The sequence below is a fragment of the Sander lucioperca genome, chromosome 5 (assembly GCF_008315115.2).
Source record: "Sander lucioperca isolate FBNREF2018 chromosome 5, SLUC_FBN_1.2, whole genome shotgun sequence".
Classification (NCBI taxonomy): domain Eukaryota; kingdom Metazoa; phylum Chordata; class Actinopteri; order Perciformes; family Percidae; genus Sander; species Sander lucioperca.
The window spans coordinates 2,743,126-2,887,304 of NC_050177.1; the positions used below are offsets into that span (position 1 = coordinate 2,743,126).

The 144,179-nt window shown below is 40.6% G+C and overlaps 4 protein-coding genes and 2 long non-coding RNA genes across 13 annotated transcripts in view; 4 read left to right on the forward strand and 2 right to left on the reverse strand.

Annotated features, from left to right (window-relative positions):
- Nucleotides 1–1,823: 1,823 nt before the first annotated feature.
- On the forward strand, nucleotides 1,824–19,742 carry oafa (OAF homolog a (Drosophila)). Its single transcript, XM_031297033.2, has 4 exons — nucleotides 1,824–2,581; nucleotides 15,964–16,098; nucleotides 16,236–16,416; nucleotides 17,802–19,742. The coding sequence occupies exons 1-4, from the start codon at nucleotides 2,351–2,353 to the stop codon at nucleotides 18,074–18,076; spliced, it is 822 nt and encodes a 273-aa protein (XP_031152893.1). The 5' UTR covers nucleotides 1,824–2,350; the 3' UTR covers nucleotides 18,077–19,742.
- Nucleotides 19,743–20,209: 467 nt separating this feature from the next.
- Nucleotides 20,210–25,566, forward strand: tlcd5a (TLC domain containing 5a). Of its 4 annotated transcripts, XR_004897423.1 has the most exons (4): nucleotides 21,934–22,175; nucleotides 22,320–22,523; nucleotides 22,963–23,592; nucleotides 23,819–25,566. XR_004897423.1 is itself a non-coding variant. In XM_031297035.2 (3 exons), the coding sequence occupies exons 2-3, from the start codon at nucleotides 22,328–22,330 to the stop codon at nucleotides 23,493–23,495; spliced, it is 729 nt and encodes a 242-aa protein (XP_031152895.1). In that variant the 5' UTR covers nucleotides 20,210–20,572; nucleotides 22,320–22,327; the 3' UTR covers nucleotides 23,496–25,566. The 4 variants fall into 4 exon arrangements, 3 of the variants coding, with proteins under 3 accessions (XP_031152895.1, XP_031152894.1, XP_031152896.1); XM_031297035.2 differs by lacking the exon at nucleotides 21,934–22,175 and adding an exon at nucleotides 20,210–20,572 and having other exon boundaries at nucleotides 22,963–25,566; XM_031297034.2 differs by having other exon boundaries at nucleotides 22,963–25,566.
- A 1,478-nt stretch (nucleotides 25,567–27,044) lies between these two features.
- arhgef12a (Rho guanine nucleotide exchange factor (GEF) 12a) lies at nucleotides 27,045–83,908 on the forward strand. Of its 3 annotated transcripts, none has more exons than XM_031297037.2 (41): nucleotides 27,045–28,469; nucleotides 54,760–54,780; nucleotides 55,542–55,633; nucleotides 58,372–58,437; nucleotides 62,222–62,320; nucleotides 63,661–63,710; nucleotides 63,948–64,005; nucleotides 64,109–64,281; nucleotides 64,555–64,632; nucleotides 65,025–65,144; nucleotides 67,966–68,073; nucleotides 68,390–68,524; nucleotides 68,747–68,848; nucleotides 69,045–69,155; nucleotides 69,314–69,412; nucleotides 71,137–71,179; nucleotides 71,443–71,548; nucleotides 71,716–71,853; nucleotides 72,301–72,333; nucleotides 72,900–73,014; nucleotides 73,103–73,208; nucleotides 73,296–73,499; nucleotides 73,588–73,726; nucleotides 73,822–73,854; nucleotides 73,966–74,117; nucleotides 74,376–74,522; nucleotides 74,765–74,850; nucleotides 75,606–75,731; nucleotides 77,625–77,739; nucleotides 79,229–79,329; nucleotides 79,552–79,629; nucleotides 79,788–79,863; nucleotides 79,954–80,121; nucleotides 80,353–80,440; nucleotides 80,538–80,615; nucleotides 80,695–80,789; nucleotides 80,882–81,088; nucleotides 81,210–81,431; nucleotides 82,121–82,350; nucleotides 82,459–82,534; nucleotides 82,645–83,908. In XM_031297037.2, the coding sequence occupies exons 1-41, from the start codon at nucleotides 28,438–28,440 to the stop codon at nucleotides 82,653–82,655; spliced, it is 4,317 nt and encodes a 1,438-aa protein (XP_031152897.1). In that variant the 5' UTR covers nucleotides 27,045–28,437; the 3' UTR covers nucleotides 82,656–83,908. The 3 variants fall into 3 exon arrangements, with proteins under 3 accessions (XP_031152897.1, XP_031152898.1, XP_031152900.1); XM_031297038.2 differs by having other exon boundaries at nucleotides 82,124–82,350; XM_031297040.2 differs by lacking the exon at nucleotides 58,372–58,437 and having other exon boundaries at nucleotides 27,046–28,469.
- Nucleotides 36,566–54,522, reverse strand: LOC116047978. The gene is made up of 3 exons (XR_004104529.2): nucleotides 54,510–54,522; nucleotides 43,841–43,843; nucleotides 36,566–37,181 (listed from the first exon to the last, which is right to left on the reverse strand). It is a non-coding gene; the product is annotated as an uncharacterized LOC116047978 (long non-coding RNA).
- Nucleotides 83,909–99,890: 15,982 nt separating the features above from the next.
- Nucleotides 99,891–144,179, forward strand: part of grik4 (glutamate receptor, ionotropic, kainate 4) — a 315,022-nt gene continuing 270,733 nt past the window's right edge. For all 3 annotated transcript variants that reach the window (XM_031297041.2, XM_031297042.2, XM_036001715.1), the window contains exon 1: nucleotides 99,891–100,025. The gene's annotated coding sequence lies outside the window, so the exon portion shown is untranslated. The remainder of the gene's footprint in view (nucleotides 100,026–144,179) is intronic.
- LOC116048016 lies at nucleotides 124,440–125,474 on the reverse strand. Its single transcript, XR_004104544.1, has 3 exons — nucleotides 125,415–125,474; nucleotides 125,097–125,146; nucleotides 124,440–124,585 (listed from the first exon to the last, which is right to left on the reverse strand). It is a non-coding gene; the product is annotated as an uncharacterized LOC116048016 (long non-coding RNA).

Sequence of the window (144,179 nt, forward strand, 5' to 3'; positions counted from 1 at the left end):
CAAAGACAGTACTAAGGACATTAAGTAAAAAGTGAAAGGAATATGATTACATTTAAATTCTATTATATTATGACTAAATGATAGATGTCGTAATCAATAATAATCCTCAGGGTTCTGAGGATTATATTACATTCTCTGCTCTGGCCCACTGACACTGACATGGTTAACCATACACTGCTCATTAAGTTTGGAAATTACCGCTAGACAACGCAATTGCTAGTTAATCATAAACGCCCTCTGTACACTGTAGCCTGTGTCTGTCTTTGCTATCTCATGTGTTAGTATATGTAAACAGCCTCGCAGAGCTACTGCACTTTGGACTCCTGTGTGTGAGGATACAGTACGGAAATTCAGGGTGGAGAAGGTCTAACAAGGAAGCACATGATTTTGAATGAAGCTCCAAAGATTGTTGTTGTTCCTGAAGGGTGAAGCATTTACATGTTGGCTGACAGCGATTAATGATAACGTCTACCCCATCACCTATTCACCCAAACTTTAGTCTGCAGCTATTTAAATCTAACTAAGATGTAGCCTGAGAGTGAGAGAGGGTGTTTGCCTGACATCCACTCCCCTAGTCTATCAGAGTCCAGGGCCCCATTTGCTTTGCTAGGCCCAGCTAACAATGTTTGCTCTTCTTTATAGCATCTCTGTTTGCTTTCCCCTTCAGTGGAGGGACCACCTCTTGGTCTCAGCAGCACTCAAGTCCTGCCACATTTGGGGACACCAGCTTGGGGCCCACCCAGAATGCAATGCGTCAGCCGACAGAGATAATACAACTGTCAGGTGGTTTAGCACAGGATTGTTACCCTACCTTTTTGCAAACACACACACACACACACACACACACACACACACAGTGGTAATCTACCATTTGATGTGGCTCTGAGATCTTTCTTCAGATAGGCAGTTTTTCTCTGTTTGGCAGCTCTTACCTCAGGTCTGTCAAGCTTTCCCTTGAGGACATCATAAAATTCAATAATATGTCAGGAGAATAAAGGAGTGACTGTACTTTTTCCTTCACCTGGGACCTGTGAATCAAACATATGTTGTCATCAAAGGTGGTAATTAACTGATAGATTTATTTCAGAAGGTATCACAACTGAATAAATAAACAAAATTTTATTCCTAAATAAAAAGGGTGTCAGAGAGAGTAAATACAAAACAACCGAGAATTAAAAAAAAAAAAGTGAGCTCACAAAAGAAAATTGTACCTTATCTTTATTTTTATACAACTTGTGTTCTTAAAACTGGTTATTATCCTGTTAAAGTTACAGGTTAATATAATCTGCATCTTTGTTTTTCTCATGAGCCTGTAGGCATTTAACTGTAGTACTGATTTACACAGTAATAGTCTCAATGTTACACATATGTGATGCAAATAAGCCACAATATATGCCACAAGGATGTAATAAAATAATGTATTCAATGAATTCCTTCATGAGAAAACCTAATGAAACAAATTATGAAATAATTGTTTGCATGTATCATATTTATCTTGATATCAAAAGGGTTGTAAACCTAAGACTCAGACAGACAGACAAACTGAATAAAAATCTTTAACAATAACGTGTTTTTTTTAAAGCTATTAGTTATTGTTGTTTGCTTTTTGATTACCACCAGCCGCAGGTTATTGTTTGCCCAGTCTTTTATTTATCCCTACACGACAAGAGCCCCATCCACAAAACTATGATTTACAAATCCTAACAACACCTTTGTTATAATTGTTGGGGGTATTATTAGTTCAGCCTGCTTGCTGGAGTGCAGGAGGATCACATGAGGCCTTTAGGGGGATGGGCAGAGTTTAAAGAGGGCGGTATGGCTTTAAGAGTTTACTACCATCACTGCACTCACTCACACACTCACAAAAAGTTTGGAGGCCAGGCGAGCACCGGGATACTGACGGATAGGAAGTGACGAGACTTCATGAATTGCAGAAGGGGGAGAAAAAAAAAAGGAGACGGGAATATCAACACAAAGCAGAATGAGAAGCAACGTGCGATCATCGGACTACTGGCTGTAGCGCTGGGGAAACTGAAATGCGCATGACCTTATCAACAACGCCGGAGCGAGAGACTTTCAATGGAAGTGAGCTCGGCTCCCAGAAGTGAAAAGCAGAGATTTTAGTAAAGGGGGATTGTCGTCTGATTTCTATGACCGTGCTTGTGATTCTGGAAAGTGCTGGCACACGGGTGCATATGGAAGTACGACCTATAAACTGTAACCCCACTTTCAATATGAAGGAAAAGACTTTACGAAAAAATCCAAGAAACTAGTTAGGGGATATGAACGTAGATCTTTTTATTTCGCCTCTATTTTTTCCTCTGTCGGGTTCAGTTTTGCGTCTGTGGGGATGTTTGCGAGTTGCGTCTCTGCGGCTTCAGTTGGGATACTGACCCGTCTCTGCGCCCTGGTGCTGGTCGTCGCTGTGGGACTCGGTTCAGAGTTGCGGGTCCGGGTCCGGCTCGCTGACGGACTGGTGACCGAGGAGGTTTTGGAGGCGGACAGTGAGAGAGACTCGATATCACTGGAGTTCAAGCAGGGAGATGGAACACTCATCACTTTTGTGGCAGACTTCAAACAGGTGAGAGGGTCATCCTGTCACACTAAACGCTGTTGTACTTTCAGAGGACGTTGCCCTCACTCATTCTGACACCCAGGTGATATAAGATGTGTAAGATGCTATTAGAAAGTCTCAAATGACTGTATCATTGTAAATTTGGCCTGAACCAGAGCTTGTTACAACTGAGCCCGTTTATTGGTTCCCTAAATGAAGTATGGGCCCATCAGTGCTCCTTGAGAATGGGTGTTAAATAATGTAGCCTATCAAATGTTTTAATAGCGAATTTATACTGTATAGTCCGACATAATTGTAATGTTAAAAAACATTATTGGTCATCCCTAAAATTAGGCAAAGTCCAAGAAGACACTGATCCTTTTTTGAGACTTTGGGACCTCCTGGAGATCTCTCAGGGACTGTTAGTGGTACCCAGCCTTCACGTTGGGAACCACTGATTTAATTTAAATCATTTAACAATTTCACCTAATGGAGGCTTCAAATCTGAAGGTAGTGTGTATGTTTCACATGACCAGAAACCCATGCTCTTACAAATCCAAGTCCAATCTGATGTCCCTAGGTTTAAGGTCTAAAGCCCCAAAACAAAGTGTGATAGGTAGGAGTAAATTACCCAGTCCTTGATGCCTTTTATCTTCTTTTTTTTTTTTTTTTTTTTTGATTATCTCATGAGATCAGCCCCAGATCTATATCCCATTACGACTGAAATCAAGTTATCACAATAACTAGTGGTCAAGCTAAATGGTTGCCTCTTGGTAAGAATGCAGGGTCACTAATCTGAGGCTTAAAGGCCCAGTGTGTAACATGTTTAGTTGTTCATTATCAAAATCTGTGTTGTTTAAAACATGTCCTTTTTCATGAATATTTACCACCACCATCAATTCCAAGTATTCCTATTGGCTTGAAATTTAACATTTGCATTCGCATGAACTGGGGTAGATGCTCCATATTCATGCGCCATCTTAAAATACCTTAGCCGGTAAGGGACATACAGGACATACTGCTCCGCTTTTTGCGTTTTCGCTGTCACATGATAAACTCACAGCTGCTGCTAAGGCCCTGACACACCAACCAGACGTGCCGACCGTCGGCAGAAAAGCCAGTCGGACTGATCAGTCGGGTCCCGAGGTCCAAAAAATGCCTCAGAACACACTGAGGAGACGCCGACTTGAGCGTACGCTCTGCGCGTGCGCGAAACATAATACGTCTCCATAGCAGCAGGCGGCGCTGCTCTGTATTGTTTCCATTAACAGTCTGATTATTTACCAGAAAATGAAAACCGGCAGCTGATTGGACGAACGCGTCACATGGTTCTTTTTTCTCCGGAAATTCACCAAGCCCCCAGGAAGAGCGGCGAATCTAAAAGCCACCATGGGCTTAGCGGATAACCGTGGTACTGCACCCCATGGCCCAGAAAGACTTTTCACATAGACCTTGCATGGCGAAAGAAACATCTATATTTCAGCGGATAATTTATTTCTGGGTATATCAACCTACCACCCGAACACTGAAAGGGTCCTTGTTTAAAACGTTACGTTTTTAACATTTTTACTACATTCACTAGAAGCGAATCCAGAATTATTAAATTTGGCATAATGAACGCGCATAGTGGACGCGAGCAGAGCCGCGGGACTGCGCCCGCCCGCTCACATGACTGTTCTCCCGAGCTCATGTAGCTAGCTGTAATAATGGATATAGCTAATGGTTGTAGTTCACCATGTGTTCTATTAATAAGTCCATGGTGTTATCTTATGACGTCATGATACATCCCAGGGATGTATGTAGCTGCTGTAAAGCCTGTTAGCTACGTGGATGTAACGTCATTAGCGTGTCCCAAACTGTCGGGCTATCGGCTAGCTAGCTAGTTGCTAACATCAGGGGTAGCTAGCATGGCTGTATTAAGATCTATAGCTACATAGCTAACTATATGCCTACATAACGTTACTACAGACATAGTGATTACATTGCCTTGGTTCTCTCTTATGATACATCCGAGGGCTGTATGCTGTAAAGCTTGTAACGTGGATGAGAGCTGAAGCCATGGATGAGCTTTGTTCACGAAACTGCAGGCTAACTGCTAGCTAGTAGCACAACATAATTATTAAATCTCCTTGGTTGTCTAGCTAAATACATCTATCGTTTATTTAGCTAAGCATGTAAACGATAGGGAACAACGAAAACAGTGTTTAACGTTAGTGAATATTTTAGACAATGAAACGGCGAGTTCATAAGTTCGCCACTTGTAAGAGACACGACAGAGAAGCTCATGAACGCGCATGTTGCTACCGGTTGCTACGACAACGCAAACAAATTGTTGCTAGTGCGCATGCCCATCGTGAGCCAACCAGCGTTATGGGCCAACAATGCGGAAGAGCCGAGCTCCATGTTTGCTTTATGCGCTTTTGAGCACTCTCATTAGAACGTACGGGGCTTCCCGCCGAACACTGGATCCAGTTCTCTTAATACATCCATGAAATTCACAGCCAGACTGTCATGGCGGCTTGTTCAGAATACAATTTCATATTGTACTAAAATAGTTCACCTAAACGTGTTTCTGAAAACATTTTAAGCCAGAAATATGCCATGCAGTTTCTGAATCTGTCTTCATTTCAGATCGACAAAGGTTAGTTTAAAAGATTTTCGTCAGATTTTGAGCGGCTCATCCGCTTGCCATTTCCGGGCGAGTCCCGACTGCCCTGTCCTCGACTGAACATGTCGGGTCGGCCCAAATGAGTGCCGACGGCTCCTCGGACGGCCGACGGCACGGGACACACCGAACAGACTCGAGTCACTGACCTCGCCAGACGGCCCGACGCCTGATTATCGGGCTGGTGTGTCTTCTCTGGGTATCGTCGCTTCCCGGCCCCGGCAAGTTTGAAGAAGGAAACATGGAGGACCGCACATATTCAAAATCCAAATTTCAGGAACAGGAGTCTTCTTTTTTGCCCAGAAAAAGAAAAAATTATATTGAAAAGAGCAAGAGACCGGCGTCATCAGAAAAAAAAGAGTGAAGGCTACCGTAGCTGTAATACGTACTTTGAACTGCGTGGCGCGAGAGAGTTGATTGTGATATATGATCTCAACGCTAGATGGGAGAAATTCCTACATATTGGACCTTTTTAAAGGAAAGCATCCCAAAAGCATAAACCTCCTGCAGCAGACACTGAAACTCACACATAAACTTAAGTACAACTTAGTCATAGTAGTTTCACTCATCTTTTTCCATCTCCCTCACGAGTTGCACAGAGGTCAAGGCAGCTGCTGCTCCTTAGATGTGGATGTCCACGCACCCCAATGGCCTTCAAACCCCTGCTGCTGATGGGCCCGGCCCCGAGCGGCCATATTTGGCATTCTTCTAAAAGTAGACAAGCCGATCAAGTGTCCCTCCCTAACCAGCACTACATTCATGATTTTTGGAAAGATGACAGTTTCACTTTTGACAATCACTACTCAGAGACACATAAATGTCAGTCCGGGAAGGAAAACTACAACTGCTGTGCGCAAGGGGATGGACTCACAGAGGCGCACGGAGCAAAGGCATGTGTGTGTGATGGTTGCTGTCACACAGAAGCTGACAAGCTGGCGAGATGTGAAGGGGGAGATTTACCAGGATTAAGTGGGCATGTCTGACCTTTTTGATCTGCACGTCTGGTTCACTAACCAAAACAGCTAATTTAGAGTTGAAAGAGAAGAGGCCGTCGCCCCCAATCATTGGTGACACACCAATATAAAGAGACATACACTGATCTGTGAGCAGGGAGTCTTTGCTTGGTCGCGCAGGCGCCCCCGTGTTGCCGCGGCCCTTCATGCATATACACACGTCCGTGCACACGCACATACATATGCACATGTGGTTTTGTTTATTTGAATAAAGCCAACAGAACCTCTTAGATCACTTTACTTTTCCACTGCCTGATTTATCTGTTCCAGTTGTAGGTCTGCCTCCTTGCCCCCCCCCCTCCCCTTTCTGTCTCTTTCTCCCCCTGTCCCCCTCTCTGTCTTTTGCTCACTTCTTCCTGCCCTCTCCTCAATTTCTCCTGCATGTGGTTTTCATTCAGCTCTTGTGCAGTATCTCCAAGATTTATGGAAAGTTGGAAGAGCTGTCCCATCCAGCTGCCATGAGTATAAAGTCCAGATGGACGTGTGGGAAGAAGAGTGTTTTAACATGGATGTTAAACACTGGAGATTTATAATGCACTATACAGCCAAAGGTAGATAGGTACTGTGCATGTTAGTGTTATTCCTGTTACTCATTATTGACTGAACAAGCCTTTATGCTATCCAATTATACATGTTTGATTCAACCAGGATTGAGGTCTAAGTTCACTAGCATCCTAAAAACAACCTCTATAAATAATCAGACAGCAGCCGCCTTGCTCATTTCTGCTTTGTGAATACGTGGCAAAGATGTGATGGTAAATGCTAAAGTCATTAGACACTGGGAGAGTGGTCTGCTGGATGTGAGAAGGAAGTTAAGTCAACCTTATCCAAGCAATAAATCACTGTGAGAATCAGCTGTACTGTGATTTCAGGAGGGTTACATTTGCTCTGAAGGCATGTAGACATATGGAAAACACGATGTGGTTTAGCTTGCTCATAATACCTCTGTGTTATGTTGAGTAAATAATCTCATCATGTAGATAACCTCTTCTATTCAATTCAAACCACTGGAAAACTGATATCACTTTTGCGAAAGGAAGGTATCGTGGGAGGGAGTTGATCATTCACTGTGTAGTCTGTAATTGCATGTGTAGGTTGCTTAACTTGCTCAAATCTTTAGGGAGAGTTGTTCGTAATCTCACTATTTTTTCACTCCCGTCTGGTATCACAGTGTAAGTATTTACAGCCAAATCTTCTCTAAATATTGTAAAATTGCAGCAATCTGTTTGCAGTTCAGTAATATCCTGATGGCATGCTCAATGTCACCGTACAATTATTTCAAGACGAGACAAATCAGATGTGCTGTTGTATCCTTGAATAGACCGTTCCTCTTAAGTCATTTGCCGAGTCGGTGCAGATCAGATTTTTTTTTTTTCTTCAGCAACCACTGCAACGATTTATGGTCTAACACAGTCTAAGACCTTGAGCTGAACATAAACCATGGCTTGGAGTTTAATCTAAGGGAAATGTCTCACATATTTGAGAGCCTGTTTTGGGTCTTTCCAGATGTAGTAACTTTGTCGGAGAAGCTAATCAGTTTGCACTCTGTGTGTCTTACTTTCATGTCTAACTAGTGGGTTTGATCAATGCAGGAATGTTAACGACTTCACAGGCAGACCTCGGCTGACTTAACACTTGAAGAAGGTTTAATTTCTGGGATGCAATGGTGTACATCCTTGTGCATGTATTGTAACATGCACTTTGGACCTATAATAAAACATCTCCACCCACACTAGTGTTTTCAGATCAGTCTGACAGTCCGCTGTCCTTGCAGGAATGACAAGAGAAAGCGCTTAAACATTGTCATTTTGGGATAAATAAGCCATTTAAGCCAGTAGCTTTCTAACTGAAGTTATGACTAAAGTTGTCAAAAAGCTTAATAAGTGCAACCCATAATACAACATCAAACCATTTTCAAAGTAATTAACTTTAGAGAGTATTTTTTTCTGTGCTGGAAAGTGTTAAATGTATCGACATTAGTGTAGACATGGCATGAGAGTGACCTCTTGCTATGCTGCTGGGTCCCGGGAGCAACAGATGTTGGAGGCCACTTGACACTCACTATCTCACACTATCATGTTAAATGGGTTTGGGTTTTGTAAACAATGGCACCGTGGTGAGATGAGAATGAGCTTGCGCACCGTTTTTATAGATTCTCATTTCATTTCAGCCTTATAAACAGGATTGTGTTTCAGCTAGGGGCTGATTTACCCTCAGGTAAATTCACTCTAGTGTATATTCTGATTGTCTTCAAAGCACAGAGGCTTTATGGATACGCCCAATGCCAACAGTAAGCTTGCTGTAAGAGTGAAAAGGAGATTCTTCACACACCCTCATGTGCTATGCCAAACACTGGATGAGAGTTGGGGGTGGGGAGGCTGGTTGGTTGGCATTTCTATGTGCCCTTCCTTTGGGATATACAGTAGAGTCAGAGTATCTATAGATCCATTTTGGCAGAAGCCCGTTCTCTCACAGCCTTCACATATTGCTTCACCCATTAGAATTGTCCAAATGGATTTAAGCTGTGGCCTTTATTAGCTATTAGGCAAACTCTCCTGTGTGTGAGGAGTGCTGGCAATCCATTTTGTTTTGTTTTTTGTTTGTGGGAAATGCCGGTGTTTGCCAAAAGAAGCAACTACCAGTGTTTTTTTTTTCCCGGATGGCATGTACTTTACTTGCCTCTCACTCAACCCTGGAACACCATCCCACTTTGTCACTTGCACAAACTTGTAAAGTGTTTTTTACAGGTAAGTGTCACCTGCTCCGGGAAATGTTGTTGTTTCAGACACCACTGAGGACACATTATAGGTGCACGAGTTTTCCTCTCTACTGTTGTGAAAGGTCACTGTGAGTCATCTGCGAGTCACCAACGCTCAGTGAAATCATCCATGAGAGAAATTGTCCCATGACGGAGTGAAAATGAAACACACCTCAAAAAAGACTTCAGTTTCTTTTCCTCAACCCTAATAAATTCAAGCTTTTGTTGACGTTGCACAGTACCTTAGAAGACCTCTACTCCTACTCTGTTTCCGTTTTTCATGCTATGGCTTTTTCAGTGTGGGAGAGCGAAACTCCACAGATAAGTTACTGCATTGTAAAACAAGATGTGTGATTCAGAGGTACTGTAACCCTCTTACTTGTCTAGAAAGTGATCTCTGTTTGGCATTACTTTCTTGACATGTTACTTGGAATTTGAGTATGAGGCCACGTCCACACGTTCCAAAACGATCTTTTTTTCCCCCGTCTTCCCTGGAACCGTGTATTAAAAAAAAAAAAAAAATGCGGCTTCGCTGTCCAAACAAAGCCAAAAGGGAGCCGTTTTCAACGGACCCGTTTTTCACCCTGGGACCAGGTTTAAAAAGGGTGCGTTTACAGGATTTGTTTGGACGATCGGCCAAAACGTGCGTTTGCATCAAAAATCATCTCCGTGTGGATGGCCCCTGAGTGTTTCCTTTGCAGGAAAAAGATTACACGTTTCACTGTTTCTTTTGCAATGTGTGCAGGCAGCGGACCCTTTTAAAGAGAGACCACTATCATCCACCTTAACACAATTTCCCATGATCAGGGACAGTGGACTGCATGTTTCTGTGGCAACAGCCTTTGATGGACAAGAAGACAGTAGTTGTGGCTTGCATTGTTTATAGTTGTGATCATTTTGAACTACCTCAGAGGTTTCAAGATTGCAGTTGGCAACACAAAAAGCTAACAAAGGGTTTACTCTGCCAAGGCTTCTGTTCTGTTTTTCACAGTGTCCTGAAATGTCCTTTTGTCAAATTCATGGCTGTGTCCTTTTGGCTAGCTCAGTCTGGTAACTTTCAAAGTAATTTCACAGTTCAGTACAGTTCAGTCAGTTCTGGTGCTAAAGTTATAAGGGTCCACACATCATCCTTTTTCTTGTCAAATAAACTGCTTTTGTGTCACTTCTCCAGTCACAAAACACAGTTTGAATTGTCAAAGTTCTGGAACAGAGCAAGGAAGTCACATATTCCAAATAGTTAAATAAGAATGGAGTCTACAGAACTGACTTCTCCTGTTTGTTCTTTTACAAAGATGAGAGGTCAAACACTCTGATAACATTCTAACCTTCTTTTTTTTTAATGAAAATTTAGATGTAAGAATTGAATTTTGCTTTTTTTAAATGCAGGTTGTTTAATGACATTTGTATATGAGACTTTGAAAAAGATATTATTAGTAAAGGTCTTTAAAATATTACTAATGAGATTCTGATTGAAAAGCTGTTTGTGTGTCCCCTGCAACCGGATATGAAAGCTGTGGGACAACGGTTAGAGGCTGAATGGGGCTGTAGCCATCTCTATTGTTTATGCCTTACGTATCTATCTGCCTCATTTCCTTCCCTGTTAGCACTCACTGTTTGTGTCCCTCTCATTTCCTGAATGCAAAGTCTCCATAAACAGTTTGGGTGTCTGGATAATTGTATCCAGATTCTGTGTGAATGAATAGTTCCCTCATTGTGGTTGGCACATACTTTGCACAGGTTTGAAGACTTTTAAGGATCCAAGGCTGTTGGTGGAGTTTTTGTGGCTGTATTTCTGAGTTAATGTATTAACACTCCAAGTAAGTTACCTTCCATTGCTGTCAGGAGAATAGGCGAGGGGAACACCTTTTCTTTCTGCGGCCTCCAGTGTTTTTCTTGTCCATTCACTACCACTGTTTACTAATTGGTTCACTCTTTGGACAGCCAGGTGTGACCAGCCCCAAATGTGACTCCACATTCCTGCCTTTGGAGCCTATGTAATTAGCCTCAACTCAAGCATTTCGTAGCGCAACAGCTTTTCTCCCACTTCTTTTGTCTGTGAGAGTCTGTCTCACCCTGTCTCCCTCTGTCTCCCAACGTGATCTTTAATCCCTGCCTACACCTGTGCTTTTTGACTGGGCTCCCCTCGTGCACCAAGACAAATATCCTCCCCATCACCAAACATAGTAAATCCGTATGTTTTTAAAGGGGAGTCGGAGCCATTTAGGCAGGTTAGGAGATCCTAAAAGTAAACACATTTCATCACTTATGTCTCTACAAATACAGGCCAAAGGGATAAACTGGAAGCCTGATTGATGCTGAAACGGTGAGCTTTTATATTAGCATTGTAGATTTGTGTTACTATGCAAGCTCATTAGCTGTTGACTTGGAAAAGGCCGTAGAGATTTCTAGAATTCTAGTTGTTGGCTAGTTTTTTTTTTTTTTTTTTTTTTTATATTTCAAAAACCTTTTGGATTCCGCTCCAGCAGCTTGCTTGAAAAAAACATGATCCCAAATGACTCATCAGAGCGTGGCTGACCCAACAGTCCTATCCAGCCAGCCATCAGCCTAATCGACAGACAGGGTCTTAGAGGGGATTGGAAAACAGGAAGGACAGGGGATAGCTACTGGCACACTGTGTCTGTGTGTGCATGCGTTTGTATGTGTTTAAAAGTACATCCATGAATGCAAGTGTAAGTTGGCACAGTTGGTATTGCCCCCAAAGTGAGATGTACATGTCTTGCAGTAGTCATTTCACCAGGAGATTTAAACTGCTTCTAGCTATAGAACCTTCATAGAAAATAACCTTATTATTCTCTCAGTAAAGGGCCTCACAAAGCTCTGATTTTCACAGCCAGTAAACCAGGTATGTCCTCTGTGAAGAGAACATATTTAGCTAGCTGGGTTACAACTACAGTGATGGAGAATGTTCACTGTAAATGGCACCCTTTGAGTGTCTGAATAGGCTTTTGTGCACCTCTTAAATAACCTGGCCCACCAAAGGTAACCACCAATGAAACAGGCCTCCACCTCTCTCCTGTTTAACAGGTCTTAGTATGACACACTAGTCAGGTTGCATGAATACAGCCTTGTGTTTGGCCGTTGGCCAGTGGTAGTTTGTCTGCAAATGGACTAAGCCCCGGGTGTCAAGGAGCAATGCTTAGGAATCTGTACTTGTGTGGATTATTTATAGCCATGCTGACATTTACACTGCTCTGGTAGGGAAAAACTCAAGGCTCCGCTGTCCTTTTATTATGGTATTACCCGCCTTTTTCTAGACGGGGAAATGTCTCTCTCTCTTTTAATTCTTAATGTCCGTACCTGGTGATTTCCTCTAAATGTTGGTCTGCAAACCTTTAATTTTATGTAGGTCTGTGGAAATGCACTTTTTAACGGGTGACTCATTTTCCTGAATTAGGCTTCACTTCTTTTAAGGAGTAGTTGTGAATTCAAGTGGCCTTACTCCTTTTCAAGCTGGAGCAGGCCCACTCGACTATGATGTCCTAAAGTTAAATGTGTGTGTCCCCGAAACGGGCTGCAATGTTACCCTATGGGACATTTACGAACTGGCATTGTACGTTCACTAAAAGTGCTTGTTTTTGCCACTGAAAGGCTCAGACTGTTTGAACTTTATGGAAAGGACCCTACAGAGAAATGAGACATTTTTCTTTACCTTTTGCTTGATCCAGTCTGTTGTTGTTGTGTCTAACCAACTCACTCACGGAGAAGTCTCATTCTGAAATCTCTCTCGTGGTGACTTGTTGCCATAAAACAGTGGCGTGAGAGGAGTGCTGGGAAGAGTTTGTTCTGTTGGGAGTACAGAAAACTAGCTTAGTGTTATTTAAAATATTTTTAATGTCATGGCTCAATATTGGGAAGATTTCGACAATGTGAATGAATCAAGTCACCACTGCAAGATTTCAGGACGAGCCTTCTCTGTGAGTGAGACTTGGTTAAAGACCCGATCAAGCAAAAGGTAAAGAAAAACGTGTTATTTCTCTGTAGGGTCCTTTCCGTAATGTAGACGGGCATTCATAATAACAATCTGAGCCTGTCAGTGGCAAAAACAAGCACTTTTAGAGTATATTGACAGTGCGTAATTGCCCCATAGGATTACGTTTCGTGGCTGCAGGCTGCAGTGTTCTCGCTCAATACTGGAACAATTTCAAAAATAGTTGTCCCCATTATTTACTTAGATACTAAAATATGGTCCAGGTTGAAAAATACCAAAGCTCCTCTTGAACACTGTCTAATGTAACACAACAGGAAACCATATGTTACCCCCTACTGATATCACAGGAGCTTGACACCTGCCTCTTTCATATTTGTCTGATCTTCTGTCAAAGTCATACTGTATTATAGTATACTATAGAATAATTCCCTGACTAAAAAAAATCTCCAACAACTCCACAGATTTTAAAAGAGGTACCTGTTGTTCAGTACTCACTCTCTCCTGGTGTTGGGATACAACATGTGTAAAACCTCCTTTAATTACCACTGCACATTTCACTCTTTGCTGAGATTTCTTTTATCAAACTTTTGACACTGTGTCTGCACAAACAAGCCAGTCTGTGCATGTGCCAGTGCTAGTTTCAGGCAGGCAGAAGTGAGGCTAGTCTTATCCAAACAAACAGTTGAATCCAGCCGCTTCTGTCTGGATGGCGATGTAGAGATGATGTCATCACTCCTTTTGCTTTTAGAAGCATTACAAGCCATGCTGATTATTATCTCAGCGGCATCAAGACCACTAAGATATTAACACTGGTTTGTTATTGCCATTTAATGGCCACAATTACACTTAATTTCTCTCTTAGTTGGCTGGAGACAGAAATATTTTACCGTGTCTTTAATTCAGTGCTATACGATTTAAATGAATAGTGAGTGTTAGATGAGAGAGGTAGATGGTAAAATCAAAACCACAAATTGTTGTTTTTAAAATCCCGATTTTTGTAAAGATTAAACACATGAGCTAGAACGTCTCAATTAGAGGTGATGGTAGGTGGATTTTGTTAACTTCAGACAGAGCAAGGCTTGCCGTTTCCCCCTGTTTCCAGTCATCAAGCTAAGCTAAGCCAATCGACTGCTGGCTGTAGCTTCACATTTAGCATACAGACAGAGTGGTATCGTTTTTTCTCATCTAGCTCTCTGCAAGAAAGCAAATAAGTGCATTTCCAAAAATGTCAAATAATGATTTTAAAGATATTCTATTACAGATGATGTCAACTTGACACAAAGTTACATCAGGAAATGCTGTTGCCACAGTAAGCACTGTTGCTCTCCCCTCATCCTTTTTGGCCTAAATCCAAATGCCGGACATTAGACGTAGACAATCATTAATCTGGACACATAATGACACAAGAGGAGGAGATCTCAGCGTCTACACTGTGCCATTAAGTAAGATCCAAAGAAGCAGAGTTGGTGGAGCTACCCTGCTTTTCTGTAATTACCCAGAGAGCCCTAGGGCAAATCTATGTGGCTGACACAAATGCCTTTCCCCCGTCTTTCTATCCTTTTCTCTGCCGACACACACACACACACACACACACACACACACACACACATACATATGTACACACACAGTGTCCCAGCGTAGCGCCATGTGTCTGCAATATGGGAGGTCTTGAAGTCGTGGCCTCTGCGTCTCCCTACATTTGAGGGGAAATGGCACTCTAGGCCATCTCTCTGTCGGCATTGTACTCCCTCTTCCTTACATCTCACTCCGTTCACTGTGATGTATTCATGCCTCCTGTAGTCTTGACATTCTCTCTAATCATTCAGACTTTGTACTTAAAAAAAAAAAAAAACTAGTGTGTGCTAGTGTTCTACAGTCTGTTTTAATACACTGAGCAGCTCACAGAGATACATGAGGGAAAAATCTGAGGTTAACATCCCATAAACCCTGTGAATCAATATTTGCCCAGTTGTTTGCTTTTCAGTGGTCAAATCGTATCGCATGATTGTCTTGTGTAATACCCGTGCTTGTATTGTACGCCTGCCAGAAACTCTTTTCACAGACAAAAGTGGTTGTTAGAACAAGGAACCAGTGATCATACAAAGTAGTCTATCAAGAACTACAGAGCGTAAACACTTCTAAGGCAGGTTGTATTGCTTTCTTGCCAGTGTGTACACTTCTGCATACAGGAAGTGGGACAAAAGAGCTTAAGGAGAACTCAATGGGGTTATCTCCGGGCTGTTTATCTATCCCAGAGTCCTTCCCGCTCAGGGAGTGAAAGCCTTCAAACTGCAGCCTGTTTGCTTCAGACGGGTGTGTGAAAAGCGGAGGAGGGGTGTTTGGGACTGTGTCTGTCTTGAAGCTGAAGCAGGGGCGGGGGGTGGGGGTGGTGTCTGATGAATAGGGAGACAGGTTTGCTGCTCTGTTCTCCCCACTGTTGAAGCTTCCCATCATGCTTTGCATGCCCTCTTACAGAACTCTTAATGGCCTTGGGTTTGGCGCCAGATCGCTCACACACTTGCCAACAGCAACAAGTTTGTGAATTCTCCACTATCACCATTTTCCTACTTTTAGAGTTCCACCTAAAACAGCGTGGTAAAATGTTTCTGACTTTTACGGCATGTGAGAAACTCAGATAAGTCAAGAAACAGGCCCAGAGCCTTAATTTGACACTACAAAAAACCAGAGCATGACTGGAGCAGTTGCACAGGCCTACAGACAATAAAAAGTATCAACAAACTGTCAGATGAGGCTCTAAGGGCATTGTGAATATAAACCCCTCTTTACTTTTAGCAGACAGTTGTTTGAACATCTTTGATCTCCACATATTGAATTACTTTTGAGTGTCTGGAAAAGTGCTACACTAAGTAGCGCAATGGAAAGAATATTTGTTGTAATCCGTATGAGCATGCACATATAAACAGTAAGTTATTATAACCTCGCTTCATGCACCATTTCACTGTCTTCTGGGAAGCGTCTGTTTATCCGTTCAGCCAGTCATCTCTCATCCCTTATGTCTTGCAGGATGTGAAGATATTCCGAGCGCTGATCCTGGGCGAGCTGGAAAGAGGACAGAACCAGTACCAGGCTCTGTGCTTCATCTCTCGTCTCAACCGCAATGAGATCATCCCAAGCGAGTCCATGGCCCGTCTCAGACAGGTATGACGTCAAGACATGATGCAGAATTTGTGTTGTATTATCAACATTTTCAGCTCTTGAAAAAAAATCAACATTTACAGTATATTGTTCAGAGCATCTGAGGGTGTGAACACTGATCTTTTGTGTTGTCTGCTCAGAAAAATCCTCAGGCTATTCGCTTGGCAGAGGAGCGGAGAGGACTGGAGCAGCTGACGATGAGCGCTGCGGTCAATCTAAGTCAGGCCTCTCAACTCAGCTCCCATGTCCACAACATGTGCAGTGAGGCCCATGAGGCCATTTACACCAGGGAGTCCGATGTCAAACACTGGCTGGAAAAAGGTCGGAGGTCATCTTATGTTTGTTTATCATTGAAACTGGCAAAAGTTCTGTTTTGGCAAAATGTTGTCTGTTGTCCTGTCTCTTTCTCGTCTCGCCCATCCCTCCAGATTGTCTCTAACCACTATATTTCTGTACTGACAGTCTTTATCTCGCAGACACTCTATCTTTCCAGTTTTTTATCACCCAAACACCTTTTTCCACTTCATTTGAGTGAAAGTATTATCTGGCTTTTTGTTGATAAGGCTCTATTACTGTTCATGCTGTCTATATTTACCTTCCTCTTTGTCTCTTTACATTCATGATAAATCTTGAAAAAATAATCAGTTAAACATCTCTAAATAGAGATAGTGTGTGTGTGTGTGTGTGTGTGTGTGTGTGTGTGTGTGTGTGTGTGTGTGTGTGTGTCTTATGTGAAATCAGTTTGACTAAAATAACAAAATTATTGGTTTTGGCGAGATTAAATTAACTGAAATGTTCAATATAATGATTTGGGGGCCCAGGCAAACAGCGTCCTGCTTTACTTTTCACCATTTCTCTAACTTGCAATGTTGGTATTGGCAGTGGTACTCAAAACGTTTTTTTTCTGAAGTATAACTATTAATAGTAAAACTATTAATACTGCACAGTACAAGTCCTGCATTCAAATGTTTACTTCAGGTGAAAAGAGAGGCATTGTAACAGCACAATGTAATTACTTTTACTTAACGTCTGTTCAAGGTGAAGCTTTCAACTCTAATTTAATGCTAGATAGTTTAGTGTGTAATTATGCGTCATATTTTAATTGGGATATTTTGTGAGTAACATCTGAATCTCCAACGTAACCATTAACATTTCTCTGTCAGGTAAATGTAGTAGTACAATGTTTTCCTTTGAAGTAAAAGTACACAGTAAGTCAGTAGTATACAGTTGGGTGGCTTTGGGGGCCTTCTGTAAGTAATTTTTGGGTACAATGGCACATTGAAAAAAGCTAAAAGCAGCAATACCACAGGCCAAGCAACCGGCCTGTTCCAAACAGGCACATTTTGAACGGGCACTGTACTAGTTGTAATAAAGTCCATATTATCCAGGCTGAGGAGAATCCATATGACAGCACTATTATCCACTGACAGCACTGTTAGAGAGGAAACAATGTTGATGGTCATGGTTCACCAAGCACTACGCACCATTATCAGCGGAGGGAATCACAGTAGCATCTCCTTTGCATAACAAAGCACCCCTTTTACGGCACCATCTCCCCTCCTTTTAGCCACTTTGTTAACCCTATTCAGTTCAATACAGTATTTAATTGAGTGAAATTAGAAAGAGAATTATGCACACAACAGCTGCTTTTTGTTTTTAATACTGCAAGCTCTGACAGTAATGCCCCTCTGCTGTCTGTGTTATAGGAGTGGATGGCTCCATATTCGATGTCCTGCCCCAAACAACCGAGGTGCCCGGCTTTCAGGCCTGTCACTCTACTAAAGACTTGTGGCAGCCCTGTCTCTGCACATACAGCCTGCGCCTGGAGTGGTACCCATGTCTGCTGAAGTACTGCCGCAGCCGGGACACCATGGGCAAAGGCTCCACCTACAAATGTGGCATTAAGAGCTGCAGCAAGGGCTACCATTTCACTTACTATGTTCCCCAAAAGCAGCTGTGTCTATGGGACGAGGAGACCTAGCATTTTGTTCGGGATGGTTAAGAAAAGAGAAAAACATTTTTTCCCCCAGCCAAGCCAATGCTTCCCCGCCCATGCTATTCAAAGTAAACACAGTAACACAGTTTATGTGATGCTAAACTGTCTCAGGTGGGGAGTGGTGAGATCCAGATGGCCAAGCTGAAACAGAAATGAATTCAGGTTCCAAATGAGACCAAAACCTTTGAAGAAGAAGAGATGCAGCACGTCATTCTAAGAGGACCCACTACCTTTTTAAGCTTTTTCTAGGAAAATGACATATCGTTGTCAGCTATAATGTGACTTTGCCAAGAAGCTGTCACTTTTGTTCCTTTTTGGAGAAATGATTGGAGCAGATGACAGTGCCAACAACAATAACCTCCCAAACAAGCTACAGTATGCACAAAGCTGGACAGTGCATTTCTGGTCAGTTAAACACCAGCAAAGAGTCCCACTCTGATCAAAGGAGTCATACTGGATAAACATAATCTTCCATCCTGGTGAAGGAAAATTTGGATTATGGAATTGTCTTTCTTATAAAGCTCTGTGAAAAACTGTTTATAGCCAGCAAAATACCTGTTTATAACTGCCTGTTTATATTGTAAGCTGGCTGACAAAGGTAATGCTTCTTCAGTGCTGGCTTTATTTATTTTGGTTGCAAATTGAAATTATTGAGAACTTTTTTTTGTATTGTTTTGCATTAATCAAGCTCTAAAGTCTAAACCACAGGTCCTCAGTGACAATAAGTTTTCAAAAACATTTCAGAACATTCTAATCTCTTGGATTTTGGATGTTGTTTCTAGACTCATCCATACTTCTAGCGACTTAGTTGCCACATTTTCATGGTTGTACAAAGAGTGTGGATAAACAGGTTTATTATCTTCTTTAATAGGACAGTTGACACCTCATGCCCACCACTCACATTCTCAGTCTGTTTAACAGTGTCAAATAAACCAAAGTCAAAGGAAATACCGTCAGAAGAAGGGTGTAATGTTTCAGTTTCTAGAAACAGACTTTTCACTGTGGTGTTTTCCCATGTTAGGGTTCACTAAAACTGCAGTATGGCTTTTTTTTAATAATCTATACTGCCACCTTCTGGTTAAACAGTGTTCCATTTTCTTACGTTTTCTGTTGTATCCCAATACCAAAATTCTGTTTTTTGGTTTTCAGTTTTGACTGTTTATGTCAACCGTTAAATGTAAAATATAATTTATGCAACTCAAATCACTGATCATTTTTCATGTGTAATTCAAGGAGCACTTCTTAACTCATGGGACCAAATTTCATTTTGTCTGTCTGTTCTTTAGAGCAATAGATTGAAGTATGATTTTGGTTTGTCTTACCTCCATCTTCAGTTCAGTCTTTACTCGAATATCGAAAGATCATTTTGTGTTTTGTGCGTTAGTATGTCCTGCTAACTAAAGAACCAAATGAGTGAAAGATTTCTATTTTTGGCCTTTACTGGTGATCAAGTGCCTTAACATTTCCGCTGATATCTTTGCGATGTAATTGTAGATTAAGTTTCTAAACATATTTTTTTCTATGAAAGAGTTTTTAATATGTTGTAAAAAAGTTGCAATAAGGAGAAAATGAAGCAAATAGGTAGCTAATATACCATTTAAGAGTTGAGTTTTAAATGAATTGTTTCAATAAAGTCTTTCTTTGCACTGCATACAGTTGTGAGACGTTATTTTTATAGTATTTTGGAGGCATGTTTTACATAATATTTATTCGACCGTGTATAGTAGAGAGCTGACAGGAAATAAGGGAAGAGAAAGAGAACGGTAACATTTAGCAAAGGTCACAGCCTGTGTTCATGTGGAAAATATTTGTTTAATGACCTACTCCTGGGAGGTCAAGCACAGGCATAGCTGCAGCAAGGGGTGGGAATGCATTGTGTGTGGACACTTCGGTAGGGCTTGGTATCAAGGTTTCAACCTAGGTCATTCAGGTAAGATGTTCTCTGAAACCACAACACCACTGTGCAGCACCTCTATTACACATTAGAATATTAGTGATATTAATAATGAATGTAGTTCTTCCATCTTGTCCTCTTGCCTGCTGGAGGAGAACTTGTGTGTAATATGTGCTATTGACCACAAGGTGTCGCCATTCTGTAAAAAAAAAAAAAAAAAAGTCACTTCCAATCGCTTTGGGAAGATATTAAGAAGGACGGAAATGTGCTTTTTCGGTTAAATATTTAATAAGCCTGCCTAAACTACGGTGTAGTATGGGATAATACAATCAGGGCATAATCATCGTTAGCACTAGCTAGCTACTAGTTGCTACATCTGCATATACAACGGCTAATAAAGTGGAAGGGGAATGAAGGGATGCTGAAGGAAGCTGTTGTTGCCACCATCACCGGCGGAGCTCACGTCAAAGCCAACCGATAGCAGTGTCTGCTAACAAACCTTTGACAGTCTCCTTCAGAAGCATATCTTCACAGGACACAAAACACGCAGGATGTAAACGAAGAGACAGCCATATGTGCACCTCAAGGTAATGACAATTTACTGCGTTTGTGAACGATTTACAATCTCATAGCTAGGAAAACGCTTTGTTAGCCTCTTAACGTTAGCTTGCTATTGGTTAGTTTGCCAGCATAATTGAGCCATAATTGGGTCAGTTAGCCGGTGTGAGAGCATCCTCTTACAGTAGCTAGGGATACGCTCTGGACCTCCTGCCCTTTTTAGTTTACCAGCATCAGCTGTTCCTTTTTTCAGACTTCCATGGCAACATTAAATTGTTATAGTTGAATGTAGCTACAGCTTATTGATGTAAGCATCCTAAAAACCTAAAAACGTATTCCATTCAAAAAACAGTCCTAGTAACGTTAACTCACATGTGTGTAACGTTATAACGTTACATAACTTAATTTAACCAAGGTTTAAAAAAAATCAACAAGAGTGTCCTGACCAAGATAGCAGTAGCCTACCACATAGAACACAGAGGTTACAAAACATAACACAATGAAGTACTTAAGATCTGCAATCTATCTTTTGTATCTATTTTGCCTAATGGTAAAGAAAACAGATTTGGAAATGTGAGATAATGAGTTGTCTATTCTGGTGTTCACTTAAATTGTATTAACACCTTGTTATATGCTGTTTATAATTTACATAGTTTGTTTTATTCCATTTGATATGTTTGTCTTTGCTTGTCCAGATCCCATGTTGGATTTTGATCTGTGTCCTTTGTTTTGGTTTGTAGTGTTTGGACAAGTGTGTTACCTGTAGATTATTTATGACAGAATAAAACCTAACCAAACTTAACCTTCTTATGTTCTCTCATTCATAAAGCTCCAAACAGTCCTAGTATTTCATCTACCCATTGCAGCTTACATGACGGGTGAAATGATAAATCCATAAGTTGATAATTGATTAATAATTTCAGTCATTTTCAAGCTAAACATGCTAAACATTCACAGTTTCCTGCCTCTCCAATGTGAGGATTTGATGCTTTTTTTTTCTTTTCTTTTTTTCTATATATTGATAATAAACTGGATATATTTAGGTTTTGAACTGTGGGTTGGTCAAAACAAGCAATTTGAATACATCACATATTTATAATGGGTTATATAATGGATATTTTTCACAAATATCTGACATTTTAAAATGTTTAATTGAGAAAATATTTTGTAATTGCCACCCTATTTTGCATGCTGTTATGTAAAGAAAACATATAATATTACGGCTTCACCTCCCTATGCCATCCTGACATGTAGCCATAAAAGCAAGACAACAACAGTACATTTTATTATTATTACTCATGTAATTTAACAACAGCTGAAATAACCTTTCTCTCATGAGAACTGTCTGAGGCCCAGCACCCAGTAACCTCTCATCTAGTTCTGAAACTAGCTTGAAGTCTTTGAGATTCAGTACATCTTGTTCCAGCCCAGTTAGGGTGGGCCTGCCCATCTGCATGGTCTCACCTCCTTGTACAAACGTCACAGCAGAAGAAGAGACGTCCCCCTCACCCCACCAGACCCTCAGCCGGCCAACTATAGTGCTATTATAGTTCAAGCAAAGGCTAATTGTTGGTCACTTACAAAGGATTGCACAGTCCAAGTCTCTGGACGGTAATGCTGTCTCTTTCTACTGTAAGCGATATTACAGCGCAAGATGTGCCTCTATAGATTTTTCTCTTTTTGTGTAATGTGATTCAAAGTTGGATTGATGACTGCTAACAGACATGTTTTTGAGAGAAACTGTTAGTTAGGGTTTCTTGTTTGTTTTGTCTATAGAAGAGAAGATGGCACTGGTTGTGGTTGGTGCTCTCCTGTGCCTGTCCTGTTGGGTCTCTCTCTACTTTATCTTGTGTAACGTTAACGCGTCAAGGAGCTACGAGTGGAACTGTCGCCTTGTCACCCTGGTACACGGCATCCTGGCAGTCTGCATCACATCATACATAGGCTATGTGGATGGACCCTGGCCTTTCACTTATCCAGGTAGGACACTGTGGATTCAAATTGTCAAAGTTTTTGCTTGAAAAATGACAAATTGATTTTTACCTTGGTTGCAGATATATTTTGTCTTGATTGACTAATTGTTTTAGCTCTGCATTGATTAGTATGTTGTTGAAAATGTGTTTTTTACTTGATACAGCTAGTCTAGTAGTGTCAACAGTTAAATTAGAACTACCAATTGGAACAATTTTCAAAATGTGAATAAACCATTCAGCAGTGACCAAATCATTTTACCTTTGCTGTCTTCTATTCTGTAAAGTTACTTATCAGAAGTTTGTTTCTACATGGTGATATTAATAACTATGTGCTCCCCTCACAGCAATAACTTGTGTTGCCTCTGTGATTGCATGATTGTTGTATTGCATTTAAAAGATATGCTCACTGAGAACTGTCTGTTTCTGTTCTTGTGAATGCCGTACAGGTACTAAAAACACTGCTCTTCAGATAAGTGCCATGGTTGTGAGCCTAGGCTACTTTATTTTTGATATGGCCTGGTGTGTGTACTACCGCACAGAGGGACCCGTTATGCTGGCCCACCACACCATGAGCATCCTGGGAATCCTGTTGACCCTTTGGTTGGGGGAGTCTGGCATCGAGTCCTGCGCGGTACTCTTTGGCAGTGAAATCACCAACCCCCTCCTGCAGGCACGCTGGTTCCTCAAACAGACAGGACATTACGGGACACTGCTGGGGGACATTGTGGACGTCCTGTTTGTGCTGCTGTTTGTGATGATGCGAATCTTTGTGGGAGGCACAATGCTATACTGTGAGCTGATTTCCCCGAGGCCCAGATTCTTTATCAAGTGTGGGGGAGTGGCTATGTACGCTCTATCCTGGGTGTTTATGGTGGACATTGTTCGATTTGCCATTCGGAAGAGCAAGAGCTGGAACAAACAGAAGAGAGTCCAACAAAAGACAGTGGCAGCTAATGGTCATGAAGGGAAGAAGGACTGATCGGCTTGTGCTTCTTTAAAGGAAATCTGTGTCTTTGTTTTTCACTTTGGACGGGCAAGGAAAAGTACAAAGAAAATCAACTTGTTGTATGTTAAACTGAGTCGAGAAAAATCCTGTGAGATCTATCTGTAAGGTCTAACACCTGCACATTTTTGAAATAAATTATGCAGATATTGCAGCTGAACACATGTTTGATTATTGTGTAAAATGTGCGGTTAACAAACAACACAGATGTAGTTTATGTCACTGAAAACCAAAGCACTTTCTATAAACACATGAACAGAGGTTGCAGTGAACTGTGGCCTAGTCATATGTGATGGTTTTGATCCAAAGGAAAGCTCAATGTTAGGAAAGAGACAGTTAACATGTAATCCCTGTCCTCCTTGTGATTCTGTGGGGTTTTTGGTGCATGGGAAACTTTGCGCAGATGTGAAAGGTGCACTCAGGGTGATGAAGTCATACCAGAAAGTTGGGATGGACTCCAGAGAAATGTGTGTGTGATGTGTTTGATTAATTTGTTTAATCTACTTTATAGCAATATATATTGCAATTCCTATACACTTCTGAAATCCTATTCCTAAAAAAAATGTCATTCATTTTATTTGCTTTGTGTAAAATGATACATGAAGAGAAAACCTCTCAATTACATAGTTCTACAGTGGCAATGCTATTATTTTGCAGTCCATTTGGATATATGTTAACTCTAAATAGCTTAAAATGTTGGGTTATATTGTGTCAGATTCAGAATTTGTACCTTATATTATATTCAATTATTTGAAGTTTCTGATTTCAAAGGATCCATACTTTGTACTGATAGTTTAATTTAATTTAATAGTCGTGGTTCAGTCTCACAGAGATCTTGTCAGACAAGATAATTAAATACAATGTATTATGAGCTATCTGTACAGTGTGCTGATCTTTTATCTGACTTCTTTTTCAGTTATTATGTTTCTATGTTTTTGATCCAGCACCTTTAAATGTTTTTGAGATGTACAAGCTCTACACTCCGTTTGTCCTAGATAGATGGATAGATAGATAGATCTAGTAATCTTTAAGACAAACATACAATACTTTCAGAAGACGAAAACCTGTGGAATCATGCATGCATCTTTTGTTTCTAGCCCCTAACATGTTAGTTTTTACATTTAGTCTTAACACAAGGCAGTGACACACACAACTACAGTAGGGCTCGGAAATAGGTATCATTTATCAACTGTCAGTAAAATCATATTGAGATGATATAATGATATTGGGTTATTGTTTTGCAAAATTGTGTTCCATTCATTCCAAACATACTAACATACAACAAAAAAAATTTAATTTTTTGGATTTATGTGTGAAGAGTTTTGTGGGAGTTTTAGTATTTTATGTGTGATTTTGCCATAATGTGATATTCATTTTCAGAAAAATATTCATCTCAATATTGTGATATTGATTCCAACCTTATTGCCTGGACAGAACACACACGTGCATTATGGTATAAAGGCAGGTGGATTGTTATGTGGAAAAAATATTATGATTGAGCCCGCTCTGCGACTGGATTTGTTCCATGCCAAGAAAGTTACCAAACTACCAGGTTTTTATTGTGCTCAGACTTTATATCGGTGTTCTTAGTATTATGACAATTTTTAGTTTGTTACTTTAGTGCACATGGATATATGCAGTAATGTGCTAAAACGTCTGCCATCCCTTTGTTTTCCTATTTAAATTTGACTGAGATTTGATGTGTTGCTGTTTACCTGGCTGCCACTGTTAAGTACTATGTGAGCATCACCACCATTATATCCAAGAAAGTAAAAATCTAACTGGTGTGTGCCTTAGTTATCTGAATGTACTTTCCTAATGTTTTGTTTGGTTTTTGTCTTGTGCTGTACTGTAAACATAAGTATAGGAGTAATGAAGAACTATTTTCTGTTTGGGGTTTCATGATTTGCCTTTGTAATCTCTGCGTGAAGTCAAATAAAGATGTGATAGATTGTTTGTATGCTTTTAAATCAATTTTAAACGACAAAATGTAAACTAAAACTAAGGGATCAGCTGCATTTGCATCATTAAATGCCACCGATACTCAGACGTGTTATTGGATTGAGACTGCAGTTACCTAAACTGTCCACATGATGGTGTCATATCAATGATATATGAATGATTAGTGAGGAGACTTGAGCAGTCATTTGGCAATGCTAAGATAAAAATATTAAAAAAAAAAAAAAAAAAAAAAAAGGTTGGGGGTGCTTTTACAGCATTGTGTCACATTCTACTTGTAGTTGATCAAAATTGGCCAGTTTTTTGTCCTTTTCAGCATGAATTCAACAGTTTTTAAATGATTTCATGCATTGGAGCATGCAAAGTTTAATACCATGTATGGCACTGATGATACTGTATGTAATACAGTGTATTGCATAATATTGTAGTATTGTACAGTATAGTGTCAGCCAGAGATATAAATAATTAAATAGAATTACAAGGCACAACACAGTGAAGATAATCATACCTCCTTATACATTTAGTATGCTGAATGGGTGATCCAAACCAACAAACAAACAAAATAGATTGAGAGACGGTAGAGAAGAATAATTTGACTCACAAGCACTGGTAAATAGGATATGGACAGATTCATTGTGGTAGTGCAACACACACACACACACACACACACACACACACACACATATGAGTGCCTTGTTGATGATGGGCAAAGAACTGGACTGTAAGCTGTAAATAATGGACATAATGACTGTTCTCCCAGTCCCAGACCAACCACAGAGCCATGAAAACATTGAAATAATCATACAACAACATGCATAATCATCAAGTTTATCAACCACCTAAAGAAAAGTGCCTCCTTACTGGAAAACTCTTAGGACTGGTTTCCCCTGCCATGGAAAAGTAAACAATCACGCAATACATATCTAAACAACTAGGGCTGTAACTAATGATTCTTTTCATTATCAATGATTATTATACAATCAATACAATTGTTTAGTCTATAGTCTTTAGTATAACTGTCAGAGAGATGCTGTCTATGTTCAATAGTCAATGTGGGCTAATAGTATTTGGGCTGCCACTAACAATTATTTTCATTATCAATTAATCGTTTGGTCTAGAAAATAATCAACAAATAGTGAAAAATTGCCATCACAAGTTCCCAGGGTCTAATGTAATATGTCTTCAAGAAAACTATTCACATGTGAAAAGCTGCAACCAGGGATTTTGATTGTTGTTGCCATTTCCCCCCCCAAAAAACAATAAAACAGATAATTATTTGATTATCAAAATTGTTGCAGATTCATTTTTTGTCAATCGATTAATCGGTGCAGGTCCATACTGTTATATTTTTTATTCATAACTTATATATGCCCAACGTATAGCCTAACGTTACTTTAAAATACATTGAATACTATATGAATGCTATACTACCCATACTATTAGTAGTAGTAGTAGTAGTAGTAGTGGTGGTGGTATCATAGGTACTGTTGTTGTTATTGTCGTGTTACTTTGCAGCAGTGTTCCCTAACATTATGCTGAAACAAAATGAGTTTTCCCATCTCCCGGCGGAAGTGGTTAGTTGAAGCGCTACTGGACTCCAACAGCTAGCTGGCTAGGGCGTTGCTAGCGGCAAAAGTGGGATTTTTGGTACCTTTCCGCAAGTTATATCATTGTACAAATAACGTCTTGCGTTAAAAAAAACAGCGTTTGATGTTCGCTAGAAGTTTTAACCGCCTCTGTAGCTTTTTGCCGTTGTTTACAGAGGACTGGTGTTACTTTCTGTCCCGTTAGCTGGCCACATAGCTAGCCTGCTTCCATCCACGGGAATTCTGCCGAGAATCGACTGAATTTTGGAAACATGGAGTCAAGGAACGTTGCGCTGTGCTAACCGACTTCACTGGATTTTCTTTTCCTAAGGAGACTTTCTGGACATAACACGGAAACATATCGCAAGCCAGTCAACATTCATGCCGTGTTGTATATATATTTTTCGGTCGTTGGCCGGCTCATTGTTGTGAACGGGAGTTTGCTTAGTTTGCACTCGAAACAAGAGCATACGAAGCAAAGTTTTTTTTTTTGCTGAAAGAGCTCATCTGTTTTGTTAGCTGGTAGCTGGTGAGATTCAACGCCAGACGCTTTCCGTAAGAAAGAATCTTCTGAAAAGCCATTGTGCTTTTTTTAATCGACCATATATCACATCTTGTTTTTTAATCTAACGTCTTACACCGGTATAACATTAGCTGCAGTTGTTGCTAATTTGTAACACGGGTCGTTTAAACTCGGTATTGAGCGATTCTCATGGTCACGGGAGAGTCGTCCCCACAGTCACAGACAGGCATTTCTGGGAGCAGGGAATACCAAATGGGACTGGAGGAATTTTCAGCATCTTCAAAGACCATTTAGGAACCGAGGCCAATCAGTCGAACTGGGGTGGTGGCAGACGGACTACATTGCTGGGCCAAGGTGTCTGTTGCATTGGAATAACGTTACATATTGTTTATACATTTCATATCGACGGAAAACTGGGATGTGAATGCAAAGGATTTATACAAGGAGTTCATACATGCACGACAACTTGTGCCAGCTGACGCAGTATATTTATTTGTGTTTGCAAAATATTGTTTATAGCTGGGGTAGGATATCATCTGACTGCACAGCTAATACGACAGAGGCCCTGATTAATTTAGGTCTGCACTGTAGATTCCTTGCTATTCAATTTTGGCAAGGATTATTGGTTTACAGATAGCGCATATGTAGTTTTTTTGTTTCCTCTAGTATTTGGACGTGCCTTGCAACAACCCAGCAGTGTCCTATAAGTCATCTATTGTCAACACCATTCTCAAAATCCTTGCCTACTTCAGACGAATGCCCGAGAAGGTCGCTCCAGGAAATCGCCTCATCACACTCTGGAAAATGTTAATCGGATATAATTTGCTGCAAATCTAGAACCGGAAGCCCAATGAGTGACACACAGTCCAGCTTCACTGACAGGTACAGTATCTTCTATTAATGTGCTGTCTGCATCCCACATGCACACATTGAGTCTTCACAGTTGTAAAACATAACATGTTCTTAAAGTTTCTTGATGATATTAACATGAAACACGACCCGCAGTCAGATGAAAACTGTTTTACATGGTCGATGTAATGCACTTCTTTGTGGTGCTGTGCTCATAATAACTATGTTATACAATCTAATTACCAAGGAAGGACATCAGCTCTTGATGAAAACATTGCTGATTTCAGCATGGCTAATGGAGTTCTCTGAAGACACTAAAGTAGTACTTGTCCAAGGATTGAGAAGGCCTGCCACTTTTTGTGCGCCTGGGATCCCTGTACACCTTTCAACATCTCTACTACATCTTAAGCCCTTTAAAGCTAACCTTCTCCTGCACCTATTAAAACAATCTCTGGATTTAGAAAAAGACCTTAGCTTTGTCAACTAATCACCTTATCTAAGACATCTGTCAACTTAAACTCAAAGGTTGGACACTGTTGCTAAATAATGTGTCATGACCAGAGGAACACACTAAATCAGCGGTGTCAAACTCATTTTCACCAAGGGCCACACTGGAAAAAGAGAATCACACCAAGGGCCACACATGTAGAGTTTATTGACGTGCATTTGTTACTGCATGTCACTTTTTTTTTTAACATTTTGGTAGCTTTTTTTAAAATAATTTTTGTTGTTTTTGTTTCCGACTTTTTTGTGGCTTTCTCAGACATTTGTCGCCTTTTTGTAAATGTGTTGCTTTTTCCGACATTTTTGTACGGTTTTTGTCGCATTTTTGTTGACATGAAGCCCTACAAAAGTCATAAAAAGAGTTCCTTAGCTATCATAGAATTTAGCAAATCAAGCAAAACAATGATACATTTTTTAACAACAACCTTTTCACAGCCTGAATATGAAAACTCTCTGCCTCTGGGGGAATTTCTGAGTCTCAGAGTCGGCAAATCTGCCATATTCTGCTTTGAATGTCAGGTAATTGCTGTTTAAAAAACACTTTCCTGTGTTTTTGGTTTGGCACACAACTAGACGGGCCCAAATTTATTGTGAACCCAAACAGATATACGGGCCCGATCTAAATCTGCAAGGGGCCGGATTTGGCCCGCGTGCCTTGAGTTTGACACGTGCACTAAATGGTATAAAATGATCAGTCTCTATCATCCTAATCCATTATTATATCATTTGTCAGTATTGTTACTATTGTGTCATTAGAATAATGAATTCCCCTGTGTTTTGGTACCTGGTGAATTAGGAGGTTTCTATTCTCAATTTGATGTACTCTGACAGTGAAACAGAGAAGTGAAGCTGTTGCATTACGTCAAGCCTCCCCACCTGAATCCCACATACTTGCAAGGAAAGCAGGCCAATACAGTGGAATGTGGTCGATGGATTCAGAGCGGAAGGAAGCTTTATTGCACAGGTTGGGATCTGAAATATCCTCCTGGCTAGGGCATGAGCTAGAGGCTAAAGCCCAATCCCATTTTACATGACCCCTTCCCCCACTGCAATGATGGCAACAGTGTCTGTCACCAACTGCTATTGTGGTGTTTAAAAATAATAATAATAGTATTACCACAACCCACTGGTGCTATTAACTAAACCAGTGTTGATACCATTATATCTTTGGTTGCTTTTAGCAGTAAAATGACTACTGTTGATTGGCAAATACATCACAGAGATACTCCTGATGTCATAAAGCACCTAATGTTAGGTTGCTATTAGACAGTACAGTATATCATAGAGTGGGCTATATTTGGTCATCTCAGATTTACTGCTGCATGTGAAGGCTTGAGACTGTGCTACACAAATGTGTTGTCTATTCTGCTTCCCTTTATTCAGAGTATGTGGGTTGATATGTTTAGAGTGAGTTTGTTTTGGTTTCACAAGCCCTGTGTTATAAAAGTCACAATTGTTACTCTACCAGTAAAACATGATCCAAGACCCCAAAAAGCAGTCTGTAGACGGTGCAAGCAACTAGCTCTTTACCTCTGTTGCACAAAAAGTATTGTTTGGACTGCAGCAGTTTTCGAGGGTGTTTTCCACAGTGGTTGATAATGTCTTTATTGATTAATAGTGTTGTCTGTCTCTCCCTCTCTCCTTAAGTCCATCTGTATTTTCCTGCCTTGGCTTTCTCTTCTTCTATGTGTGGTGTTGTGCATTTTGTTTTCGCTCTGTTGGCTATGGTGGGAGTATGCATCCAACATCTATTGGGGTTGGGCCGCCAGCCAATGGGTCAGTTTAGTGTGCTGTTAGCTCTTTGTCATAGAGTTCTGCTGATCTCCACGTTTTTCCCAACCCCACCCCCCCTCTGAGGCCCTCCCGGGAAGTGGTGCTGGTGACATAACTAATAGTAAACAAAAGCTTTTAGTGGGAGCTAACTGGTTGTCTGCTGTATGCTCCTCTCCAGATCCACCAGTGTAGGTCAGATACATTCAGGGAGGCTGGTTGGAGTATGTCTTTATTGTTACCCTGTTGGAGGACAAGTGTTAAGTTATGTCTGTGGCTGGTTAATGGTAATAGAGTTGCAACTTAACAAGTTTGTCATTAATTGATTCATTAATCTAACTGTTGATTATGTGAATGCATGATTACTCATTTAGGCCTAGTCTTTATACTTACAATTATAATGCCAAAATGCCCATTGCAACAGATGTGTTTATTTTGTTCAGCCAACAGCCCAACAATGTAAGAGCATTTGATTTACAAAAATATAAAGAGAAGAGAAAAGCAACACATTTTAGAGTCTGCTTGGTGTTAGAACTGGATAAATAAATATGATCAGATCTATAATCTAAATAGTCATCAATTGATATTTCTGTCAATTGTACTAATAAAGTAATTATGTCAACACCAAGTGATAATAACGTGGCACTGGAGTCAATATTTGCCTTACTTAGATGAACAATGTTTTATTGAGTACTACTGACAGCTCGGTCTGCTTGTATGCGTCTCCTGTATATTGGCATCCCTCCCTTATAATGCAGTATGCTTCTACTCCATCTAGTCAGCACTGATAGTGGAGAAGTGGTGTCAGCTACTCTGAACTGTGCATTAAAATGAGTATCACGAAGTAATTTAAAGCTCTGATAAGAAGTGCAAAGGCTCCAGCTCAGCATGCAGTGCAGAATGGTGGTATTTATACACTTCAAACACAGTCAAAACCAACATCTGAAATGAATTGATCAACAAATATTAAAGGTATCAGACCAAAGGATTAGCAGCTGTAAGTTACATTCAAGTAGGACAATTGTATGTGTCTTATGAGAAGTTGCTGAGTCAGATATAACTCCATACATTTTATGTTTCCAGCTTCCCCTCGTATAAAGATTTGTCACTTTTCACAGTCTTATAGTAATTTAAATATCTTTTGGTTTTTGACTGTTGGTTGAACAAAAAAAGCTATTTGAAAAGACATGATCCAGAAATGATGATGGTTTTTGTTTTTTCTCTCTCGTATTTTCGCCTTTATTTGACAGATGACTGTGTAGAAATGGGGAAGAGAGAGAGGTTTGACATGCAACACAGTGCGTTATATGGTAATCGCTGTAAACACTCACCTACCAAGGCATGGTGTTCATTTTTGACTATTGTATAGTATTTTAAATACCAAACATTTGATCGGTTAATTGAAAAAATAATAGGGGGATTAATTAACAATAAAACTACTTGTGAGTTGCAGCCCTGGTTCTTCTTTACCTAACGATTTTTGATATTTTGTAACCTGCCCTATCCCGCTGCACTAGACAGTGTGATTTATATATGTTAATATGTTTCAAGATTGTGAAGGAATTCACTTCCTCCTTAACTTTAAAGTAAAGAGCAGAGTCCTCTGAGTAATGTCTAACTATACCTTAACAATGCTTGTTGTAACCCGTATGCCTTCTTTTCCATTACAATCTTCGTCGCATCTTTTTTAGGTCACAGCAAGCGCTTGTCAACCTAAATTTCACCAGGCCATATTGATTATGTCTTGGCTCAAAATGTGACAAAGGTGATATATCAACCACCTACATGACTTAGTTTGTTAAATGCCAAATACATTTTAACATGCTCCAGGTTGTGAGCAGGTGTGCAATGCCCCGTCTTCCTACCCTGCTTTTAGGGAGCTCATTGATTAGAGAGTAAAAACTTTATACTTGAAGGTATTTGCTGTTAAATGTGTTTTAGCTTAAATTAAAATCAAGGGTCTCTGTTTACAAGGTAGTCAATCAGTACATTCTACTTAGAAGAATAGATTTACAGAATACATCTGTAAAACAAATTCCACCTAAAGCAGATCTTTTTTACTTTATGATGCAGTATAGTGTATGCGAAAATACCAACGCAACAGAAACACCTTTATAGTCTTATATCAAACACAGCTCTGCCATTATCCCTACCTTTTATAAGGAGTATCATATCAAGAATTGGTTCAGATTGTGTCAGAGAGTGTTGCTTCATTTCCATAGTAAAGTGGGAGGTTGTGGTTTGTGGTGCTGCAGTGAAAGGCATTTCTAATACTTTGTCCTCAAGGGGTAAAATATAAGAAAAGCAAGTAGAAAAGCTCTAAGAAGCCCATATTGATCTGTTGCAAATCAGTCACAAGTTCCTTTCATACAGTTGTTGCGTTATGGTACTTATACATTATGAGTGGCTGTACAACTTCCATATGCACAGCGCAAAAAAGGGAAAGCAGTTTGATTGCAGCCTGGATCATTGATTTGGAATTATGTTGTATAACGGTTTGGTCTCAGATCTTGTATGGAGTCTGGGTGTTTGTCACATTCAGAAAATGAATGTAAATAGTTGTTGTTGGTGACATGGTGTGTCTAAGGCATTTACAAGTACAGCTACTCTAGATGTTATATTTACCTTTTCAACATCTGCCATCACTACAACCACCCACATCTTACATCTTACAGCATCATCTTACTATGTTGTCATTTGCCCTTGTGCCACCCTGGAGTTATTCTACTGTTGCAATTACAGTTGTCAGTGATGCTGATCATTATTACTTGAATTGTTTGTATTGCAACTCACTAACTACTGCAAGCACAGAAGGCCTTACCAAATTCTTAGTTGTCTTTTTTTTTTTTTAAAGAATGTAAATGAGGACCCAAGGAAGACTCTGCTCACACCAGGATGTCACTTTGGCAGGCACACACCAACTCTCACCATACTCTATCCATACTTGCCAGGTCCCATTTCACTCTTTTTTTCACACACTCTCTCAATCGCACCCATCACATTTTTCCATTTATTTGCTTTGATCAGTCCCTTTCTCCCATCATTACCACATTTCCATTATGCCTAGAGGTAGGGTGTATTCACTGTTGCATCAAATTGGCCTTCATAAATTAGCCAAGTACAAATGAAAAGTGCACAGGTGGAAATGGGTATCCTGGTTTAGCCTGGTCCTTGTGTGTGTTTTTTAGGGTAATAATATTTTTTCTTTAGTTATTTTAGTCAAGACAGGCATGGCTAAAAGGAAATAAATGGACACTAAGATAGCAAAAGAGAGCGATATGGCAGAGAGGAAAAGAAGCAGGCAATGCCCTAGGGTTAGTGATGTTGGAGTGTGGGTAAAGTCTAGGCATTAGCTGGGGCTCTGAGTGCTAAGGGAGTTGGGGTCTATCACCCAGCCCTGTGATGCTGATGCTTCTGGACACCCTCTAGAATCCTGCCCTGTTAGCCAAAAGAGCTTCAGGGCCCAAACATTACTTTCACTTCACAAAAGACAGGGTTACTACAATAGAGAAAAAGGGGACAAGGGTAGAGAGCTATCTTGCCGAAGTGTCATGTCCTCACATGTCCATTTAAGGATGTTGTAGCCATGAACTAGGCTTGTGCCTTCAAGCTAACTGACAATTGTAATGCCACGCTATTCTGCAGACTACACAGTGGCACAAGAGATGCGATGCTGGGGATTTATCTTAGATTTCTTGCTGTTAATTGATTGATTTTGTAAATGTACATACAATATATATTTTTGTAAGTGCACACGTATGGGCAATCTTTGTAGAAGGAAATGGATAGTTGACGTTAAAAAGCAGCAGTAATTGGGTGTCATTCCTGTGGCCTGTTTATAGCCCCTTCCCTGGCTCTCAGAGTGGTGATGCTCTAATTGTATGTGTCTCTGTGTGAAATGTATAGGATGTATTGTAGAGAGAGACCAGCAGCCTGCTGCAGCGCTGTGATTAATCTTACACTGCCTGTTTCTGCTGATTCAGGGGTGACTAGACAGACTAACACATCCCTACTCTTTCTCTAAAAAAATCCTGTGTCAGTTCTGTTACCAACCTGCAGGCAGTAATGTGCTTTTACCACATGTTGCATCAGCTTAAATGTCATCATAGGTCTGCTTCTAACAGCCATTAATACATCTTTGAGATCATTCCAGGATACCAGATCATACACACAAAGTCTGTCTCATGGAGACACTTCAACATACCCTAAATTGTAGTGCTAAAGTTAACAGCTAAATTGAAGCTAAATACTCCCTTCAAAGAAGTAACTTGTGGATTAGAAAAGTTCTCAGGTTTTTGTGACAGGGCTCATGACTAGCAGCAGTGTGGACAGTGTAGCATGTTAAACCACCTCTGCTCCTTTCCCAGTGCTGGAGGACAGCAGACAGCATAGCGTGAAGAAATGTCTATCCCGCGGCCCTCATGTCAGGAATCCTGATGAGGTTTATTGGGGCAGAAAGGGCAGTGTTTTCCCCCTGAGGCTGTAGCTTGAGCTCCAGAGCTATTGCTCCTGTCTCTCACACCATATCTCTCTCTCTCTCTCTCTCTCTCTCTCTCTCTCTCTCTCTCTCTCTCTCTCTCTCTCTCTCTCTCTCTCTCTGTCTCTCTCTGTCTCTCATACATACAAAAAAGTAATATATCATCCGCATAAAGCATAAGTTTATGCGCCATCCCTCCTACAATGACACCTGGGAAATTAGTCTCCCCCTTATGTGCTGCTGCCAATGGCTCTATGGCTAAACAAAACGACAAAGGAGAAGGGGGTGAGCCCTGTCTTGTTCCCCCTTCCAAGAGCAAAGTATTTAGAAATTAACCCATTAGTTTGGACCACAGCTTTTGGGTGTTAATCCAACACCTGAATCCATTTAAAGAAAATGCTGCCAAACCCATACATTTCCAGAATGTTTAACATATAGCCCCATATCAACCATATCAAATGCCTTTTCGGCATCAAGAGAGATAGCAGCTACTACATCTGGGATTGTCTATTTACAGACTATGGAATATCTGAAGAGCTATGCCCATGAATAAACCCCACCTGATCAGGATGAATTAAAGAAGTAATTACCTAATTTAATCTGTTTTCCATTTTTTTTTTAAATAATCGTAACATCTAACTGCATTAAGGAAATTGGGCGGTAATTCTTACAGTCTCCTGGGTCTTTACCTTTCTAAGGCAGGGTTTCTGCTATACATCAGCAGCGGCGCTATGTTATCAAATAAGGCAGCTGACGGCAACGTTATTGTTCATATTTTGGCACAATGACTACGTTTACATGCACATAATATTCCGTTTAAAGACGATATTCCGACTAAGCTGTTTACAAGACTAATGAATATGAATATTCCACTAATATTCCCGTTTACATGTAGCCATGCAAAATACGATTTTTTCAAAGTTTACCAGCAGTGCCGGACTTGTTGGACCGTGCGAACACAGCGTCCCGCTTTCATTCCTTTAACCAGCTTCTTGAAAAGGTTGGTGTAGCGATGTGTGCGCATATCCAAAAACTCGCTTTGTCTCTCATACACTCACTTAATGCTCTCTTTGAAAAACGAACCAAGGACCAATTGAACGCCAAGTAATCTTTTAGCTCAGACCTGACCCATTTTGGCTCCTGTAAAAGGGAGGAGTAAAGGCACCACCTATAAGAGTACCTTCTCTCACTTTGAGGCAAAAGGTCTAGGCACACCCATGCGTGATCAGAGATTACACTATTTCCTATCACAAATCCTATAGCAGAGGGAGCAAGTGATTTGGACGTTAAAAAAAATCTATTCGAGAATATGTCCTGTACACTGACGGAAAAAAAAAAAGTATGGTGTTTCCCAGATGGGTTCAGAATAGGGCTGGGCGATAAAATGATCTCCATATGGGATCGCGATAAAATTCAGGTCGATAACGATGATTAACTTTGGACATATTTTACTCGATATGGATAGATAGATAGAACTGTCTATCACACAGCAGAAATAAACTCCATTGCATTTCAGAAGGTGGCGGTAATGCGCACCAAAAGTTGTTTGCCAATTGCCAAAAAACGTCAATAGTAGAAGAAGAAGAACTTTTTGGCTTGCATGTCAAAGTACACGCCCATTTCCTACGCAGAGCATTGTTGGAGCTACCGCTGTTGAAGAAAATGGAAGAAATGAGTGGAACCGAGGGGCATGGGCACGAAAGCAACGGTGAAAGTGAACTTGCGTTATCCTCCAAAGCTGAGGAAATTGTTGACAAAAAAGGTAACACAACATCAATTATATGGAAGTGGTTTGGATATCTCAAAAGTGACGAAGCGCAGATTAACGTGGTCTGCAAAATATGCCGTCGGTCGGTGTCGACCAAGACAGGAAACAACCAATCTTTTCTGTCACTTGAAAAGGTCCCATCCCAGCGACCACACCGAGAGTTCGAAAATGCGGGCCCATGTTAACGTTAGTCTGCCCACAAGTTTTGTCCAACGTCCTAGTGGTTCTTCTGCTGTTAGCAGCGCTAGCGGGGCTGAAAAACAACAATCGTGTCGTCTTTTGCGACCATTGCACCATATGAAAAGTGAATGTGATAGTAGTCACAGCTTTTAGTTTTATTTACATTATTTGCATTTACATTACTAACTTGTACTGTTTTGTTAAGGCAGATGAAGCATGTTTGCAAAGTTAAATGTTTACATTTAGATGTTATTCAATATATTCTTTTATTACAAAATATATTCTAAACCAAGCTATGTTTGCACAGTTAAATATTACATTATGTTGTTCTATTTTTTATGTTAAACTATATTCTAAAGTTTAACTATGAACCCTCTGGTTTCTTCAGGCTTCAGTTATTATCAGGATACTCTTCAAACTGGCAGCATTATCAAATTATATATTGTTATTGTATTCAATAAAAAATGATCGTGATCATATGTTTTGCCATATCGCCCAGCCGTAGTTCAGAATTCTCCAAATATCTACCAAGCCCAGAATCTTACAAATCCTCTGTGAGAGAGGCTTTAGGGGCCCTGCATGCTGCAGCCCCACTAACCCCCCCCCCAGAACAGTATTGTGGTTCCCTACAACTTGTAATTTCCTTTCCAAATCTATGAAAAATTCCTGATCATCTACATTAGGTGCATATATACGAGCCAGAATTAGTTCTACTCTTCCCAAGTTATCCCTAATTTGTTTAATTAATTTAAATTGCAGATGTTTGCTAATCAATGTAGTAACCCCCCTACTCCTGCTAGACCCCACACTATGAAACACATATCCAACCCACCCTCCACACAGTTTTTCAGATTCCACAACCGACATATGTGTTTCTTGCAAAAAGGTCACATCATGTTTGTTTCTGTTAAGACTGGACATAACCTTTTTCCTCTTGATGGGATTCCCCGGGCCATTAACATACCAAGTGGAGAAACGTATAGAGCTTAAGTAAGACGACATGACTATATATTAAAATAGCACAACCATCTTCTGAGCACATAAATATGTATAGTGGTGATGACTAAACACAACTAACCCCCAAATACTCACAGAACAGTCAACATGCATTTGAACCTGAACTATGCCCATTCCAACTCCCTTTAAAGTCCGTCTTGTGAAAAAGTGGCGGTCCGTGATCCGTACTCGATCCACATGCTCTGCCTCCCTTGCACAGTTACAAAAAAAGTGTTCAAAACGGTGTCCTATATTTGCGCCAGTCAGCACCAAGACCGCAAAAACAGAACTCAGTAATATCTATAAATGCCATCACCTTTCGGGGGCATTCAAATGTCTTAACTCCTTAGTGTCGATTTCGAGCTTAGCAGGGTATAGCATTCTGAATCTCACCTCTCGCTCATGCAGTTTCTTTCTTACACTCCTTGAATTTGTCATGCTTCATCTGTGTTGCTGTGTGTTGGAGTCGTCCGGAAATAGCATTATGTTGTTATTTCACCAAGCCAGCTTGCCCTTGTTTCTCGCCACCCGCAGCACCAAGTTCCTATACGACGATCTCAAAAACCTCGCCAGAATGGATCTGGGTCTCTCTCCTGCCCCAGGCCGCTGGCTGGCGATTCTATGTGCACGTTTGACCCCACGTTCTCCCTCAGCAAATCCTGAATCAGCTCCTCTAAAAACTTCTACTGCATCTCCCCCTTCTTTGCCCTCGGGGAATGCCCACAAAACAAACATTATTGCATCGCGATCGGTTTTCCAAATTTTCACTTTTTCCCAGAGCAGGTCAACCTCTTTCTTGCTAGCTGGTGGCTTAGCTTGCCCTTCTCTGTTGGCTGTTTGGAGATTTTCCACCCACTTCTCGACCTCATCCATTTTGGTGATTAAGGTTAAAAAGTTTGGTCTTAAAACAGTATAGCGGCTCTCTAGTCCCCAAGTCGGCTCCAGCGCTGCAAAATTTTTACTGATGTCCGCTGGCGTTATGTTCTAATAATTTAGAAAGAAAACGATTAACTACTAGAAAAACAATTTACATATTAAACAAATCAGACCAAAAGATGATAGATACAGATGAAGTGTAAGTTAGCCTTCGATGTGCTGTGTCAATTAAATCTGGTTGGTTTGTCAAATGTTATAGTTCAGCAGATAAAATACCTGATTACCCAAATGTTAAATGTATTCAACTTAAACAAGCCTATACCATGATCCATACAGACAGTTATGTTAGTATACATCTCACCACTGTCTCCTCCTAACTCCTGTTAATTTATATTAGACTAACACTATCTAAATAGCCTGGTTGACACCAGACCCACTCTCAGTTGTAACTGAGAGTGGGTCTGGGGAAGGTTCATTGACAGTTCATTTCCAAAGGGGCGTCACCAACGGACGCCGCTCAAATGCCTCTGGGCGCCATTGGATAGTCCAACCAATCAGACCAACGATCCGGGTGACGCTGCGCTTCGGTAGCCGTCATGTTGAATGTAAACAAAAAGCCGCGCGCCGTCGCTGTGCTATCGTCGTTGCGCTATCGTCGTTGCGTAAAGCCCGCCTCAACGGTTGTGATTGGTGTAAAGGCCGCCTCAGGGGTTGTGATTGGTGCCTCGATTTTGGGGACATTGGAAATGGGTTTGAATGGGCTCTTCGCCAGACTGACTTGCAGAGCAAATCTCAAATTTGCCGGAAGTTCGTCAGGGTTTACCCAGGCTACTATCTAAAGTTAGTTCTTGTTCATTTTGTTTGTTATATCATTGTTCGTTTTTTTAAGTGTTTTAATTCGTGTTTTGGGGATCCTAAACACACTGTTTTGTACTATACATGTCCCTGCACTCATTAAGATCTCATCTGAACAGATTTCTGTCATTCAAACAACTCTGAGTTGTAGTTTAAAACTTTTAAAGGCAATTTAATAAAATGACTTGAGCCCCATTCCATTTATACAGTTAATGAATTCGGGAACTGAAGGCTGGGTTAGCTCTGGTCAGCTCCAGTTAACTCCATCATAAAGATAAGGAGAGGATCAGACTGCCGCGCAGAGGGTGAACAATCCAAATCTGATACATGACGTTTGGGGAGCTATCACAGGGGTGTGGCCGCGGTGTTTCTATGGTTTATTAGTACAGTTAATCCCACGGCAAGACTACCAGCAGCATGCTGCTACTAACGGGGGGGAAAAGAACTAAAGGGAATGTTGACGCTGTGTCATGCACGCGGCGCGCACCGTCACAAGAGGGAAGGGCTAGAGGCCGCTGGTCTGTGTGCACTGTAAAAAATACATAATTGATTGGAAAAAAAATGTATTTGGATTTTATCTACCTGGGCGGGTCTCAATCTACCTGGGCGGGGTACCCGAACACTGGCCTCAGCTCCGCCTGAGTGCAAATGCTTCTTAATATCTCCACAAACCATTGACTTTCTGCCTCACGTTACCCCCCTCATTTTCCAGTGCGATCTATCATCTGAGCATGTTTTGCAGGGTGCAAGGTTATGTTGTATTTAACCTCCTGGAATGAAACACAGCTCAGTCTGATCTCTGCAGCCTGCAGGCAACTCCTCAAACTGTCCAATCCTCTCCTAGTTTTAGACCGCCCCCACCAGCCCCAACAACACCTGTGCTGTCAGCTGTGTTGCTCTCTGCTTCTGGTAGGAGACTCCAGATTTTTTCAATAACTCCATATACCACAAATTACAACAGCAGCATTGTCCACGAGGGAAAAAGTCAAGCTTACTTTATCAAGTGTCCACCTACTTTGTTTTACTCTGGATGTATCCTGGCAACTCCTATCCTCATGATTAGAATTTGAATTTAAATTTAACTTTAAGTTAAACTCTTCTATAAATATCTGCCTTTACTGATTCTAAGAGGAACTGAGAATAACCTGAAGTGCTTCCCCTGAATCTTGCATGAGTTGGTCTAGTTCCTTATTGTTCACTGGTTTCCTTCCACGTCAGTTTGGGAGAGCCGTTCACAGAAATGGCTGTGTGTCAGAGTCCTTCTCCCTCAGGGCTGTTCGTCCCTCCCTACTTTACTACTTTCTCTCTCTCATGGTCTGGTCTGGTCCCGGTCTCTCTTGCTGCCACTGTTGCTGCAGTTGGCCCAGCTCTGCCACAGTTTTCCATCAAAACACCAAACCTCAATGGAGCATTCAAGCCCAGGCCCGCTCCAGTGTTACCCCTCCCTCCAATCCCACCCAGTTCTGACTCTGCCTTCTTTCTCCCTTTCTCACTCCCTGCACATTTAATGGTCCTGTCCAGGAAGAGGTCCTAGCTCAGACTTCAAGACTTTTATAGCTGTATCTGAGGGATTGATTGAGCTGAGGAAAATGTATTCTTAAACGCTTTCTGGGAAAAATTATCTTGTTTTATCATGATGTTGTCATTTAGGACTATACTATGTGATGAGTAATATTAATGATTAAATCCCATGCTTGCACTGGATAAATTGCAATGTCACTACTGTTCACATTGTATCTCACAATATAAGTATTTTCTAGGGCTGCAAGAATGCTATATATATATATATATATATATATGTATATATATATGTATATATGTGTATATGTGTATATATATATATATATATATATATATATATATATATATATATATATATATATATATATATGTATGTATATGTGTGTGTGTTTGTATGTGTGTTGATTATTCACTCAATTAATTATTTAGTATAATAAATAAAAATTTTTGAAAAACTGCCATCACAAAGCTCAAGCTGATGCATTCAAACTGCTGGTTGTGCACGTTCAATAGTGGCTGATTGATTTACTGTCAATCGAGATATGTTTCAGCTCTGGTATGTTCTCAGTTATCCTATAATTTGTTTATTGTTCAAATAACAGAGTAGTGTTTAAAGTATCATTAGGACATAGAACAAAAAACTATTGTTGTCTACTGGAGTGGACAGAGAATTCACTGCTAATGTTTCAAGCCATTGTGATAGTTTACTAGAGATGAACTGGGAAGTTATGTGAGCTATGTGACTGTGTGTCAGTAAAAACTCAAGAGAGACCCTTTCATATGTCCTGTCAGCTTTGCAGTGACTGGAGTCTGTATCCACCAAAATACAGGCCTACTGTGACAAACATCTCCTCTTAGAATTTGCATAACTACACTATTTAATCTCCCAGTGGCAACTACAACTGGAAAGGTGTGGGCCTCTCCAGTCGCCTCTCCGTCAGCTAGGGTTGGTTATCATTTGGATTTTTTCCGATACCGGTGCTAAAACGATCACTTTAAAATGGTGCCTGAACCGATACTTTTAAAAAGATTAAAAAAACATTTAAGAACGGCTTGTTTATTGCTAAGGCCATATGGTCAAAATTAAATGATTTATTCAAAACGTAATAACAAAAACTTATAACAATAAGTTATTTCACCAGTAAATTGCTGTTAAACGACAAAAACAACCACTAGATGGGAAAAGGGTATTTTACAAAAACTTGGAATGCACCACGAGGCTGGCGAGGCAAGTTTCAAGTAAACATACCATCTGTGTTCTTTTTCCACCAACGGCAGCTGCAGACTGTTGTACGTCCCGCTGTTGGAATCCTCTACAGTGAAATACAGTCACACTTTTACACCGTTCAGCTGTCAGCATTTACCGTGTTTAATCCAGCTGCTAGCTGACGGTAGGCTAACGCTACCTTCTGCCAGGTATAATGTTATCTAGCATCACATGCAGCGATGCTTCTGTTGCCTCTAACGTCCGTTTCGGAGCATCAGAGGGCAGCTCAGGCATTAACACTAGAACGGCCATGACGGTCATTTTGACCGTTTTGAAATGTATATGTGTAATAACTTTGCTGAAAAAAAAATACAATCCTGCTGCTGCCTGACTTTTCCTAAAAGAGTCTATTTTAATTTAAAATGTTTTTTATATACATTACACAAAAGGCAAAGAAAATAGAGTCACTTTTACCTATTTCGGCCATACACGGTCATATTGACCGCTCGGATTTTCACGGTATTGTTTTTAATTTTTTGCGCGGTTGAAGATGCATCTTGGTTGCTTAGTAACTACCATAGTCTCTGTCAGAGAAACGTGACTAGCGGTACACTTTCACTGAAATTGCCTGTGCTCGTCGCCAACCTTTCTCTTCACGGCACGTTTTGAGAGAGACATGACTGGAACTGGGTGATGGCATATATTTTCCGTCACTCTGGAACACCTTTCAACAAAGTGACTAACATTGATACTTCCCCAGGTAGGGATGGGAATCGAGAACCGGTTCTTCTTTAGAACCGGTTCCCAGTGAATCGATTCCTTGGAACCGTTAGTGTACCTGCTTAACGATTCCGCTTAACGATTCCGCTTAACGGTTCCGCTCGTTGCAAATGTGTCATGACCATGAAGTCACACACGCGCTGCGTTCTTTTGGTTACGCAGCAAACATGTCATCGAGGCAGAAGCGATCTAAAGTGTGGTTATATTTCACTCGAAAAGACGCCAATGCAGTCATTTGCAACAGTTGTAAAAGTTTAATTTCAGCAAAGGGGGGAACTACCTCCAATATGCAGAAGCATTTGGCCACACAGCGCGCAATCCGTTTGCAGGACTGTCGCGTGTTTGATTCTCTACTACTCAGCGACACAGCAACAACAAGTGAGTCAAGCAGCAGCGGTGCCTAGAGCTCCCGTTAGCTAAAACTGCAGTTATGGGGGCATAAGCTAAAGAGTGCCTTTGTGCCTCTTAACAGACTCAAAATGCTATTAAAATGTCTGTGCAACACGAACAGGGCCCTTACATGACAACAAGATGCGTTTAGCAACTTAGCCATTGTTGAAATTCACATACCCTGTTAGCTGCTAGCTGCCGTCTGAGATGAGTGAGTGTGTTCAGCCAGGCTCCGGTAATAATCATCACGCTGCAGTCCCGTGTGTATTTGTAACATAAATATCCATTTAGTGTGCAATCCATCTGGCGTTGGTGAGTAGGAGTCTTGTCCGTGTCGATCGTTGTGGTTTCCTTAGCCGGGCTAGCATGCCCAGCCGGCGTCCCTGCTTCTGCTTCCTCCCCGCCCTCCTGGCTTCACGCGGCCGACAACAATCCAACGAGCGCCCGCTGGTCTGGTGGATGTCTTCCAGAAGACCGTTTAGGCCTTAGCCGCGAAAAATTGTATTTTATTTCCCCCTCAAAAATAGGTAATTGAGCACTGTAGTGGTTCTGACCATATTAGTGACTATGCTACATGGCAACGGACCAAATTATGTTTGGGTCCTGTACAGTAAAATAGTGTTTTAGACGGCTAGCTGTAGTATCGCTAAGTCCCGTGGGAATTCAGTTGTAGCAGGAAAAAGATAACAGGTAACTCTTGACTAAGTCCAGAGAGATCTCGTATCCTTCCTGAGAGGGCAAACATGACCATTTTTCTGCACAAAAATTGTTAATTTGCCCAAGTTGATAGTTGTGGTCTTTACAGAAGACTTATTTCTATTTTGTATGTCAGTTGAGTTGAATTTTGTTTCAGGTTGAATATTCCCAAAGGCACAAGCTCTTCCTTGACTGTTTACAGTCTGTGTTTTTTGTTTTTATGGCACTTAAATGGCAGTTTTATTTATTTTTTTGGCTGGACCAATGAATGTGAAAAAATCTATAGGTCCCTGGACTTTACTTTGTAGCTCACCTACTTTTAGGTTTGTTCTGAGGTTGCTACACATAATTTGTGTATACTCTGAGTATGTGCGGTGTTCTTATCAGATATTAAAGCGAGTTAATACAAACAAACAAATTTGTACTTATTTCCTCACCCAATGAGAATCGATAAGAGAATCGATAAGAGAATCGATAAGAGAATCGATAATGGAATCGGAATCGTTAAATTCTTATCAATTCCCATCCCTATCCCCAGGTACTTCACGGTTGGCTAGCTTGACAACCGTTGACAACAAATGCCGCAGTCACGAGACTAGCTATGGTAGCCCGTAAGTGCTAAACAGGTCCGTGTACTTGGTGGCCAACGGATTTTCCTTTTGAAAGGAAAAAAACAAAAACGAAAAACGGCCAGTTTCCCAATTACCATTAGTAAATAGGAAAACAAAAAACGGAAAACAACCCATTATTCGTTTTTTGTTTTGATATTAAAAATCGGAAAACAAAAAACAATCTTGTTATCCGATTGTCTTTCATGTATTTGTAGATGGAACTCGGAAATTAAAATGTGTGTATAAATCTTATTCCTTTGTCAGTACCCAATCCGTACCGCCTGTAAAATCCGTTCTGTGCACTGCCTGATCAGTTCTACGCTTGCGCGAACACCGGCAAACTTCACAGCTCTATGCACGCATTGGCGTAAGGATGTTTGGACATTCCCGGTTACCGGAAGAAAACATTAGACAGTGACAGTAGACCGTTATGATGGCAAAGATGAAGTTTACAAGGTGTTTGCTGGAGTTTCCTAAAGTATCTGTTAATGATATACGGAGGGTCGTCCGGCCATCCAGTACAACACCATGTAGCAAATTAAATAAAGGCTTCAAATTTTACGTTTCGTCATTTCTTTGCAACTTTGAAGGTAATTTGCTAACGCTAGCTAGTCTGAGCTAGAAGCCTTGCTTTGGTGTTATAAGTCATGACTCCGTCCTGCTTCAGGTTAACCATGTTTTAAATAAAGTTTAAGCATGTGTATACCTCTCACTTCATGTGTTTGTACTTTTATGAAAGTATCAGGTAAAAACAGGGCTACAAATGAGATCTCTGTGAGAGACCAGCATACTCCTAGCAAACTATTATGTAGCTCAATGCTGGACATTTCACCCCTAATTCCGGTCACTTTACTGTATTTGTATTTGTTTAGTATTTGGTTTAGAAGCCTTTATTGGTGATTTTTTACGGTACAAAGTCCTGCTATATACGTACATAGCTAGCTATATATGCTCCGCTATGTCGCGTTAGCATGCAGCTACAATAGTTAGCTATGAGTATGCTAACGTTAGTTAGTTAGTTATTGTAGTGGAACGAAGCAGCACTTTCTAACGTCAAAAATCGCAGACCAAACACTACACAATCGGACATGTTTCAGCAGGAATGTGACCCGGAATTGGGGAGAATTTAACAACATTGCCAGCTAAGATGACCGTTAGCATGTAGTTACTATAGTGTTTACTGCCGTTAGCATGTAGCTACTATAGTGGTATACAGCAGTGGTGGCCGGGAGAGCTGTCATCCCATCTTCAAAAGGACACTTATGTACATTTACACTTCATCGCATTAATAATAGACAGTCTAAGGTTATTAGTCAAGACGAAGTATTAGGTAAAAACATTAACGTAAACAACACAACAACGACGTCGCTACACGGTTTTGGATCAGTGACAAGTTTCGAATGTTTGTAGCTATGACTATTGTATAATAAAGATTTAATAAAAAAAGATTTTTGGTCGTAAAGTGTTGACACGTTACTTATATACAGTCTATGGTTAAAAATCGCACAGGGACATTGTTAGTTTTCTACTGCGTAATTATGCGCATGCACAGAACGGATCTTACAGGCGGTACTGGCCAATAAATGCTATTGAAGGGCGGGTCTTGGCGTGGCGGGAGTAACTTCCGGGTCACGAAAAAAATACCAATGCAAAATTAAGGAATACGACTTATACACACGTATTTTAATTTCCGAGTTCCATCTACAAATACATCAAAGACAATCGGATAACGAGATTGTTTTTCGTTTTCCGTTTTTTAATATCAAAACAAAAACGAATAATGGGTTGTTTTCCGTTTTTTGTTTTCCTATTTACTAATGGTAATTGGGAAACTGGCCGTTTTTCGTTTTTGTTTTTTTCCTTTCAAAACGAAAATCCGTTGGCCACCAAGTACATGGACCTAAACAAATAAAATTAAAGCGTGGCAAGCGGGCCTCAATTGGCCCCCGGGCCACGAGTTTGAGACCCCTGCAATAAATCATTGTATAGTATGAACAACACAAGATTAGATAGATTAAACTAACTGTTCTTTCCTGGAAGCCAGGCCTGTATGTGATGATGAAATTAGGTGATGCATGAATGCATGTGAATGACATCTTTTATTTAACTACTTCAGTCACAGTAGTATATTGAGCACTGACTAAGCCTGGTGTAAACATTCGTATGAAAGTCAGAAACAAATCACACAAACTAAAGTGCAGATTTCAGAAATATACAAACAAATATGTGGCTTTACCACACTTAGTAGTATTTAGATTATTTAATTATTTACTGTAATAAACATATGTAAACATGTGGATTGCACTTTTTAAACACTGTCTTTGAACTTTACTAGACAATTAAAGGCATACTATGCAACTTTTCCAGTTTTGGTCCCAATGAGTCAACCTGTAGCGGGACCGAAGCTGGAAAAGTTGCATAGTATGCCTTTAAATAAGTAAAAATATAGTATATATACTGTATATGTATTTTTTTTTACAGCGCACACAGAGGAGCTGCCTCCAGCCCCTCCCCCTCATGAAGTTGCGTGCCGCAGCCTTTGCGATTAGGAAATCAAGTTTTAACATATCGCAATATTATTGCAAATGTGATTAATCGTTCAGCACTACACGGTACCCAGCCCTACCGTCAGCTCTGCAAAATTTATGCTGAATTTTCTATTTTACAGATATTAGTTGTGCTTTATCTGGTTATCGTTGGACAGTAAAGGTATGTGACTATGAGTCCCTCATCAGGATAGGGAAATGAACTCATTAGTCTCCTGCTAGCCTGGCCGATCAAGATTTTTAAATGTAACCATTAGGGCTGGACTCGAATATTCGAATATTCATTCGGTGGGTTGGTATTCGATTTGAAAATTTGACATTCGAATATTCTTTTTTTTTTTTTTGCACAACCTCGCATCCCCCTCCAAACGGTTCTCATTCGCGCTTGAATATGTTCGAAATATAATACTCTCTTTTACGTTTTTAAAAATGTAATCACAAAATATCAGACAGTAATCAGACGTTAGCGTCATGGACTCATGGCAGTGCGCTACCCCCCTGGCCCGTTATGAACGCTAATCAGCACTGTCTTGTGTCGGATCGTTAACGAAATTAACATTTCAACAGAGGTGTTCATTTTCATACAGGTTTAGTGGCTTGACGGTTAACGGGGAAGTAGGGGATTTGATTCGCGAGTTATTTTGGCGACTTAATTAACCCGACCCAGGGTGAGTCTGATGAAAACTGATGTATCTGCCTGGTTCAACTCTGAGATTTTCTCGCATTGCACCGCTATGTGAAGGAATAATCTCCAAGATTGGGCTACGTTATGTTCTGTCAGCTCACAGCAATTTAATACAATAGCAGGAAAAGAGTCCCCCCCCGCTGTTCTAAAGCGTTCTGCATGTGGTGTCTGCTGATGTGCAGGTTACCTTCCCCCCAAATACGGACACACATATATACAGATACGTCTCGCTTTATAAGATAAATAGCCTGCCTGTCTGCACTTGTTGTGTGGTTGTGCTTTGCATGTGTGGGATTCTGATACGTCCTTAAATTCGGGAATTGTCATTTGTTTATTCAAAGTCAAAGACAGTCCAAAGTAGTGCAACTTTGCCCATTTTTGTGGGTCTGAGGTGTATGCCACATTGTAGTTGCCAAAGCTCCGCTGCTCTCTGTCTCTGGTCCTCAGGGTGAGAGGGGGAGTGGCCAGCGGCTAGAGCGGCAAAAGCCAATGTGTGCTTCTTTTAGCGATATATATTTAACGATATCTTTTGCATTTATAATCCAAACAACGTCAAACTTGGCACTGCACTTACTAGTGCCCGTAGCAAGACACATGTCAAGTTTGAAATCCATCGGACGGTTCGAGAGATATTCGCATAAAACCCAGACAGACAGAAAGATGTTCCTGCAATTTATAGAGATTAGGGCTGAACGATTTTTGAAAATAATCTAATTGCGATTTTTTTCCCCAAATATTGCGATTCGATTATTTTTTAAGCTCTTTGAATTCTGTATTATTCAACAAAGACAAACAATAAATCATTTTATAGTATGAACAACACACAATTACACACTAGACAGTTAAAGTAAAAATATAGTATATACACACACACACACACACACAACAGTGTATTTTTTTACAGTGCACAGAGAGGAGCTGCCTCCAGCCCCTCCCCCTCGTGAAGTTGTGCTGCAGAGCTCAGAGAGGCTATCGTTGCGTTAGCATGTTGCTGGTGTTCTTGCCGTGGGATTAACTGTACTAATAAAACTGTTGAAACACCGCGGCCACGCTGCTGTGAAAGCTTCCCCAACGTCATTTATCAGAGTCTGGTTGTTACCCCTCTCAGTGGCAGCTCCTCCACTCCATATCTTTATAACGGAACTAACCGCTAACCGGAGCTAACTGGAGCTAACCGCTAATCAGAGCTAATAGTTGCCAACCGAGCCTTCAGTTCTGCGTGTCTGTATCCATTAACTGCACGTATGGACTCAAACCAGAATAAAACCCTTCATTTTATTAAAATGGCTATAAAAGTTTTAAACTACAACTCAGAGTTGTTTGAATGACAGAAATCAGCTCAAGGTACAGTGTAGGTACAGTGTAGCGTTAGCGTGCTAGTTGATGCTTTCTCTGCGGAGTGCAGACTGATTTGCTCTCGCGAGTCATGTGACCAAATCGCAGCCTTTGCGATTAGGAAATCACGTTTTAACATATTGCGATATTATCGCAAATGCAATTAATCGTTCAGCCCTAATAGAGATAATAATATGTCCTCTCTCCGACGCTTCGAATATTCGATGCACATTACTACCAAAGCTTCGAAGCTCAAAAAATGGTATTCGGACCAGCCCTAGTAACCATCAGAGTAAACACAGAGGACAAAATGAAGATGGCTCTCTGCGTCCATCTCCATCTCTATATCAGAGGGGGCACCGGGGCAAGCGTGGAGGCATTTAACACCGACTGTGACTTCTCTGCCGGGCATCCTGTTAGCCAGTGTGCAGGCGTTGGATGGTGAGCTGGGTGGCCTCTGTGCCTGCGTGGGTTTCCAGCAGGATGTCGGGAACTGTGGTGTCCTTTTGGTGAGACTTGGCTGGATCCAGGAGTGAGACATGGCTGGATCCAGGAGTGAGACGTGACTGGATCCAGGAGTGAGACGTGACTGGATCCAGGAGTGAGACATGGCTGGATCCAGGAGTGAGACATGGCTGGATCCAGGAGTGAGACTTGGCTGGATCCAGGAGTGAGACATGGCTGGATCCAGGAGTGAGACTTGGCTGGATCCAGGAGTGAGACTTGGCTGGATCCAGGAGTGAGACTTGGCTGGATCCAGGAGTGCCAACCGGGGTGACTCTTTTTCTGTTTGCCGATCTAACGGCCATATTCTGATGAATCATGTACAAGTTAAAGGAGCTGACAGGATAACAGTTCAATGGAATTGTACCTCATACGATGTGACATCATTGACAGTATTTTGCTATGGAGGCACTATGACTTATTATGAACCTCAGCTGCTGTGCTGTCTTTAGCATGAATTTATATTGAAAGCACCCATTTAAAAAGTGCAACTCCCGTTTTACCCTTATATATTGCATTGTTTACTTTCTAGGCAGGTTAGCATAGCAAGTGCCATGCTAATCTTGTATTTACTGTATAATGTACTGACTGTGTCATGTATGTCTGCATGACTAGCTTCGCAATATATCCAATTTCCAGTTGCTATGGTTTTCCATGAAATTCAAAAGGGTGGAACAGTGCATAGCAAAGCAGTAATGTGAGGATTGTTCTCCATTATTTTGAATTATCATGAGTTAACATGTCAAGTGTGTATTTAACTGCCCCTTTTGCACATGTAATGGAGGTGTAAGCGAAACAGAATGGAAATTCATGAGGGTTTCTATTGATTTGTAATGCCACTACATAAATTGGGCATGATGACTTTAGTTGTCAGTTAAAATAAAGGCTAGGTGCTGGTAGTGCTGCTACTCTTGCAGGGGGAACTGATTTACTTATTTGTAAATTTCTCCTTTTTAACCAAAGGACACTTTTGCTTCCACATTGAAAGTAACTGCCATTTTTGATTTCCCTTTGTAATTTAAAAATAGCTGTTATTATATCTGTCTCAGACAACTCTCACAGTAGCTCTGAGGAGGCATTCAATCTGATTGGTTATGGAAAGTACAATAGAGAGTGTCAGTAGAGACTCATTGTTAAATAACTTAAAGGCAGGGTTGGTAATGTTGAAAAGCTAGCAAGATTTGAAAGATTTGATCCTCGGAGCGCCGTCCATCCTGCCCTCGGGGCTCCGGCTAGCTGTATCTGTATCCTTTTTAGTTGCTGCTTTTTCAGCTTCAGTTTTTCTTTTCTTTGCCTTTTTTAGCGGGGCAGGTGGTTGCAAGTAACCACGGCATTGTCAACTTTTGCTGAGTTTTCTCCTCCATTCTCCAGAAGACTTGCAGTAACTCTGGCAGTGACGATGCGCATTGATCTCAGGCTCGTACACTGGAGGGGTAGAGTACGCGCAGCGGGGCAAGGATGCATTTTATTGGCTCTTTCAAAGTGGACTGCGAGGCAGTGATTGGTGTTTTCTACAAGATTACAGCAGATGACGGATTTTTTTTGCTCCTTTATCAGAGGCCATGTGTTATTTATTGCTGTCGGAGTGTAAAGATCATTTCAAACAATATATAAAAGAGTGTATATTGGAAATAGTTACCAACCCTGCCTTTAAGTAAGGCGGGGTGTCCTTACAAAATTATTTTTGTTTTATTATTATTTATTTATTATTATTATTGTATTTTAGTCTACCTTTATCTTTATATTAACATTGGAAAAACCTTAAGAAGGGTTTACAGTGATCCAGATCTGATTGCGAGGGGAAACTAGGGACCTTTTACTGTCAAGCCGTGGAGTGGTTTTTTTACCAACTTCTACCAGAGATCTGGCAGTTTCAGGATTCTGGGCAGCAGGATAGTTTTGGTTTGCCCATCAAGAAATCACCTACATTTTGAGAAAATTTAGCATGTCACAGTATATTTATTATAATTGTGAAAATCACACTATGTTTGATATCCTTGAAACTCACAAAACAGCCAGCTCCATCACTTTAAGTACTTGTATTTGTATACAGTGTAATTTACTCATCCAGATGTGTAGCCTTCTGTTGGATGATTACAGGTACTTCTTTTTTGGCTAAACTGGCATAAATGTCTGGGCTTTTTTTTACCAGTTTATCTTCTACATTGTATTTCCGTCTCTTGCTGCCTTTTCGACTCCCCTGATACGCCACTCCACAGGTCTTCTCTTTCCCTCTGTCCTGTTGTTTTGGTCCATTACTGCGATCTTTCTTCATGACCTCCTTTGTCCCTCTACTTAGCACGTAAATGTGTCGCAGCCAGGTCATTTCACGGTTATCTGAGATATAAATACTACACAATATAATTCTTTCAGTTCTCTTTGAACCGTTATGAATATGTACATAACACGATTCAAACATCTTGTTCAACATTATTTCTGAAAGCATGATTCATAAGTCTACTTTAGCATAGCCATTATAGGCATCATCTCGCCCCTTAGAACTTGGTTTGCCTGTCACATTTTCATTTGTTCCTGTATGATCAACCAAGAACAACATCTGCCTGCTCAGTTTTGCCATCACTGAGCTTGTGCGTACACATGTCCCAGTTCAGTATGTGTGTTTATGTGCTGACTTTTCCATCTCCAATTCAGAGGTTTCTTAGGGAGTGGGCTACTTAAAGCTAGTTTTTTTTCTGCTGGAGGCTCTGGAACTTATTACAGTCTGAGGCATTTTCATAAACGGGCCATTCAGCTGCTCCTGCATGGCTCTGAATGGGACACAGTGTCGCCAGGAGAAAGATAGTTAATGTGGGCTAGTTAGTCTTGCGTCCTCCCTATTACGGAAGACTGGTGTAGCTATTCGTACTACTGTTTTGTATTGTAATACTGTGTGCATTTAGATTTTAAAGAATACTACTGCGATTCAGAGGTACATTTATTGTTTTTGTCTATTTTACATTTCCTTAAGCATTTTACAAAGTGTCAAACCCTACTTCAAATAAACTGATGTCCCGCCTAGCAAATACGCCTGAATAAAGAGATCTGGGCTTGACAGTAAAGTATAAAAAGGTATTTGGTTTTGTGGAATTATTTCCTGGCGGTGACATCAGTCTTTTCCATGCTTTCCACTTCATCGCAATAAAAAATCGAAATCTAAATTTAGGGTTTATGGTAACTATGTAACAATATAACTATTAACCCAGTTAAAGTATTTTTTTATTTACTACATTAAGAAGAATAGCAAAACATGGCTCTCTAAACTGTGCTGATTGTGCAGACCCCACCAGGAATAATTTAGAGCCAAGGGGCCACACAGATATTTGGCACAAACTTCAAGAGTGTTCGGTGGAAAGTGCATTACAGATAAAATGTATGATTAATATTGCCCATAAATAGTTTTAGGATATATTCTCTCAATGACTTACAGGAAACCTAGAACATTAATGGTAATGTTGTCCATTTTAAAGTGTGGCTTATGATTTATTTATCTTTCATGGAGTACTGGAGTTAAAATTGGTTCTTGTGTACATGCATTGCCAGGTCCAGGGTCAGGTTTTGTGAGCCATTTACTCCCACAGATGCTAATGTGCACTCTTTTCAGTCCAATACAATGTCAAAGTAAAGAAGGAGACCTTTAGTCTTAAATGTAGAATTCATTATTTGACTCTAAACTACTTTTGAGTTAGGGTTCATAAGGCCCAGATCAGACAGAGCTCGTCTTAGCAGCCTGGGACAGCTTTTTGTAATTGTTTCCAATGAGAGAAGCGTTTTCCTTGCTGCTTTTGGGTTGCTGAGTGCGTTTTTCCGCTCTATGCGCCTCGCGTTTTTGCAGGCGCACCCTGAGCTCCTCGAGTTGAAAAAACTTCAACTCAGATCGTAAAAGCGCCAAACCTCATTTAACTTACCAGCAAAATAACTGTTGGCTGAGAACGAGTGATCCGGTGGTTGCCTAGCTAGAAAAAGAAAAAGACACAACTGGCATCGCTCTGTCTGATCGGGGCATCTACAACAAAAAATGCAGTGTGATGCGTCTCATGTTTTGCAACCTGCAAACGTGCTCTGTCTGATCGGGGCTAAGGCTTTATCATAAAGTTGACCTCAAACACCTATTGCGAGAATTAACAGTGCAGTATCTCCTTAAATCTAAATTGTCATTTCAATTTGCATTTGCCAGACAGCAAATCAATAAATAAACCTCTAACTTCCTGGAAAACATGGCCTTTTCCAATATGGTGCTGACAGTATCCATAAATTGTAGTAATCCTTTTTGGGGCAGGCTGCCTCAAAGGAAACAGGCCATGGTTGTGATTAGGTTATGATTATTACAGTCAAGTCATGATGTCTGTGAGAAACTAAATCACGGCACACGTACACACAGCTGAGATCTGAGAGGCGGCGGACATTTGACCTGGAAAAGGCTTTAATCTGCAGCTGAAGAACTCTGTTTGATCAGGATTATCAGGTTTACCACTATATGGGTCTCAGGGGAAGCTGTCAGCTTGGCATCTTGTTTTTCTCCCTCAATATAGGCATAAAGAGTTCAGTTTCTGTTTACTTTATTACATGAATAGTCACAGTTCATTTCTGAGAGATACTGAAGTTTGTCCTGTTTTATCTTGCAGGTTTCCCAAGAAAGCAAATAGGTAAGAATCTTTATTTTCTCATATTTTATTGCAAAGATATATGCATGTTTATGGGTAATCCTGTGGTCACATACACACCAGTGGTTTACATACACAGAGCTCCAGATGAGGAAAATGAGGCAGGTTTTACTAGAAACTGGTGTGCTGCAACACAGAAGTCTTCAGAGCTTGAACCAAACATACCCCCCCCCCCCACTCTCTCTCTCACTCATGTACACACACAGAGACAGAGTGAGGGACAAAGGGGTCCCTCTTCTGAGGGCGGTCCATCACTGCCTTTCACTGTGAACAGAACAGTGGCCTTTCACAGTTGGGGCCGGTATAGGCAGAGGCAGCCATACATAGCCTCCCGAGGTTCAAGCTGGAGTCTGGCCTTGTAGCGCCTCCTCTGAGGAGCGTCCTTTCTCTGGCCTTGCTCCCCGGGCACTGAGCAGAGCAGCTCCACATCCGCTCTGGCTGTCACATTATACAGTAGACACACTCAGCACGATTCATACACTAAGAGGTCCTCAATGCTGAAGTGAACAATTGCTCGTTCTGTGTGTTGGTGTAATTTCTCCCGAACCTTCACTTGCATGCATCTTGTGCACATACATGGTAGTAGTACAGCGAGATGTAGTGACACTGCTTGTAAAACATGCTACTCTACTATAAAGGACTACAGTGTTGCATATGACCGCACATACTGGATAAATGCCAACATGTAACCATCTTTTTGTGGTGGGATTACCTGTTTCTCATGGGTTTTTCTCTTTCTCTAGAACCAGCAGCATTCTCAGTAAAGACCACCCCCCAGACAAGAAACCCAAAAGTGACAAAACCTCACTTCCCTCCAATGAGTTTGACCCTACAGGTAACATCCCACTTTCGCTTTCAGACTCATAGTCCTGTTCTGTTTTTCTTGGTCACTCTTTTTCTTTTACTCTCTGTCACATACTCTGGATGTTCTTCCATCCTCTCTCTCTCTCTCTCTCTTTCTCTCTCTCTTTCTCTCTTTCTCTCTCTCTCTCTCTCTCTTTCTCTCTCTCTCTATCTCTTTCTGTCTCTCTCTCTCTCTCTCTCTTTCTGTCTCTCTCTCTCTCTCTCTCTTTCTTTCTCTCTCTCGCTCTCTTTCTCTCTATATCTCGCTATCTCTCTCTATCTCTCTCTCTCTCTCTCTCTCTCTAACACACACACAGTCTTATAAAACAATTGTGCTGATGATGGTTTGCTCGATACACAAGGCATGCTGGGATGGGGAACGGTGGTGTGTGTATCTTGCTCTATGCTTTGTGCTCTTTTTAAAAACTGTACATTCATTTTACGTGTGTGGTCTGATCAGAGAAAATGTTTGAGTCCTACCACTGGAGCCTAACGACGTTTTTTTGAACAGGAGTTGGAAATGTTTTTCCTTTTTGTGTTAATTCAACTAACGACAATATAGTATGTCTTTATTGGCTAAGTATGCATTACACTGCATTATACCAACTGTTTGGCAGAAGCTTATGTTGCATTACATGTTGCAGGTTTTAAGCTGATAAGCAAAGAAAGCTTTGATTATAGGACCTTAAAATCTGCAGCTGCATGTTTAATGTCCACATGTTTTTTGTTGTTTTACATAAATCAGTGCACTGTGGGTCTTGTATGTTCAAAGTGGTTGGGTGGTCTCGATGCATACTTGAAGGGCACAAAAAGGCACTAAGCCTTTTATGCACTCCAGTTTCAAGTTTATTGCAGGGTGAGATAGGGTTAGGGTTCAGAAACAGATTAGTTTGTTAAGGTGACGCTCCCTGTGGTATTTGTCAGCAATCAGGGCAGTATGATTTATGTAAGATATGGCTGAAGCTTCTGTATTCAAAACAAAATAGAAAATCCTCTGCACCACATGGTGGCTAAGCTCTGTATGATGCAACAAAACATAGACAAGATGTGATCTTTCAGTGGTTACGCAAGACATGCACTTGTTGCCTTGTCTGTGTGTATCAACACACTAAAACCTTTTGCCATGTATCTCACTGATGGTTTGGTCCATTTTTTGAATGATGCAGTGATTAAACCAAGTGCCAAGTAACCACAGAGAAGCAAATTGATTCTTTATTTAAAGTGCTCAAATTATGCTCATTTTCAGGTTCATAATTGTATTTAGAGGTTATATAAAAATAGGTTTACATGGTCAAATTTTCAGAAAACACCATATTTTTGTTGTACTGCACATTGCTGCAGCTCCTCTTTTCACCCTGTGTGTTGAGCTCTCCGTTTTAGCTACAGAGTGAGACATCTCACTTCTGTTCCATCTTTGTTGGGAGTCACACATGCGCAGTACCTAGGTAAGGACTACTAGCCAGTCAGAAGCAGAGTATGAGGGCGTGCCACACTAGCAGCTAGGTGAGCATTATAACGTGTGTTACAAAGTGACGCACGTTCGTCACGGAAGTAAAGGCTGGACTACAGTAGAGCTGTTTGGAGCAGTTTGTGAACAGTGTTTTCTGTTGGAGATGGTAAGTCCCTTTGGGGTGGACTTTGGCCTTTTTTACTTTGTAAACCTATTACATGCACAAAAAGATATATAACACAATAAAGGAAAGGGGAAAAAGCCAAAAAGCATAATATGAGCACTTTAAAACCTCCATCTATAGGTCCTCCTTAAATAAGAATATTGTTTCTTGACATGATTCATATTAGAATTTATGTCATGACTTTTTGCATGCCTGCATGGTTTTCGTCTGTATTTCTGTTTATCCCTTTTTAGTCATCTGCATGAACTCTTTAACAATCTGTCTCCTAGTTGCACATTTTCTGTCATAATTACTAAGTGGTTAATAAGTGGTTTGGGTTTATGAAGGATTGGCAGGAGTAGTCAGATACTCTGGAAATGGATGTTAACACTGGCTCCTGACATTCACATGTTTCCAAATGAATCATGTGCAGTAATTAAGTTATTTATTGTCTTTATCTTTGTTTTGTTTACATTTATTATCAGCTCTTTCGCCACCACTTATAAAACCACCAAGACAGACCTGAAAATGCATTGAGTACTATTTAATACAGTCTATGATTGAGTATAGCTGCAATTTAACCAGCCATGTCTTCATCATGCTAAAATGTATTGCAATGTGAGCTTACTGCAGCTCTAATATTTTGGATCACAAAGCCCACATATTCTCTTTATTTTATTAAGGTCCTGAGGCATTTTAAAATCCAATCTGCACTCAAGCACATGATTTTAATGCAGGATACAACGTTTTGAAAAATGTGGCCCTTGTCATTGAAGTTGCAATGGATTGGTAGAGTGACTTGTGTAGGAGTAGAGGTATTTTAAAAAAGGTACTTTCAACAAAAAAACGAGCTAGTTCATTTTTAGAGACTGCACTGCTGCCTGTCCAAACCATTATGTTTTATTAAACTACCTATTTGTTCATTTAATTTTTCTTCTCCCATGATTGTTTCTCCCTCATGATTTTCTCTTTCCTGTTTTGTGTTTCCTTTCCTTGTGTTGGTTCTTGTTTTGTGTGTGTGTGTGTGTGTGTGTGTATGTATGTGTGTGTGTGTATGTGTGTTTGTTTGCTGCTGTGCTGTCTGCGCTGTGGTCTGCGTGGTGGGGGCTGTGAGCAGAAGCTCTGGTGGTACAGAAGAGTGGCAGCAGCAGTGTGCTAGCAGAGGGGAAGCCTGAGTCCTGTGGTAAGATGCTCCTGCTGGAATGGCCGGTGTGACAGCTGCATCTATACATGCTTCAGATCGTGGTGTGAAATTGCCGCTGATGTCTGTTTTAAGCAGAGCGATAGAAAAAGAGTTTTATTTATTTCATTTATTTTAGGTCATTATAATATTTGACTGCATGGTCAAAGGTCTGAGTTGCATGCCATAATCAGTGCCAAGAGATCATCTTAACTGGGATATACAGTATCAACACACGATTTGTTTGCTTTGTTAAATTCACGCTGAAGAAAAAGATCAATACACAATTAAGTTAGACTCATTAACCTGCTTTCTGCATGTTTGAACTTCTCCAGCAGCTAAAACCTGATGGGATGTGGTTTGACAGGCTGCAACAAACGATTATTTTCGTTATTGATTTGCCCAAGGTGGCGTCTTAAAATTATTTTTTTTATTTAGTCACTTCATGAACTGAGAAATATTTAGTTCACTATCATATAAGACAAAGATGAGCGGCAAATCCTAACAATGACAATTTTTTGCCAAAATACAGCTAAACACAACACATTTCATCTCAATCCATGGACGTTTTAGTAACTATTTCCACCGTGAAAAATGGTCACTATTGGAATCCATTGCAGGGTTTTCCCTACTTTTTTATGTTAGGCTTAGACGTAGCACCCAAGCCATTTTGGGCACCACCTAAGCCAAATGAATGTAAAATCAATGTGAGCATCAAAACTGACTAAATGACTTTACTCAGAACTAATGATTGTAGTTGGTCCCCAGTTGACTTCTTAAGCTAGTTTTGTCAAGCTTTTTAGTCATATGTATTATCTGCTTTAGCAGACACAACACTGCATTGTAGAAGACCTTAGCAGCTGTGCTCGGTATTTAAAAGATTTTGGATTACCAGGATGCAGTTGCATAGTTTACTTTAAACCGTAATCTCACACTTGGTCCTAGGCCCTTATATTGATATAACATTTCAGTTAAGTGATCATCTAAATAGGATTAGAAAGGAAGCTCACACAAAAAATAATACTTGCATGCTTACATTGACTTTATTTTTCTTAGAGTAAAGCTAAGTGCCCATTGAACAAGGTGACATTTCTTCAGAATCCACATTAGCAGGGTTATTGATTGTCGTCATAACGCTGTTCTCTTGGTTCTTGGGACCCTTTTTCACATTAATTGTCTTTAGAAAGAGACAGAAATTGTTAAATCATTTTAAGATTTCCATTAAAAGGACTTTTAGCTGGTGCCTGTCCTCACATGCAGTGAATTGATAGAAACAAATTCTCAAGTCAGAAGTAACCCTTTCTGCTGATGTCTAGTCTCTGTCTAGGACACAGTTTATCAAGATAATTCTCTACTATCATATTCAACAAAGCATAGTTCGCTCTGTTTTTAATCAGTTTTCTCCATTATGTCTGGTCTTGCACCAACTTAGAATTGAAGACATTTGCAATTTGAAGAAAAGCCTTTATCACAGAAACAGCACTTTGAACAGACTTTTAGATTTGAGGAAAGTAGTCTGACCTTTGCATGCTGTTATTCTAATGACTTGTGTTGCTTCTTTTTGTGATTGTCAGTATTTAAGGTCAGTTTATTCTCTAGAGTACATTTCCATGTGTTTCAGCAAAGGGTGCCGATTACAGATCAGTCAAACCAATGAATAATACATTAGCATAGATGGATTAACCTGATCAGTGATCATGTCATCACTTCCACGTCTTGGTTTAAAAATAGCAACCAAAGATCTAAAATACTGTGAAGCATAAAACACAGGTAAAAGATCAACATCTAGAGGCAAATTCACACCAGATCTTTAACCCATATGGCTTCATCTGTTTCCTTGACACCCATGCCCTCTCCCCCTTTCCCTTCCCCCTGCTCCCTCAGCTCGACCTTACCCTCTCTCCATAACCCCCCCCCCCCCCCCCCAGCCTGGGGCTTTTGCCTCCTCTAACCTCTCTCCGTGTATTAGCTCCTGTTCTTTCCACTCTCCAACCCCCACTCCACCACTGCCCATATCGATCGACTCACCCGCTGGTTGATTCTGCACGAAACAAAATCTGCAAGAAACCAGCTCAAGGCTCACCTTACTCACTTTGGGTTACTTATACAATCTGCGTTGTAGAGATGTTTTAAGATAGCTTACTGTTATTGGAAAATCTACTTAATTCTTGTTCATAATAACATGAGACAACATTTTATTCTATCTGAGCATTTTGTATTCTTTGGATTGTGTGATCTTTTGTCTGTACTGTCTTGTAAGTCTAGTCAGTGTCAGCTAGATATTAGATTAGATCTAATCTCTTTCTGCTATGCTACACATCATAAAAAAACCTGAAAAGTAACGTTCCTTCTTCTGGCTTGTGAGACTACAACCAGAAATGTCTGTGGCGTTCCAAACATCACCTCACACAGAAGGACCATCATTGTTAGTGTTTTTGTATTTAAGAGGATTTTTTTCTTCTATTTTTGGTGTCTTGTCACCAAATGAATATGTCTAATATACATAAAACCAACATTACTGGCCAGCAAGCAAAGCAACAAGCTTTCTTTAATGTACATGCTCACATAATGGGATGTTGTTGTCATGTTATCCTGACAACAGAGTCCTAAGCCCCTTTCACACAGAGATTCCGCAATAGCGGCGCAATGAAGGTCTGCCATTATGCCGGCTTTGTTTATTGACACAGTACCAACCAAAGCCAGCATAATGCCGCCCCAGGGTGTGATTTCACATAGCATGCCGGCATTCCGGAAGCAAAAGAGGCGTGACTTGTAACATAACAGCGTCGGCGTCTAGTGTGTAAGAGTCGATCCGCACCGTTAATTACCACGCGAACCCGACCCGACCCAGAAACTGGCAACTTTATGCATTATAGTAGCATAATAGTCTGTAGAGAGAAGTACAGAAACCGCCAAGGCGCTGCAGCGCTCACATATATGTGTGTGTGTGTATGTGTTTTAGAAAGAGAGGAAGTAGAAAAGAAGGCGAACTATCGCATGTAATGTTTCTGTAAGTTATTAAAAACTTTGGCTAGCTTTGTCATTATTTGAGGGTTGACTCGTGCATGGTAATCCATGAAGTCCCGCCATGCCGACTGTCCCTTACACACAGATATTGGTACGGCTCTGTGCCGACCTCCACTGCCGGCTAGGCGCAACAACTCTGTTCCCCCATTTCGTCTTGAAAATTTTCACACAGGGACTCTAGACCACTGGAGATGGGTTATGTGTTGAAATGTTAAAGGATGGTTTCACATTTTTTCAACTGTGTCTTAAAGCAATACTCACACGCCATATGCACTGTATATTAAAAGCATCATTGGTCGCTGTAATTGTTCCTCTTGTCCATACTGGCCCTTTCTAAAGCAGTTAGATTAACAGTTAGTTAGAGTGGTAAAATCTCTTCGTCAGTACGCACCGGAGGAACAAATACAAAGCTCAGTAATTATTTTTACGAGCATGCAAGTATTGTTTTAAGATAGACTTTAGAAAATGTGAACCTATGTTTTAAATGGGGGATCTATTCCCTTATCTTGAGTGAAAACCAAGTGTTAAAAAAGTGTTAAAAGTACTGTTAATAGACAACTGCAACGTGTGATTATTATCACTGAGTCGAATCCCTTCACAAAAAATGTTTCAGCTTATTCAAACTATCTGCTTAAAATGTTGTACAACAGTGATGTTTAGTTTTATTCGGTGCACTGGCTCCAGTGAGTTAAGTACATTTCCTTTAGTGAGTTCCTGTTCCTTTTGAAAACACTGTTATGTCTTTCTGTCTCACTTGCAGGTCTGGTCCAGCGATGTGTAATCATCCAGAAAGATGAAAATGGCTTTGGGCTTACTGTCAGTGGTGACAACCCAGTGTTTGTGCAGCTTGTCAAAGAAGGTAAGGTGGAGCGTCAAACTTCAAAGGACAAAGACATTTTTTTTTTTTGTTACAATGACTACTTCTGGTCTTAGCAATCGCAATAGAGATGTGGGCTACTTTTTTAATGCACTGACATCAAACTGTCATGGTAGTTTGCTCTGAACTCACAGATGTGAGGGGTAATTGGGGCTCAGCAACCACCACCACTCTGGCACTTACTTAGAGAAGTGAAGCTATTGACTGTATATTTCCTCCTCAGTAGTTCCACAGTAGCTGCAGCTTCTGCTTTATCATGTTGTCTTTTAATAAAGAGGGGACTTTGACAGGATACTTATGTGGTCCCCGGCAGCCGTTTGCTGTCTGTAGAGGATGATGTGGGCTGTTATCAGGTCACAAAAACATTACACGGTCTGCACAGTAGGGAATGAGGCAGAAGAGGAAGGAACTGATCGAGCCATCAGTGCTTGGCAGTGTTTAACCATTGCTGTATGGCTCCCCATTTGTGCTTCAGTCACTGACTCAACACAAAGAGCAATCTACTTTGTTTCATCTGAATAATTCATACAACTTCTTTTTCATGTCATTGTGAACTGAGAAGCAAACAACATGTATCTCTAGTGTCTTGCTGCAGCTTTTCCAGTTCATATAGACAAGTAATGTAGTCGCAAGTTATTAGCCATGCTTGGCCTTCTACTTTCATTCCAACTGATCAGACAAGATTATGTCCTTGGTTGAGTGACGGCAGTTAAACTTTCCATACTAAACTGAAAACCCAAAATGCACATAAGTAGTGTATTAGTAAAACTGCATTTGGTCGGCCGGGTTGGCTCAGTTAGTAGAGCAGGCGCACGTATATGGAGGTTTGCTCCTTGGCGCAGTGGCCACAGGTTCAACTCCGACCTGCGGCTGCATGTCATTCCCCCTCTCTCTTTCGTGTCTTCGTCTGTCCTGTGAAAATAAAGGCCTAAAAATGCCCAAAAAAATAATCTTAAAAAAAACAAACTGTATTTGGTCTCTGAAATACTTCAGCTGTATGCTGCTGACTGTAGAGTCAGACGTGGATCTCATAATAACCTGTCTCATGCCTAAATCCCTTTGTTTTGGGTGGAGCTGTGAAACAGGTCCTTCTCGTAATATAACCACTGTTATGGCCTTTCTAAATAGCACTTAAATAGTCACTTTGCAGCACTTGGTCTGTCAAGGCTTTATGGTGTATTAATTGTGCAGACCATGAAGCAGTACGTCTTATGTGCTTTCCCTTCTATTTCCCCTCCATCCATTTCATTCTTCCATTTGTTCTATTTCTTTCCTCACCTCTTCTGTTGGTTTAACGCTCTTTTTTCCTGTGTGTTTACCAGATGGGGCTGCTATGCGGGCAGGTGTTCAGACAGGAGACAGGATCATCAAGGTATTGTGTTCATCTGCCTCCATGTTTTGAAACTGCTAACGTCACTGTTTTCTTTTGCAAGGCCAATACAGAGGCTGTAGGCTGCCACCTTCTGGTCAGCCAGTAGCTCTACTGTCTTTATGCTGCATCTGGTAATTGAATGAGATGTCACATTGTAAAGCTGGACATAGGAAGAGAGGTTCTGCACTCAGTATTTGTTTTTTTAATTCTCAACATAGTACCGTTGCTGTCTTCCAGGTTAACGGGACCCTTGTTACACATTCTAATCACATTGAGGTGGTGAAGCTTATCAAATGTAAGTTCCTCTGTCTGTGTTCTAGCAAAAGCCACATTTAAAAAAAAAATGAATACCTTTAATTAAAACACATTAAGACACTTTTCTTTGATTTATACATTAGCGGGCTCCTATGTGGCCCTCACAGTGTTGGGGCGTCCTCCAGGGCTCGCCCAGATCCCTTTGTCTGAAGCGGAGTCTGAAATGTTGGGCGTTAGCATTTCCTCTCCAAATTCCCCAGCAGCAGAACGGCCCTATAGTCCTCTGGACCGCCTCTCCTCCACTCAACCATCATGGGTACGAAAGACATCAATTACTTCTGTTGACCTCTCTCTATTTCTTGCCTCCACATCATCTTCAGGGTTTTTAACCTGGGTTATCTATGTCTTTCTCTTCCTTCTAAATGTGCTCTCCGTTTTGTAGTGGCTTCTCTATATCCCATTCTTTTTCACACTTTCTGTATGCTTAAATATTTGTTAAATGCATCTGGATTATCTATATCTAATATTTGCTTGAATGCTTCTCATCTGTAGTCTAATGCACAGTTCCTTTTCTTTTTTTCCCCCACAGGATGAGAATAGCAGTGTCTGTAACCAGAGGGTTGACATGTTGCAAAAGATGCTCTCAAAAGAGCAGCAGGAGCTGCAGGTTAGCATAACAATTACTGCCACTTACTGTCTTCTCTATTCTAACACTGTTTTCCTTGGTGTCTGCAATAGTGAGGTGATTCCCCCCCTTTATTGTATATAAAGGAATGTTTTCTCATTATCTGTGTTGAAAATGAAAGGATCAGCTCTCATCCATCTTCCAATAGAACATTGTTTTTGGTAGGAGGCAGCTAGTATGTGTACACTTGATAAGACTGCTGTTTTTCATGCAGTGAATTGAGACAGTATTTTTCTAAACATCCCACACTTAAGACCAGAGTCAACATGACATATTTCACTAGGCTGATTGTGTACAATTGTGTATACATTGTGTATAAGGGGATACTACTGGTCCTGATTGCTTGTTTTGATTTCACCCTTCTTGCTGTAAAGGCCATGAAGGAGGAGTACAGCAGGAACCCCTCCCCCAAACTACTGAAAGACATCCAGGAAGCTAAGAAACACATTCCTCAGCTGCAGGGTCAGCTCTTCAAGGCCACTGGGGCAACACAGGTAAAGCCAAGTTTACACAACATGACTTTCAAAGTCGTCCAATCGCTGTGCTGTTCACACTACACAACTTTCTGTCTTGTAATTGGGAGTCTTGAAGTTATTGTGGTATTCACACTACATGACTGACTGGCGACAGGGGGATCAAACACTGCAAGACCTTTCACCAGGAGGAATCCCTGATGTGCGTGTCTGGTCTCCAAACTGCTTTTTGTCTCAAAAAACACACCCGAAAAGTGGCACGGGAACTGGCGTAATACTAGCGTGAGATTTTTTTTTGTTCAAGCAATCCACAGAACCTTCCTTGTTATCATGCTTGTTGATGTTGTCATTGGCATACGTGTTGACAAAATAGCCTGTTTCCACACGTCTTTACTATTTATAGCCTGTTATCTCTAACAACTTTGCTCCGTGTTGCAGATGCAACACGATGCACAGATTTCCCTCTGATCTGGGGCTTTTCTTAGGGAGCTTCAAAAACTGATGCAGAGTGGAAAATCAGGGCTAAAGTTGTGTAGTGTGAACTAGGCATTAACTAAAGGCCGTTTTATGGTCATGCGTAGAATCGACGGCATACCCCCGCAGACCCCCCTCTACGCCGGACCCTACGCCGTAGCCTGACGTGCACCTCTCGAAATATTTAACTACACGTCGCGGCGACGCACGTCGCTCGGCCATGGCTTGGTAGCGTTGCATTTCCCCCGACTCATTTCCTGGTTCTCCTTCTCCATAAACAACATGAAATCAAGGAGAGGATTAACTTTTCCTGCTCCAGATTTCCCACCGTGGTCAGAAAGAACAGAGGGAGACACTTTGTTTCTCTCACTATGCCTCTAGAGTCACAACTTGCTCCGAAGACAATTGCCGTCACTCTCTCACTTTCTCCCTCGCTCTATCACCCACTCCCCACACACACACACACACACACACACACACACACACGCCGGCTCGAGGCACACAACAAAGCACAAGTAAACAAAGAGTTTTGCAATTGACCCTCTGGAAACCACCACCCCCTCCCCCCCCCCTAGCGTTCTGGCGGTGAAATGCACCGTGATGCAAAGAAACACGTTCAACCCCGACGCAGAACTCCAAAAGGGTCACAACGCCATAGGAGCAACAGCGTAGCTACGGCGTGGAGTTTACGCACAACCATAAAACGGCCTTAACTCCCTCTGTGTACTTGCATACAGAATAGGGTATCTTGGGAGACTGATCTACCAGCAACATCCAAGCAGTGTAATGTTGTGTTGTGCATTTAGGGATTGTTCCAGACAAACTATAATCCTAATCTTATCAGAGGATTTGGCTTTCTCTGTGGGAAGCCACTCTTTTGTGTCTGTGTTACAGCTTATTTTATATACATCACTCACTGAACCTTGTGTTATGTATGGCAATATATTAGGCTGCTCTCTCAATTTTAAAAGTCAGATTTTATGAGATTAGAATAAAATACTCATAAATGTATGTACTAGGGGTGTGCCAAAAAATCGATTCACAGAAGAATCTAGATTCTCATTTGCAACGATTCAGAATCGATCTGAAATGTCCAAGAATCGATTTAATAAATAAATAAAATCAGCTGGCTGTTCGCCTCCATTTTTGTAACTAGCCTATCCGGGACGTCCGGACGTCACCACGCAGCCGGTTTTTGAACGTGAGCGGTAAATCACTAGAACAAAGAGGAAGCAAATATGGATGAGAGGGAGATCCAACCAGCCCCGTCTTCACTTAAAGCTAAAATTTGGTGTAATTTTGGTTTTTACCGAATGCCTGGAAGCACTGCGCTGGACATGACACACACAGTGTGCAAGCTTTGCAAAACGAAGACCAAGTACTTTGGCAGCACAACAAATGCGCGGGCTCATATTAATAGGCATCACCCGGAGCTCAGCGACACAGAGCAGCCGCCAGCTGCAGACCAACGCACACTGCAGTGCTTCACGAAACTTCCTGCCAACTCCAAGAGGGCAAAAAAAATAACTCTGTCTATCGCCTGCTTCATCGCCAAAGACCTAAGGCCTTACAGTGTGGTGGAGAACGAGGGGTTCGTCTGCATGTTACAGACAGCAGAGCCGAGGTACACCATACCGTCCCGCAAGTTTTTCACTGAGACAGCTGTGCCACAGCTTTACAATGAGACTAAAAGAAAGGTCGCCAGTGCCCTAACCGAAACGACCAGAGTGGCACTAACATGTGAACATTTCAGAGACAGGTAGCTTAGGGGTACTATTTTTCATTTTGAAAGAAGCACTTTATTTTCATAACTTGTTATTCTTTAAGTTACTGAGTCTGACTGAGAAATATAGATGTTTTTTTGTCTTCACCGGTTATGTTCTACATGATATTTGTGGTAAACTGCAACTTTCCTGGGAAATGCATCTATTTTCAACCATTTTGTATTATGAAGAAGCACTTTATTTTTGTTCCAACTTATTTTATAGCTAGCTACTAATGAGTAGCAATTGAGAACCAGACAATGTTTTTGATAAAAGGCACTTCCCTGAGAATTGAACTTAATAAATGTGAAAAAGACACTTTAATGTCTCCGTTTGTCATTCTGTATAGCAAAGCAGATGAGAGTAGATCATGATCAGAAACCCGATTAGAAATCATTATGGATAAAATCAAATCGTTTTGAATCGAAAATCTTTTTGAATCGAAAATCGATTTTGAATCGAATCGTGGCCTCAAGAATCGGAATCGAATTTAATCATGAGATGGTAAAAGATTCCCACCCCTAGTATGTACAGTATTATTACCGTCTGGTTATTGTGTAATAAGGTTGTTCATAATTTATAACAAATCTTGTTTGAATCCGTAGGAGGCTGTTCCAGGTGGTGATGCAGATGATGGTAGCATGTTTGAGACCGAGCACGCGTCCGTCTTTAAGGGAGACAACAGTACAGACCTGTCATGGAGCAGCACTCCTGTAAGTTGTCAGCGCTACTAACCAACATCATTTAAATTTCCCTCTGAACTTTATATTAAACCATCATTCCAACACTAGGTAGCTTTATGACAATAGATTGATGGCCTCATGCTAAATTAATGAGGTAAATCAGTCTTAGCCCTCTTTAGCTTTGGCTACGATAAATGTATGTATTGATTCTGCATTCAAATTATTGTTGGTCATGTATAATAACTAACGAAATAAATGATTTGGAAACGGTTGAGTTTTTTGGAGTTTTCTTTTGTTAAATTGAGATTAATTGAGAATGTAATGTTGCGTTCCATCCCACCTCCAGATATCTCGTGGCTTTGGGCCTGGATCTCCAGAGAGCCTGTACCCAAGAGAGTCATCCTGCCCCAGCCCAAAGAGCACACCCAGGAACAGCTTCAACTCCTGCTACTCTCCAGAGGCAGAGGACGCCACTGACCTGGTAACTGTACTCTTTAGCTGTGTGCAAATTCTGCATTACATACACCTGCTTGGTGTACACTTGAGGAGTGCGTTTTTGAAAGTGTTTTCAATAGATAAATATTGCATGTTGATTAATATCCCTGTCAGTGCACGTAAACCCCAGTCAGTTGGGTTATACTGTAAATGTACAGATGGAGAAAAACAGAGTAATTCCACAATGTACCAATGTTTTTTTTCCCAGGACTCTCTGTCCCCTACCACAGTCAGCAGTCCCTCCTCCTTCCGCCTCGTCTCGCAAATCATTGGAGCTGAGGACGACTATTTTGATTCAGACCAGGAACAGGTATTTACCACAAGGCAGTATCTTAACATCTACGTCATAATACTAAACACAGCTGTCATATTCAACATATTTTATTATCTTTTCATATCTTTTCTTTTGCAAGCAAGGTCTAAATAATATTATTCAAACTCGTATGTCACATGTGAAGTCAGAAAAGAGAACAAGAGTGCAAACTGTTGAACTGATGTTGTTTCAGACTAATGGCCAGTGTAACAGCTTTAACAGCATTGAGCAGCTCAAGTCTCGTCCGGCCCACCTCGCAGCCTTCCTTCACCATGTCATCTCTCAGTTTGACCCTGCTCCTGTGGTATGACCCTCTTCCTTCACACTTTGTTGAAATCTTTTATGTATTCATTTCCTGTTTTCATGCAGCCTGGCAGACATTACAGCTCACTGTTGTTGTTGTTGTTGTTGTTGTTGTTGTTGTTTGTTTGTTTTTAATTAATTGTTATCTCATGTCCTTAGCTGTGCTACCTCTATGCTGACTTCTACAAGCAGACCAACTCCAAAGAGACCAGACGGGTGTTCATGGACCTCCACACCTTCTTCGTTGACCGTGGAGCAGTAAGTGCAGCTTTAGGGGCCATCCACACGGAAACGCTTTTTAGTGCAAACGCACGTTTTGCATCGTTTTGCATCGTTTTGGCCTATTGTCCAAACAAATCCTGTAAACGCGCTGCCTGAAGACGCACTTTTTTGAAACCTGGTCCCAGGGTGAAAAAATTTGAAAACGCCGCCCTTGCGTCTTCGTTTGGACGGCGAAGCCGCATACTTGCGTATCGATGATGTCCCGCGACGACATCTCATAACAACAACAACAACAATGGCGGACTATATGCTTGTGTAGTTTCAGGTTTCCTTGCACTAGCCATTTTCGTTGTCTTCTTGAGTTTGGTTTCTTCTTCTACTGTCTGTTTGTATACAGCGCGCAAGCTTTATGCACATGCTCCGCCTCTTCTTCGCCGTTTTGTGAATTTCTGTAGCAGAAACAGCGCCACCTATAGGCCTGGAATATGAAGTCGCGTGTTGAGTCATTTACGTGTGGACGTGGCCTTAGTTCCCCACAGTGAAATATGGGCAACACTACAAGTCAGACATTTTGACAAAAATGACAACATTTGACAGCATTGTCAAAATGACACTAATAACACTAAGGACAGCCCCGACATCTGTTGTTGTTGTTGTTGTTGTTGTTGTTGAATCCAAAGCCCAAACTCCAATCTGAAACACCAATGATGAGATTTTTGACCAAACATGGAATGATCCACATGATGAAAAAAAACTCAGAATTTTCACAGTTAACACCACATCGCATAAGACAGTCAAATTTACAGGTTAGAGCAAATAAGCTCGTTAGAGATGAACTGCGCCTCGCCTGTAAAGTGGACGAGAGCAGACGGCAGCAGCAGGGGGCGGTGACAAAAATCCACGGTAAAGTCGGACATTTTGCAGCCGTTTCCAGCAGCCTTCAGGCTGAACAGGAAGTCACAGAAACACTCAAATCCTGTTAGGTCTGATTCCGATTTAAATAAAATGTTATCAGACCCATATATCAGCTTGAACACAGTCTCCAGCTGTTTTATAAAGACAGAGTAGCTGTCAAAATGCTCTACCTGCGGTCTGGTGCTGATGTTAATACACATCAGACTGTAGATGATCGATAATCTGAACAGATTTAGTCTCTCTGACTTCTAAACGTAACTATCAGCCACACAACAGGTGTTCTTCACAGAATAAGCCTTTAAATCAGACAAATAGCAATTAAAATCCTTCCAATTCAAAAACTATAAAAAGTTTATATGAAACGTTGAGTCGATTCTGAACCAATCAGCTGTTAGATCGGCTGAGAGGCCAGCGTTTCCCATCATGCCCTGGGTCCGCCTGGGTCTTGCAGTTGCAGGTGAAAAGCAACTGTGCTGCCTGCGGCTCAAACCTGCGGCCGCCTTGATCTTGTGAGGTTACCGTTGCCCACGTGTGCATGACGTCAGAGCAAGTCGGGATCAAGTCGGACACAAATCTAACCAGCATGCATTGGGCGGCGATCGATTCTGCACAGACCTGGCTCATCTCGAACAAGCCTAATAATTGACTCACAGCTAACTGACTATTACATCATTCATAGGTTATGACATGTGATTATGAGTGCTTTGATTTATGATCTGCCCTCACATTGACATTGACTATCTGGACTTATATATATGTATATTTACTCATTTCTTTTTTTTCCCATTTTGTTGTCCAAGTATAAAACCTTTTATTTCATTTTTTTTTTTTTTTTTTTTTTACAGAATTTGAAAGTTGCTGTTCCTGAATCCATCTCCACTGATCTCGGTAAGTTTTTCATGCTGTGCTTTTGCTTCATTTGGTTGTCTGCAAAGTGCCATTTTAAGTGTCACTTTAACCATTTGGCCATCCTCATTACACAGTCCCTGTTAGCCATGCACACTCCCAAATAAGGTGTTAAGAAATCAAATGCTCTGATGGTTTGGAAAGTATTGCTTAACCATAACAGTGCATATTAAGTGTGCACTTGACATAATCCTGTCAGAGACTTGGCGGACACTATATGCAAGTGTGTGTGCATGTGTTTCCAGACCGGCGGCGGACAGAACTGATCCCTGAGGAAATAAACAGACAACACGTTCAAACACTGCAGGACTCTCTGCTTCCTGACATCCAGAAGAACCTTGAGGATTTCAGGTAAACTTGTCAGCTCTGAATTTGTATTTACCATGGTGTGGTAGGTTCTGATTAATTGCAGAACTTGGGAATTTGGTTCCCACATCATGCAAATGGGGGGGAAAAAATCATTATAAAAATATATCAACCCAACCACAATATATGACTTGATATGTTGGCACATGTAGGCAGAAGCGCAGTATGGGCTTAACGGTGGCTGAAGTAGAGTTGACCAGACTGGACCAAGAGAGAGTCAGAGACCGTGTCGCTCTGGAGCGAGAGCGGTCATATGCTGAAAACATCATCGCCAAGATAGAGGATATCCTGTAAGTAGCACATGCACACACAGTTACATGACACACATGCCATTAGGGCTGCTCCCTCTTAGTCGATTAGTCGACTAATCGGTCGTTTTGGTCTTAGTCAACTAAGATTTCTTTAGTCGATTAGTCATGTATGCTTTTTTTCATGCTGAATGACTTATTTCCAAGAAACGTATGAGCACATCTCTGGTAAACACAAGAATTAAAGTGGTGCTTTTGCATGACTCTTTGCGGAGAAACTCAGATTTAGAGATCTGTCGATTAAATCAACTAATCGATTAGTCGATACAATTGAATGAGTGTTAGTCGACTAAGAATTTCTTCAGTCGAGCACAGCCCTACATGCCATTCATAACAACATATGCTGCGCGCATGCACAAATATTTACAAATACCTCATGTTTCTAACCATTATCAGCCACTCATTGTATTTTTATTTTTTATTTTTTAGGTTAACTACTCAGACCACAGAGGAAGAGAAATGGTAAGCCAACTTTATTGATTAATAAAATGTAAGACTTTAGGGGCTCTCGTGGCCTCTCGAACCATCTGTGTCTTCATTGCATTTACAGCCTGTAATGTGTCCCACAATAATATAAAATAACATATTCATTACTTTATTTTACTTTGTGACTCCTTTTTAATGAATTATATTATTTAATGATATCTGTCAGTGGTAATCACTTTTTTTAACCTTTAATGTATAGTCTTTGATGTTTCGGCAAATAACACATAACATATTGCTGTCATCCCCCACAGTTTACAAATTAAACACTCGGGCAGTCTCTTAAAGAAAACATGTAATTTATGCAGCGTGTTTATATTAAATAATTCAAAAGTGTGACTGATTGAAACAGTCTTGTTTGAAATGCCATATGGTCGCAGCGCACCCCAGATGGTTTGTGTAGAAATTGTACAAGAAGAACTGGTATGACATATGGTGCATGTCGCAATATGGACACTTCAGATTGTAGCATCCTGTTGTTTTGTCGGTTAGAATTCAAACTGGAGCAAGTAAACTCAAGTGTTGTCCCTTTTGTTTTCATTTAGCACTACAATGCAGTATGTCATTTATACATACATGAAGCACCTTGGTGTGAGGGTCAAGGAGCCTCGCAGTCTGGAGTCCAAACGGGTCAGGATCAACTTTCTTCCCAAGATCAAGGTACTTAACATTGCTTTTTGCGCCTTTACCCTTCTTCCTCTCCCTTTATCATCTCTCTGACACGCCCCTTGTTTTTAATGAAATACAGAAAAGCATCAAGACAGAAAAGGAAGGAGAAGAGAAGGTGAAGAAACCCAGATTTCCCAGTATCCTTGGACCTCAACGTCGGCCCAGCCGCATTGAAGCAGCATCGGGTGAGTTAGAACTTTTGACTAAGAGGAAATTATGACACTTCTTCTTAAGCTTTTCCAAATTTTGACTCCACATTTCTCTGTATTCAGTGGGTAAAGCCTTGGATGGTCGACCCAGGCCGCAGAAACAGTTGTCTCAGCCTACGCTGGGGGCAAGTGATCACATGGAAGCTGTTCGTCTAAGAGGCAGCCAATCGAGCGAGGGCTCTGAACTCACACACTCCATGTCTCTCAACACCTCATCCCCAAACAGCGCCACCTATGGCTCAGACACTAGCCGAGACACTGATATGGGTGAGCTACTGAGCGACTGGACTTAGCACATCAATAGAAGAAAAAGACAGATGAAGCAACGATTTCTAACTTGTTACTTGTCTCTCAGGTGGGACTCCGACCTCAGGCCCCTCCAGGCTGAGTGACAGCCTTCAGTCCGATCCTCTTGACGGGTTGCCGTACCCTGCTTCTCCCTTTGACCTTTACAGCCTGGACCAACTGCAAGAGGACGACAGAGAAAGCGACAGGTGCATTTACAGACACATTTGCAGTAACACTTTGGCTTCCTTACATAGAGAATATTTATTTTTAACCTTGATTTTACTGTTAATCGTTTTTGTAGAGCCCATGAGGGAACACCAAAGGCCATAAGAAGGTGAGGAAACCTGATAATTTTCAAACTTAAATTCATCTAAACAAAAGTGGTGATATGCAGTGTTGAAACCTTAGTAACCAGATGAAAAGCTAACTTTCTGTCTTGCCCTAGGCTCGAGGGACTGGGTGCAGCTGATGTCCAGAGTGAGGACGACCAGGGAACAGACTCTGAGCATGACCCTCCAAACTGGCAGCAGCTGGTGGGACGAGAGGTCCTTGCGGGTCTCAGGTCTCACGAAATCAAGAGACAGGAAGTCATCAATGGTGAGGACATGGCTTACCGCTTCACATCATATGACATATTTCATTAAAGCCAGATTTATTTTCAAAGAATATAAGAGGTTCCCCCTCAGTGTACTTAAAAATCCTGTTGTGTAATAGAGTATAGTGAGTAGAAGGGAGAAGAAAGAGATATGCAGCAGCAGAGCAGGGATCCAACCCAAGTCGCTGTAGAATGTACATCATGTTGCGATGTGCAAATGATCTGCCATCTTGAATTAAAATCTTGCATTGTGTCTGCAGAGCTGTTTTATACAGAGCGTGCGCATGTTAGGATGCTGAGAGTTTTGGACCACGTTTTCTACCAGAAGCTCTCCAAAGAGTCCATCCTGCCTCCGGCAGACATCAAGAACATCTTCACCAACCTGGACGAGATTCTACAGCTGCATGGTACACACACACACACACACACATCATAATCCAACATACATTTTTATCTACACGACTGATATTGAACCATTAATAAACAGTAAAAGAAAATAATCAAACTAAAGTTCAAAGTAAAACTAACTACAACAGCAGTACACACAGTACCCTCACATTTTCATGTTTTATTCTTCGTCTTTGTTATGTTAAACACACACACACACACTCTCTCTCTGACTGTCCATTGGTGCCTCTCTGAATTTCAGTTTCAATACTGGAGCAAATGGCAGCCGTTCGGAAGAGAAATGAGTCTTCAGTAATTGATCAGATAGGAGATGACTTGCTCTCCTGGGTGAGTACAATTCTCAGGCTGAAATTGTATTTCCTCTTTCAAACATTTTCTTATATTGAATAAATTTCAAGATGACTGATGTGGTAGGAAAGAAACGTATTGTGCACAAAGAAATTGAACTGTTGCCCGAAATTGCTTTATAGCGAGAAATAAAAATGTTGATGTTGGCATGAAATTGCTTTCTTCGGCCTCAATTCTGTTAGTTTTGAAATGTCATATGTACAGGAAAATGGTTATTTACAGTTTAAATATTAGAGAGAAGGGGTTAACATTAAATCCCTAAATCCTGAAAGACAAAACCTTAGACATGGCACAAAAGTACAAACTCTGCCAATAAATGTTGCAATAAATGCAAGCGAGTGAAATGGAAGCCTGTTTCTCAGTAAATGGTTATGTCAGACAATGCCCTAGATTTGGCTGACATCGCCACATCTCGGTATCATGTGTGATACATTAGATGTGAGTTAGCTGCATATCAGCTGGCAGCCTTGTCTAAAATATCTCTATGGGGGATAAGTAGGGTAAACGGTCCCCTGAGGGTCTGAGCATTGATGTAGTCTACATTTAAACTTAAGCTGTCTCACCTACGAGGTCTATTAAGCCTGGCCCCCTTCTGGGAGTTGCTGCTCATTGTAGTGGTTAAATACTAGACATTTCCATGGCAACTACCCCTGACCCAGATCGACTGAGTGACTGATCACCGTCTCTGTCCGTCTCTGCCCTGCCCTGTCCTGTCCTGGGTTGGGTGGTTACAGTTCAGCGGTGGAGAGGAGGAGAAGATCAAGAAGGCGGTGGGGACTTTCTGCAGCAACCAGCCTTTTGCTCTGGAGATCATAAAGACCAAGCAGAAGAAAGACTCGCGGTTTACATCGTTCGTCCAGGTACTGACATTATGCTTTACAAATTGGTTTAAAGCAGCCATATTATGCTCATTTTCAGGTTCATAATTGTATTTTAAGGTTGTACCAGAATAGGTTTACATGGTTTAATTTTCAAAAAACACCATATTGTTGTTGTACTGCAGTGCTCTCTCTCACTGCTGCAGCTCCTCTTTTCAGCTGGTCTCTGTTTTAGCTACAGAGTGAGACCTCTTTTCTTCTTCTTCTTCTGTACTATCTTTGATTGCACTGCACATGCCCAGTAGCTCAGATGTAGATCATGTCAGCTAGCTAGCTCCATAGACAGTAAAAGAAAGGCTGTTTCTACAACTTTGGTCAGTTACAAGGCAGGATTAGCTGGGAGACTTCTAAATGAGGGCGCACATGTAAGTAGTTCTTTTGTAGATTATGGTGAACTTGTGTGTGTTGTAGCAGTGCTTTGCTATTGAGAACGAGGTAGCATGCTAGTGTTAGCATGCTAGCGTTAGCCATAGCGTTAGCATGCTAACGCTACGAGCTAATGGTTACGGTTAGCCTGCTCGTTTCGGCTTGTGACGTCACAAGCCGTGCCGATTTTGAACAGCTCACCCAGAGACTGAAGGCAGGACACATTCAGAAACCGTATCTCACTCTAAACAGCATGGATGGATTTTTTTCAAAGTTTGTATGTGTGTGGAAGCACCAGAGACACAAAAGAACACCCCAAATCCCAGAAAAAGTGATTTTTTTCATAATATGGGCACTTTAATCTTTGAAATGTCTAATTAGCTACTATACTGAATGAATGCTCAGAATGTGTCATACAGAGAAGTTAAACAAGCCATATATATATATGTGTATATATATATATATATGTGTATGTATATATATATGTGTGTATATATATATACGTATATATATATACGTATATATATATACATATACGTATATATATATACGTATATATATATACGTATATATATATACATATACGTATATATATGTATATATACACATATATGTATATATATATGTATGTGTGTGTATATATATATATATATATATATATATATATATATGTGTATATATATATGTATATGTGTATATATACATATATATGTATATGTGTATATATACATATATATGTATATGTGTGTATATATATATACATATATATGTATATGTGTGTATATATATATACATATATATGTATATGTGTGTATATATATATATATATGTATGTATGTGTGTATATATATATATATATGTATGTATGTGTGTGTGTATATATATATACATGTATATGTATATATATATATGTATGTGTGTGTATATACATATATATACATATATATGTATATATATATATATGTATGTGTGTATATATATACATATATATGTATATGTGTATATATATATATACATATATATGTATATGTGTGTATATGTGTGTATATATATATATACATATATATGTATATGTGTGTGTATATGTATATATATATATATATATGTATGTATGTATGTGTGTGTGTGTGTGTGTGTATATATATATATACATGTATATGTATATATATGTATATGTTAAAAAAATTTAGCTGAAATGTCACTTATCTGGGTAAAAACATAAGGTACATTTAGTGTTGCTCAGTCACCATTAATACTTGTTAAAAGATGGCTGTTTGGGGCGCCTGGATAGCTCATATATAGAGGATTACTCCTCAACGCAGCAGGCCCAGGTTCGACTCCGACCTGCAGCCCTTTGCTGCATGTCATTCCCCCTCTCTCTCCCCTTTCATTTCTTCAGCTGTCCTGTCAATAAAGGCCTAAAAATGCCCAAAAATAATCTAAAAAAAATGCCTGTTTGGCGACAGCTTAAGTTCACCCCTCCTGCATAATTTTTCTTATTCTTTGCAGGAGGCAGAGAGTAACAGACTGTGTCGCCGACTGCAGCTTAAGGACATCATTCCCGTAGAGATGCAGCGGCTCACCAAGTACCCCCTGCTACTAGAGAACATTGCCAAGTACACAGGTGCTTTAATGTTGCCTTACCAATCAGAGTACCTTCACAACAGTTTACAGGGATTTGTGCATGTTGCACATGGTTATTGTAGTGCACAAATTACTTTACATACTAACTGTGTGCATGGTCTTGGATGTAATAATGATTCAAAACAAGATGTTTGAATAAACACAAAATGTGGCAAGTAGATATTAGTCATATTGAATGATAATAGAATAGCTGCAATTAATGTCGTCATCATTTTCATCTTTGATTAGTCTACCAATTATTTTCCTGATTAATTGTTTGTTCTATAAAATGAAAATTCCCATCACAAGTGAGTCCAATGTCTTCAGATGTCCCACAGAAGAGTGGGAAAGCAGTACATCTTTGGCATTTCTGCTTTAAAAAAATTACTTTATAGTTCAGTCAAAATTATTAGATTAATTTTCTTGCATTGGACTAATTGCTACAGCTTTATAATATAGTATAGTAGTATATATCGAGGGAAGACACTCAATGTGATTATAGCATACAATAAAGCACCTGCCAGCCACGTGTTTTGGCTGTGGACACACAGGAAGCCTAATGATGTCAACATGCCTGCAGGAGGAGCCACAGAACAGATTTGTGCATTCATACAAACCACTCACAGTTCATGCAGGTACAAAAACTGATGCCATCCTGCAGTCTTATTCAGACACTTCAAAGTCTCTTCCACTCAGTCACGAATACTTAGTCAATCACTGACTCTGTCACAGGGAGAGAAATTGTGATCTACTTTTAAAAATGACAGTTTCAAACCAATATTGTACTTATTCTCTCCACCATTGCATAGCCTTTTAGACTCTCCTGACTTGACTAGAAATTAATTCTTGCTTTTAGTTTAACTGCACTGCTGCAACACCCCTGCATGTGACATCCATGAGAAGAGTTCAATTATCGTATCCAGCTCTCTGTCTCTCCTGTGAGCCTCAAATCAATTCGATCCTATGAGGCACCTAATTCAATATGGAGACAAATGTACTCATGTTGCAAGTAACCATGGAAATGAGGAATACAGGAATATCTAGTTTGCATTTTTTTTATCCAAAATGTAATATAATACAATAGATAAAGATGGAACTCTTGAGAAAGATGAAAGTGGATAAAAATGGACCAAATGAAGTCTCAAGCAAGGTTCTGTGTGGCAACATACCAGCCATTAGTGAATTACAGAGACAAATGGAGAGATTAGCATTTTAATGGTCCTGGAGCGGCAGTGCACATTTTGGGAAATGTCACAACCATTATTTGGTCCATCATTTTAGTCTTGGCTGGGGTTTGGCTCTCACACAGAGAGAATGCACTAACGATAAAGTATAACCAGCTATTACGGGATCATAATGCCCCCCTGCTTTATCATAATTTTTGAGAATGATTGTGTGTTAATGAACAGAGGAAATATCAATTTGCCGGACAGCCCCCCCGCAGAATTAAGGAGGCCTTACTTCTTATTTGATGTTGTCATATTTTTCAGACAATGCAGTGGAGAAGGACAAAGTGAAGCAGGCAGCAGACTGCTGCAGAAAGATCCTCAATCACGTCAACCAGGCTGTGAAAGAATCTGAGGACAAGCAGGTAGGATGTTTTTTGAAATCTCCTTTCCAATTTATGCCATCCCGTCGACTTTTCTCTTCCTCCCCTTCAGTCTCATCCCAAGTCCTTCCTTTTTCCTGCGCTACTACAATTTATGTTTTCACTACCTTCTTTGCTCCCCAGGCAGTGGCTTCCTTTTATTAAAAAAGGGGCTTACTTATCCCCTTTCCTCTGTTTCCATTTCTCTCTCCATCCTTCCTCTAGAGGTTGGAGGACTATCAGAGAAGATTGGACCTCTCCTCTCTAAAGCAGACAGACAACCCCATGATCCTGGAGCTAAAGGTGAGTTATCTACACAACTCCATTTAGCTTCAGTTAAAGCACACTCACTTGTTGTACACCCACATACTCTGCTTGAAATATCTTCTCAGTAGAAAGGGAGTGCTTTGTGGAAAGTACTTATAAGCTTTCAAATAAATTTCCCGTTCTACCTCCTTCAGAATTTGGATTTAACCAAGAGAACGATGGTGCACGAAGGACCACTGTCATGGAAAGTGAACAAAGACAAGACTATTGGTTTGTAATCAGCACATTATTGCAGTTTGATTGAAATGTTGACATTGCTTCCCAAAACTAAATATAAGTGTCCTCTCTGTCTCCCTTCAGAGTTGTACACACTCCTCCTGCAGGACATCCTGGTTTTGCTACAGAAGCAAGATGAGCGTCTGATCCTAAAGTGTCACAGTAAAAACCTGGCAGGCACCGCAGATACCAAACATATCTTCAGCCCCATCATCAAACTCAATACTGTGCTGGTGCGCTCTGTGGCCACAGGTCAGTTAACACCCAATCTCTTTTCGATTTTGCATTTCACAAAAATGGCGGAACATGAACTTCATAAGTCAGGATCAGAGCAAACCATCAAAACAAACAAATGAACGAACCCCTTCCTATACGACATCCAGGCATACAACCCAGAGTAAGGTATCGGGAAGTCCTGGCTTAATGCACAAAAATTGTGATTGATCTCACCCTGAACCTTCTGTCCACACTCTCTCCTGCCAGACAACAAGTCCTTCTTCGTCCTATCCATGTCAGAAAACGGAGCCCAGATCTATGAGTTGATGGCGCCCACAGTTTCAGATCAAAGAACGTAAGACCACATACGTTTTTGATTGATTAATTAAATTTGTATTGCTCCAGTTGTTAAATGTGCTAATATCTGTTTTTTCCCCCCTCCTTTGCACAAGGTGGCAGCGTCTAATCACCCAGAGAGCTGATGCCATGAAAGTCAAACCTCACAGCGTCATCCCATTACCTCAGACTGAGTACGTTGTTCAACCATTTTTCTATTTGGTTCTCAGGGTTTGAGCTTGTTACTAACATAAGATGTTGCCTGTGTGCCAGTGGGGAGAGAGACGGTGTGGAGATCATTACGGCAGGTGTTTCCAGGCTGAGTCGAGACCCAGACCGCACATCCACCGGCAGCACCCAGTCCACAGGTAGCTGAAGAAACAGGTTTTCCCTCTGTTACTTTATATATTCTACCCTGGTCAACTGTGTAGAAAATCCTTCTCTAATTATACCCCCTCAGATAAAGAGAGCAGTCCAGCCCCTAGAATTGTGACGCAGAGTTCTCTACAAGGTAATAATCCCTTTGAGGGAGTAAAGGCAGAGGAAGAGGAGGAGGAGGAGGAAGGTTTTGTGGACCCAGAGCCTCCTTACCAAGTGGCTGAAGATGGCAAAGAAGGAGACACGTTTAACATGTTTCCTTCCAGAGCAGACGAAGCATTGAAAACATGTAAGCACACCGATGACTCAAAATCTAAAGTGCTACACATGTAGCAAATGAATCAGCTGTACACAGATATTGTGTGTAAATATGAAACGATCATAAACCCTTGTCCTCTGCTGTCCGTCAGTGGCAGCATTAAAGCAGGTGTTGGTGACCCAGCTGATGTCCCAGGAGGCTGTAGAGCAAACCAAACGCTCCACGGGGGCACGTCTCCTCAGGACCACTTCTCTGCGGACCCCCGTAGACAGCCGCGCACGGGTGATGGCCCACAACGGCTCCCAGACAGAGGACCCGACTCAGGACCTGGGCTCTGGGGACACGGGCTTCTTCGATTCTCCTGAAGATTATGGTGAGCCTGACAGTTTAAACCAGGGGTGGCGAACCTGTGGCTCTTGAGCCGTATGCGGCTCTTTGCCTGCTCCTGTGAGGCTCTTACTGTGTGGCTGGGGGCTGTGTCATTGGTTGATTGTTGTTTTTAACTTTTCTAAAACATACAGTATTTCAGATAAGTAAAAAAAAACACATTTGAACGCATCTGCCAATACATTTGCCAATTATTTTAAAATGGAAAATAATGCAGCAGAGTTTTGAGGACAGATTCTGCAACCTGAGGAAAAACAGCGGCCACAGATCACCTTCCTCGTTAACCCTTTCACTGCTGAATCCGATTGTTTGAAAGCCCCTTTAGTGACAGATGAGTGAGAGAGTTCTTCGAGTGGCCACAACCGAGTTCAAGCAAGACCTGAAAAGGATTGTGGATAACAAAGACTGTCAGGTTTCCCACTGAGTCAATCTAAATGAGAAAAAACTATGAAAATTGCTATGTATTATGACTGTCATTAGATCTGGAAGACACTGTTGCTGTTGTAGTGTGGACGTGCATGTGTTGTGTGGCTTTTTGCTATGGTGCGGGGTTTTTTTGTGGCTCTTTATACCTAACTGGTTGGCCACCCCTGGTTTAAACAATTGATTTGTCATTATACATTTTTCCATGTTTCCACAGCAGTAGTCCTAAAAGGTTCTTCTTAAATCCCTCAGCAGGGTATTTAGTCCTGGAGGGTTACGGTGGCCCAGGGGAGAGTAGCACAGATGATGACATCTTGGCATCAACCACAGGGAAGCAGCTGAGAACCTCACAAGGCTGTGCTGCCGACTCTGGCATCAACTTGAGGTTTTCTTCAACGTCACACGCCGGCAGCCTCTCCTCTTTTAGCAGACAGGTCTTGTCTCACCTTAGAAACCTTCAGGTCAACCTCAACTACCTGAAGGTATCTAACAGTCACTGAGCTCACCAACACACATTCCTATAAAAACAGTGTGACTTTTACACACTTATATTGCCTGATCTGACCGTGAATTGTTTGTTTCTCTTGCAGGAGGTTGAGGCCAAGTACAATAATCTAATACGCCAAAGGCCAGAGAGGTCAGCAGCAGACACGGATGGAAACAAAGGTATCTCAATTCATGCTCAGTGTCAACATATGAATTGCTAGATCTTAATATATAAATCACTTCCTGTATCTGCTCTTTTTTTGATCCTACGCCTCATTTTTTCCCCCCAGATAAGAGATAGTGGAAGTCTGTACCGCAGCCTTTGGCTCTGGTCCCAAAGAGGAAGCACCGACTTGTAGTCTGTTCCTACTTCTTGTGTCCTGGACTTTCTGGACATCTTATAAGCTTGTCCTCTCACTGCTGAGCCCCTTTTTTCCATCGCCATCGCCCACGTTCGCCACAGAGAATGAGAGACTTAGTGTGAGCAGAAACGTTTGAAAGGGTGGAGTCATCTTTGTGATGCTGCGCCCCCCCTTTCATCAGCACAAGGCAATCAGGGAAGTGGGATTGCCCCCAAAACCTCACCCCCCAACCATCTAACGCCCATTTTCCCCAGACCTCCCTGCAAGAAAGAGAACTTATACCAAAATGTACAAAGATGTGTGTTAAGAATATATATATGAAACACAAAACAAGAAAAGGAAAATTTTAAGATAATGTATTAAGATTTTTTTTTATCCCAAGATGTATTTATTTTCTTTTCTTTTCATTTCATTTTTTTTTTTTAAGTGTTTCCCACATTGCTTGCATGCTTTTGGCCATGGTGTTAACTTTTTGGCTGCTTTTCCTGCTTCAGTCATACAGGGTTAGTGTGAGTGTTGGGTGCACGCTAGCATACAAGCGCGCTAGCCTAGCGTACCCTTATGAAATGGCAGGAATATATTCAGACTGATAGAGGCCAGAGTTGCACTGGTGATGGATAGATCCCATTGTGTTACAACTCTTGAATTGTGTTAACGTCTGGAATTTCACATAAATTCTAGGTGTGGTGTTAACTAGAATGAAGAGTCAGAAGGCTCTGATCTGGTCCTGTTGCATTTTCGTGCCGCCTCCTTCCTCCTCCTCCTCCTCCTCCTCCTCCTCCTCCTCCTCTCGCTGTGAGGGGTATTTTGCCTCTTGTCTGCTCCTCTTTTCCTTTGCGTGTGACTCTCCCCCTTCTTTTCCCTGTAACGCTTCATGGGTGTCATCCTTCTCCTTTTCTTCACATCCCAGTGGCTTTTTTCGTGCTTATTTATCCTCCCACACTCTGTATGTCATGCTTCCTCATCTGCATTTGGGTATCTTGCCCCGTTCCCCTCTCTGTTACAAGGAGCGCTCATGCTCTTTCAGTATCAGTTCCTGACAGAAATGCTGCTTCTTTCTGCTGCTGTTGGCGATGCTGATCTGACTGCCTGATATTCTAATAATGTCATGAAGTTCATCATATGTACAATGATCAAGTTGGAAGGTTATGCATTACTTTAATAAATAAATGATGCCATGACACATTCAAAAAGAAAAACCTTACCTGTCTTATTTTTCTTAAACTTTTATGCACACCCGATTCCTTATGTGAATCTCATGAAAAGATATAAAATTACTACATTGACAGACTGCTACATGGTCGGTAAATCAGTAAATTGTCATTCAGCACTTACTGAATGACGGTTTCATTAATGGAGAAATGACTGAAGACCATTTTATCACTTAAAACATGATGAGAAAGATCAAGGACACCTATCCTTGCAGCCTATCCTTGAATTTTTACTCACCCTATTGTAAAAATGACTCCATTTTATCAAAGTGACAAAGAAACATTCAGTTATGCTATTAATCTATAAACTTTAAATAACCAAGTTGTCAGATCATAACTGTAGGGTACTCACCCCACTTATCTTTTACTGCTTGAATTTGATCACTGAACATAATCAGTGATATAAATCAGTATATTTAAACCCTAAACGGTCCACTGGTCATACTATATCTGTAATCTCTTGTCCTTACCTGTATCAGATAGTATACATTTTTCAGATGTCAGTATCTCATGGTGTGCTTGTTATATTCCCTGCTGATGAGATGATACGATTGTACAGTGTTACAGCGACATGATTTTATGTTATTTAACAATCTCTCCTAATCACTTTTTAAAGGGTGTCATATGTCCTAATTAATTAATTTAGCTAAAAATAACTACATAATTATCTTACTTGACTAAAGGCTTATTATTTAAACCTGTAAAAAGGGATTTTTCAGCCACTTGGGAGAAATCTGAACACACAGCTACACACATTGCGGCAACCATGTTGGCAAACCGTTGCCTTACCGTTGCCTTCATTATCATTCATTTGGACTTATGATTCTGCCCACTTGGCAAATGTTAGTCCAATATTAATTTTAGCTTTATCTGTTTTTTTGTCTCCATTGAGGGAAATATCAGGCTGTTTAACAGTTAGCTGCAAACTGCTCCACTATATTTACCAGCTAGCTAACCGTTAGCCTTTTTGCCTGGCTGACCTTGCGTTTTGGTGCTTGGCAGTTGGTGTACAGTGGGTTCATCAGAGCTTTTCTACTGAAAACAGCTGCCAACTGCAGCCCAAAACGAGCTATGGTTAACAAAAAATTGATTTGAAAAAAAAAGCAACATGTTACAAGTTGCCTTTAAGTCTTTAATATGGTTTCAGAAATTTCCCTGTGAGCTAAGGTTCATCAGTCCTTGTTTTTAGTTCATTGTTTTTCATTGACTATACTGTGTAAGTGAATGACTAGCTATTCAATAATGTCCAGGAGCATTTACGTAGACAGACAGTAATGTGAGTGACTGCTTGTTGCATTGCAGCTGGCAGAGATTCAGTGTATTGTTAATGGATACAGGGCTTGAGCTTTGGGCATTTGAAAGATGGTCTGTATGTAAGTAACCAAAATTAAATGACGAGATGTTGAGCATGTTTTTACCTGAAGCCATTTCAAAATTGAAAACAGGGCTGGATATTTGGACATTTTGGAGCCTTTTAATTTGATCCTCTTGGTCCAATGTCAAGAATTTCCCTTTGGCCTTAACAGAATGAAAAGCTTTTAGCGGACGTTTGGCAGCACTAAATGTCAGGATTTTGAAGGAATCATCAGAGAGGTTTGATCAAGGACACCAGAGAAGGTAATGAGCATTACCAGCAGGTGGCAAACTTCCACCATTAAACATCCAGTCAAGAAGATCCACCCTGAAACCTGCAGTGACATCAGTGTTTTAAATAACCCAGGGTACCTTTTGAGTTTCCAGATACATTTGACTCTAGTGTCTGACAAATAAATGGACCAAGGAATGTATCCAGTTTGCCTCCGTAATGTGACAAAGCTATGGTCAGGAGGACCCCACAGAGGACTGTGCAGCATTTATTGTGACTTTGTTGGGGCTTAGTGCTACCTATAGTAGTAGAGTATGCCTGGCAGTGATTGTGCTTGGTGTGTCTGAGTGGAAAGCAGGAGGACGCCTCACAGTCTGAATGACATGTTCCCTCTTTTTCTGTCCCCGTCACCCTGACTGTAGACATGCTGCAGTGAAACAGAGGGATAAGTAGAGAGAGAGAGAGAGAAAGGATATGTTTTGAGGAGACAATGAGAAGCCAGACAAGGTATGAATGGGAAATTGGGGGGTGAAAAGACGATAAATTAAGAGTAATAGAATGGAGGAGGAGAGGGACAGAGTGTGATAAAGACACAGGGAAGATGATGATGATGAGAGGACAGAGGGAGAAGAGAGGGGATAGTAATTGATTGTCTCATTTCTCCACATGCACCTGTCACCAAGCTAATTGGAGTGGCAGAGAGGAGAGAGGTGTCAGTCACATCAGAGCCTTTTAGGAGGGCAGTTCGTGTCAAGCTCTGATGAGACGAGCCTTTCTCCTCCTCCTCCTCCTCCTCCTCCTCCTCCTCCTCTCTCTGCTATGCAACAGTGCTGTGAGTCAGAGAGCAAAATGAAGCATCATCCTTTAACCAAAGCTTTAACCAAAAGCAAAGACCTGCATTGTTGTTTTCTTATTTTCAAAATTCAAAATGTTGTGTCATCCTTTAGATATAGTATAAGACAATGGAACAAAACACATTCACCCACATGTTTTCAGATACTGATTTGCATAAATTATACATATCCAAGACTGAAAATCAAGTTAAGGATTTGATGTTTACTTGATGCTGTGTACCACGAAGAACTGTTGCGGGTGATTATGGTGGAGCACATCATTATGGTTGTTGCCATGGGGCTTAATTCCAAGATAAGGATGCTTGACTAAATAACTCACCTGTGACAGGAAACAAATAAGGAGAATTTTCTGGAGAATGTGGGCTGTTTCATCCACATCTCCCCAAACAGCTTTGCAATCATCAAACTCTGAACAAAATTCACATATATGTGTGCATGTTTCTGTCCCAAAAGAGTTTCTCATTAATATGTTAATGTATTTACAAGTGCATCTATTACCATTCTGATGCTTTGGGTCTTATATATTTACACAGCCTGTCTCTGTGCCAACACTGTACCACTATATAGAATTGAAACAAACTGCTAGTTGCTACAGCTGGTGTTTCACATAGAAAGGTAATCAGTGTCACTAACCCATGTTAAACCTGATGTTGTCACTCAGCAAATCATGCACAGAATGGACATCATTCTCTATTCTGCGCGCCTGACTCTTCATCTTTGGTGGAGATCATCAATATTCAAACGTTTGTTTGCAGCGGGATGCACACGCGCATCATCGTGAGCTGCTGTTCTTACCAATAAACATTCAATCGCCGGTGAAATCAGCAAGATTGTGTGAGGTCAAACTTAAGATTAGTCAGCAAAATAATTAGTAATACCCTCCATTACTTCTGTGTATATTTTCTAGCAGAGTCACAGTAGGGTTGTTTTCTGATGCAATAAATCACTGTCTAGTTCAGCTCATCAAATAAAACCTATTATATGTCAAACTGTGGAGGAAATAAATAAAGAAGAAAATAAGGTGGACTGCTCCTAAAAAGTTGAAGTTGGATTAAAATAAACTATTCAGATGGTGATTTGTGGCTATAGCTATTCTTTTTTAGGGGAGGACGGGAAGGTTTGTAACTACTTGTCAAACTAGAACAAATAGTTCCCCCCTGCTTTTAAATATGTTTTATTGTAAATATTTACATTTAAGAAATGTTATACACATCAAGTATTAGAAATTAAAACCATAATTTTTTGTCAAAAGCCTCTTGTTGAACTGTCAAATGCATGCCATACTCAATCAAGGACATACTGTATGATGCTCGTATGTAACACAGTCACCTCAATTATAACCTGTTTCCCAAACTGGAACCCCTGACCTTATGGGATTGATTTCAATGCTGCACTTCTCCCCCTCCATCGAGCAGAAGCCAATATCTGATGGATTGGACTGAAGATAAATGTGCTCTCCACAGTCTGATTAATCCATGGCCTCTCTAGAGTAATCACTGTCCCAAGCACAACAATGAGCCAGGCAAGATGTGGATTGCTGCAGAAGTGTTATGCTGGCGCAGAGAGATGAATGAACTGTCCCCTTCAAATGGCAGGAATATGCTAAAATATGTCCTGCCGAAAGAGCACAGAGTCATGTATGCCAAACAGCAAAGGATACCCGAGCCTATTCAGTGGCTGTTGCTATGGGACACTTGATAATCAACCTAATAAATAGGCACCTGTGGCGTGGCTTGGTGTTGCCCTGTCTAATTACCACACCGTACTTTGATGAAGTATCTGGGTAAAACGCTTCAGGCAGGCCAGCTGGCATGGAGAGAAACCAAAGAGAGGCATTGAGCTGTGACCTGTGACAGAGCTTAACGTAGCTCAAATCCGCAGCAGAAATCGATGGCACTTTTTGGCAGCCGTGCTTTTGCTGATTTTGGTGACCAGTGTTGGCAAGGTACACAGCTGCCAGGTTGGTTGGGCAGAGAGTGGGTGTATGGTTTTGTGGACAGTGCCATGAAAACAGAGAAAAAAAGGGGAAAATAAAATCAGAAATGAAAACAAAGCGATATGTTGTGGGTTGATAGACATATGGCTAGAGTCAGCTGCTTTGTGTTGTCCTCTGGCCATGTGATGGGTCAACAGTAACAGTATGTGACGGCGATGAATGGAGACGCCCTCGCTCCTCCTGATGCTGGATTTGGTCGAGAGGAGAAATTGATTAGATATTTATCATCCTTAAAGTTACAATTTCAAAGATCTCCGTATTCTCTTTGGCGGCACCTATGGCGATAAGTGGTAATTGCAGGTGTGTTTTTGGATCTCACTTTCCAGAGATCCAAACAGTGTGATTTTTCCTGGGAATGTTGCCACAGACACCCAGTTCATAATACTACCATAGGCTCGAACATCATTGTGTTACCTCATTTGCCGATAGTAACTTAACAGACTTTATATGGCTGCCACGATCTACACACATAAGGAGAAGAGTAATTCAAAAAAGAACACAACACAGTAGAAAACATCTTTTCTTTAAAGCTATAGTGCGTAGTTTCTGTCTCCCCCATGCAGAATTCTAAGTAATTAAAACAAAACTGTTGGCACATCCACATGACCATCCACAAGTCTTCCGTGAGCACGCACCGTCCCCACCCCTCCTCCACACAGTTGCTAGTAGCCAAGGAGGACACGGAGGATTAAAAAAACATGATGGACTCTTCAGAAGAGGTAATTATCTTCGCTCAATTTTCTGTGCGCAAAAGTCACCGGACGACACCAGTTTATGAACACAGCCATACTGAGAAATACAGAAAGAGTTTTGTGGAGCTGATAGTCTTAATTGGCTTTGTAGCAACATATTTGGCAATGGCTTGAATGTAACGGACGTTTATTAATAAAAAAAAGTTACGCACTAAAGCTTTAACCATAGATAGATAGATAGATAGAGAGACTTTATTAATCCCAAATTGGGAAATTACTCTGTCACAAGCAGCAAGTTACAAGTTACCAAGGACATAGACACATACTACCTCACACACATACAGAAAATACAAGAAATATACTAGAAATAATAAATAAGATTAAAAAAATAAGATAAAATAGTAGCAAAAATAATAACTACTGAAAAATATACTTAGAGGGATGAAAAAAATGAACATGTATATATAAGTATAGAATAAAATGTACAACCTACATACATAGTATATATAACAAAATAAAATATGTATAATATTAAATATGAGTAAATATGAAGATCAATGCCACTGTCATGTTTGTTTGGTAATTATGCAGCAGGAGCGACCAGATGCTTAGCTTACTTTAGCTTAGCTTAGCTTAGTTTAGCATAAAGACTGGGAGCAGGGGAAAGCGGCTAGCCTGGCTCTGTCCCAAGGTAACCTAAAGCTGACTAATGGCGTTTTTCCATTACATGGTACTTGCTCGACTCGCCTCGTCTCTGCTCGCCTCGACTCTACTCGCCTCACTGTGTGTCCGTTTTCCATTGCAGATTTTAGTACTGCCTCAGTGTGGCTGGTCATAGCGGCGCCGCAGTAAACTGCCGTGACCTAACGCGACACACACACAGAACGTCGAAGGTGTGTTGATGTTGTTGCCACAGCCAGAAGACACATTTTGTTTCAAATGAAGCTGGAGGCAGCAAAAATAAACACAGCTGGCTAAACTATTTAAAAATGGCGGATTTGTTCAGGACGCCCCCCTCTGTCGCTTTCACGTCACCTTTTGGTATCGGCTCAGCTCGCTTGGAACCTCGACGGAGGTGGTACTAAAAAAAAGTACCTGTTAGCAGGTACCAGGTACTTTTTTTCATAATGGAAAACCAAAAAAGGCGAGTAGAGTCGAGGCGAGTCGAGCAGGTACCATGTAATGGAAAAGCGCCATAATTAGCACGTTATATAGTTTGTGTTTCCAGTCGTTGTGCTAAGCTAACCAGCTGCTGGCTCCAGCTACATATTTATATTTTTATTGTGAGTGGTATATCGATCTTCTCATCTGAAAATTAAAAGGGAAAATGTCAAACTATTTCTTTAAAATGTGAATCGGAAAATAATTATCTGTTTTAGCTACACTAGAGATAGATATATATATAGAGAGCATACTATGAAGAGCTACATTTGGTTCATTCACTTAGAATGGAGGCATACACAGATCCCAACACAGTTAAAAGCAGCTGCTGATGTATAACAGCTGACACTGGATTTAAAAACATAGCCTATCTGATGAAGACCCAGGGCTGAAAGATTATATAATTGTTGCATAAATCTGACAGTATTGAAAGCAGTGCGTGGCATCCTCCCTTTTTTTAATTCCTCCTAGTACAACCATAGTCCTGAGTCATCGAGGAATCACGAGCCTTTCTTTCTTGCATGGAGTGTGAATAGCTTTCTTAATTGTGTGATAATTCTTAGTGGGCATGTACAGCATAAACAGGCTTTTGCAGTATTATTTAAAGCCCACATCCATAATTACAACATGCTGTCCTCTTATGAGTCATTGATGCCCCACCGTTGGCTCAGTTTATGTTTTAAGCATGAGCATGAATTTTGCATGAGCTTTGAAGCTGAACAGGTTTGTTTTACATTGACATTATTTGTAAACAGTGAATTTAAAAGAAGGGAGGAAGCTTCAATCTTGAGATGTAAGGGAGCAAAATGCATTTTTCCCAGGTATAGGCCGAGCCCTTCAAAGAACCAGGATCTAATTTCCAAGACATCCTAAAAGCTTTATCTCACCACAATCTAATCCTGTTTTTTTCTTATTCTCTCTTACTCTGATTGCATTTCAGCTTTCAAAAAAAAAAAAGTTTTTTTCTCCAAATAAACATAGCGTTTGCAAAAATTGAACAAACATTTAGAAGTTTTACGAGATTGATTTAATTTCAAGTGTAGATCTAAGTGCCTGGTGCATTTGCGTCACCTCGCTCAGCTTTCACAGCTACAGTTGCATCTCAATATTAGATAAGGAACGGTAATGCACGCCTGTCTGAAAGTCCTGAATTGATGGTCCTGAAGAGACCAAGCCGGGGTCAGGTGATTTAATCTACCTGACAAGCTCCTACAGAGTGCTGATCAATAATGCTCCAATGCTAATGTCAACATCAGGAGAGAAGGAATCCACTTGAAGAGGAAAAAAGTTAAGAGTGAGCAGAAACAGAAAGAGAACATCAACAAAACCTGACTGGAATTGAAAATGACTCTTGTTTGGTCGTCTGTTGCTATTCTCTCCACAGGCTGGAGGCCCTAAACTAGTCGTTTGGAACATCCAAGAGCATCTCCTACTGTCCACTAAAAGTCATCTGACAGCATCCTGCTGGTTCTTGAAAAGGGCACGAATTCAGTGGAAGCTATTAATCCCTGGTAAAGCCTGAAGGTGAGCTGTCTCTCAAGACCTACTAGAGCAGAGGTTCACCCTGGGCTTCTGCAGAGAATGAGTCCAGTCAAGGGCCCTGCTAATCCCGCTAAACTGGTTCACAAGGGCACTCTTTGGCAGTGGGGGGAAGTAAAGGAAGGGCACCTATTAAGTAGAGGACCACAGAGAGGCTTCTACATTCCTGCATTGACATCTTCACCTTGAAAATTGGATAAACGGGACTTCGGCCTCTCAAACCAGCTTTTACAGCATATGGGCTTTTGTCATTTTTTAGGCCAAGGACCCCTAAGCTGAAAGAGAACCGGAGTCGGGTTGATATAAATGACTGGATATTCATATATTATTTATATGTCATGTTTTAATGTCAAACATACATGTGGAACTGCGACTCCTTAAGCTTAATTTTATGGCTACCATAGTTGCTACCTTACCTATAGTACGCTTATCTTCAATGTGTAAATTAAATGTTTTGTTTTTTCACAAATAGGCCAAGTTATCTTTGCTATTAATATGTTAGATTCATATTCATGTATATTTTCAGACATATTTAGATTTTTAAAAATATAAACTTTCAAAAAATTATCTTTTTTTAACATAATTTGGCGGCCCCCCCCCTGCACTGAATACTGAGGACCCCATGTTGAAGATCTCTGTGTTAAGGTATTTTGACCAATCGAAATAATACCCACATTTTTCTCTTCCCGGGCAGGAGCACCTGTTCTCGAGAGACAGCTTATTTAAGTAATAGCTGATCTGGAATGTTCTTTCATTTTCCCCTGTTTATAGAGGTCATGCACTGACAGTCCCATTGTGCCAGTGGCTATGATGTAGTCGACTGATTACAAAAATACACTCTGCCAATGTATAGTCAATTCTAGAGGGAGGGCAATTGTGATCTGTGCTATTTAACCCCTAATAAAGTCAGGATGGGTGATTGACACCTGGACCAGATTACTCCTGAGCAGAGGGAAATGAAGATAAGAGGTGTGTGTTTGTGTGTGTGTGTGTGTGTGTGTGTGTGTGTGTGTGTGTGTGTGTGTGTGTGTGTGTGTGTTGTGTTGTGTGTGTGTGTGTGTGTGTTGTGTGTGTGTGTGTGTGTGTGTGTGTGTGTGTGTGTGTGTGTGTGTGTGAGCCTGCAGGTGAATCTTATAGTGTGACAGATGATTAAGGGTGGCTAAGGTAATACACAGTATGTCTTTGTGATAGAAGGTGGACAGGAACGTGCATGCTTCAATAGCTGCACTATTTTCCCAGAGATCAGTATTTAATCTTACTTATTCACAACAACAGTTCTGAGAGTTTTAGTGTTTTTGTACCAATTTAAGTTTAGCCTCCTACTTGCCAGCCAGATGCCTCGCAGGCAGTGATTTGAGTCCTTCCTCAATCTATTACTGTCACTTCCATCTGTCCTCATTGCTCATTTCTCCTGTCTTGGAATGAGTTAGAGAAACACTTAACTGTCCATTCTCCTTAGCTGAGTGCAATATAGCTCTTCTGTCTGCCTGGGTAATGGTTTGCTACAAGTGACGACATTGTCCAAACAAAGCACGTAACCCTGGCTCATCATGCTCAACAGCAGCTTTTCTACAAAGACGAAGCATATCCACTGTAGCACATGCAATTCATTCTGGGCGGCATCTAATGCTTTCAAAATTGTCAAATATAATTCTTGTTTGGACTCACTTAGCTGTGACACCAACATGGAAAAGGAGTTCTTGCTGCTCCAGATTCATGTCACTCTACTCTTCTTCACTGCTTTATTGCTTATCACCCACTCTTTCTTTTCCACCATCTCTCTCTTCTTTCTCATCCATCACGTTATGTCTTCCTATCGCTCTGTGGCCACTGGAAGAAAGCCAGAGCCATTAGCCTGCTGTCGGTCTGAGGGAGGATGGGGATCTATCCTGTTAGCTGATGCAAAATGAATAGCACCACTTGGTCACACAATGCACAATATTGGAGGACCTTTGGGGATGGGAGGTGACGTGGTAGAAGTGTGTTTGTGTGCGCACACAGATACTGTGCCACACAACCTGACACATCGACACAGCAGTGCTGCACCAGTGCAGCAGTGGTCTGATTTATAGCTAATGAATATTTACTAGCCAGCCTTGCGGTGTCTCAAACTGCAGCGGCTCACAGGGGAAACAGAGGTGTTGAACCACTCGTGGCTGAAAGTTGTAATTCAATCTCTAACACAAGCTGCTGTCAAGGTGAAGGGTTCACGCTCCATTCACGTGTGGACATGGATCAGTGTGTAGTGAGGGCTTTACATAAATGTCCATATAATTATGGGTGTGTCCATAATGTATATGCCATCGGATACATGTTCTATTTATCCATCTGACAGGTGCAGTTTGATTGAAAGCTGATCTGCCATCTGTGCAGTACACTGCTTGGCTTCATCCTACATTATAGTTTGATCGTACAGTACAGTTATATACAGATCGTATATAAAGATTATAATATAATAAATATTACAAATATACTTCACTTATGTGCCGTTTCACACACCGACCCCCTCAGCTCTCCTCCAGCTGCAATGTCATCCCCTAGAAGTGGATGCTCAATGTATGTCGTGAACCTATTTGTGAAGAATTGATATTTATTTGCACCAAAAGGGTTGCAACTTTATAAAACATCAAAAGAAACAAATTCATTGCATTTCGGCAAACAGTGTAGCAGCATAACACTTTTACGGTGCATTAAAGCCTCTGAAAACATGGTTTCAAATCTGACGTATTTCTCTATAGCATTAAATACTCATTACTAAGTGTGCAACTGTCAAAGTTAAAGTTTGGAAAACAAAAACATTGCTAGCTTTTATTTATTATTAGTTTCCCAATCAAAAACTCAGCTCATCTGCTTCATCAGGATTGTAGGTGTGTAGGTGTGGTTTGATCACATTTGATTGATCATGGTCTGGCGCCATGAGCAAACAACCCCACAACCATCACATTTTGATTCAAATATTTCTAAATCTTGATTGATGCACACAATAGTGCGTCACTGTTTTCCAAGTCCACTTCAGACAAGTGAAAGGAGCCCGGACGAAATGAGAAAATCAAAAGATCTTACATGTGACGTAACTGAAACTGTTATTGTGTTAAAATGTATGACCCCATAGTTAACAGCTATTCAGAGAAAGAAAAATGGCTTTCAGGGCGTTTAACTCTCACAATCAGATTGACAGTATATTTAGAGACCAGATGGTCTCAAGGTGATAAGTGATCTTTGATTCTGGTTTGCAAAGTTCAGTGCAGAGTTCACACCAGTCCGCTCTTAGAACAGGAACTAGGTTGACAAATGAATAAGGGAGTCGATGCCAAAAACAGCTGTCAATAGAATAATGCTTTGAATGCTAATGAGGGAAATTGCTGACTATCCATATTCTGATTTGTCAGTAAATTGTATTCCCAGTTAGTGCACCTTGCCAGCTTCTTTCAATCAATAAGCCAGTAGGGATGCACCCACTCTGACTTCAGCATAAATGTGTCATCCATTGTGAGTTGCACCACGCACCCTTGTTCGCATCATGGTGAGGTGACGGTACCCTTGTCCTGCCATTTCAGCATCAGCAGCCGCATTCACATCCATCCCACCCACAGATCGCTGCAGCTCATTGGGGATTTAAGACTTTGTCAATAATGCCTATTGCAGTGTCAGTGTGCTGCCTAATTACGAAATGTCTCCCGCACAAATATGGTTTGTTTCAAGTCAGACATGGTCATGCAAACATAAATTAAGGCATGCAAAGTTCACGGGCAGATGGCTGAGAGACAGTGGAGGACTCATGGATGACATGGCTTGAAAGCAACATGTCTATTTTTATATGGCTGATTTTCCATCTTGCTTCAGTGACTTGTTCCACAGTTCAACTGCACCCAAAACTATGTGGCACTCAGTAAAGCATACTATGCTGTACTGTGCCTCAGCAAATGTTATGCAGCTGTCAATGTGCCAGTTCCACAAGTCAGAATTTCAGCCACAGTTAAAGTTTCTTTCCATGCCCCATTAACAACCTATTTCACATCAGGAGATGCACACTTCTATGACCGTGCCTGAAATGGGACATCAGATATGCTCGTTCATATTCTAGGAACTCTTAAGCTGCAACACTGCACAGCAAATCAGTCCTGTTCAGTGGCTTTTTCGACAGCCCTTCTGCCACTGCACTGAGCTCTGGGAAAATGAACAGTGCATTTATATCTTCACTGTTTAAGTGTTTCAATAATGTAGGAATTGTTTCCTCTCATATCTGCTGATGGGAAGTATATGTGAAGATGTGAATAGGGTGTATAGGGTGTATATGCCGTGTTTGTATTGTTTACTAAATCATCAGTTAAACTCTTATTTAAATGACTTCAGTGTTGTACTTTGTTACAATTTAAATCTAATTCTGTAGAAGCTTCAATTTCATAGGCACTTCATCAGTACTGGATTTGAAACCGGCCAACTGTTATAACACTAATGAGTTAGATGTACAAAGCATTGTTTTGCAGCAATTAATAGAGAGCATGAAAGACAAGACACAATACAAAAAAATATATACAAGTAAAAGGCAATAATAAATGCATTCCTGTTCACCTTTTGTTTTCATTGTAGTCTGAGAAAATTCATCCCAAAGATGACAGGCTGCCTCACATGAGGTTCAAAGGTCTCAAATGTAGCTGGACCAGCCCAAACCATACATGAAATAATCAGTAATCAGTGAAATCATAAAATCAGTTCTGACAGCACGGGATGATCTGAGTGGGGGTTTTCTCAGGAGGGGGTAGACTGGTGTGTGTTAAAAAGCAGCCAGTGGCCAGTAATGTGTTAATGACAGACAGAATATGAAATTCGACAATGTCAGTAAAACAGTTATTTACTTTTTATATGTATTATTATTTGTATTTATATTACTATGTTATTATGTTTCTAGAACAAAACAATCATTATGCACATCTTTGTTATTATTTATACAATATATTTTATATATTCTGATTATTATATCATTGCATAAGAAATAACCATTTGGGATGTAAAACATACTATAGTCTGGCTTAACGGCTATACATTGCTGCGATAAAGCCTGACATCCATCGCGTGACAGACGCTCCGGATGTCCCTCCCTTTTGCTATCTCTGCTATCGGGGCTTAGCACCGCCCAGGACAGTTGTGATTGGTTTAAAGAAATCCAAACAAGCCTATCCCTGAATAAATAGGTGGTGTAGCCAGACTAAACATACTATAGTTTGGATGTCCCTCATTTTCTGCAGGATGTCCCTCACCTTCCGCTTTCTTTGTGTTGTAATTTTTAACTCCGGTCGATTTATGAGGACTATAGTTAACCTATTCTCAGATCTCTGCAGTTCCGAGGTAAATGGAACGCACTATAAGTAGTTTTTCTTTTTGCTGAAGGGAGGAAGTTAAATGTTTTGGGATACAGCCTTTTAACTGTTTCTGATTGCAGTTTTATTACATTTTTTTCTTGTAAGATTTCTTGTTATTTGCCAGTGACATCAAAATATTGGCTTTTGTGTGCACCACAGGTGATAAAGGTGTGTTTGACCCAATGCAGAGGACAACCTCCGTTCGTGTCGGGCTCCTGCATCACCCTGTCGGGGTTGTATTCGCTATAATGAAAATCTACATTATCCCTTACATAACACACCTGAATCTCTGACTAAACCGTCTTTGGTCGAGTTGCATTGTGGGTAATTTGGGCGCTAGTTTTTGACAAGGAAGAAAAAAAAGCATGGCATTAAAAAAAGAAGTTATCTCTGTTTTTGCTGCATCTTGACATCTTTTGAAGCACTAAGTGACTCTTCCTCCTAGTTATTGAGTGGCAGCATGTCTTCATCAGATCAACCTGTTGTGTTTGCATTTTGTGTCAGCAGGGACAAACTCCTAATATGCAATATAATAACAGTGATTTAGCCAATACGTTTGGATAACAGCAAATAGCCAAATACATTTTCGGCATAGCTTTTTGTTTGTCGCAGGGGGCTTATGAAAAATTAACATCACTCTTGGCCTGCACTTCTACACAAATATCCCAATATGTTTCCATTCTGGCCAAATACAGTGGAATTTAGATTATGGATAACACTGATTCCCCCTTGAAGCATGATGATTACATTTTATCAATACTATGTCATAAATTACTTGAAACATAGCTGACTATGGTATGTAAATTGCATTAGTGATAATGCACTACGGGATATGGAAAACCTGCTTTGTGTTGTGCATATAACAGTGTAATTCATTCAGTCACTGTTATTCCTGAGGCTATAGCTAAACACGCCTGTGGATACCTCGCTGCTGCAGGTGTTTTTAAGGAATAAAGCCCTTGTGTAGTTATGATCCAAGAGCAATACAGCAAGAAAACATCCCCAGTCTGCCATCATGGGAAAAGCATCCCTCAACTTATTTTCCTCCCTTCCTGCTTGTACGTGATAGGATTTTTTGATTCCTTGATTCTCCGAGCAATCCTCTTTTGAGAAATATGTGGATGGGCTTGCCCTTCAGTATCTCTGTGGAGCCTCTCCACTTATACACATATGGCATGACTGGTGGGTGAGCATTGAGTGGGGTGGTGGGGTGGTTTGGGCTGGGGTGAAAATGTTAAGACATTATTCTCAGATGTTCAGTTACATCAACCTTCACCTTTCACTACACTGCTGTTTAACAAGACATTTAAGTCCACTGTTACATGTGATTCATCTGCATGTTACAAAACGCACAGCCCTCTCTATTGTAGCTGCAGCTCACTTTTTCTCCCACTGCACAATGAACTGGTGGCCACTCTGAAGTCTTGATGAGTGCAGGAAACATGTGGGGAAAATGCTTAACCAACAACCAGTCAAAGGGCAAGATGGAGCAGCAGTAGCCTATGATCCTATTGTTGACCCATTGAATCCCCAGAGATCTTGACAGACGTAGAAGTGCAAGCCGAGGCTGTAGGCTTTGTTGATTGGCGATAATGTCAGGAACTGTTCTCTAGGGGTTGTATTGTACTTTTCACCTGCTCAGGAGGGAGAACACCTTGTTGCTGCTCTTTCTGTGTCCTCCAAATGTTGCCTCTGCATTCCCAGAGGACTGGGTTAAAGATAAAAAAACAAAAAAATCTACATTTCCCCCTGCAGTAAACAGGTAGGACAACATGTATTCCTATTTATAGCAAGTGTCATCAAAGTGAAATAATTCCTCTCTGCACATTTATTTTGGAGATGTTATTGCCTCATGATAAAGGCTATAATCTTACTTTATTATTTAAACCACTGCTGAACCTTCCAGTATACAGCCATATTAAAAAAACTGACTTATTCTCCTTAATATGTCCCTTTCCGTCAGATGAGTTTTTTCCGTTGCTGGCTGCTTGTTGAAGAAACGCAGCTCTGACAAGCTCCGGAGTTTTGGACGCTTCTATAAATGCACCAAGAGTCCGGAGCGTCTTCCTTTTCAAGACTGGTCAGCCGCGGTGTGAGGAAGGCACCACAAATAAAATCCCCTCTGACTGTGAGTGTGTGCGCGCAAGAAAAAGGGACGAGACTTCGCCTGCACCTTAATCTGCTCTGCATCTTTCCACTGGACCGCAGTGGATACAGCCGACTGTACAGGACTAAATCTACAACACAAGATGTAAAAAAAGGTTTTTTTGGGTTTTTTTTACAAGAGCGTGTTTCACACGTCCGTAATTTGTTTGAAGGAGAACAGCACAAAGCGAAATCTCCTGCCTGTTTTTTTTTCTTTGCGCTCTTCCCTCATCACGTTAGTGGGATGCAGGATACGCAGCATCACCGGCATCGTTAGAATAAGCCTAATATTCTTCCAGTTCAGTAAGCCTATCAGATTTCAAGGCAACGCAAGTGGTGAAGACTAAACAGGCAAAAATAAAACTCTCCGCTGCTGTGAAAATGACTGATTTTCTTCTGGGGATAAAGTGAGGAGGGGTATTTTTTCAACTATTTGGGATGTGGATGTTTTTTTATTCACCGGGCGCGCTAATGCCCCATAAAACAGGAAATTATTTGGTCATCTAAAGATCAAATATAACTGGACTGCTGCTGATGTTATCGGTTACGCGTTTTATCTGCCCATCTGCCTAGTGAGTCTTGGTGTGTGGAGGGAGCCGCGGAACAACATCCAGAGAACTATACAGGGGATTGAGTTACATTGCAATTACGCTTTTCTTGCAAAACGACGTATTTCTGCGGGCAGCGGACACTCACACCAAACCTAAGACAAACTAAGAGAGAATTTATTTCAAAACTGGACAAGAGGGAGCATACAGATAGCCAGGTAAGACAAGTTTTAAAGTCAAAATACGCAATGCATTTAAGAGCATCTTATTGAAAACTGTATGTTTAAAGGCTGTAGCCTAATGCCAATGACTGACTAAACCTCCTTTGTGATATTAGGATAATATGCTTCATAGTGCAGCAGAAGTTGAGACATTGATTATCCATCATATGGTTAATGAATGTTTTAACATGTCAGATTCTGGCTCCAAGTACTCGCTCAGCCGGATTTCTTTCTGCACATTTTTTGGGTTGTATGTGCCATTTGCGTTGGTAACTCCTGCTGTAGCCTAATTGTTGCATGCTGGGCTGAATGGAAAAAGGGTCTTCGTGCAGCAGAGATTGGAGACCACGTCATTAATTGGTAGGGGACAGAGGCCGAGGACGTAGTCGTGACGGATGATAGGGCGACTTATAGTGATAAAGTGTTTGATTTAAGTGGAGTGATACAGATCAAGCGTAATTTCATTAAGGTATTGATCGATTGCCGTTGTGGTTAAGTGTTGATTTAACTCTCCTTACAGACTTGGAGTTTGGACTTTTACTCAATTGATTCTTTTTCCTTTTTTTTTAATATCAAAAGGAAACAAACGGAACGTGATGTTGTAATGAGATTTAATGAGAGAGAATGGTTGGGGAAACACATACGCTCATTTTTGGCACCACCTTGTGGTTCAATTTAGTGTCTGTTTTTGGCTCCACTGCTGGCATCCACAGGTTTTTTTGATGTGGATGCCAAAACTAACAAAACCCCCTTTTTGTTTATCGTCTCAAAGAATTGATAGTGTGAAGTGATGGGGTGGTAAATAGCAATGTGGGTATGCTTTGGACCCCCATGCAATAAATGGTTATAATAACCACAAATAAAAACAGCAGATATATTTTCACCAAATGCTTCGGTCTGTTAAAGACTGCATATGTACAACTTGACGGTTTGATTATTTCATTGATTACCTACAATAAATTAAAACCAAATATCACTCAAATATATTTTCTGCTTTCCAAATATAAATGTGTGATGTCTTTATGTGGCTCTGGCTTCCTCTACACTCCTGGTTAAAGGCTGTTCCCACTATTTGATACAACAATTTGTCTTTTCTTGTGTACATTTTTTTTATCTGTACTTTGCTTATTCTCTATTTTTCAGCAAAATAGTTGCTGGGAACTTTATTGGCAACGGAATGGTAACCACGTGTTAGTGGACACTGGTGCCAGCTGATGCTAGCATTTCTGCAAGCTCTTTGTGTTGATCCTAAAATGAATAAATGCTGCATCCATAAACACAAACTGCTTTGCTGGCTGTCCCATATTTGCTCTACAGAATCAATATCATGTTCATAAATTTATCTGAATCTAGACAATGCAGTTTCACACAGTAGGCTATTTGATGCCAAAGGCCCCAACGGAATACTTAACAACGGATCATTAACTGGGAATGGTGGTAATCTTGGATTGGCTATATGAAATTACGGATTGGGAGCATATCAATAATTTATTGTCCTGCAAATGTAGTTCTAGCTCTTTCTAGTTTGTTCTAGCAGAGAGTAAAATTTGAAAGCCAGCAGTACCAGCATGTGGAGATTAATCATTAGGAAAATCAAATTAAGAATAATTCCATGTTATTGAAAACTCATTTATACAAATTGAAGATTTGTGCTGCCAGATGGTTAAATAAACTATTTAAATACATTATTAAAACTGAGATGACAACTATAATTGCAACTCCATGACTCATCTGTATATAAAAGAGGTGTCTAGTGTACATATTATTACTAGTATTACTCTTACTCTACTCTTATTGGGTTTGCTGTAACATGGGATCTTATCTTATGACAATGGACCAAACTCAATATACGGATGAAGAAAAGTCCAGAAAAAGCTAGTAAACTGACCTTGAGTTAAGATAATTTTATCAAGCTGCTATTTCCTATATGAACTTTTGCCCTCAACGTATGTGAGTCCATTTTATCTATTTATGTAGTAGGCTAGCTAACATGGAGCAAATACGCATTCTGAAATTTATCAAGAGTCATCATATCATTCATGAATTAATGAGGCTGATAATGAATAGGAAATGTACAATCACTAAGGCTTGTGATATTAGTGAATTGATGCAGGTCAGATTCATAATGAGGACATGAGCAAGACTTGAGGGGTAGCCTAGGCCTACTGTTTTCTTTGTGGTCCAGCCCATATTTCGTTTTTTTCCCCAAGGTTCATTGAACACACCACATAGACTAGAAATAAGGTTCTCACTTCACTGGTGCAAGTTTAGGAGGAAAACGACAGTCTAACGTTACTGAAACGACCAAAAGGTGCTCAAGGTATGCTAGCTAGTTTTCTGCTTCTGTTGAAGAATAATTAAACAAGTGGCTAATTTCCGCTTCATTTTGGGATAGCCTACATTTCGTGTCTGTAACGTTACCTGCTAGACTTATACCGGTGTTTTCACTTGTTTACCTGCAGGCTCAAGGTTGTGTCTGTCACCAGTAGGTTAGGATAATAAACTAACTAGCTAAAGGTTAGGATGTCCGTAAGTGGCCCCATTTTATGCATTGATGAGTAACTTACATTTGCTACATTCCAGTCCGTAAATTAAGCCTTTTTCTCAAAGGTAAGTAACCAACAGGACAAAGACATTGTAAACCCTTTCTATCCAGTTGCAACAAGAGATATTGGGCTGAATTTATAACGTTAAGCTAATGCTAGTTAGCTTTATTATTTACCAGCATCTACCGTGGATTTAAAAAGGTAATTCTGACTCGATAACGAGGCTAAATTTACTTAGCTACCAATCAGTAACCTTAACTGTTCATGAATTCTCTGTGGACTGGAAGAGTCAATAGCCATTCAGTGTTGTTTTTCCCATCCATCAAAAGAAAGACTTCATGGTTTCCTCTGCAGATCAGCATTGACTAGATTACTGTAGCCTATGATTTAAATTTTGTTTATTTATTCTTTTTATCTACCCAAGATCTTTCTCGTTGTCAGTGTTGTAATGTAAACTTGTAATGACTTATAATAAATAAATGGATATAGTATTATTATTATTATTATTATTATTATTATTATCATTATTATTATTATTATTATTATTATTATTATATTAGTAGTAGTAGTAGTAGTAGTAGTTAGTGTTCACCTGGCTGCTGTTATTGAAGTCGAAGCAGCAGAGATCGGCCAGCTTTTCTGAAGGATATCATTATTATTTTCTTGGTCAAACTGATGTTTAATGCAGTGAACTATGACTTTCTGCAGACATGTAGTGGCTTCAATTATCTTTACATGCATTAAATGTATGTTACATTTAACAAATCACCCACCCAAAACAGATGTTAGAAAATGTTTAATTTGCTTTTAATAGAGTACTGTGGAAGAGTGGAAGGAGCAGCAGCTCCCGATACTTGACGCAACCTGCTTCAGGATCAGGACAGCACAGACAGGGCTAGGCCAAGTCCCAGACCAGCAGCAGACCTGTTCTCAAACAAGAAGGGGGCTCAGTTACCAGAGAAGTGGTCTACAGGTAAATTCTCTGTCACAGATGTTCAGGCTATTCCTCTTGTGGATTGTCATGCCAAATACCAGTACCAATTTTAGTGGCACTAGTAAGGCTTTATGGCTCTGTTTTTGTTCTGCATTTGGTGAAGGTGCACATTTTGGTAGATTACCCAATGCCATTTGGTGCAAAATGTATTTGTTTGTGTCCTGCACCTGTTTGTGAATTTCATGGTTTGTTTGTGCGCTCCAGAGTTCACTCATTTACAGTACGGTGTGTTGCGAAACAGTACTACTGTTAACAGAGCAAAATGGGGCATTATAGGCAGCTGGTGTACCTGAAGCAGTGGTTGGCAATTGGGTTCAACCAAGGGCCAGTTTTTTAGCACATTGGGGGCCAATGCTGGTTTATTGTTGCAGTGGAGACACAGATGTTTTTATGTTTTTAATTCCTTTGTTTGAAAATAAGTATTTTTAATTCAATTGGAAATAGCCCACACATTTTCCAGCTTGGGTGTATAGTCCCTGTAGTATGCATAGATTTACAGCTTGGTCAGGGGCCAGATTTGCTGAGGTCTAGACTACAATAAACAAACTGGAAGTGGATCAGACTTTATTTCCTATATACTTTAATATTTTATATTGTACTAAATATATATCATTCAAAAATGCCTCCATTTAAGATATTAATTATAATTTAAGATAGTACACACCATTTTATAATGATGAATACTTATGATTATGGTAATTCAGTTGCCTTCTACTGTAGCACTACTATTTGTTAAATGTTACACGATTACCAGCAAAACAAATAATGATAATTAAAGTAGTGACACGGTAAAAAGTAAGAGTGAACACCTCATTTGCCGAGTCAGGAGCCTGCTATTTATCATCATCCACAAATCTGAACCACAGTTCTGTACGAAATTACTATGGTTGGATGAAAGAAAGGTCAGAAAGATGAAGCGGTTATTACATCTGACGAGAGATTTGTAACTCTCATTACAGTTTAATTTGTGGTATATGTTGTCTCATGGTATCCTCCAGCATCACACTCTGGTCAGTCAGAGTCAATATGTTCCTAAGTTGCCCTTCCTATTTTATAGTGCTCATATTATGTTCATTTTCAGGTTAATAATTGTATTTAGAGGTTATATCAGGATAGGTTAACATGGTTTAATTTTCAGAAAACACCATATTTTTGTTGTACTGCACATTGCTGTAGCTCCTCTTTTCACCCTGTGTGTTGAGCTCTCTGTTTTAGCTACAGAGTGAGACATCTCACTTCTGTTCCATCTTTGGTGGGAGTTGCACATGTGCAGTAGCTAGGTAAGGACTACTAGCCAGTCAGAAGCAGAGTATGAGGGCGTGCCACGCTAGCAGCTAGGCGAGCATTATAACGTGTGTTACAAAGTGACGCACGTTCGTCACGGAAGTAAAGGCTGGACTACAAGGTCAAGGTCAAGTAGTCTTTATTATCCCCGAGGGGCAGTTCGTTGTGCAGCAATAGAATGCAACATAAACAACACATAAGCCATACAAACAACAGACACTATCAATAGAGGGCACAAAAAATACATACTACACAGAAGTCCTCATCTCACATTGAATTATTAACAAAGCCTATAGCAGCGGGGACAAAGGAGTTTTTTTGTGTCTGTTTGTCCTGCATTTAGGTAGACAGAATCTGCGGCCAGACGGCAACAACATGAAGTAGCTGTTCAGGGGGGCGCTTATATCAGCCAGGACTGACTGGGCCTTCTTCAAGGTCTTTGACTCATATAGCGATTTTAAGTCAGTCAGGGAGTTGTGGGAAATTTTGCCACACACTTTAGTTATGTATTGCAGCCTGTTTTTGTTTTTAAGAGTGAGGGACCCAAACCAGCTCACAAAGGCAAAAGAAAGAATAGTTTCAATAAAACAACAATAAAACATCCTCATAAAAGTCTTATCAACATTAAAATTTTAAAGAAAGTTTACGATAAAAAAACATCCGCTGGTGTGACTTTTTACATACAGCGTCAACTTGAGGCTCGAAGGTGAGTTTGTCGTCTATTATATATATTATACAATAGAGCAGTTTGTGAACAGTTTCTGTGGGAGATGGTAAGTCCCTTTGGGGTGAACTTTGGGCTTTTTCACGTTGTAAACCTATTACATGCACAAAAAAGATATATGACACAATAAAGGAAAGGGGGAAAAGCCCAGACGCATAATATGAGCACTTGTGTTTTTTAAACTGCAGTTACAGTGGGGCGTCTCGGATGTAAACTTGGATATAGTCATATTTTCGATTCTCCAGTTAGCTTTTAGCACTGACTTAATGTAGGGCCCTATGGAATCTGTCATAGCTTTTTTTAAACGTTGTGATTCCGTCCATGATTTTGTTATCACAGAAAATATTGGGCTCTACATCAGTGTTGCCATCACTCTGTGACTGGCCCCAACCAGGCCATGGTCGCAAAAAAAAGACAATTGCCACATGGCTAAACTGCTTTTCTGGGGGAAACCCTGAGATTACAGATGTATTTTCTCCTGTGGTCACTCCTGGGTTCTCTACAGGCCATATTCTCTCAGTATATGTTAGATATTTTTTCTTTACTATAACAATATTGGTTTCATAGCTTTGCGCTGTTTCTTTGGCATGGATGCCAGAGAAATGTTGGTGTACATTTCCTTTAATGAATACACGGCCCTCATCTCAGTTTGTGTGACATTGACTTCCGAGGTCTTAGCTGATTGTGTTGAAGGTTAATTATCATCAGCTGCTCTCTGCCTCACAGTGAGGGACAGAGTGACAACCACTTGTCCTTAACCAAGTCTCTTCTCCTGTGAGTTGGAAAGAACAGCAGCGCTGTCGTGCTCTGCATCTGTCCTACTTCATTTAGCCAGCCGTCACTGCAGCATTCTCACACTCAGGACTCAATGCTCACACATAAGCTGTGTTCCAAACCGTTGCATACAACGGAAATAGCACACTATATAATGTGTTCGCCATTTTGTAGTGCTGTTCGAATTCACAGCGTTTATCATTCACTATATAGTCCTCCTGTAAAATACCCACATAGCATGGCTAATTTGAGCGAACATACCCTACATTTTCCTCCCGTATACCACAATGCAACATGGTTGTGTTTTTCCGAGAGGAGAAGAAGAAGCAGAAGGATCAGCGGAAACTGAAACTAAAAAATGGACCAGGCTTTCGTTCATATACGTTGGAAATTGAACAACATATATACAACCTTTTACTATCCTTCTGAGTGCTCGGTTTGTTTCAGGGACGCGTTGTAAGTGTTTTTGTTTCGGTTTGTTTTCATGATGCCTGGTGCGCCCGCTTCCGTCACACAAATAACCGGCGCAACGAGAAAATTTCAGTATAGTTTCCGAAATCTCGTTTGGTCATCTACTATATAGTTCATATGAGTGAATGGTTTTAATCACAGCAATAGTGTACATTTAATATGGCATTTTTTAAACTTGAGGCTATTTTTTCCTGTTTGCTGAGCAGGCGTCATGTTTTCTTCCTTGCCTCCATAGGTCATGTTTAACATATTTATTGTGCTAATATAGCTGGTGGAGTTGTTTGCTCAAGGTTACACTAAGAATGTCCCTACTGGACATCTTCAAGGTGAGTGTTTAGGGCATATCTTTGGAGGACTCCAGTAAAGTGCTGGCTGGCGTAGATCCACAGATGTTTACTGAAGTGGGGAAAAAAATCACTTCTACTACACTCTTTTATCTATAGGTACTTTTTCTTGCCAGAGATGAGGCCTACAAATAGCTGATTGGCTTTGTAGAGAAACTAGGGAGACAGACATCAATAAGCACAACACGAGACCGGTTTGAACTGCTGAACAAATCTGAGATGTGGGCAGTGATTCAGAGGTCTGGAACCAGACTAGCTTTATCCTGCAATAAACTTTATTTTAAAGTAAGTTTTTTCCTTTAATTACCTTTTGAAATACACTTTAAGTTCTAAAGACTTATTTTACTTTGCCTGTGAGCGAGCCAATTTTAAGAGAAAAGGTCATGTTAGAGGTGGCTAATTGATGATATCATTGATCTTTGTAAGTTAACCCGTTGAACAAAGACGGCTCACCAATCCAAATCCTGCATCCAAAGTTGACCTGAATGTACAATTACACACTTGACCAAGACGTCTAGTTATTCCTTAATCTAGCTAGCTGAAGCCTTTCAAACTTACCTTTTGTAATGGTTTTCCTTGTTTGTGCATCTATGGAATCGCCAAAAGCAGTGGCACTGACATTGTGTCTGCACAACAAGCTTTCCAACTAGGTTACTTTTTTTTCCTCACTGCCTCTGGCATTTTGTGTGGACAATTAAAATCTGATCTGAGTGATCCGATCCAAGTGAACAGCTTTAAGTACAGGTGTGAATGCACCCAAGATCCGATCACTCAGACCACATTCAGAGGTGGTTTGGGCCACATATGACCACATTCTTTACTTCCCTCTTCTGTGAGCGGAACTACGTACTCATTCAAAGTATTTCTCATGTCACAGAAACCACTGAGAGTGAATTGTATTTTTGGATATTGTGATGCTGTTTTTGTTCCGCTGCTGCTTGCTCTTACATCCCCGGCTCTCTGGAGCTCTGTGCCGTGCTGTTGCCTGGAAAAGCAGCCACCGTTATACAATATCCTTAGTTTTAGTTTCATGAAATGTCCCCGAATTCACGAATATGTAGGATATTACTACAGACATTTCTGCTCTTACGTCGCAATGTCTGCTGTTGGTATTTACTGGTCTTGCATTGCCAGACCTATCTCCACATCACTTTTTAATACCAGGTAAAAATGGGGCCTCTGTCATGCAAGCTAACATAGGTCAACATTGATTTAGTTAAAACAAAATCCAGGAAGTCAAAATTGATTGATATTACCGGTAAGTCAAACAGATATATATTAAGTCAAAACTAAATTGAGTTCACTATTTTGATAACAATGCTGTGTGTGTTTTGCAAAAATAAAACGCAGAGAAAAAGAAATCCTGCTGCTGAGACGCTGCAGGAAAGCCCAGTTTGCAGGGCTCAAAGTCAATTCATACTGGGTTACATGCTGCAAGCATGTACTGTAGTATTCCTATGTACAGTATTTGATGGCATTTTTGAACTGAAGAAGCAGGAAAGAGCTATGACTCTTTAAATGATGTGTCTCACAACTAAAGCTGTCAAAATTGGCTAAAAATGACCTTTGAATTATCCTACTAAAAACCACGTAGATTCGAATTAGGGCTGTAATTATTGATTATTTTCATTGTCAATTAATCTATTAGTTGTTTGGTCTATAAAATGTCAGAAAATGGTGAAAAAATGTCGATCAGTGTTTTCCAAGGACCAAGAGACAGCCTCAAATATCTTGTTTTGTCCACAACTCAAAGATATTCAGTTGACAGTCATAGAGGAATAAAAAAAGTAGAAAATATTTACATTCAAGGAATCATTCATAAAGAATGACTCAAACCGATTATCAAAATAGTTGCCGATTCATTTGATAGTTGAACAAATTGATTAATCACTTAATCTTTGCAGCTGTAGAGGGCTGCACAATATGAGGATAATATCTTATTGTTATTATTTTTACTAATATTGCGATCGTGATATGATTCACAATATTGAAGGGAATGATCATTTTTGTATCATTATTCAAATTTTCATTGAAAAATATTAAAATTAAAAGATTTTTTTTGTCTGTAGGATAGGATTTTTAGGCTGGGATGTGTCTGCAGCACCACAATACTTGTTCAGTTCAGAATGGTTTGACACATATTTTGCCTTAACAAATATTGTGGCCCCCTGTGATTTGGATATTGCACTAGTCCATATTGCGATTTCGATAAAATTGCGATTATTGTGCAGCCCTAGTTTTCACTAGGGCTTGTTTTCAAAAAAATGCAACATCTTTCCAAAAGTCAATGAGTAATCTTGTTAAAAATCCTGATTTTGATATTGACCAAAATAATTGTGATTAGGATTTTTTTTCCATAAACGAACAGCCCTACTGGTGACATTATCACACAATTATTTGCATAAAGCTTAGTGGTTGTGGTTTGCAGGGAGGGAGAGAAATGTCCAGTTTTACCACACATGTATGTTTCAAGGAAATAGTCATCAATAGTGAGCCAGTCTTTTTATTGGTGTGTTTTCATCCAATTGAAAGACTGCTAGAACATCAGGCCTAAGAGTAAATAAAAAGTCTGCTCAAAAGAGAAAAGTAATGGGTGGAAAGCCAAGTAGAGTGTTTTGCCTCTATTTTGAATAAGTGCCATGGTGAGCAAACATGATATTATGTCTGCAAGGGCCATTTGCAATGTGTTGACAAGAAAAGTGAAGTAAGATTTATGGTCTCATTGTGTTCTTGATCAATTGATGGATTGGACATGGGAGCCCAACTCCCCAAAGTTGTGAAGGTTAACCAGCTACCGCACATCCATCCTTTAGTCTTTGAAGCATGCACACAGCAACTAGCAACAATGCAATGTAAAGACATGTCATTTACCTGGATGCTGGTGTACTTAAGTGGGCGTTTGAGTACACAGAAGACAAATCTTTTTTTTAGATACACTATAGCAGTTTTCAAAATGTAACAGAAGGAAAGAGAGTTACTACAGGGGCCCCATTCTAACAACATAGATCCTTGGAGATAAGAACTGACGAGCCTGCACAGAGATGTCGTTTTTTGTAGAAGTTGTCTGCTTTTGTCACATGACATATTTGAGGCCCAGTTGCAAGCACAGCACAGACCAGTACCAGGTCTTGGCCTGGACGTTGAGAATCACTGACCTAAAGTATGTACGCGATTCCTCTTGGGCTTGTTTCGTTTCTCATTTTTCTTATGACAGTATGCCTGTGAATGTGTGCAGAGTGTGCCTTTGGGAGTGGTTCATCTGACTGTCTAAGATGATCCATATCCACTATGCTACTTGTCAATTGTTCAGACAGTGATAAACGAGAGGTAGAATATGTGTAAGGCAGGTTGCCATAGATGAAGCACCTGCACAGATTCTGACCTACCTGCGGTCAAAAAAAAGAGAACCTAGATGGACACACTGTAGAGACATGCATTCTTTCCATACACGACCACGAAGTAGTGCCAAGGACTCTGATGAAGATGTGACCCTACAACGAAACGTTAGTCACTGTTATGCACCTTAAGAAATAAAACTATTAATTAAGAAGACATCTGTGTTGCACCAGCAATTTTTTGTTACTTTACACTGTTTTGACCTGCCTTGGTTGCACCGGATTGTTGTGGTCTGCAGAAACGCAGAGAACTCTCTTTTTTATCTAGTGCCACAGACTCTCAGGGCAATTCTCAACCCCAAGAAAGCAAAGAATGGACTTGTGTTCTTGGGGAAAACGTTCTTCCCAGTCGTTCTTGGAAGAATGAACTTGCAGGGTCATGAGCACACAGCACGTTGTGGACTGTTTGAGCTTATGCGTTCTTGCTGGTGTTGCGCAATACCCGCAGCACAGAAGTCGCCTGTTAGGGGTGTTGAAATGAATCACTGCATCGCGATGCGGACGTGGACGATTCTGCATCGATGCAGTGACAAACCATAATCGATTATTGCCTACTGATGTTGATTTTACCGGTAGCTGCTTTTTTTTTTTTTTTTTTTGTTTTTGCCTGTTGTCTGTTGTCTGCTATGTTCAGACTCCGCTACATTCAGGAAGTGTCTTTTTTTAAGAGCAGATAAAATAAAAAGGGTAGTTAATATACATCTGACTGCTTGAATTTGTCGATGAAAGCCATGTGTAGCAATATATATTAATATTGAGGAGGTGATGCATCGTGATATCGTTTCGAAACGTTGACAGGATAATCGTAATCGAATTGAATCGTGAGACCAGGAAAGATTCACACCCCTATCGCCTGCAGTGTTCCAAAATAACAGCCAGAAATGAAAACTACAATACAACCACTTACAAACTATTTAAACAAGCTCTGGAAAAAAAAAAAAAAAAAAATTCATGTCACTATTGCAATAATTTGATGACTGTTGATTGAGCTTTGAAATGAATTTCTTTCTTTATGGCCAATGTTTATTTCCTTTTATAAGAAAACACAGCTTAAAGTATTTATTTCAACAGCTCATGGTGAAATAACCCAAAGAAAATCATCAACGAGGGGAGACTGTTTATATAAAACATTGCTTGACAACATTTGCTCAAACTGCTTTTTGTTTGTGGAGTTTTTGAACTCCTAGGGAAATTTTCAATTTGCTATAAATGTTTGTAAAACCTGTCCCTATATTTGGCATCTACACAGTTGATTTCCCCTAAAAAGTTCTCAAAAGTGAATTTAGTGATGAAACAGCTGGAAACCCGACCCTCGCCTGAATGCCGAAATAAATGCTGGGATACTGGGGCTGTCAAGTTCATACAAGCTACCAACGGATGCATCCTTGGTAAAATGGGCATGTCGAGAATATTTCCGGGAATTTTAACTGTTCTTGGTGAAAAGCAAACTTGTGTATTGGGACAAAACTTTGGCCACAAAAGATGGGCCACAGATTGACAAAGGCCCTCAGTCTGTTTTGGCAGGCCCTTCGTGTGTCTTACCCCCCCCAGTCCTGACTGGGCACAGGTCGCGCACACAATACATGTTCCATTTGCGTACTGCAAAAGAGCTCTCCCACACACTATTTGATCAAATACCTGGCCATAAAGTCCCTTGCACTTCTGCTATCATAGGTTTTCTCTTTTCAGAGCACCTGACATTTGATGACTGGCCATTTTGAAAGTTTCCTCGTGGGAGAGGAGGGGCTGGCTAGACATTACCTTTGATCTCATAGTAGCGTGAAAGTCTAAACTTTTTTTGCCTAGGTAAAGGAAAGTAAAATTGTTTTCGAACAATTTTTTGTCAAAGAAAATTAGGAAGATAAAAAATAACAAGCTTTTATTTGACTCACAAATACTATAAAGTTTTCACAAATATGTATTCTGACAAATTATTAAGGTAAGGTTAGAGCTGCCCCAGACAACCGACCCAGTGTTCCCCCTGTGTCTGTTGGTATAAAGATACTTGTAGGCACATGGCAAGCTAGCATTACTTCATTATATGGATAATATTAGAACTTTTCAATAAAAATTTAGATTAGAAATCGCGAAAAGAGCCAGGATTTGATTAAGCTATAACTCTTACTGTCTTAACAAGTTAAATCAGGTGAAAGAATTATTTGGCAACCAATGGTTTCATGAGCTATAGTTAATGAAAAATGTTGGCGACAAATTCAGTCAGTTGTCTTGGCTGTCTGGAATGTCAGTCAGTGATATTTTATCGAGAGAGAAACACCACTCTGTGTTATCTTGACGATTTAAAAAGAAAAGTCTCTTTCTAGATTAACTGTTTTTATGCACTCTCTCCTTAGTCTCCTCCTCATGACCACTTAGTGGCATGCAATGTACAAATGATGGGGCATATTGATTGTTTTCTTTGAGGGTAAACTAAAGCTGCATGGTGCCTTGAGTCAGGCAGTTGGCAGCCATTTATTCATGCAGTCTCACAAAGCCCTTTAGGTCACTGTACATCAGGGTGGATTTTAAAGACGGCCTGTGTAATGGACTCTGAATTGGCCTCAGTCTCAGGCTCAAACATAAGGAAAGGAGAGATGTGTAATTTCCCTTTGCAATATGTTGACACAGATAAATGGTCCCCTTGCTGTAGCCTCGCCCTCATTATTATGCTACGAGGGGAGGTTAGATTTTCACCACTGCAAATCAATAACACATTAAAGTTGGAAACTAATAAAGGAAATGCAAGTGGACTGGACACATGTTGCTCACTTTTTTTTCTGAGGGTAATCAACCATGATTAACTTCTAATTTCACAGATGGCTTGAATGGCAAGGGATTTCTTTTGGTGATAAATGCAATGTATCATTTGCATGATGGAGCTCTGTCTCCCAAGAGGCTGCATTTTGACCACACTTGATGTCAAGGAAGTGTAATTTCATGTGCATAGGAAAAACCTTTTACATAGCTTTTATGCAGCGCTATCCTGGCTGCACGACACTTGTTGCTATAGCAGCCAGTCCTTACCTACCACTTTGTGTCATTTTGGTTATGAGCCATAAAATGTAAGACGATGTAGGAGTCCATCGACACAGGTGCAATTAGGCCATGTCATGTTGTCAGACTATGGCTATTGTTTAGTTAGATCAGGAAATGGTACAAAAGGGTAGGGGTATACTGACATGATGTCCCCAAAACAAATGACAACTTCTACTACACAATTCTTTATTTGTCTCCACTGGAAAGAGTTATTTATACAATTCAGTTCATAGTCCTTTTGTAATACATTATCTTCCTCGCAGCAGCGTTATGCCAGGGCAGGATTTTCTTTAACATGTAGGGCCATGAATTTATTCTGTTGGAGATAGACGGCAGAACATTTTTTTATTATGAGACTCCAATGGCTTCAATATAAAAAATAAACCAACTCAGAAGCAGCAGCACAGGCTGTGTATGGTCCGCGACTGTGAAATCAGACAATTTTTTAAGAACCTGCAGCAAGTCACAGCATACAGATAGTCCCTTTCCTGATTTAACCACAACAAACAGGTAGTGCAATACACCTGGATAAAGAAACTGCTAGCACGGCAACATTTTGGAACGTGTTTTATATATATATATATATATATATATATATATATATATATATATATATATATATATATATATATATAAAAAATACATACATATACACACTGATTGGTGACAACTTAAAGTTAAAACCAACATTAAGTGTACTAGAACAGCTTCTACTGAAGAAATTTACATCATTTTTAACAGATATGCCCTTATTTTATGTCGCCCCCATGAGGAATTCTAAGTAATGACAACACCCCTGTTGTTGCATCCACTTGACACAAGCTTTCCATGATGGCGCACGCACCCCCACCCCTCCTCCACGCAGTTGCTAGTAGCCAAGGAGGACACGGAGGATTAAAAAAAAACACGATGGACTCTTCAGAAGAGGTAATGATCTTCACTCGAGTTTCTGCGTGCAAAAGTCGCCGGACGACAACAATTTCTAAACACAGCCATGTTGAGATATCCAGAGATATATGCCCCATATATATATAATTAGGGCTGTCAATCGATTAAAAAATGTAATCTATTTAATTACATACTCTGTGATTAATTAATCGCATACATAATTAACGGTGCCTGGACCAATACTTTTTAAGAAAGTAAAAAAAAAACAAGAAGGGTACTAAACAACAGTCGGTGACATTAAAGAACGGCTTGTTTATTGCTAAGGCCATATGGTCAAAATTAAATGATTTAATAATGTATAACAATAACAATAACTTATTTCACTAATAAATTGCTGTTGAACGACAAAAACAACCACCAGATGGGAAAAGAACATTTAACAATAACTTTGAATGCACCACGAGGCTGTAGTTTACCAGTTTCATTGAACGCACCGTCCGTGTTGTTTTTCCGACAACGGCTCTTGAATCCTCTACAGTAAAACACAGTCAAAGTTTACACTGTTTAGCGTTAGCTGTCAGCATTTTAACCATTTTTAATCCAGCTACTAGCTAGCGGTAGGCTAACCTTAACTGCTGTCGAGTATAGTGTTAACTAGCGTCATGTGCAGCGGTGTTTGTGTTGCCTATCGTCTGTTTCAGAGCATCAGAAAGAAGCGCAGACATATCAGTGGCACCAGATTTCGGTAGCCAATCTTATTCAGGAAGAAGATTTTTACAAGTAAATGTTCCAATCAATGATCCAGGCAGCACATTCTCGTCTCCCTCCTTCATTTTACAGTTGAATGGTGGCTAGAACGGCTCCGGGTCAAACGTCAATATGGAATGGATTAATCTGCGTTATTTTTTTTATTTTGACAGCCCTAATATATATATATATATATATATATATATATATATATATATATATATATATAAATACATTTTCCATTTTAATTTTATTTTCTATTTACTTGCAATTTTTACTATATATTATAAAAAACATATACAGCCTAGTCCCAAATGGAACTACCCAATCCTACCCAACACAGAGAAAAGAGGGGTCAACCGAAATAGCGGCTTTTTTAGAAATACAGCAAAAAGAGAAAATGCAGAGGTATAACACCCACATGGAAATCATTATCCTCAGTGAGCTTCCACTTATACCTTTCACTTTCGCAGTTATAAAAAAATCTGACTTTTAAAGAAATCAAAGGCTCAACTGTCACAGTTCAGTATGCCAGAGACTGGTGGCTTGGTATGGTGATATTGATCTGAAGCTGCATCAGAAGATATGCGTCTTTATGAGGGGTGGTCGTCCAATATGGGTCACTTTGATGGCCCCTGTCTCCTGAATTGTTGGTTATTCTGGTCAATCAAACCACCGTCTAACATTCTCATATGTAGTAAAGAAATGTTCAAATCGAAAGGGCTGAGGTCAGAAAGTGATTGATGGAATGCCCCATATGTCACACAGTCCTTGAAAGGAGGCTTTTCAGGCGTCTTTCAATTTCTAAGAATATTTTTTCCATTGAATAATTATTGCTGTCTGGGTCCAATTCTTCAGTGATTGAGGAAAAGCAGATAACACCTTACAGTCTTCTAAAGCACTGTTTTGGAACGTGTACAAAATGCACACCATTAACAATATAACAGTGAATCTTCATCCGGAATTGATGGATTTAGGTCCATGTCCACAGTGCATGTACACGTGAACCTTCAGCACCTTAATTTCCAGCAAACTGCAGAATCTTTTAAACCAATTCTCTGTAACTTACTGGGGTGTCAGTAGTCACAATGTCAAATTGTCAAATTGTCAAAATGTTGTCAACCAGCTCTCCGTGCCTTCCCAAGTCCCCCTTGCTGGCCTGTATGCCAGCCAGCTCAGCTGGCAGTCTGCACTTCACTTTGATTTGTGAATGTGAATTTTATCAAACATCAATATTCTCTTTTAAATGATATCCAAATGGGCATTTTATAGTGCTACAGGCAAGGCACGAGCTCACTGCTCAATATTGTGCCTTTCCTAGCATTGCCAGACCGCTTCTTATTCCCTTTCCAGTTCTTTAAGATGGAAAATTAGAACTGTGCTCGCCTTCGCTTGGCCACAACAAGAGAATCTGAGTCGTACAGTTTATATTTCTATGGATTGTTGTTCTTTAGTGCAACCTTGATGCCGGAAACAAGAACCTTCTCTCATTCTTGGAAGCAGTTCACAATAGAGTATGATGCTTCATGCTGACTGCGTGTAATGCATAGAAAGAATTCCACTTATTTCTCGTCTAGGTTTTAAAGAGTGCTGTGTCTTTTGTCTGGCTGACAAAAGACACCAGTTGGTCAGGCCCCACGGTGGTCTAAGGTGGATCCTGTGCCTGTGCCTGCTCTTTGAATTGCAGTATATTTTTTTTCTCTAGCCATTCTTGCTCTTTCCATTTAAGTCATTTCCTCAAAGCTCAAAGATTTCCATTTTCCTTTTTGCTTTTTTGGATGCTCATTCCTTGCCATGCTCCCTCTGTCTATTTCGGCTTCTTCATTCTGATAAGACATGGGAACAAACCAGTATCCATCCATTTTCCCTCAGGGTCTGGTCAGTGTCTGTAGTCCCACTTGTCTCTCAGGAGAAACACTCAGTGACTACACTTTCCAGTTCCCAAGCCCTAGATGTATCTGCTGAGTCCACTGCACCTAGCCTTTTCTTTCTGTAGTCTCCGTATAGTTCCTCCGAGCCTGCTTCTTTCACGTATTGGGTGTCTTCTTCTTGCTTTCCTCTTGCCTTTGCCTAATCTTTCTCTCTTAATGGGAGATTTGAGTTTGAGTAGTTTGTCCCCTTTTGCCACTGACTCTTCCTTTCTCCCTGTCACCACTCTTGTAGAGCTGCAGAGCTGTCTCTCTCCCCATAGTTCCCATCATCATACACTTGTAGCTCTATGAGACCTCACTATTTCAACTGAGACCCTTTAATGTACGGCATATGCTACGTGGCTTTCCAGTCGTTCTAATTGGCTGGTGGGGGTCGCGAGTCAGTGCACATTTGCACCTCTCAGCTTGATTGACATGCGACAGCGGGGACTAGTCAGATCCCAGGTGCAGAGGCAGTATGTTCTGGCTACTTTTTAATCATGTTCTCCAGGCTGGGGCTTATAAGAGATGTAAGGGTGATTATGGTTCAAGGAGGACCAGGTCCTTGCGCAGGGGCTTTGGGATTATTGCTCTTCACTGTGTTCTGACTGAGAGAATGACTACATCAGTATTCAGATGGTAGCCTCCTCAGAGGTTGCAGAGTTACTGGAGAGATTTGGAATGGAGAAGAGAGGCTCACTCTGTCAGAGAACTCGAATCGAACACCCTAGGATTGTCTGTAATCTGTGAACTCATTCCATTCTGAGCTCAGCAGATGACAGTATGTGTGTTAATGGCATTTTAGATATGATGAGCTCCGTTGACCTCAAAACTCTGTTCTCTTTTTATTTTCAATATGTGAATAGCACAGATATGAAGCCAGGCAATGCTCCTGTGTAAAAGGCGTGAAGAAATGTCACGGTATGCATCTCTCTGATAGTTTATAGGGTTTCCAGATTTTCAGAAAAATAGTATTAAATGGTCACGTATTGGGAATATGTAGAAAAATTGGTAATGTTGCAGTTAAACGACTTAGCATCAAAGTGTTTCTTTTTTTAAAGCTCTGAGTTGGACTGATGCATCGGCTCAGGTCACCTCATGTCTTCTGTTAACAGTTGCACACAAACAAACTGCAAACACTTCCGCTGTCAGCGAGATAACCACAAACTTGCACACATTTTCTGTAGCGTTTGTGACAGAAAATAAATAGTAGTCTCTTTCATAGAGAAACAACTGGCTCTGGTACTGCAAAATTTGGCTTCACTGTGCTTTGCAATGCTGTTGTCAGCCTGTGTGTTTTTTGCTAGTGGAAGATGAATGGAAGAGGCACGGGGGGAAATTAAGGCGAAAGAGCACTAAATGGTTGAAATTACTGATTCATAAATATGCTATAAGGAAGGTTATATTGCTACTGTAGATTGCACTAGATTTGATTAGTTTGCATGCATTTCTTAGTTGTGTATTTTATACAGTGTATAGTAACATAAAACCATGCATAAAGTGTAAATGTATTTGTTTTATGTAGTAGCAGCTGGGTATGTCGTCGAAAAATGTTATATACTCCAGAATTGGACGTTGGTTGCATGCTCCTGAAATGGCTTGTGTTTTATAAACACAATGACAGGAAGAGGCAGTTTCTCCAGCTGCTGCGACTGTAATCTATGCTCAGTGGTCTGTCAGTTTATAACAGAAAACAAAGGAATTGGAGGTGGGTACACATGATTATCCACAGACCCTGAACCCGGATTTCATCCAGACATTTGACCCTTTCTTACTGCACAATTGCCAGGGGTATGTGCTTTCAAAGCTAACGTTAGCTCAAGTTGGCTGGCTGACTAAACAGGGAGGGACTAGAAATCATCTCTGTTGCTTTTTGGATTTTGAGAGCAAATTGACCAACAATATGAATACTGTTTTGTATGATCGTAATATTACACTAAAGGGTGCGATTTAAGTAATTATTGGCATGACAGTGATGCGGCTAGGACCGAGGTGCTTGCGCCAAATTTCGTAAGCCTCACTTATGTGAAATCCAACCTAATATTGCTTAAATGTAGGGGCACAAATGACCCTTAAAATCAGGTCTCAGCTCCCAAAGACAATATTTAAAGTGAGCTTGTTTATATTAAGGATTCCGTTCGTAATATGTAAGTTGCAAATTACTTCCTTAGTATCACCTCATCATATTTACCCATTAGGAGTTACATTGTGAAAAATTAGTAAACAACATCAACACTTTGACAAAGCTTCACATATTTTTCTGTGCCAAGTGCATATTGAAATTTCAAAGCTACAGACTGTTTTTTTAGGTCAGTTTAAGCCATGTGTAGGACTTGAAAGGAAGTGAAGAGGAGAGAAATGTATAAAAAAATTATCATACGAAGACACAGCATCCTTATCTGAGTACACAATTGGCAGGAGTTGTAGAAGCAGTGACTGAGTAAAGGTATTTGGTTTTTTAAGTTTACTAAATTGAACAAAATAGAAGACGGTCAGGGTTTCCCGCAGAAAATGTGTTAGTTAAGGTGGTAGGTTTGCCATCTGACTAATTTATTATTATTTACATTTAAATAATAATAAATAATTAATAAATAACCAGCTTTTCAAAATAACAGTTGCAATGTGCAACTTTAAGCTCATTAAACTATTTAAAAAAAAAAAAAGTGCTGTAACGGTTTCACTGGCATTGCTCCCATTATCCTCTGTGACATGCTCTCTTCCGCTTTGACCGACAACTCTTCTCCAAAACTGCGCTGAGATAACAGAGCTCAGCCCATAGCTTCACACACTCCAGCAGATAGTATGCGTGAAATAAAAACAGGACACGTAATTTCACTGTGTGTAACTACGCTAACTAACCGTGTATTGTGAACCGCGTGTAGTGATTAAAAAAAAAAACAGCTGTGTCTCAAAGACCGGGCAACAGCCGGGACATTGAGAATCCACACGCGTGAGGTGATGATAGTTCCAGTCACTTCGTCATGTATTCACTTCGTTGAAACAAGAGAAGAAAGCCTCACTGATGTGAAGAACAGGACAGAGAAACATATATAAATGTTCTTTGCCCACCGTATGCCAACGCTCTGGTAAGTCCACTCACCCCGTCTCTGCCCGGGCATGCCCCAGCTGCCGCACATTTGTTGACCGACTCCGACGCACACGCGGCGGTGAAATGGCAATTGTTCTCACGGACACACACACGATATCAACTGGCTAGTTCTCCACCAGACAGCGATGGACCACGTCTCTTTTTCTTTCTCTCATTTCGGCCGTGTGGCGCGCGTGCCCGCTCGCGGTGTGAAGCGTGTCCGCGCTATTGTCCAAGATGCACTTGACGGCCTTTTGTGCAGCGGACTTTTTTTTGATGACCTAGTTAAGGCGGTAGGGTTCCCCAGCTTAGGCGGCCGCCCAAGCTGCAAAGTGCTGTGGGAACCCCTGACGGTAGATGAAAAAAGATGACCAGGCCTAATCTCTTCCCAAGGCACTAATTTTACCAAAGAACTTTCACAACAATACTCACTGCTCACTGGGCTTGACATCTTATTGACCTCCTTGCTCCGTGTACACCATTTCCATTGTCAGTCAAATGTTCAGCACATACTTATCCCAGTGACAGGACTTCCAGCCGTGTCTATATGTAGACTGATGCCTGAAAAAGTATGCTGTTCACTGACTATCCTCCATTTGAAGTAGTAGGGGTGAAAGAGTGTATAATGAGCATTACAGCCACACACGGATACAGAATTTTACACCATATTTACACCATGTTCATTAGTCCCCATCAAAGTGCAGGTCTGTCCTAGGGGTGCAGTGGATCATAAAACTCACGGTTTGGATCGGATTACGGTTTTGAGTCACGGATCGGATCAATTTTTCGGATCAGCACAAAAAGGGGGGGGGGGGATTTAAATGATTTATTAAAAATTGTTAGACAAAAACAGAAAAGGGTATTTTACAATAACTTTGAATGCACCACAAAGTTTACCAGTTTCAAATAAATGCACCATTTAGTCCCGTTTGCGTTGTTTTTCCGACAACAGCAGTGACCAAGTGCTAGTTTGTGTCTTTAGCTGCAGACTATTATACATCCCGGTGTTGGAATTCTCTACAGTGAAATACAGTCACACTTTTACACCGTTTAGCTATCAGCATTTTAACCGTGTTTAATCCAGCTATTAGCTAACGGTAGGCTAACGGCAATGTTACCTGCTGCCAAGTGTAACGTTAGTGTTAACTAGCGTGAAATGCAGCAATGCTTCTGTTGCCTCTAACATCTGTGAGCATCAGAGAGCAGCGCAGGCATTTAAGTGGTACCAAAATGAGGCACCGAAATCTGCATTGCTATTCCGTCCAGTAGATACAGGTCCTTTAGGCACCGGTGCCATATTAGCACCGGAAATCGGTACCCAACCCCATCTCTAAGCCCCCTATTCTCGGGTAACTCAACTACCAACTGCCGCTGATTTGATGGAGCTCTGTAGCCGGCGTCTGTACCCGGCTCAAAGCTTCATATTCTTGGATAACTCAACTGCCGCTGACGCGACGGAGCTGTAGCCGACTCTATCAACTGTTTTTAACATGCTCCGTTCATGTGAGCATACAACTGATTTTAACATGCGCCCTTCACGTGAACAGAAAACTGCATTGCCTTTATCTTTTCACGGCAACCTTCCATAGAGATTTATCAGCCTACTTTACATAACAGCGACAGTAAAAAAATATTTCACACTATTATTATGGTTAAACTTTGCAATTAATCCACGGTTCACATGCATTCCGAACCGTGAGTGTTGATCCGTCAACTGTGGTCCGTTACACCACTAGTCTGTACCACCTTTGCTAGTAAACAATATTGGTAAACCATTTTGATGAATGCAGGAAAAATAGTAAAGGTACAGCTTGGCAGAGCCAAATGAAAAGGTCTTAAGGGAGTTCAAATACTCACAAAGATAAACTAGTTAAAGTATGCTTTGCTTATACATCAGTGAGGCATTTTATCTCCCTTAATTGGCTTGCCAACAATGCAAACATGCCAGTAATTATGTTATCACACCAATAGCCTGATCTATAAATGAGCAGAGTGTTTTAGGGATGTCCCAATCAGGTTTTTTTGTTGTCAGATCCTGACCAGTGAGTTATTTATGTGCTCATTTAACATAGTTAACACAAGGGATTTACCTATAAAAAGGGTACCATTGTATGGGATTATTTTTGTGTCTTTAATTCCAAGCAAAACTTCTCAAGTATCAAACAAAAAACACTAACTCAAGCAAAAAAAGTGTCACCTCAAAGGTCAAACTTTAAACTTGCAAACAAAACAATTTGTGTAGTTGTAAACTATTGGTCTTATATTTGTTTGATATTATGTCCTTTTGTTTCCAATTCCCTCTGCTTCTTTCTCAATGATCAGTCTTTTGCTCTCTCCATCACGTTTGCAGTTCTGCTCCCAGCTTTCTCGTTTGCGCTTCCAGAGTCTTTGTTTGCAATTCTGACTCAAAACTCTCGCGTGGGCGGGTATTACAGGGGTGCGTCCCCATTGGCTAATGAGTGTTAAGGGAAAGTTTGAGTGACAGCTCTGCCTCAGTGCAGGTAAATTAACATTAAGAGACTCAGAGTCTGGTCTGGAGGACACACAAGCCACTCCACGGCGGATTCCTACAAGATTAATAAAGTGTAAGTATTGATTTTTTTTATATATATATATATATATAATCTGTGATCTACGTTGCAAGCATGGTTACTAGACGTTTGTTGTTTCGTTGTGTTAAGTTACTAGCTAGCTAGTAAAGCTGTTTAAGTTAGCATTTAACGTTAGCTAACTGCTAACGTTATGTAAAACTTGTAGCCAGCGGCTACGTTACTGAGCTAATTAGCCATGGGAATCATGTATTCTTCGTGAGGCCTTCCTCAATGGAGCTGTATTAATGATCGTCTTCTCTCTGTAGAGACCTGCAGGACCCGAGCAGAGCTACGATGCTCTCCCAGGTAACGTTAGGTCAGTAACGTAGCTATATGGTCTATTAGGAAAAATTATTATCCAGCTAACTACAACTACAAATTGTTGTGGTTGCTATTGGCCTGATAATACACAATACTAATATTGGTTAAGTTGTACAATGTAGAAGCTGTGAATGTAATATTATATCTAGAGGTTGACACATACATTAGATAATGTTCCATCTGTACACACTGTTTCTTCTTTCTTTGCACTACTTCAAGATGGGAGATAACGGACGTATTTTTTTGTATACTTTAGCGCTGTAAATGTCAACAATATTTAGATTTAATGCATATTGTAACTACTGTCCAAACTATGTACTTTAACTAACACACCAATCTCTTGACAAATACTTTGCTTAGTGATCCTTATGATTTGATGTGATGTGCATGTGTCCTGGTGGCTGGCTAAATTCAACATGAAGCCATATCTTACTTTACACATGTAGTCAACGTGGAGGTAGGGATCTAGAAAGGGTGATCAATAATATTCCAGAAATAAGTGTTCAGGAAAGCTAGAAAAATGTTTCTAGAGTGCAGGCTTTATTACAATTATTTATTATTGAGCTAATTTCAAACACTTTTTTTATCATCCACTAAGGTACTTCAAGCAATACAATAAGAAGTCAAGGAAGTGAAGGACGACAGCCACATCCCAGCCCTTCAGAGAACTGTCCTGCAGAAAGGGCTGTCGTCCAGACTGGAGCGGTGGGCCATCAGTGAGCTCAGGAGACCAGATGATCCCAGGCGTCCAGGAGTTGTGTGTGATATTCCTGTACTACCCTCAGAAGTGTTGTTGCAGACACAAGTCAGCAGAGAAATACAGCTTGCCTTAGGTGAAACTGAATATGTGAAATATATACATAACCCAATTACTCAGTATGTTTGTGTATTGTTGGTGATAAAAAAACGGATCCTGACCTGTGATGTACTGCAAATAATGACTGACACTGAGTTCCAGCTTCTTCTACCACCAGGGCCCCAGCAAAATACGTTCAAATATCCATTATGTATGTGAAGTTTTATATTGGACTAAAAATAAAGCATTATAATAGTCTCAACCTTATGTCCTGTATTATATAATGAACCAAACAGATAAGGGTGAATGTAAAAAAAGTGTTTTAATATATGATGTGCATTTTAAAATATAATTACAGTAAGATGATGTAAACACAAATTAAATTACAGGACAGTATACTATAGTAGGATATATTGACATACAATGGACTTAGAAACTACAAGTACACCAGTGAAATCTTAAGAAAAAGGTTATTGTAAGTGTTCATTGAGTATCTCAGCAAAATATGATCAATACATACTCTATCGGTCTATACCCTGGCTGTTAGAAGCCTTAGCACACGTAGTGTTTCCTCCACAGAGAGACTGAAGGCTCCTCTCCCTCTGCTGCTCCCACGTCCTCTTGGTTGGACTGCCTGCTGCCTGATGTGAGCTGTGATAGAAAATTATAACAAACTTCCTTACACAAATCAAATGGTAACAAAGTTCATATTGATAACTGTGGCTTCTAAGCATGGGTGATTTACAATTAAAATATCTTGCTTTTAAGTAGCCATTAGCAAATGTGTAGGCTTTACAAACACTATGAACATTTTCCTTATGCTGACCTGCTTGCAAATGCAACAGAAGACATGTAATTAGAGTTAGGATAGCCAGTCTTTGTCATAACTAGGAAAGTACAGATGAGCACAAAACTAAAAAGATGAACCAGTTAAGCAGTAGCACTGCTTAACTGGTTCATCTTTATAGTTTAGTATACACTGCATTTGTACTGTATGTGTCAACCTATAGATATAATACATTGTATTCACAGTTTCTACATTGTACAACTTAACCAATATTAGTATTGTGTATTATCAGGCCAATAGCAACCACAACAATTTGTAGTTGTAGTTAGCTGGATAATAATTTTTCCTAATAGACCATATAGCTACGTTACTGACCTAACGTTACCTGGGAGAGCATCGTAGCTCTGCTCGGGTCCTGCAGGTCTCTACAGAGAGAAGACGGTCATTAATACAGCTCCATTGAGGAAGGCCTCACGAAGAATACATGATTCCCATGGCTAATTAGCTCAGTAACGTAGCCGCTGGCTACAAGTTTTAGATAACGTTAGTAGTTAGCTAACGTTAAATGCTAACTTAAACAGCTTTACTAGCTAGCTAGTAACTTAACACAATGAAACAACAAACGTCTAGTAACCATGCTTGCAACGTAGATCACAGATTATTTATATATATATATAAAAAATCAATACTTACACTTTATTAATCTTGTAGGAATCCGCCGTGGAGTGGCTTGTGTGTCCTCCAGATCAGACTCTGAGTCTCTTAATGTTAATTTACCTGCACTGAGGCAGAGCTGTCACTCAAACTTTCCCTTAACACTCATTAGCCAATGAGGACGCACCCCTGTAAGACCCGCCCACGCGAGAGTTTTGAGTCAGAATTGTAAACAAAGACTCTGGAAGCGCAAACGAGAAAGCTGGGAGCAGAACTGCAAACGTGATGGAGAGAGCAAAAGACTGATCATTGAGAAAGAAGCAGAGGGAATTGGAAACAAAAGGACATAATATCAAACAAATATAAGACCAATAGTTTACAACTACACAAATTGTTTTGTTTGCAAGTTTTAAGTTTTACCTTTGAGGTGACACTTTTTTTGCTTGAGTTAGTGTTTTTTGTTCCTTTGTTCCTTTTGATCCTTATCCACACCCCTCTCACTACCTTCCCCTTCTCACTTAATTTTCCCTTTTCAGTAAGTCATTTATAAAAAGTGGGCAGATCACATGCAGTGTGGCAAGTGCAGAATTAACAGAATTACATCTTGTTTTAGCTTGATTATATGGGTGGTTAGAGAGATGCAACTCTTTACTCTGATGGACAAGTTGTACTTCTCCCTCGTATGACAGCTTTGGCCTGCTCCAATCACATTTGCTTTGAACAATATTCAGGTTTCACACCTGCCTTGTCTACAAATTACAAGGCTACATCTGTTACTGTGCTATCTTTATCACCCACAGAAAACACCTGCTTCTTCTCCTTCAGAAATGCAAGTTGCTGCTTTATTTTATAATTCAATCTTTTCAAGAGAGAAACCCCAGCATTAGGTTTACCATCTGAAACACCTGTGGAGATTAAGCAGGGCCTGGAGGAGGCCTGGGTAACGGGAGAAAAACCTAGGTATGTGAGAGGAAAAGACGCATGCAGGAGAGAGTGGCAGATTGGAGGCTGAAGGCTGTCTTTGTGACAGAGATACTCGTAAACAAATGGTGTCTAGTGGAATTTTATCTGGTCTTATGTGGGCTCAGAGTAGCTACTAGGTGTAATTTCACTAGACTTAGCAGGGTTCCTCAGATCTTCTCTCCCTATTACCATCTTGATTAACCTAATGAGTTGAGCTGGGAGAAAAAGGCGCAGAAAGCTGACAAGTTTGTTTTAGCCAATTATTGCACTGTCCTTCCTGTACCGGCCTTATCTGCTGAAGGGCGGAGATTGGCATCAGTGGACTAGCAGCCTCTTCGAACCTAGTGTGTGCTGTGGAGTCTGGCATCGATTGGAGTAGCAGAGGAAGAAGAGGAGGAGGAGGAGGAGGCTGCAGACAGAGATTAGTGAACCCTGATGTTCTTTGCTTGTGAGGATGCTTGCAGCCACTGCGTTGTGGTTTCTACACCAGGAGATTGCTTCTATATAGACGGTGGACTGGATATATTAAAGAACACATCACTGTTAGCGCTGACAGTGTAACAACTCATTTATTCTCCCCTTTTTTAACATCTGTTTTGCCTTTGCTGTCTTTTCTTTGTAAATGCATGTTTTATGTGGCCTTAGTCAGGTAGTAGTCATGCTATTAGTAGACAAAAGCTGTACCACTTTAACGTCATTGCATGTAAATCCCCAAAGCTTCATCTTGTTGTTTTTGTATCTTAATTTATGTGTGCCAGTTGATTTAATGCTAGTCTTTGGCACATGCATTGTACTTAAATTGACTGTTTCTTTCTCACAGTCACCACCTACCCCCAGGCTCCAACCCAACCCTACATCCACAACTTGTTGGCCAATTTTTTAATATAAATATTATTTAGATAGACAAGCCCATTCACAGCAACTGCTCTGCTTCAATGTCAGAGATGAAGGATAAAGTAAATAAACAATAGAGGCCTTAATGGTACAGTAGTTTGTTTGATGCAAATTTGTCAAACAGTTGTCTGTACCTCATGATAACTACTGAATGTACACAGCATATATGGGTAGATATGACAAATTTAAAGAAAACTTTGGTTTTGACCTATGTTTTTGACACTTGTTTACCGCTGAAATGAGATTGCACTTAGTGCTCTTTCCAATGAACCATCCATGCATGAAACACAAGACATGTTGATCCAGGCTACTGTAGTTGTCGTGTGGTGAACCTGTGTGTTGATGTGAAGTTCCAATATTTGAGGCTTGAGAATTGAATGCTAACCAGCATTGAATTCAGGAGTTATAGTATGCTTTAAGAAAATGAAATATGGACAATGAAGTAATGTGGATTAGGGACGAGCGAGTACAGCATTATCTGTATCTGTATCTGTTAACCATATGAAATATCTGTATCTGTACTCGGACTGGGCGGGGCCTAACCCGGAAGTGGGTAGGATTTAACCTGGAAGTGGGTCGGGTTGTCTTGAAATGGGTGGGGCTTTAACCGGTATGTTATTTTAAGCATGCAATTGATATGGGTTGATCAGAAATTGTTATATTTATTGCTGATTAGAAAACTATTTACATGACTGCATCAGCATTGAGCTTCAGATCAATGGTTTTGATCACGATAACAAACTATATACAGAACAAGTTTTGCAACAATGAATACAACACATACAGTTGCAATTATGAAGTAAAATGTAATGAACAAGAGTTTTCATACTCAACATAACTTTCTTTTTTAACTTACCAAGCACCACGTCTGAACAAACCCCACGTTTACCAGAACTCTACTCGTTAATAAGTAAGTACTACAAACCGAAGTAAAAAACAAACCTGAAGCTGAAGAAACCCTCAACGTTAACGGAAAAGACCCGCGAACCTGAGTGACTGAGGGAGAGACAGAGAGAGAGAGAGCTGTTCTGTGTGAGTGAGCAGAGCGAGACACAGCAACACAATACATCTGTATGTGTGTAGGGGAGGGGCGCTGTGACGACTAGCCTATCACAGAACGCAGACACAGTCAGCTACCCAATGAGGATTTTTATTCAATCCGAGCACAGATATTGACTCGTATTACTCGTATAATACTCATACTCGGCAAAAGTGCTTTATCCGTGCCGGATACTCGTTTCAGCCGAGTATCCGGCTCAACTCTAACGTGGATGTTGTAAAAAGGAGAATGTGAATTAAGTAGTTACTTGTGACATGACATGTTGCCTGTTAATAATACTATTATGACTTATATATAGGGTTGTCAATCGATTAAAATATTTAATTGCCATTGTCCATAGTTAACTAGTGATTAATCGCAAATCAATCACATTTTGTATCTGTTCTAAATGTACTTTAAAAGGGATATTTTTTGTCTTGAGCTGCTTTTTAATTATTCTTGAGCTGCCTGGTGGCGAGCCAGACAGTGCATGGCAGGTTTGTTATCATGAAGCATTTACACTGTACAGTTTCTGCTAGCCATCAACAACGCATGGATGTACGTTATTGCTGCATCGCTTCCTGATTTCCCAAACTACGGTACATACGGCCCCATGCCCAAATCACAGAATGCATGTGCGTTAATTGTGCGTCAAATTGTGCCGTTAAAACGATTTTGACAGCCCTACTTATAAAATTTACTTTACTTTATTGTTACTTGTCCATAGCAGGACCTGGAGTGAAATATAGACTACACAAAATGTATCATTCATGTAAGGGATGCACTGATGCCATACATTGAATCAGTATTGGTGCCCATATTAACCTTATTAAGTAGACTGGTTATCATCCATGATGTGACCAATTAACAATAAATATAGTTTCTTTGTCAATGTTATTATAAAATGTTGTGTTTCACTGACTTAATTTTTAGTGCCACAGCAACCACTGGCCTTATGTTACCTTAAACGAAAAGGATTCCAATGATTTAGATGCAGTGAGGAATACAACCTTTAAATTTGGTTAAAAGAGATCAGTAAACCATGCCAGTGAGCCAGCAAGCTCAATACTAGGATCCTGGAACTGGTTCACCTAAATGGAATGCAGTCGTTTTTTTATGTGCTTTTCCTGCTTTGACAAGTCAAAATGTCTGGCTGTCAAAAAAGTCTATTCTTGTGCATGCTGTTTATGAAGCATCCTACTTTGACTAATATAAACTTAGCACAAAAAGTAAGGAAATTTGTGTTTGGTAGATTATTTCTCTGTGGTAACAATGTTTTTTGGCAATAAAGCTTATACCGTTGGAAAGCTTGTTTAGTTCCCTTTCAAATGGTTCCCCATTTGTAAGGAACATGCATTTGTGGGATGAGCAGCAGCACTGAGTATGTGGGTTGCGCCCATGAAAAATTTGCTAATTCTTCTCTGCCAATGCCAAATAGCTTATTCTGCCATTGACTCGTTTGGTGGATTGGATGATTAAAGTTTGAAGAAACAAGACATATTGGCAATTTAACAATTTATTCATTCACAAACAGGAGCCTCAGTAGCATGTGGAAGAACCATACACAGCCACAGCAGCCTGGCACTTCCTCCTCATGCTGGTCACCAGCCTGGTCACACTGCTGTGGGATGGCATCCCATTCTTCAACCAGCATTTGTCGCAAGTCAGCCAATGTGGTTGTGTTGGTCACTCTGGCGCGAACAGCACGCCCAAGCTGATCCCACAAGTGTTCAGTGGGGTTGAGGTCAGGACGGCTGGCAGGCCATTCCATCCTCTCCACTCCCACATTCTGGAGGTAATCTCTGATAAACCCCACCCTGTGGGGGCGAGCGTTGTCATCTTGGAGGATAGAGTTCGGTCCCAGACTGTGGAGATATGGGATTGCCATTGGTTGCAGAATCTCATCTCTATATCTCTCTGCATTGAGATTGCCTCCAATGATGACAAGCCTCGTTTTTCCAGTGAGGGAGATGCCGCCCCACACCATCACACTGCCTCCACCAAAAGGTATTACTCTATCCGGTGCAGCAATCAGCATAGCATTCTCCGCGTCTTCTCCACACTTTGACCCTACGATCCAACTGCTGTAGGCAGAATCTGGACTCATGGGCTGAACCCACATACTCAGCGCTGTTGCTCATCCCATAAATGCATGTTCCTTACAAATGGGGCAACATTTGAAAGGGATCTAAACAGGCTTTCCAATGGTATAAGATTTATTGCCAAAAAGCATTGTTACCACAGAGAAATAATCTACCAAATTTCCTTACTTTTTGTGCTAAGTTTATTATTTAGTCAATGTTGACACTGCTTTCAATATTACATTTTTTCATCACTGTTGACCACTGTGTTTTTTCAAGCAACAGTGTATGTGCTTTATTAGACAATGCTTGTCTAATTATTGACAAGTCAATAAACTTATCAGCCACACAGACAGCCAGAAGAGGAAGGGGAAGACAGTGAAGCAGTTGATCAGAGTCCGTAACATTTTATGAGACTACAGCAAATATCCAGCAGCATATGGCATGGTAAAACATCTAAACACTTGGAATCCGTACAAGCAGGAAAAGAAACAAGTGGCCATATTGATTGTCTGGTTTAATAGATACAAAGGTAACCCAATCAAAATAGCATTAGAATAAGGAAAAGCAATTAATACACATGCATATCAAAATAAATGGGTCATATTATCAAGTCATAATCACAAGTCACATTTTAAGGTTATAAAGTGGTTCAGTGTTATGTGGCAAGTAAATTTAACCAAGAGCATGTCAGACATGAAGGTTCATTGTATAGTCCTCAGTCAAAAGCCATTTTCTCTTATGAACTCTGGACAATTTCTGACGAATCAGGTGCCGACATTGTCCGAAGTTACCCTTTCTCGCATGTAGCACACAAATGGAGATTGTCCTTGACAGGCGTGTTCTTACCAAGGTCAGGTAGCCGGTTCGTCCCTTACCGACAGAAGTTCTCTCCAGTTAGACATTTCCATTTTCCGATATACGATCAGATATGTTGCCATCTGTTGCCTGAAGATTCTGAACACTTTGCTGCTAATGCCTCCGAAGGCCTCTATTTTTCATCTCTGGCTTTTCATCACTGTACAGCGGTTTATTAGTGATGCCTTACTGAATCATCACAAGAACATTTGGAGCTCCAACGAAATCAGCCATTGGACAAAGTTCAGCCTCTTCAGCTCTAACATTAAGCCTATACTACTCTGCGGTCAGAGACGTGGAGGACAACCAAGAAAACAATGACAAAAGTACAAACATTCATCAACCGCTACTTGAGACGGATCTTGACAATCCACTGGCCAGATATCATCAGCAACAATGATCTCTGGCAGATAATGGGCCAACAACCAGTGGAAGAAGTGATCAAGAGTAGAAGATGGGTATGGACTGGCCACACACTCCGAAAACCAAATATATGCACCACCAGGCAGGCCCTTAGATGGAAACCCCAAGTCACAAGAAAGAGAGTCCGGCCCAAGAACACCTGGCAAAGGGACCTGGAGACAGACATCAAGCAGAGTGGGATGACATGGATCACTTTTGAGTGTGATTGCCTGTGGGCCTTCTGGGAAAGGTAGTATGTTGTTAAGATGGTGCCTGGCCAAGTTGTGCACACTTAATGAAGCCAGCGTGCATTATGGGTTGGGTGCATTGGACAATTGCCCTCCAAAGACACAGACTCATTACACATGGACATTTAGGATTGCCCTTTGAGTCTCACATATGCACGCACAAACACAAATTCACACCAACATGCACATGTTCACACACTTACACAAACACACAGTTAGGGATACAGTCACACATGAGCGAATGTAGGCAAGTGACCAAGGCAATATTCAGCGGTCAAAGTTCACCAACTCTACTTGATGCGAAGATTTGCCCCTTCACTTGCATAGAATGGAAGTGAATGGGTGGTGAATATTTCATGTTAATTTTGCATGTGTGATCGTGCCCTCAGGCATTTAACCTTCTCTGCCCACATTTACAGCAATAAAGGTTCAGTACATATGATAAATATGTTTAACATCTTGATAAAATAATTAAAAGGAACGATGATGGGGTTGTCCGTATGGCCTTTTATCAGAGTAGCACTCTATATGGTGCAGGTATTAAGCCAAGTTTACACCCAGCATATTTCTCTGCCTTCTATTGCTGACATCTCATTAGAGACATGTCAAGTCCCTCCACACAATGTTGTGGTGATTATATTACAGGGATGGGATGGTTTACCTTGATTGAAGTGAAAGGGAGAAAAGAAGCTCCTAGCTGCCTTCTGCTCTCATCATGAGCAGTGATATGACTATGGGGTTAATTGTGGTGCCAGTGCAAGAAGGATCCAAAGCTTTATAAAGCTCAGGAAAATAGCAGTTGTCAAACGTAGTTCTCTATCAGTAAAACCTTTTCAGCTTTAACAAAGGGCCCAATTTTGGTCCAATGAGAGATGAATACCTGTGTGAGGAGAAGGCACATTAATACACTTTTCAATATAAAGTTCTAGTGCATATTTAAAATATGTGCTATGTGCTTCCTCAAATGCCAGTTGCTTCTTTCTTGCCACCATGTAGGTATATGCCCCCCCCCCTCATGTTATAGTAACTGAATGTTGACACGCCTCCATGGGATCAGTGCTACATTTTCAAAGACCCCCAGTGGTTCTGGCCAATAACATACTGGTGAAAAGAGCACTCCTCTCACAGCCAGACTTCTATTCCAGAAATTTTGGAAATACCCAGCAGCAAGATAAAAATTCCTTTGCATCTCCTGGCCAGTGGACGACACTGACCAGTGGAGAGCCAGCTTTGATCTACCATCCCCTTGCAGTGAACTGACAGCACCTGAAACAATTCAATTCATCCTTTTTATTGTGAGCAGTTTAGCCAACCATTGCCTAATAAGCATCAGTTTACCATTTTGTGCCACAACCCCTCTAATGACAAGTCAAGTACCCTAGTCAGCTGGCACTAGTATTCCAGGATGTGATCCCTCACCAGCCTCCCACTTAATTTTGTTTGTTGGAATTTATAATCAATGATGTACTTTATCCTTGATTTTAGCTCTAGAATTATACTCTGAAAGGGGATAATTTGTGTTATTGGGAGATTGATTGGTGTACACATACAAACGACCTGCCTCAAATAAATTATAATCGGGATTCAAATCTAATCCTTCAGATATCTCTGTTGGGAATCGGTAGGAGTACAGATTCAATTATTGGCAAATTATCAAAGATGTTTTATCAATATTAATAAAGATATGAATATGTGTATTAATAATTTTATAGAAAGCGAGTGGGGGGGGAAGCCAGCGTTGAGCTATCATTTTCTTGATTGCGGTTGAGCCGGCTAGCCAAATTTTCTTCTGTCTCCCAAGCAGATGTAATTTAGAGTCGTCATTAAGTAACAAAACAATCGGGTCAGTAGGAAGTCAACATCCTATCACATCAGATATTTTTGATGTTGTTTTATTCCAAAACTCATGCACCTGTTCACACTCCCAGACCATGTGTTGGAAGGTTCCAGTTAGTTCAGGTTGACAGAACGTGCAATAGGGAGTAGGAATGACTTTAGAGACTTATCTCTTCTGAGGAGTCCAATATGTCCTATGGCATATGTTGAAGTGGATCTGCTGGTGATTTGGGTTCTTGGAACAGTGGGAAATGTTGTCCCAAACTGTCTCCCAATTAATTGCGTTCCCCTCAGGGCTCAGCTCTTGCTCCCATTTCTTTACTATTAGTTATCCTACTGATACTTGCATCAGTTTAGCATAAATCCTGGACACCAATCCTCTCAAAGGAGAATCAGCAAGCCATTTAATGATTGGGTGTGTCTCAAGACTGTTCCTCCATGGCACTCCATAACATTTTAGGGATGATCTTAAGTGAAGATAAAGGAAGAAGGATGTCCTAGGGACCTCAAAGCTAGCTCTCAGGTCTTCAAAACTTACAAACAAAAAGTTTGTAAAATGGTAGGTCCTAGTATGTCAAAGTATTGTACAGAAGTTCTGATGGAATTCCGTCCAACCCCTGTGTTTTCCCTTTCTTAGCTGTTTTTAACGCTGATTTAAGTTCCTCTAACGTTATAGGTTGACCCAGTTCTTCTGTCTCCTTTGGGTCAAGAAGAGGCAGGTTTAGCTCTTTCAGGAACTTTTGGCACTATGTCGGATCTGGATTGCAGGAGGATTCATACAACTTTGAATAAAGGATTGGAAAGTGGCGGTGATATCTTTAGGATTCGTTGAGATACCTCTGCCTGTGCGGATGCTGTTGATAGCAGCTCTGGATTTGCTTTGTTTTCATTTCAGAGCAAGCAATTTGCTTGGTTTGCAACCATTAAAATAGTAATTTTGCCTCACTCTATGCATTATGAATTCAGGTCTCCTTAGCAAATCATTTAGCTCTGCTCGATTTGTGACTATAAGAGTATGTGTAGATTTAGAAAAACGCGTCTTTAGAGACTGCTCTAATGATTTACAACGTTCTTCCAACTCCGCAATCCTTGCCTCTCTCTTTTTCGTCAAATTGGCCGCAAAGGAAGATGTGAAATCTCGAATAAATCCTTTAGTGGCTTGCCAAATGTACGACTGGTCCAAAACTGAGTCAGTATTGATTGATATAAACTCCGCCAGCTTGGCTCTAAACTGTATCAAAAGCTGTGTTTTGGAGAAGGGAATTGTTTAATTGCCATCTCCTAGATCTTTCTCCTAACATATCACAACAGAATGTGGTTATCAGCGCATTGTGGTCAGACAGGATTGCTGGTTCTATTGCTATCGTGTGGAACATTGCCTTAAGTTCACTGGAGCACAAAAAATAATCAATGCGGGAGTGGGTGAGGTGACGTGTGGAAAAGAAGGTGTAATCCTTGCTAGTAGGATTGTGCATCCTCCATATATCTGTAAGATGGTGGGATTCCACAACTGCTTTAAACATGTCCGATATGCGTTTTTGGGCTTTTGTGTGATTGACCCCTGATCTATCCTGATTTAAATCTAGTACTGCATTCATGTCTCCCCATATAATTGGTGAATATTCATTGGTTAGGCATGGGAAGAAACTTTCATCATATGTAGCCGGTGCATATGCCGAGACAAAGGCTATTTTCCTACTCCTTATTGTGGAACATCAGGGGTGCCCAACCTTTTTTGACCCAAGATCTACTTCAAGTAGCCAACCTCCCGAGATCTACCAGTCCAGGGTCAACATCGCAAACCCACACACATTGTTTCCAGCCTGCAGTAACTAACCTCACAACACTTTTTCTTGTTGTCGCACAACTACTAGACATCACAACACAAACCCTCCCTCTCTCAAACACACACACAAATTCCTCTCACACAGTTTCCAGTTTGCATAGTGCGCTGTAGCACAAACCTGCTCTCTCTGCTCCTCTCTCTCTCTCTCACACACACACACACACACACCAATCTGCATGATGAGCAATAGTCATATAACTGACCTTAATATGAACAAAACAGAAACATAAACCAGATACAAAACAGGTAGATCTCTACCTCTCGGCCAAAATTAAAGCTATAAACGCGAAACTTTAGATTCTTGTTTGCCCCAACAAATTTGACGATAATTGGCCACTAGGGGGCGCTACAACTACAAAAAGTTTATATCTCATGAACGGCTCATCCGATTTTTACGAAATTTTGAGGTTAACATCTAGGGCCACTCCTGAGGCCATGCCTACAGTGGGGTACTGATTGGCCAAAGTGGGCGTGGCCTATGGGACCCAGGTTTGGATTCACCACTTGCACTAATGTGAGCAACTTCAAATTTACAGTATAGCAATGGTTCATGGACCTCACATACAAAAAATTACACATATGGACCACTAGATGGCGCTATAGTGACGTCAAACGTGTTTTTGCCTATAACTCCCACAATGCACATCGCACATTAGAAACCCTTACACCCACGTGTTTCTTGAATCGAGCTGAATCTGACGATATAGGCCACACCCATTTCCGCTAAGAAGTTTTTTCGCAATATGCAAAACCAGCTTTTTCGAACTCCTCCTAGGCCGTGCGACCGATCTGCACGAAACCTGGTACGTAGCATCTCCAGATAGACCTGACAAAACGTTATCAAAAGAATTTTGCTATGTTAAACTATGCGCAATTTACAACCAAACTAATTTTCGTAGCTAGCCACAAAACACAAACTTTACCATATCTCGGCCAAATCAATAGTTATCGGAGCAAAACTTGGTATTAATGTTTGACATTCCATTCCGATGCTCTCTACCAAATTTGGTGAGGATCAGCCATTAGGGGGCGCTATAATCAACGTTTGTGTTTTGGCTGCTTGCAGTTCTAGTTTTCCTTGTTATTTCATTGTTTTTGTGAATGTAGTTCTGCTGTTACAGACACCAGCTAAGCGGGACTGTGTAGCTACCGAATGGTTCATACCCTGATCTTCTTTTCAGCTTAATTTTGTTAACACCATCAGCTTATTTTTATTTTTTGACCTCTCGCTCCCACGCAGCAAAGTTGAAACCACAGACAGCCAGATGTGCTGGAGTCAGTCTGCAGAGCCCTGAAGTCCCGCCCGCAGTGTTATTCTAATCTTATTAATATTGAATGTATCAGTATTCAATACTTTGTTGTTGTTGTTTTTTAATTACATAATTACATATGCCTTACTCCCAAAATTGCAGTTTCAAGGGTTTTGACAGTGTTTAACTCATGTCTCGTCAGGACTCGCTACATTGAAAAGCTATGAACATCACTTTGCTGGTTTTTGCATATATAAATGTTACAGTTAAAAAATGTAATTGTCACTGCTCTCTTAAGGACAAACTAGGGATGTCCCGATCAGGTTTTTTTGCCCTCGAGTCTGAGTTCGAGTCATTTGATTTTGAGTATCTACCGATACCGAGTCCCGATCCGATACTTCTATAATATATAAAAAAAGAATAAAGCAGAGCGAAAAAACAGATCCAGGATGTTCCTTATTTTTTATTTAATTCACCTTATTTTAACATTCAACAACTCTGTTAACAAACAGAGCATTTCTGTTACATATCTCACAGTTTGCTATGGCAATGTTGTTGTCATCAACTTTATAATACCTCCAGACCGCAGACATACTCGCGCTTTCCGCTTCAAGCTGCTTCTGTGTTCTACTTTGCCGGTATTTAACCAATAGCGTCTCTGCAACAAAGTGATGTCATGCCGCATGCGTTGCTGTTTCTGTGTGGAGTCAAAAGGGTCTAACTCTGTTCCACCGCATAACTATAGATGTGTTAAAAAATAATGAGAATATATATACATATATATCCGAGTCCTGATCGGGAGGTAACGTCCGATTCCGATCGAGTCTGAAACCACGTGATCGGGCCCAATTTCCGATCACGTGATTGGATATGGACATCCCTAGGACAAACGGATATTAGGGGTGTAACGGTACGTGTATTCGTACTGGACCGTTTTGGTACAGGGCTTTCGGTACGGTGCGCATGTGCATGCAATCTTTTGTGTGCGGAACATAGGTCAATTTTCGTGTTTCCACACAAACATATTAAGTGGCGGAAGTCTCCGCGTTCAGCGCAAATCCCGCCCTGCAGCTGATTCTAAAGTTTTCATTGGTCATGTCAATATGTCAATCACTGTACGGATTGCCTACACCAAACACTGATCTCTAAACCTACCCGCCGTCACTGTAACCTAAACCAATGAAATCGACTGCAGGGCGGGATTTCCGCTGAAGTGGTTTGGGGAAAAAAATAATAATCACACACCGCGCGCTGTACAACAACATACACGGCACGCTGTTCTCTTAATACATCCATGGCTTTAGCCCAGCCTCTCGCTAGCTAGCGTCATGGCCAATGCAGACAAGCCCATAGACAGTATGGACAAGCCGGAGCTTGAAGAGCCACCCATATCATTAAGGTCTCCTGTTTGGGAACACTTCGGTTTCCCAGTGAAATACGTAATGGACAGTCGATAAGACGAAAGCAGTGTGCCGACATTGCTCAGGAATGATCGGGTATGTTTCTGGCAACACTTCAAACTTGTTAACGCACTTGAAAAGGCATCACGCGAGTGTGAACATCACTACTACAAGGAAGAAAACGACCGTAATTCAAACGCAGCTCCCGTTGGCATTTAAACAGACCTTTGCTGGTAATTCCGATCGGGCCAATGCAATAACGAAAGCAATTGGTGTTTTTATAGCAGCTGATCTACGACCATACTCGGTTGTTGACAAGCTGGGATTGATAATGCTGCACTGTAATCCATAGTTATTTATTTATATTTTTCATTATATTTTATTATGTGATATTGGTTTGAGACTGAGAGTATTTTATTTAGTGGAGAGCTTTGCAGCAGTATTTTATTTCTTATTCTTTTTTTTATTTTATATATATATTATTATATTTTATTAAAGTGTTTAAAAAAGTGTAAACAAATTGTTAAAAAATGTTTATAGTAATAAACAACCTGCAGTTCAATGTTTGCATTTCTTTCCCTTACTGTACCGAAAATGAACCGAACCGTGACTTTAAAACCGAGGTACGTACCGAACCGTGATTTTTGCGTACCATTACACCCCTAACGGATATACTTACAAACCAAGGTGAAACATCTGCGATATTGGCCAATATTTTCTCCAGGATCAGTCAGACTCTCCTAACCCTAACCCTGTTTTGACAAGGGTGTTGATTGAAGGGTTATGATTCTACCTATTTGGTTCTGCTGCAGTGTTATATCCCAATCAGCGCTTCAGATGTAGCTGGCTTGGTTCCATTTATGTGCTGATGAATGTGCTGGTTCTAAAAGCTCAGGCTTTAAAGCCATAGTGCGTAGTTTCTGTCGCCACCATGATGAATTCTAAGTAATGACAACAACACTGTTGGAGCATCTAAATGATGCCCCACCCCCACCCGTCCTCCACACAGTTGCTTGTGGTGTAGTGTTTAACCAGTCAAATCAAGGAGTACACAGAGAATAAACATAACACAAATAAAATAAACATGATGGGCTCTTCAGAAGAGGTAATTATTTTGTAAATTTTATGTCCTCCTTATGTCTCCAAAACTGAACGATGCTGTTGTCCCTTCTCAGCGGTGATGTAAAACGCATCACTCGAGCTTCTGCGTGTGAATGTTGCCAGACTACATCATTCTGTAAACATGGCCATACTAAGAAATACAGAGAGATTAGCTTTGTATCAACTCATTTGGCAATGGCTTGAATGTAACGCATGTTTAATCTAAAATAGTTGGCACTATAGCTTTAAGTCTTAGTGTTTTAGTTTTATAGTTTTCTTCCCATTGGTGTTTCTAAAAGCTGCTCTTTACTCTTTTACACTTCTGGAGGCTCCCAGCCAAACACAACAGAATGCCTTTAATTAGCTAGAGTCTCTGCATACAAAGATAATTGTGAATAATGCAGTTGCAGTACCCATGGGTGAACGAACCCAGCATTTGGCTCATGCCTTGGTTTCTCCATAGGGCATTTCAGACCATTTTTTTCTGGAATGAAGGTTAAGTGTTATAAGGACCCTGCACAGAGGTGAGAGAAGGCCGCCTGATCATATTGACACAATGATTAATCTTCCCTTCCCCTGATATTTTGTGAATTGGGTTTGGGTGTGCTGTAGCTTTGTTGTAAGTGGGTTGACAAGGTGACCCGTGCTGTAGATCAAACTGCTGAACAACTGCTTGGGGACAGGGTCCTGCCCGCCTGACTGGACATCATTTTTCTCCATTTAGCCCCATCTCACACCTGTTATAGGGTGGTCGTCCACATGAATGCTCACAGCCCCGCTGGGATAGAGTCTGTCATCAACAACAGGATTCAACAGATGTACACCGCTTCTCTGCTGGCTTGAAATGACATTAACTCTTAGCTCCATGTGTAGGTTTTGAGGGAATTGTTTTTTGTCAGATGTTTTGAGCATAGAGAATTAGTTTTATGTTAAAACGCTTCAAGATAAAAGAGTGAAAAGCATAATGTAGAAAATTGAAAATAGCCTGCCCATGGTGTAGGCTATTGTGACTGCCATTTTTAAGAAATGGTCCCTTGGTATTTCTGTCTCTTAGACACGGTGACATTTCCTTTACTGTATCGATGCCTGACCCTCTTCCTCTAAAGACCAGTAGCCACACAAAAACATAGAAAAGATAATGGACACACCTGTGTTTGTTGGTTGGTGAGGTCGGGTTGAGTTTTGTTCACAGTGACTTGAGACGTTCCTTAGTCTATCATCTTCACAACAGTACGAAAAGAGTCAGTAGAAAAACTGACAAAGCAAAGTGATGCACAATGAATATAAACGTGATAATCGGAAACTCGGCTGCTCTTTTTTAATGCATCCTTCTCCTTTTTTTGACTTGGAGGAGTTGCAACTGATTTATGTGTTCAAATTTGAACAAAACAGCATGGTTCAAAGGTCAGCATATTTTAAATTGAAAACTCAGGTTCTTTGTAAACATATGGTAGGCTACATATATATTCTCTTAGTTCACGGACTATCTTTTTCGCACCTCTCCATCCCTCTGTCACGCTCTCTCTCGCTCCCTCCCTCCCAGCATTGTGCCTGAGTCAGTCATGTCTGCAATAAAAACATTACAAAAAACAGTAGAAAATCACAGTACATTACGTCCTTAAATGTGTCATATTCTAGCCACTCCAACTCCTGCTTCCATTCACTCTTAAATTTGGTTGCCTTTTTCTGTTTTTTCATAGTCCACTTTTTATGTTTCTAGTTCTTCTGTAAGAATAACATTGGCAATTAGTAAACCCATACTTAAGTAGTCCTGACAGGATCTGACAGGATCTCTTTTTCAGCAGCCCACAATGATGTGTCCAACCAGCCAGAAACACACACACACACACACACACACACACACACACACACACACACACACACACACACACACACACGATGAGTGAATCATACCAGTTAATGTGTGGGTTGTCCAAGTTCAAGAGCTGCAGGGCTGTGATGAGCATTTTCCCAATTGTCTAAAAAATCTCTAATTATAAATTTAGAAGAGAGGTCCTGACCACAACCATCTTAATGATACTATGGACCATGAACCCGTTATTGACTTATATCCAATTTGAAATTCTTTTCCTTTTTTTTTGCTAGTTACAGTGAGGAAAATAAGTATTTGAACACCCTGCTATTTTGCAAGTTCTCCCACTTAGAAACCATGGAGGGGTCTGAAATTGTCATCGTAGGTGCATGTCCACTGTGAGAGACATAATCTAAAAAAAAAAATCCAGAAATCACAATGTATGATTTTTTAACTATTTATTTGTATGATACAGCTGCAAATAAGTATTTGAACACCTGAGAAAATCAATGTTAATATTTGGTACAGTAGCCTTTGTTTGCAATTACAGAGGTCAAACGTTTCCTGTAGTTTTTCACCAGGTTTGCACACACTGCAGGAGGGATTTTGGCCCACTCCTCCACACAGATCTTCTCTAGATCAGTCAGGTTTCTGAGAAACACGGAGTTTGAGCTCCCTCCAAAGATTCTCTATTGGGTTTAGGTCTGGAGACTGGCTAGGCCACGCCAGAACCTTGATATGCTTCTTACAGAGCCACTCCTTGGTTATCCTGGCTGTGTGCTTCGGGTCATTGTCATGTTGGAAGACCCAGCCTCGACCCATCTTCAATGCTCTAACTGAGGGAAGGAGGTTGTTCCCCAAAATTTCGCAATACATGGCCCCGGTCATCCTCTCCTTAATACAGTGCAGTCGCCCTGTCCCATGTGCAGAAAAACACCCCCAAAGCATGATGCTACCACCCCCATGCTTCACAGTAGGCATGGTGTTCTTGGGATGGTACTCATCATTCTTCTTCCTCCAAACACGGTTAGTGGAATTATGACCAAAAAGTTCTATTTTGGTCTCATCTGACCACATGACTTTCTCCCATGACTCCTCTGGATCATCCAAATGGTCATTGGCAAACTTAAGACGGGCCTTGACATGTGCTGGTTTAAGCAGGGGAACCTTCCGTGCCATGCATGATTTCAAACCATGACGTCTTAGTGTATTACCAACAGTAACCTTGGAAACGGTGGTCCCAGCTCTTTTCAGGTCATTGACCAGCTCCTCCCGTGTAGTTCTGGGCTGATTTCTCACCTTTCTTAGGATCATTGAGACCCCACGAGGTGAGATCTTGCATGGAGCCCCAGTCCGAGGGAGATTGACAGTCATGTTTAGCTTCTTCCATTTTCTAATGATTGCTCCAACAGTGGACCTTTTTACACCAAGCTGCTTGGCAATTTCCCCGTAGCCCTTTCCAGCCTTGTGGAGGTGTACAATTCTGTCTCTAGTGTCTTTGGACAGCTCTTTGGTCTTGGCCATGTTAGTAGTTGGATTCTTACTGATTGTATGGGGTGGACAGGTGTCTTTATGCAGCTAACGACCTCAAACACGTGCATCTAATTTAGGATAATAAATGGAGTGGAGGTGGACATTTTAAAGGCAGACTAACAGGTCTTTGTCAGAATTCTAGCTGATAGACAGGTGTTCAAATACTTATTTGCAGCTGTATCATACAAATAAATAGTTAAAAAATCATATATTGTGATTTCTGGATTTTTTTGATTTTGATTTAAAAAAAAAAAAAAACATACACACACAACACACAACACATTTTACTTAAAGGTGCTGTAGGTAGGATTTTGAAGATCCAGGACAAAAAAAAAAATGTGAACATCGACAACTTCTCAGTCCCTCCCCCCTTTCTGCTAAAGCCCAAATGGTCTCCTAAGCCCCTCCTCCCACAAGGGAGAGCTGTGTACGATAGAGCGCGTGTGAAGAGGGGCGAAACCTATCTGCAGCTCGTGCGCAGGGAAGGGGGAGGGGAGGACGCTATGAAATGCGTGTGAGCAGTGATTGATACGCAGTTAGACACCCCCCTGGCCCTGATTGGTGCATCTGAACAGGGAGGGGTGGCTTTTTGCAAATCGCACTACAGGCTGTAGGTGGTGCCAGATAGTGTTAATTTCGTCAGACGAGACAAGACTAAATATGTTCGTCAACAACCTTTTTTTCCATGACTAAGACGAGACGATGACGAGACTGCGCCAGTGTCCAAAAACGCTGACTAAGACTAAATTAACAGCCATTATTGTTGACGAAAAAAGACGAGACTAAAATGTTTTGCATAAAATAAAAACTTAGATAAAATCTCTCTTTATTCTTGTCTACAATCGTCTCTACTTTTTCATCATGAGATAGAATATTCAGCTGTTACTAGGGTTGGGTACCGAGACGCGGTGCTAATACGGCACTGACCGGTGCCTTAACGACCGTTATCTACCGGACCGAATAGCAACGCGGATTTCGGTGCCACTTAAATGCCTGCGCTTCTCTCTGATGCTACTAAACGGACGTTAGAGGCAACCGAAACATCGCTGCACGGGACGCTAGTTAACACTACACTTGGCAGCAGGTAACATTAGCCTACCGTTAGCTAGCAGCTGGATTAAACACGGTTAAAATGCTGACAGCTAAACGGTGTAAAAGTTTGTCTGTATTTCACTGTGTAGGATTTCAACACCGAGACGTACGACAGTCTATAGCTGCCGTTGTCTGAAAAACAACACATAGGTTGCGTTCACTTGAAACTCGCCTTGCCAGCCTCGTGCTGCATTCAAAGTTATTGTAAAATACCCTTTTCCCATCCAGTGGTTGTTTTTGTCGTAACTGTTGAAATATTATTTAAAAAAAGTCTAAAATGTTTTGACTAAAACTTGACTAAGATATATTGAGTTCTCTTTTGACTAAAACTAGACTAAAATGACGAGACTTTTAGTCGAGTAAAACTTGACTAACAAAAAAGATATGTGAATGACTAAATATGACTAAAACTAACAAGGACCATTTGGCACAAGACTGAGACTAAATT

Coding starts and splice junctions, on each gene's coding strand:
- tlcd5a (XM_031297035.2), top strand. CDS start 22,328: ATGGCACTGGTTGTGGTTGGTGCTCTCCTGTGCCTGTCCTGTTGGGTC. Junction 22,524..22,962: donor CTGGCCTTTCACTTATCCAG/GTAGGACACTGT, acceptor AATGCCGTACAG/GTACTAAAAACACTGCTCTT.
- arhgef12a (XM_031297037.2), top strand. CDS start 28,438: ATGAGTGACACACAGTCCAGCTTCACTGACAG. Junction 68,525..68,746: donor CAGAGGACGCCACTGACCTG/GTAACTGTACTC, acceptor TTTTTTTCCCAG/GACTCTCTGTCCCCTACCAC. Junction 73,727..73,821: donor GACGACAGAGAAAGCGACAG/GTGCATTTACAG, acceptor TCGTTTTTGTAG/AGCCCATGAGGGAACACCAA.
- oafa (XM_031297033.2), top strand. CDS start 2,351: ATGTTTGCGAGTTGCGTCTCTGCGGCTTCAGTTGGGATACTGACCCGT. Junction 16,099..16,235: donor CCATGGCCCGTCTCAGACAG/GTATGACGTCAA, acceptor TTGTCTGCTCAG/AAAAATCCTCAGGCTATTCG. Junction 16,417..17,801: donor CAAACACTGGCTGGAAAAAG/GTCGGAGGTCAT, acceptor TCTGTGTTATAG/GAGTGGATGGCTCCATATTC.